Source organism: Arachis hypogaea, chromosome 10 (assembly GCF_003086295.3).
Source record: "Arachis hypogaea cultivar Tifrunner chromosome 10, arahy.Tifrunner.gnm2.J5K5, whole genome shotgun sequence".
In the NCBI taxonomy this organism is placed as follows: Eukaryota; Viridiplantae; Streptophyta; class Magnoliopsida; order Fabales; family Fabaceae; genus Arachis; species Arachis hypogaea.
In genome coordinates, this window is record NC_092045.1 from 6,999,950 (window position 1) to 7,133,620 (window position 133,671).

A 133,671-nucleotide genomic window follows, 5' to 3' on the forward strand; every position below is an offset into this window, starting at 1 on the left:
AAAATTATGAATCTTAAATGGAACATTTAAGAAAATAACTTGCTTTTGTTTGATAAGAAAATAAGTTGCCTTTTTCTGAATCCTACACTATTCATTATTGAATCTCATGCACCATATTTGAGATAATAAAAATTTTTTTTACATTTTGAATGTTGATAATATATATATCAACTTATTTTCTACTGCTCTTGTTTGAAATCTAGAGTCCATTTTATAACAGATATAAGTGAGTAGATTTAGTGTATAATAAAAAATGAATGCAAATAAGATTTTCTTTGAATAATTTGACAATCATTTCAAATAATAAATCAATACTTCAAATTTTGATTCTACAGTAATATTCTTAACTTTTTGAAAAAATTACTCCAATAAATCATTACAGACGTATAGACAGCATTTGTTTTGGGTATACATGTCCATCAAAATATAAACACAGGAGTACACGGGAGTACATATATAACATTTCTTTACTCAAACAAAAATGATGAAGGACCCATTCATTTTATGTATCTCTTTGTAGAAACTAGTTTTTTCGATATTAATTTTTTTTATAAAATATATTTATTCTTAGTTCTCTAATTAAGAATTACGTATTTTACAATAGTTTATATACATGAATACATAATTATATCAACAAGAGATACCTAAATAAAAAAATAATTTAAGGTTATATGTGTATGTTTAAAAAAACAATTTAACCATTCCTAAAAATCTTATACAGTGATTTTATCTAAAAAAATTTTCTCCAATAATTTTATTTTATTTATTAATTTTCATCCAAACATGTAACATGTTCTTAAGCCTGTGACATTGACTCCGAATAGATACCGATTGGTTTGTTATTTGAACTAAACTAAAATGTCAAAGAACAAGTAACACAAAAAATTTGACCTGTACATTATTGCAAAAATTTAACTTCTGATAAATTAACTAAACTAATTAACTAACCAAGCTGATAAAAATGTGACGGTAACACAAAAAACTGTAACAGTGAATCAAATCTTTTTATGCAATAACAGTTCAATACATCCACATAAATAGTTTTGTAGTAAATCACATATGCACAGCAACATATGGAAATTATATTACAGCGTTAAAAGTCACACATACCTGCATGTTAACATCAGCAACATTGCCTTCTTCCGTCAAAAAAACTTTTCTCGAACCACTCCATAACCATGCGTCCTGGACGACACTGCTGTTGGCTTCCATTTTTTCCAGCTACAACCGATCTGCCAATGAAGTTCACAACAAACAAAATTGAGAAAACAATAACTACACTGATGATTTTGAGGACTTCATCTTCTCATATAATGACACAGTGTGTTTCATCCCATTTCACAAATGGTCGCTGCTTAGGTATCATTACTAGACCCTTGCTTTTTTTGTAACAAGACCTTTCTTTTGACTTGGGCTAAGCCCAAAACCTTATCTAAACCCATAACTCAACCCATAACCCAACCCATCCAAACTCCAATCTGATCTTCTCTCCAAAAGCGTCGAATTCTACCACCAAGAGACAAGCTCCCATGGCCTACCTGACATGGACATGTTTAATTCCACTTTCCGGTTCATCCTCAACTTTGGAATCAAGGCGTGATCTGATTCATGAAATCTGCATAAGGTCTCTCTGTTAGCTTCAACTTGGCAAGAAGCTCCGCATCAGAGGTTAAGTTACCGCTTCACTCCACAGTTCTCCTCCCCGCCAAAGCTTGTTAATCTTTGCTCCCTTCGTTCTAGTATCCCGATTTTTGGTATTGATTGAAGCTCCGCCTACCCCGCTTTTTCTGCAGCTGCTGCGACCTTGTAATAATACCCTTCAATACATTGAAGGAACAAAGGCTTCTTCCTATCCCATGGGCTTTCACCAGCTAAGAAATCTACATGTCGTGTTTTAGCAAAAAAAAGAGTTGGGTTTGGGTAAAAGAAACATCAATAACAATCCAATGCCATTCAGCCCATTGGCTTAAAGCCGTTTATAGCCAAATACAACTATGCGTGTCGGCTTCCTTACTACCCTTTTTGTATTTTGCTTTCTTAGCTCAGGGATAAGTTTGGAACTACACTATATATAACACGACAAATAAATTACCTGCAACCGTTCTGTCCCTGGTATAGCTTTGTTCCACTATAATACATTAGAACATGTGAAAACCTTCCATAAAATTATAGATGTTATATATACATAAGATTATGAATGTTAAATTAAAAATATTTTCCAAATTCCATTATACAACATACTTTTATATATTGATTGTTATAAAGAAAAAAATAAAAAATAAAATATGAAAGAAAATAATAAAATGATTGATACTTCAAAGAGATTCTAAATAAAATAAACAATAAAAATATAAAATATAAAAATGTCAAACAATAATGGACACCATCTAACCAAAAACGACATTTTAAATTCAAATGCCGTAAAATATTGCTAATGAAATATAATTTTAAAATTGGAATTTTGGATGTTAGATTAGGAATTTTTTTAAAATAAACAAAATATTAAATGTATTGAAATACGTAATTTTAAGAATTTTTATTGTTTTTTATTTTTAACCTTATCTTGTTTATAGTGTAAACGAGATAAGACACACACACGTTTCCACGTATCATATTTATAAACGCGTTGTGACATGTGCCTTATTTTATTTACAGTTTAAATGAAATATGGTCATACTTATCTCGTTTACACTGTACACAAGATAAGGTTGAATGACGCCTTTAAAAGCAACTCATTGGCAGTGGCCTGGGACCACTCCTAACCCACATTTCTCTCCTTTCTCTACATCCTTAGGCTAGTTGTTAGATATTTCTGAGTTCCTGTAATGATATGACACGTAACCCTGACATAAATCGGCTAAACGCTGTGGAAGCCATCGACTTCAAGGTTGGTGCTATCTTTTGTGTCTCAAATTAATAATTGATTGTCTTTTAATTAGTGAATAGACGGGATAAATGGAATCATATTTGGGTAACACAAAGTATGTTAGTTGACAAATATGGATTAAAACATCTATAAGTAGTTAACTTAATTTATACTGAATTTGGGTTGTTGACAACTTAGTTAGCAGAAGTTAAGTTTAATCATATTTGCGAAGTATGTTAGTTGGCAAATAGGAATTATCAGTGCTATTTTTTCTAATGTTTATCTGGTGCTTATCTGAGTTGCATATGATATTTTTTAGAATAGATCTAAACATGCTAGAGAAGTTAGTTTGAATTCTCTCATTTGTAACTTTACCTTTAAACAGAGGCCTTATCTTTTATTGCCTAGGTGAGTTAGTCACACACTTGCACCCCCGGATGCCATTGTTCCTTACCTGAGGGAAGCCTGGTTCAGCGACATGGTGTAACTCAGGGACTTTGTCTTTGACAACTCCTTGATCACTGCATTTGTGGAACGGTGGCGTCCGGAGATCCACACTTTTTACCTGCCATGAGGTGAGTGCACCATCACCCTAAAAGATGTTGTGTACCACCTTGGGTTACGCACAGACGAAGAGCCAGTGGGTGGGTGCCTACGTGACTTCCAGACCTGGCACCAGCAGCCGACATGGGAGTACGTGGAGAAGCTCCTAGGAGCCTGACCGCCCTTTCCAGCGCAGCAGGCCTGCCACCGAGGAATGATTCGTTCAGCATCAAGATGACTTGGCTCAGGGACTGAGAATGGCAGATGCCAACCACCGACGATCTAGCCACCTTCCGACAGTACACCAGGTGCTATATCATGTTGCTGATCGATGGATACTTGATAACCGACAAGTCCAACAATCAGGTGCACATCAGGTGGTTGCCGTTGTTGGCGTACTTTGGGAGGTGTAGCAGTCTTTCGTTTCGTTGGGGATCCGCTGTGCTTACATGAACGTACCATTCCTTGTGCCATGCAGCAAGTCATAATACGACGGATATCGCCAGCTGCACATCGCTTCTCATGTCCTGGATATACCACAGGTTTCCACAGTGGTGTCCCGAGAATAGACAGATTCTGACATTTTAACAAGTCATTTTTAACCTTATTTTGTTTACTGTGTAAATGAGATAAGTATGGTCATATCTCGTTTATACTGTAAACGAGATAAAACACGTGTCACAATATATTTATAAATGTGATATGTGAAGACGTGTGTGTACCTTATCTTATTTATAGTATAAACGAGATAAAATTAAAAATAAAAATAATAAAAAAATTTAAATTATGTATTTCAGTAAATTTAATATTTATTTTATTTATTTAAAAAAATCCTTAGATTAGTTATTTTTAGATGTTATGGTTGTTGAATTTCACATACTAAGTTGCAACAATAACAACAATAATAATAAAGATTGTTGATTGATCAGTGATGACCAAAGAAAGGTAAAAAAAAAAATAGTTTGAGATTTTACAAAATAAACTGAATGCACGTAAAGTTGTATATTTAAAAATAAAAATAGTAAAAGAAATTGTGTAATAAATTAAAAGATATTGAATCATTTATAACTAATTACATTAAACAATTTTAATTAGCATTGATTGTATAACAGTAAGACTATAAATTATATTGAATCATTTATAACTAACATTGATGGGAGAATTGCATTTTTAGAATAAGCGTGTAGAAATTTATATTTACTGCTATAAATTATACTCGATTGAAGTTGTTTAATTCTCAATATCATTTATTCAAATTAATTAATAATGTAAGAAAAGGAAACCTTTGGTTTTTTTGGCTAAATTCCTTTGATTACTAAATATTTTCCTTTAGAATAATTTTTCATATGCAAGTGTTTTATCCATACAAGTCATAAGTCCATATATTTTATTTCACATCAGACACGCCTCTTCTAATACCTCGATTTTATACGCCTGCTAATTTAATAGATGTTTTAATCAACGTGTACACGTTCTTCTTCATGCACGTTTTTCTTTTTTTTCTTCTTCTTCTTTATTTTTTTCTTTAATTTTTTCGTTAGTAGTTTATGATTTTGTAGCTGAATAATGTTTTATCGCTGATGGTTTGAATTGAATGAAATGTAAAAAGTTCTGCATTGAAAAAATAGTTTTCTATATTTACATTAAATTTGGATGTAACACGAAGATATTTGGATGTATTCATCATCATCCACTGATAAATTCTGTATTTAAGAATTTTCGGTGTATGTGTGCTGATAAATTCTGCATAATTCAAACATCTTCTTCTCCCTCCTCCTCATCTTCTGCTGCATCATCATCATCATCATCATCATCATCTTCTTCTTCTTCTTCTTTTTCTTATTCATCTTTTTTTCTTGTTTTATCTTCTCAAATTTCTTCTTATTTTACTCTTTTAACAAGAATAAAAACAAAAAAATCAAACAAAGAAGAAGAAAAAACACATAATAGTACAAAATTATTTAGAAGAGGATGAACTTACATTCGTTCAACTAAAAGAAAGAAAGAAATAAGGAAAAAAGAAGAAGAAAAAATGCAGCATTAGAAGAAATATTTTTCTGTATTTGCAGCAAATTTGGGTGTAACACGAAGATATTTGGGTGTAACACAATGATATTTGGTTGTATTTTCTTTTTTTCATTATCATCACCATCTTCTTCTTCTTCTTTTTTATTCTTCTTTTCCTTTTTGTTTTACCTTCTCAAGTTTCTTCTTGTTTTACTCTCTCACCAACACTATCTCCTCCTCCTTCTCTTCTTTCTCCTTTTTTTTCATTGGAATTTCTTCTCCTCCTTCCTTTTTCTCCTTCTCCTCCATCATCAGCTATTTTGTTGTTGAAGATAATGAATAATTCAAGTTCAAATTGTCAGTTAAACTAGAATGAAATTGATTATTTTAAATCTAATGAAGTGGCTGAGGTGTGGTTCGATTCTAGTTAATGTTTTCGTTAGTAGTTTATGATTCTATAGGTGAATAATGTTATTTTTTTTGTGAAAATTGTTGTTCATTATTGTTGATGGTTTGAATTGAATGTAATGTAAAAATTCTGCATTAAAGAAAATATTTTTCTGTATTTGGGTGTAACACGAAGATATTTGGGTGTATTGTTTAAAAATTTTCGGTGTGTGTGTGCTAATAAGTTCTGTATAATTCAAAACTCTTCTTATCCCTCCTCATCATCTTGTGCTGCTTCTTCTTCTTCTTCTTCATCATCATCATCATCATTTTTTTTATTCATTTTTTTCTTATTTTATCTTCTCAAGTTTCTTCTTATTTTACTCTTTTAACAAGAATAAAAACAAAAAATCAAACAAAGAAGAAGAATAAACACATAATGGTACAAAATTACTTGGAAGATGATGAACTTACATTCGTTCAACTAAAAGAAAGAAAGAAATAAGGAAAAAGAAAAAAAATGCATCATTAGAGGAAATATTTTTCTGTATTTGTAACAAATTTGAGTGTAACACGAAGATATTTGGGTGTATTATTTAAGAATTTTCAGTGTATCTGTGCTGATAAGTTCTGCATAATTCAAAACTCTTCCTCTTCCTCCTTCTCATTTTCTGCTCCTTCTTGTTCTTCATCTTCTTATTTCATATTCTCATAATTCTTCTCGAGAGAAAAAAATCAAACAAAAAAGAAAAAATTACATAATGTTGCAAAATCAATAGAAAGAGAAGGAGGAAAAAATGCAGCAACAACAATGTTAATAAAAAACAACAATGAAGATGAAACACGTGAAGAAAAAGGAGGATAAATGCAAAGAAGAAGGAGAAGAAGAAGGAAGAGGAGGATGAACGCGAAGCGCGCTATAGAAACCGTTGAGTAGCGCGCGTGTTGACACGCTCATATGGGTGAGCGTCCTTTTTGTTGGGTTTAGCCCAACTTGTATGACTTGTAAACCAAAATAACTTGTATGTGTAGTACTTCTCTTTTCTTTAATATGATATTTGCGTTAATAAATTTTTTATATACATGCGTATTAATAACACATATATTGGTATCAACTTTTTATAACCAACTTTTTAATAGAATTTGGGTAAAGTTAATTTGTTCAGGAGGAATTCGATTTTTTTTGAGCAATTGGATTTTTATAGGCCGAGATCAAATTCTATTCCTTCGTGCTTTCTACATCTGTTAAATTTTTTTTTAAAATGGACATATAATGAGATGAGTTTTCTTAATTTAAGTTCAATTTTGAAGAATTGTGTCTGCCTTATATGCAATTTGAAAGATTGATATCATGTTTAAAATTCCTTCTTTTAAATATTTTAACAAGAGAATACATGGTCTAAATTTTTTAAAACTGATGACATTATTTTAGTTTGTTGTCGTTACGAAAATGACTCTAGTATATATATATATATATATATATATATATATATATATATATATATATATATATATATATATATATATATATATATATATGTCTAATGTTTAGATTTAAACAACTTAAATATTATTTAAATAGTTTAGTTCTAATATTTAGAATTTTGTTAGATTACTTTTAGAGAAATTTAAATGATCATCTCAGTTTATTTGTTATATCCATTAAATTTGAAAATATTATTTCTAAGTTTTTAATATAAAATTTTTGTTAGGTTTATAAATTTATTTTTATTGGACTCAATATAACTAAAAAATTCTAATAATTAAGTTAAAAAATACTGCTAATAATAAAAAAGTATATTTTTTAAATTATTAATACACAAAACTAAAACTTTTAAAATATTATTAGTTGTCCTAAAAAATTTTATTGACATTGTAATAAATATTTCTACAGAATAATTTAAGATATGATAATTATTTTAATCAATTAATTATGTGAAGTTGTCGTAAATAAATAATAAATAGTGACTTAATTTATGTATTCTTTTAAATTATCAATACGCAAACTCAATTTTAAAATATTAATAGTTACACTAAAAAATTTATTAACGTATAAGAAAATAATTATCGAGGCTAAAATTTAGTAATCCAAGAATATATTTATATATAAAAAGAAATAATCACTAGTATAATTAATTTAATATTTTTGCTAATGAATTACAGCTTAAATGGTATAGTCTTTTTATATTTATTTAAAAGATTGCGGGTTTGAGTTTTCGTATTTTTAATAAAAAAAATCAATGTTATCATTATTACTATTATGTCATTATTATTATTATATGAAATACACACAATTATAATTGATAATATTTTAGTAACGATAATATTCTACATAATTATTGGTATTCCTATTATACTACAATTTGTATAAATGCATTATTAATTAGAAAAAGCATATATTAATTAGATTATACACTAATTACGCATAATTAAACTTATTTGTTTAATTATACACTTTTAAAGTGTAATAGCCCAGACCACCCGCTACCGCTAGCACGATATTGTCCGCTTTGGCACACAAGACCTCACGGTTTTGTCTTTGACGATAAGGATGATAGCCGAAGCCCCTCACACTCACTCGTCAAAACGCGTTATGCTAGAGAGAGGTATACACACTCTTATAAGGCATGCTTCGTTCCCCTCCCCAACCGATGTGGGACCTTACAATCCACCCCCCTATGGGAGCCCAGCGCCTTCGCTGGCACATCGATTCGGGCTTCGACTCTAATACCATCTGTAACAGTCCAGACCACTCACTAGAACGATATTGTCCATTTTGGCACACAAGGCCTCACGGTTTTGCCTTTGACGATAGGGATGATAGCCGAAACCCCCCACACTCACTCGTCAAAACGCGTCATGTTAAGGAGAGGTATCCACACTCTTATAAGGCATGCTTCGTTCTCCTCCCTAACCGATATAGAACCTTACATAAAGCGATATTAATTAATCTTTTTTTTATTAGACAAAATCAATTAGCATATAAAACCATGTGTTTAATGATAATTTACAACTATCCCTGATTTAGTCATAACCTTTTGTGAAATATGTATTTTTTTAATATTAATAAAAAATAATGTATAATATATATATATATATATATATATATATATATATATATATATATATATATATATATATAAGGAAATAACCATCGTAGCTTAAATATAACCATAATTATTAAACTCGGATCGAATTGATCAGTTCAATCGAAAAATCGGTGAATCAGACTTTAAATCAATCTGAATTATTTTTTTAACCGTTTCTGTAATTAATTCACAAAAAATCAATTTGACTTATTTTAAACCGATCAACCAAGAGCAGAGTTAGATTAACTTTTAGGGAGGAGCTCAAAAAAACTTTATAATTAACAAAGAATAAAATAAAAATTTTAAGGAGGATAAACTAAAATTTATGTATAACTTATAAAAAAATTTGATAATTAGAAGAGGCTATTGCTCTCCTTGACTTGTACGTGCTCCACCTCTGCGGTCAACTCGATTTGAACCGGACGAGGTCAACTAAATTTAAACCGGATGGGTGAACGTTCTACGCACCTCTATGATGCACAATTGGTGTCATCACTTGAATTTGGGACCTTTGGAATAGTGTCAGTCTTCCACGCAGAAATGAGGCTTCGAATGTGATTAACGATTTTTATTAGGAGAGAGAGTGTGGAAAGAGAACCTGAAGGCGTTGGATCAAGTAAGAACGGCTAGGATCAGTAAATAAAATGAGGGTACCGATTTGGTGGGAGGTGAGCAGAGAGACAGGGTATAGCAACCGCAAGATGGATGATCTATGGCTGGGAAGCATGAATCAAATCGGTACTTCGATTTGATGCTGTGTCCACGTGGCTCGCATGCGTGTGTGTTAACTCTCTGCTCTCTATTTCGGTTCCTTCCATTTTAAGTGCCATTGTTTCCATATGAAGGTTGCATGTGAGGTGGAACTCCAGATTTATCTTTTTTAAGATGGGGGAAGAAAAAAAATCTCAATGGATAAACATATTGTGAAATATCTTGATCATCCATTATATGTAAGTACTTTTTTTTGTCTATAAAATTATTTATAATGTTAACATCAATTATAAACTGGTTAAATGAACTTAGCACTGTTATAAAGTTAACGTTAGTTATAATAATAGATTTGAGTATAATAAGTTAATGTGAACATAACAGTTAATCTAAATAAACCCATGAGTACTCTGGTTTTAAGAGTTTAGTGGCTTTTTTATTTTTTTAATTATTTTTATCGATATTGAGATAGTTATTATATGTTTACATGATAATATTTTTATATACTGATAGTGTTATTATGGAGTAAAAGTTTGTTAAAATAATAAATTTGAGTGTAATTTCTTAACATAAACATCATAGTTAATGCAAATAAATACGTGAATATCTTATTTTTAAGAGTTTAGTAGCTGTTTTATTTTTTTAATTATTATTATTATTATTATTATTATTATTATTATTATTATTATTATTATTATTATTATTATTGAATTAGTTATATGATTAGTGATAGTGTTATTATAGACTAAAAGTTAGTTATAATAATTGATTTGAGTATACAAAGTTAATATTAACATGGTTATTAGTCCAAATAAACATGTGAATACCCTATTTCTAAGAGTTTAGTGGCTATTTTATATTTTTAGTTATCAATTATTATTATTATTATTATTATTATTATTATTATTATTATTGATAATGTTATTATAGACCAAAAAATGAATTTAGTTATCATAATGGATTTGAGTGTGCAAATTTAATATGAACATGGTAGCTAGTCCAAATAAAGATGTGAGTATCTGTTTTTAAGAGTTTAGTGAATATTTTATCTTTTTAGTTATTATTATTATTATTATTATTATTATTATTATTATTATTATTATTATATGATTACTGATAATGTTATTATAGACTAAAAGTGAAGTTAGTTATCATAATTGAATTGAGTGTACAAAATTAATATGAACATGATAGTTAGTCCAAATAAACATGTGAGTACCCTGTTTTTAGTTTAGTGCCTAATTTATTTTTTAATTATTATTATTGTTATTATTACTATTGAGATAGTTACTCCGAATACCAGGGATAATAAACATCTCATGTCATCAAATCACTCATCCTAAAAACTTAAGTTAATTTTAGAGTTCACCAAGGATCGAATCCTTGACCTTTCGGATTTAGAACTCTAATACCATGTCATGAACCCACTCATCCCAAAAGCGTAACCTGACAGGATAATGTAACACTAATGATCATATCTCTAATACTTCCTAAACCTCCATTGTACACATTGTACGCTTAGACCATTGACTCCCTATACTTTTCCTATTAAGTTTTATTAGTTATTGTTATTACGGTTGTTATAAATCATTTTTAATAATTTCACTTCCAAGTGCATTTCCATACTAATTAACATTGATATTGTTTTTATTGTTATTATCATTATTATTTTAACAGTTATAATTATGTGTTGATTATTTATGTCAGGGTTCTAGAGTAATTGGACTGAGATATTTATATGCTCCAGAACCATATGATCGGAGAATAGAAACCTATCTAAGAGCCGCTGACTTTTACAATGTGTCTCAGATTCAAAAAATTTCCAGACAAACGGCCCTGATAAATGCCTTGGTAGAACGGTGGAATCTAGTGACTCATACGTTCCATCTCCCTATAGGTGAATGTACTATCACTTTAGAAGATGTAGCTTTGATACTTGGTGTTCAAGGAACTGGGCTACCAGTTACAGGGCCAACCAATAGTAATCACGGATCCATGGTGCAAGAATGTCTGATGAACTTTGGAGTTGCCCCAACAGCGATTGAATGCAGAGGTAGCTTTATCAAGCTAACATGGTTGCGTAATGTTAAGCATGGCATAATTTTAAATTCTCATGAGGCTATGGAGCGTTATTCCAGGTGCCACATTATGTCGCTGTTCGGTACCACGTTATTTGCTGACAAATCAGGTGCGGGGGTGTATTGGAAATTTCTATCCTTGCTCCGTGATATTCCTAGAATTAGGACATATAGCTGGGGATCAGCTTGTCTTGCCCACTGATGAGCGGATAATTTGTATGCTTTTTGGCATTGTTTTTAGTATGATCTAGTTAGTTTTTAGTATATTTTTATTAGTTTTTAGTTAAAATTCACTTTTCTGGACTTTACTATGAGTTTTTATGTTTTTCTGTGATTTCAGGTATTTTCTGGCTGAAATTGAGGGACCTGAGCAAAAATCTGATTCAGAGACTAAAAAGGACTGCAGATGCTGTTGGATTCTGACCTCCCTGCACTCGAAGTGGATTTTCTGGAGCTACAGAAGCCCAATTGGTGCGCTCTCAACGGCGTTGAAAAGTAGACATCCTGGGCTTTCCAGCAATATATGATAGTCCATACTTTGCCCAAGATTTGATGGCCCAAACCGGCGTTCAAAGTCACCCTCAGAAATCCCAGCGTTAAACGCCGGAACTGGCACCAAAATGGGAGTTAAACGCCCAAACTGGCACTAAAGCTGGCGTTTAACTCCAAGAAGAGTCTCTACACGAAAAAGCTTCATTGCTCAGCCCAAGCACACACCAAGTGGGCCCGGAAATGGATTTTTATGTCATTTACTCATCTCTGTACACCCTAGGCTACTAGTTTTCTATATATAGGACCTTTTACTATTGTATTAAAAATCTTTTGATCACTTTAGATCTCTAGATCATCTTTGGACGTCTAGTTCTTAGATCACTGGGAGGCTGGCCTCACGGCCATGCCTAGACCTTGTTCTTATGTATTTTCAACGGTGGAGCTTCTACACACCATAGATTAAGGTGTGGAGCTCTGCTGTACCTCGAGTATTAATGCAATTACTATTGTTCTTCCATTCAATTCCGCTTGTTCTTGTTCTAAGATATCACTTGTTCTTCAACTTGATGAATGTGATGATCCGTGACACTCATCATCATTCTCACCTATGAACGTGTGACTGACAACCACCTCCGTTCTACCTTCGATTGGGTGAATATCTCTTGGATTCCTGATTGCACGATGCATGGTTGATCGCCTGACAACCGAGTGCTCGTCTGACAAACGAGCCAACCATTCCGTGAGATCAGAGTCTTCGTGGTATAGGCTAGAACTGATGGCGGCGTTCAAGAGAATCCGGAAGGTCTAACCTTGTCTGTGGTATTCTGAGTAGGATTCAATGATTGAATGACTGTGACGTGCTTCAAACTCCTAGCAGGCGGGGCGTTAGTGACAGACGCAAAAGAATCGATGGATTCTATTCCGACCTGACCGAGAACTGACAACTGATTACCCCATGCTGTGACAGAGCATAGGCAAATGTTTTCACTGAGAGGATGGGAGGTAGCCATTGACAACGGTGAAACCCTACATAAGCTTGCCATGGAAAGGAGTAAGAAGGATTGGATGAAGACAGTAGGAAAGCAGAGAGACGGAAGGGAAGGCATCTTCATGCGCTTATCTGAAGTTCCTACCAATGAATTACATAAGTACCTCTATCTTTATTTTATTGTTTATTTTCGTTCATCATCATATCATTTGAGTTTGCTTGACTAAGATTTACAAGATGACCATAGCTTGCTTCATACTAACAATCTCCGTGGGATCGACCCTTACTCGCGTAAGGTTTATTACTTGGACGACCTAGTGCACTTGCTGGTTAGTTGTGCGAAATTGTGTAATGCCATGGTATTGAACACCAAGTTCTTGGGGTTCATGACCGGGGATTATGAGAGTTGTGAAAAGTATTGTTCACAATTTCGCGCACCAAGTTTTTGGCGCCGTTGCCGGGGATTGTTCAAGTTTTGAGCAAGCTTTTTGTCCGATAACATCAGTGCCAAGATCCGGCAACAGCACCAAGTTTTTGGCGCCGTTGCCGGGGATTGTTGAGTTTGGACAACTGACGGTTCATCTTGTTGCTTAGATTAGGTATTTTTTCTTCAGAGTTCTTAAGAATGAATTCTAGTGTTTCAAGGTGATGTTCTTATCATCACCAAAGCTGATTGATCTTCATCAATTTAGCTCTTGAATGCAATGTTCTGCTGAAGCTTGGCTGACCATGTCTAATTCCTTTAGACTGAAGTTTTAGACTAACATTGCATGATTCCTGGAATTCTCATTAAGAACTTTGATACCTTTTTCCACTTAATTTTCGAAAAACACAAAAAAAATCAAAAAAATCATAAAATCCAAAAATTTCTTGTTTGAGTCTAGTGTCTCATCTTAAGTTTGGTGTCAATTGCATGCATTCATTCATGTGTCTTAAGGATTTTCAAGTAGTTCTTGATGATTTCTTACTCTAATCTTTGAATTCTCTTGACTTGAGCATTTGTGTGTCTCATATGCATTCTCATTAGTGTCAGTAGTATACAAACTGCTAAGTTTGGTGTCTTGCATGCATTGTTATTTGATTCTTGTTGCATTTTGACTTTTCCTTATTATTAAAAATCCAAAAATATTTTAATTTGTGTCTTCTCAAGTCAATTATACAGAGAATTGAAGATTCAGAACATACAGCAGAGGAATTATACAGAAAAAGCTGGGCGTTCAAAACGCCCAGTGAAGAAGGACAGACTGGTGTTTAAACGCCAGCCAGGGTACCTGGTTGGGCGTTTAACACCCAAAAATGTATAGTTTTGGGCGTTAAACGCCAGAATGTGCACCATTCTGGGCGTTTAACGCCAGGATGGCACAAGGGGGAAGATTCTGTTTTTCAATGCAATTTTTTTTTCAGTTTTCAAAATTTTTCAAAATCAAATCTTTTCAATCAAATCTCTGTCAAATTTAATTTCTTTCTTTTTTCAAAGATACTTGCTACCAATTAATGATTTGATTCAACATTTCAAGTATGTTGCCTTTTCTGTTGAGAAAGGTTTAATGTTTGAATCATATCTTTTCTTGTTAGCCAAGTTTTTAATTTTCAAAATCAAATCTTTTTAAAATGTTTTTCAAATCATATCTTCTCAATCACATCTTTTTAAAACCAATCATATTTTCTTAACCACATCTTTTTCAAAATAATTTTCAATCAAATCTTTTTGATTTCTAATTTCAAAATCTTTTTCAAAAAAACACTTCACTTCTTTCCCACTTTCATTTTCGAAAATTAAGTAATGTTTTTCAAAAATGTTTTCAAAATTTTCACTTAATTTTCGAAAATCACTTCCCTTCTTCTCACATCCTTCTATTTATGGACTAACACTATTCCTTAATGCAAAATTCGAACTCCATCTCTTGTGATAAGTTCGAATTTTCTACTTCTGTCTTCTACTCTTTTTTTTTTCCTCTGACACTTCAAGGAATCTCTATACTGTGACATAGAGGATTCCACATTTTCTTGTTCTCTTCTCTTTCTTATGAGCAGGAGCAAAGACAAGGGCATTCTTGTTGAGGCTGATCCTGAACCTGAAAGGACCTTGAAGAGAAAGCTAAGAGAAGCCAAAGCACAACTCTCTTTAGAGTACCTGACCGAATTCTCCAAAGAAGAAGAACTCATGGCAGCCGAAAACAACAACAATGCCAACAATGCAAGGAAGGTGCTGGGTGACTTTATTGCACCTACTCCCGATTTCTATGGGAGAAGCATCTCTATCCCTGCCATTGGAGCAAACAACTTTGAGCTCAAGCCTCAATTAGTTTCTCTAATGCAACAGAATTGCAAGTTCCATGGACTTCCACTGGAAGATCCTCATCAGTTTTTAGCTGAGTTCTTGCAAATCTGTGACACTGTCAAGACTAATGGGATTGACCCTGAGGTCTACAGACTTATGCTATTCCCTTTTGCTGTAAGAGACAGAGCTAGGACATGGTTGGACTCCCAACCTAAAGAAAGCCTGGACTCTTGGGAAAAGCTAGTCAATGCCTTCTTGGCAAAGTTCTTTCCACCTCAAAAATTGAGTAAGCTTAGAGTGGAAGTCCAAACCTTCAGACAGAAGGAAGGAGAATCCCTCTATGAAGCTTGGGAAAGATACAAACAATTAATCAGAAAATGTCCCTCTGACATGCTTTCTGAATGGAGCATCATAGGAATTTTCTATGATGGTCTCTCTGAACTGTCCAAGATGTCCTTGGATAGCTCTGTTGGAGGCTCTCTTCATCTGAAGAAGACGCCTACTGAAGCTCAAGAGCTGATTGAAATGGTTGCAAATAACCAATTCATGTACACTTCTGAAAGAAATCCTGTGAACAATGGGACTAGTCAGAAGAAAGGGGTTCTTGAGATTGACACTCTGAATGCCATATTGGCTCAGAACAAAATATTGACTCAACAAGTCAATATGATTTCTCAAAGTCTGTCTGGAATGCAAAATGCACCAAGCAGTACTAAGGAGGCTTCATCTGAGGAAGAAGCTTATGATCCTGAGAACCCTTCAATAGAAGAGGTGAATTACATGGGAGAACCCTATGGAAACACCTACAATCCTTCATGGAGGAATCATCCAAATCTTTCATAGAAGGATCAACAGAGACCTCAACAAGGTTTCAATAACAATAATGGTGGAAGAAACAGGTTTAGCAATAGCAAACCTTTTCCATCATCTTTTCAGCAACAGACAGAGAGTTCTAAGCAGAATACCTCTGACTTAGCAACCATGGTCTCTGATCTGATCAAAACCACTCAAAGTTTCATGACTGAAACAAGGTCCTCCATTAGAAATTTGGAAGGACAAGTGGGTCAGCTGAGCAAGAAAATTACTGAGCTCCCTCCTAGTACTCTTTCAAGCAATACAGAAGAAAATCCAAAAGGAGAGTACAAGGTCATCAACATGGCCGAATTTTGGGAGGAAGAAGAGGCAGTGAACGCCACTGAGGAAGGCCTCACTGGGCGTCCACCGGCCTCCAATGAGTTCCCTAATGAGGAACCATGGGAATCTGAGGCTCAAACTGAGACCATAGAGATTCCATTGGACTTACTTCTGCCATTCATGAGCTCTGATGAGTATTCTTCCTCTGAAGAGGATGAGTATGTCACTGAAGAGCAAGTTGCTAAATACCTTGGAGCAATCATGAAGCTAAATGACAGGTTATTTGGAAATGAGACTTGGGAGGATGAACCCCCTTTGCTCACCAAAGAACTGGATGACTTGTCTAGGCAGAAACTGCCTCAAAAGAGACAGGATCTTGGAAAGTTTTCAATACCTTGTACCATAGGCACCATGACCTTCAAGAAGGCCTTGTGTGACTTAGGGTCAAGTGTAAACCTCATGCCTCTCTCTGTAATGGAGAAGTTAGGGATCTCTGAGGTACAAGCTGCAAGAATCTCACTAGAGATGGCAGACAACTCAAGAAAACAAGCCCATGGACTTGTAGAGGATGTGCTGGTTAAAGTTGAAGATCATTACATCCCTACTGATTTCATAGTCCTAGAGACTGGGAAGTGCATGGATGAATCCATCATCCTTGGCAGACCCTTCCTAGCCACTGCAAAGGCTGTGATTGATGTTGATAGAGGAGAGTTGATCATTCAAGTGAATGAAGAATCCCTTATGTTTAAGGCTCAAGGATATCCCTCTATCATCATGGAGAGGAAGCATGAAGAGCTTCTCTCAAATCAGAGACAAACAGAGCCCCCACAGTCAAACTCTAAGTTTGGTGTTGGGAGGCCACAACCAAACTCTAAGTTTGGTGTTGAACCCCCACATTCAAACTCTAAGTTTGGTGTTGGGAGGTTCCAACATGGCTCTGAATATCTGTGAGGCTCCATGAGAGTCCTCTGTCAAGCTACTGACATTAAAGAAGCGCTTGTTGGGAGGCAACCCAATGTTATATTTTATCTATTTTATTTTGTTATTTTCTCCTTTTTGTAGGTTGATGATCATGAGAAGTCACAAAATCAATGAAAAAAGCAAAAACAGAATGAAAAACAGGAAGAAAAACAGCACACCATGGAGGACGCACCTACTGGCGTTTAAACGCCAGTGAGGTTAGCTGTTGGGCGTTTAACGCCCAGTCTGGCACCATTCTGGGCGTTTAACGCCAGAAAGGGGCACCAGAGTGGCGTTAAACGCCAGAAAGGGGCAAGAAGCTGGCGTTAAACGCCAGAAATGGGCACCAGCCCGGCGTTTAACGCCAGAATTGGCACAAATCGAGATTTTGCTTGCCATTTGGTGCAGGGATGACTTTTCCTTGACACCTCAGGATCTGTGGACCCCACAGGACCCCCACCTACCCCACCACTCTCTCTCTTCTTCACCCATTCACCAATCACATCAACACCTCTTCCCCAAAAACCCTTCACCTATCAAATCCCATCTTTCTCTTCACCACTCACATCCATCCTTCATAAAACCCCACCTACCGCACCATTCAAATTCAAACCACTTTCCCACCCAAACCCACCCTCAAATGGCCGAACCCTCCCATCCCCCTCTCCTATATAAACCCTCCTTCACTCCTTCATTTTCACACACCTTAAACACCATTTCTCTCCCCTTTGGCCGAATACAAAGCCATTCCCTTTCTCCTCATTTCTTCTTCTTCTACTCTCTTCTTTCTTCTTTTGCTCGAGGACGAGCAAACATTTTAAGTTTGGTGTGGTAAAAGCATTGCTTTTTATTTTTCCATAACCATTTATGGCATCCAAGGCCGGAGAAACCTCTAGAAGGAGGAAAGGGAAGGCAAAAGCTTCCACCTCCGAGTCATGGGAGATGGAAAGATTCATCTCAAGGGTGCATCAAGACCACTTCTATGAAGTTGTGGCCTTGAAAAAGGTGATCTCCGAGGTCCCTTTCTCATTCAAAAAGGGTGAATATTCGGAGATCCGACATGAGATCCGAAGAAGAGGTTGGGAAGTTCTTACCAACCCCATTCAACAAGTCAGAATCTTGATGGTTCAAGAGTTCTATGCCAATGCATGGATCACCAAGAACCATGACCAAAGTGTGAACCCGAATCCAAAGAATTATCTTACTATGGTTCGGGGAAAATACTTGGATTTTAGTCCGGAAAGTGTAAGGTTGGCATTCAATTTGCCCATGATGCAAGGAGATGAATATCCTTACACTAGAAGGGTCAACTTTGATCAAAGGTTGGACCAAGTCCTCACAGTCATATGTGAAGAGGGCGCCCAATGGAAGAGAGATTCAAGAGGGAAGCCGGTTCAATTGAGAAGGCATGACCTCAAACCCGTGGCTAGAGGATGGTTGGAGTTTATCCAACGCTCAATCATTCCCACTAGCAACCGGTCTGAAGTTACCATAGACCGGGCTATCATGATCCATAGCATCATGATTGGAGAAGAAATAGAAGTTCATGAGGTTATAGCCCAAGAACTCTATAAGGTGGCGGACAAGTCCTCTTCCTTGGCAAGGTTAGCCTTTCCTCATCTCATTTGTCACCTCTGTTATTCAGTTGGGGTTGACATAGAGGGAGACATCCCTATTAATGAGGACAAGCCCATCACTAAGCAGAGGATGGAGCACACAAGAGACCCCACTCATCATGAGATCCCTGAGATGCCTCAAGGGATGCACTTTCCTCCACAAAATTATTGGGAGCAACTAAACACCTCCCTAGGAGAATTAAGTTCCAACATGGGATAACTAAGGGTGGAGTACCAAGAACACTCCATCATCCTCCATGAAATTAGAGAAGACCAAAGAATCATGAGGGAGGAGCAACAAAGACAAGGAAGAGACATTGAGGAGCTCAAGCACTCCATAGGATCTTCAAGAGGAAGGAAGAGCCGCCATCACTAAGGTGGACCCGTTCCTTGATTTCCTTGTTCTTTATTCTTCTGTTTTTCGAATTCTAGTGCTTATGTTTATCTATGTTTGTGTCTTGTGATCATTAGTGTCTTAGTGTCTATGCCTTAAAGTTATGAATGTCCTATAAATCCATCACCTTTCTTGAATAAAAACGTGCTTAATTTGAAAAGGAAAGAATTGCATGAATTTTGAATTTTATAACAGTTTAATTATTTTGATGTGGTGGCAATATTTTTGTTTTCTGAATGTATGCTTAAACAGTGCATATGTATCTTGAATTTGTGGTTCATGAATGTTGGCTCTTGAAAGAATGATGAAAAAGGAGACATGTTACTGAGGATCTGAAAAATCATTAAAATGATTCTTGAAGCAAGAAAAAGCAAAAAAAAAGAAGAAAACGAAAAAAAAAGAGAAAGAGAAAAGAAAGAAAAAGAAAGAAATAAAGTTGTGATCCAAGGCAATAAGAGTGTGCTTAAGAACCCTGGACACCTCTAGTTGGGGACTTTAGCAAAGCTGAGTCACAATCTGAAAAGGTTCACCCAATTATGTGTCTGTGGCATGTATGTATCCGGTGGTAATACTGGAAGACAGAGTGCTTTGGGCCACGGCCAAGACTCAAAAAGTAGCTATGTTCAAGAATCATCATACCTTACTAGGAGAATCATTAACACTATCTGGATTCTAAGTTCCTTAAGAAGCCAATCATTCTGAATTTCAAAGGATAGAGTGAGATGCCAAAACTGTTCAGAGGCAAAAAGCTAAAAGCCCCGCTCATCTAATTGATACTGATCTTCATAGATGTTTTTGGAATTCATTGTATATTCTCTTCTTTTTATCTTATTTGATTTTCAGTTGCTTGAGGACAAGCAACAATTTAAGTTTGGTGTTGTGATGAGCAGATAATTTGTATGCTTTTTGGCATTGTTTTTAGTATGTTTTTAGTATGATCTAGTTAGTTTTTAGTATATTTTTATTAGTTTTTAGTTAAAATTCACTTTTCTGGACTTTACTATGCGTTTGTGTGTTTTTCTGTGATTTCAGGTATTTTCTGGCTGAAATTGAGGGACCTGAGCAAAAATCTGATTCAGAGACTAAAAAGGACTGCAGATGCTGTTGGATTCTGACCTCCCTGCACTCGAAGTAGATTTTCTGGAGCTACAGAAGCCCAATTGGCGCGCTCTCAACGGCGTTGGAAAGTATACATCCTGGGCTTTCCAGCAATATATGATAGTCTATACTTTGCCCAAGATTTGATGGCCCAAACCGGCGTTCAAAGTCACCCTCAGAAATCCCAGCGTTAAACGCCGGAACTGGCACCAAAATGGGAGTTAAACGCCCAAACTGGCACTAAAGCTGGCGTTTAACTCCAAGAAGAGTCTCTACACGAAAAAGCTTCATTGCTCAGCCCAAGCACACACCAAGTGGGCCGGAAGTGGATTTTTATGTCATTTACTCATCTCTGTACACCCTAGGCTACTAGTTTTCTATATATAGGACCTTTTACTATTGTATTAAAAATCTTTTGATCACTTTAGATCTCTAGATCATCTTTGGACGTCTAGTTCTTAGATCACTGGGAGGCTGGCCTCACGGCCATGCCTAGACCTTGTTCTTATGTATTTTCAACGGTAGAGCTTCTACACACCATAGATTAAGGTGTGGAGCTCTGCTGTACCTCGAGTATTAATGCAATTACTATTGTTCTTCCATTCAATTCCGCTTGTTCTTGTTCTAAGATATCACTTGTTCTTCAACTTGATGAATGTGATGATCCGTGACACTCATCATCATTCTCACCTATGAACGTGTGACTGACAACCACCTCCGTTCTACCTTCGATTGGGTGAATATCTCTTGGATTCCTGATTGCACGATGCATGGTTGATCGCCTGACAACCGAGTGCTCGTCTGACAAACGAGCCAACCATTCCGTGAGATCAGAGTCTTCGTGGTATAGGCTAGAACTGATGGCGGCGTTCAAGAGAATCCGGAAGGTCTAACCTTGTCTGTGGTATTCTGAGTAAGATTCAATGATTGAATGACTGTGACGTGCTTCAAACTCCTAGCAGGCGGGGCGTTAGTGACAGACGCAAAAGAATCGATGGATTCTATTTCGGCCTGACCGAGAACCGACAGCTGATTACCCCATGCTGTGACAGAGCATAGGCAAACATTTTCACTGAGAGGATGGGAGGTAGCCATTGACAACGGTGAAACCCTACATAAGCTTGCCATGGAAAGGAGTAAGAAGGATTGGATGAAGACAGTAGGAAAGCAGAGAGACGGAAAGGAAGGCATCTTCATGCGCTTATCTGAAGTTCCTACCAATGAATTACATAAGTACCTCTATCTTTATTTTATTGTTTATTTTCGTTCATCATCATATCATTTGAGTTTGCTTGACTAAGATTTACAAGATGACCATAGCTTGCTTCATACTAACAATCTCCGTGGGATCAACCCTTACTCGCGTAAGGTTTATTACTTGGACGACCCAGTGCACTTGCTGGTTAGTTGTGCGAAGTTGTGTAATGCCATGGTATTGAACACCAAGTTCTTGGGGTTCATGACCGGGGATTATGAGAGTTGTGAAAAGTATTGTTCACAATTTCGCGCACCACCCACTTGTATAGGTCTTTGTGTAGGGCCACCCAATATGATTGCAAAGATTTAGATGGGCCTTTAGCATTGTTGCATGTGTGGGCTTGGGAACAGATGCCTTTCCTTGCACCAATTCGCCGTCCCCGACTTTCCCGTTAGCTTGTCGATATGACCTCTAAGGATATTTATATACTGATGTTTTATTAATTTACTACGTAAATGCATCATATTGATGTAACATTATTCAATGACAGGTGGAATGAGTGGGATGCCCCTTCAAGTGAGTTTACACGGTGGACACCTGCACATTTTAGGCAGATGCTTGATAACATTAAAAATGCTAATGTATGTCATTATTATTACTTATGTTTCATTCGTCCTCTAATTTTATACCATGCGTTATTTTCATTGTTAAGAGGTGTGCCTAATCTAGTGTTTTTATGTCGACACAGTTTTTGTGGGACCCATATAGTGCGCGACATCTTGGACCCGATTTCGTGCTGCATGACATGTATGAGGATGCACGCATGTGGCTTGCACCGTCTCCACTCATTTCCTTCGAGTGCATTGGAGTGGTGCCCAACCGATAGGATTAAGAGACAATTCGGGAGACGACAAGACCCACCGAAAACACCAAAGGTTCTTGGAGATGCACACAACATGTTGTTGACGGGTCCAAAAAATTATAATTGGGCCCAACAGTGGAGTGAATGGATTACTTTATGGCAAGACAGACAATGGGATGTGCTTGGTGCAGAGATAGTTGATAATTTTGACTCGTCAGATGTTTACACAGATTGGCACCATAGAGAATTTGCTGAATAGATACAGTTGTCCGCTCGTGTAGACCAACCACAGCCGCAGCCATCACCCCAGGCACGTCCACGGTCGCCATCGCCACAACGACAACCATGTCCACCACCGCCAACACACCCACCACAGACGCAGCCACTTTCGCATCCTAGTGAAGTTGGATGTATTCCAACCCATGATGAAATGGCTATACAAAACATGCCAATAGAACATCCCTATGTCCCATCATTTGATGCACCAAATACTCATCACAGCCCACAATTAACAGAGGCAATGGCAGAAACCACCTGGGATCAGATCATTGGGTTCATGCAAGATCCAAGTACGCCCCAAATGTCTAATGTGTTGGATCCGACACAACATCCTATATACCAGCAAAAGTTACATCCGGAAAAGATGCCACAGCCACCTTAGGTGGTGCCTGGTAGATTGTCATTCGATTCACGAGTACATCGACCTACCAATTCCTCTTATTCAGCCGCTAGAGTGTCACTAGATTCCAGCAGAAGCGATTGGGATCGAGGTATTGGTCACGAGTACAACTCTGGAACTAGTGCATATATTCCAAGAATTGATCTTAATCTCATTGATTCATCAATCCAGGAGACAAGTGAAGAAGACTAGTTTGCACACCGCAGATACGGTCCATACCGTGATAAGATGGACTCAAGTGACGAGGACAATGAGGAAGAAGATTCGGATGAAAGTGAGGATGATGATGACGACGAAGATAACAATGGGCAGCCTAGGCCGACCAGAGGTAATTCAGTTGTAATTATTATAGTGTGATGGTATTGTGGCATCTGTCTGTATTATTATCACTCTGAGATAAATGTGCTTTATGTTATAATTATTACGTACATGTAGATTGAGATATGTTGTTAATGTTGGCAGGTGTGACTGGAACAGCAGCAAAACAAGAATGGGATAAAGGCTACAATTTAAGGGTAGATCCATCCCGTCGCAGCCAAAAGAGATATACCCCATCAGCGATAAAGAAAGCAATGTCGAACAAGTACAAAAAAGTTGTCAACACAGTAAAGAAAAAAATTTACAAAGTATATGTAGCAAATTGGTTTGTCATTCCACGATGTATTTTGTGACTTCAAAATTCTAGTTTGATGTGCTAGTTGCCTTTATTTACGTACATGCTATGACAAACTACTAGATTCTACTTTGATCTGCTACTTAATGGCAAAGTCCGTGATGTTAATTTTATTTATGTACTACTAGAATCTATAACCATGCTATGAGAAACTACTATATTCACTAAAAATATCAATGCTTAACCTGGGAACATACTTTTTCTTCATTAATAATAGATTGTAATTAGCAATAATATACTCAACGTCGTTTTAATCTGTAATGTACACCCTTAGCATTTACTGTATTATACACTTACGGTGGGTCTGCCTCGCGTGCACTAGTTCCGGCACGCTGGGGGCACCTACTACGACTGTGTCCTTCTACACCGCATAGCCTACAACATCTCGGACCTCGCATTGATCGTGTGTCCATCTCATTCAAGAAGCGAGTTTGTTTGGTACGACCTTTGGTAACTCTCTTAAGTGAAGGATTAGGTATCATCCGTTGCCCTCCATACACCGGCCACGTTGTTGGGTTGCCCAATGGCCTAAATCTAGCTCTGTACACCTTTCGGATCTCATCCATTCGATACACCTCGTGAACGTAAACTTGCCAATCAAGACGTTGGTTTGCACAACATGCAAAAACGTGACGACATGAAAAGCGATCAACCTGAAAATAACCACAGTCACAGTGCCTACGTTGCAGGTCTACCGCATACTCAACACTGCTGGGCATCTCCCTCACCTCGAAAACTTCATTCTGCCGAGCGAAGCAACTAACCATGATGTTTCCAGCCGCAATCAAATTTTGCTGAATCTTTTCGGTCACTATTTCGGAGAATAGGTGTCCGGCTCGAAGACGAGTCTCAGCGCCATCCCTTTTCCTTGTGAACAACTCATTCAGTCTATAAGAAGTCGTCTTTACAAGTGCTGTGACAGGAAGATTGCGTGCACCCTTCAACACCCCATTGATGCATTCCACCAGATTTGTTGTCATATGACTCCATCGATGGCCACCATCATATGCCAAAGAGTGTTGCTCACGGGGAATCCGATCTAGCCAGCGATTGTATGCCTCACCCCGACTGCGCAACCTCTGGTAACGGATTTCGTATTCATCCACCATCTTAGAATAGCCTGGACAAAAAGATACAATGAAAACACACAACAATAACCACAATTGGAAACATAACCACAACATGCATAAAATATTATATAGAACACATTGTTAATTACCTATGTTCACCACAAGCTTTTGCATGAACGGTGCCTTGAACTTCCTCAAGAAGTTCGATGCTATGTGCCTAATGCAAAACATGTGTCTGGCCCTTGGCGGCTCCCATGCTCCATCACAACGAGAAACTGCTGACCTAATAGACTCGTGACGATCAGAGATAAGTCCCACCCCATCCTTCGTCACCACATGGGTTCGCAAATGACGAAGGAAAAAGAACCATGCATCTGATGTCTCCCCCTCTACAAGCGCAAATGCAATTGGCACAATATTGTTGTTACCATCTTGAGAAACTGCGACCAACAACGCTCCTTTATATTTTCCATACAAGTGTGTGCCATCTACCTGTACAACTGGCTTGCAGTGCCTAAATGCTCTTATACATGGGTAGAAACTCCAGAAAACTCGGTTTAGAACCCTGACATCCTGAGCCAATTCATCCCCGCGGTAGCAAGGTAACGTTTCATATTTGATGGCTGCTGATGGCTCTTTCTTCACCATTGCCTCAAACCATATGGGCAACGCTTCATAAGAGGCTTCCCACCCTCCAAAAATTTTTTCAACTGCCTTCTGCTTAGCCAACCATGCTTTGCGATAACTAATCGTGTAGTTCAACTTTGATTGGACATCTACAATTACTGATCGCACCTTTATGGATGGATCGGCCTCTATCAATGGCTTAATTGCATCTGCAATAGTGTCTAAGTCCAACTTCGAATGATCCTGAGAAATAGTGGCTCTAGTACAAGTATGACTGTCATTATATTGTCTAATCTCCCAACAATACTTTCTTCGCATTAAGCTAACTCTGATAAGCCAATCACAGCTTTGCCCATATTGCACACATTTCGCGTAAAATGTCGTCGGCTCAGACTCAAAAACCCAATAATCAACACCTCTGTGAATGGTATAATCTTTAACTGCCTTGATCACAGCCTCTCTAGAATTAAATTCCATCCATATGACAAATTCACCATCCTTGACCACAGGTGGATCTGCAATAACACCGCCAACCCATATTTACACGGTGCATAATATTAATACGCAAACATAATATTTAAAGTACTAATCCAAATACGGTGTGATGCAACGATAAACCTGCATTGGCATACTCCAGAAATTCTGGAGCATTCATGGCATCGAGATCCAAAGCGCGCATGAAAGACGGTTCTTCGAATGGATGCTCACTCGCTAGTGCATTTGCGACGTCTTCGACGTCCGACTCAATGGTGCAGTCCTCTTGTTCCTCATCTACATTCAGATCAACGAAATCGTAATTTTCTTCATATTCCTCTTTGCTGTCACCGTTATAACTTTCCCCATCGAAATCATGATCATCTTGTTCCACCGTATTCGGTAATTGGTCAAACTCCACGTACAGCTCAATAACAGATACTCGTGATTGGGCTTCATAGTAGATTGAGAACATCTCTTGCAGACTTGTGTCATCATTGATGCACATCGCATGAAATTGATCGAATCCACCGAATACTAATATAGGTCGTCTGTATAAAATATTTGTCACTCTCTTTGGCATGTGAGGATCTATATTCTGACAAATATAACTCTTAAATTCTTCGAACGACACCATAAAAGAAAGAACAGATATACAAGGATTATTACACATAAATATCACACCTTCAGCTGTTTCAGATAAAATTTGCCCATTATAATAAATTTTAAAACTAATATTATTATTTATTTTTATGATCACAAAAATTATATTTCTATTATAATTTTTAACACGAATTAACGAAATATCACAGTATCAAAATGAAATATTTATATAACTAAAATAAACAAAAAAAATTTACCCAATAACAAACAACAACAAAAATTGCTTGCACACAACAAAGAAGAAAAACAACAAAAAGAAGTAGAAGTAGAAGAAGAGCATTAGAAAGAAAAAAGAGTTCGAGAATTGCAAGACATTACATTCACGCACGTACTCTATATATAGAGAAGTTAATAAATAAATCATTACTCACGTTTACGAATTAAATAATTTTAAAATAAAAAAAATGAAATCGGCACTAACGATTTCAAGTTCCATAGGTTCAGAAATTATTTTTGTCCTACTTGAAATCGTAAGTCCCATTTTTTATCTTTTTTGTCTTATTCAGAAATTAGTAGTCTCATTTTCACAATTTTTTGTCCATTCTAAAATCGTTAATAACAATTTCTTGTTGTATTTATTCAACTCCCATATCAATGCATTACACTAAACTAACATAATATCTCCGTAATACACCTATGCTTTCATAATATCTAAAAAATTTAGCCTAACATGTTCTTAAACATTATTAGAGTATATAATTATATATATATTATAAAAGTAACGCAATGCACTTATTAAGTTATCATACTAAAGACTAATAATTATATATATTACACTAAAAGTAATTATATTTAAATTAAAGTAATACAATTTAAATAATATAAAATATTATTTTTTTCTTCCATAGTAATATTGTATTTATTTATTTTATAGTTTAATTTTAATATATTAATAATATAAAATATTTTACATATTTATCAATTATTTTTATTCTTTTATTATTCATGTAGTTAATATAAAAATTAATTATTTTTGCTGACATAGTATTAAATAACTAAATATAATGTAACAAAATTTTAATTTTATTATAACTATCTATATTTATTTAATTATTACCGGATCAAACAGTTTGATCAGTAATTCATCGGTTAAATTATTAATCCAGTAATCCAATAACTTAGCTAGATTGATTGTCAGTTCGATTTTAATAACTATGAATATAACCATATAATAATGTATATAAAAAAAATAAAAATATTCTAATATTTATAAAAATAATCACGACTTAAATATAATAATGCAAGAGTTACTATATTTAAGGAATAAAATAGAGTAATAGCGTCTATATTGATATTAATTTAATAGCTAATATATATATATATATATATATATATATATAAGAAAATAATTATCACGGCTATAACACTAAATATAATAATATATAAGGAAATAAAAATAGCTATTTAATTATAATAATGCAGAAATATACGTGAATTAAATATATTCTAACGTGTAACGAAATAATTATTGGAGTTGGAATGTAGTAACCCAATAACACACCATAAACAAGGTTGATGTTGTTGGATATTCTACCGTATGGCCCACAGATAAAAAGACAGTCCTAAATGCCTTGGCTAAATATAAAATGAAAAATTCTTCGCATACAAGCGATTAAGGCTTGTAAGCCTTACAAGTCCAATTAAAACTAACGCTCAAAACACGCTTCGAACCGTTCTTCTTCCTCTTCGTCTTCTTCTTCTTCTTCTTTTTCGTTTCTTGCCTTCTATTTCTCCTTCTTCTTCTTTTTCTTGCTGCACGTTCTTCTTCCTCTTCATCTTCTTCTTCTTCTTCTTCTTTTCTTTCGTTTCTTGCCTTCTCTTTCTCCTTCTTCTTCTTCTTGCTGCACATTTTTCTTCCTCGTCTTCCTCTTCTTCTTCTTCATTTACGTGCTTTTCTCTTTGTTTTTTTTTCTTCGTTATTCTCGATTTCCATTGTTTTTTGACATCAAGCTCTGAAATCGTTTTTGAAGAAGAAGAAGCAGCAGAAGATGAGGAGGAGAAAGAGAAAGAATTCTGAATTATGTATAGGTGTACTTCAACGAATTTTTGGTGTATTTTTTAAATTCTTTGGGTGTAGTTTTGTAATCCTTTGGGTGTATTTCTGTAATCTTTTAGGTGTATTTCTATAATCATTTGGGTGTATTTTTATAATCGTTTGGGTATATTTCTGAAACTCCATTATCTTCAAAACAATTTCAAAGTTTGATTTCAAAAACCATGAAAATTGAAAAAAAACGAAGAAGAAGAAGAAGAAGAGGAAGAGGAAGAGGAAGAGGAAGAGGAAGAGGAGTCGTTCATAATACATGGTGAGTGTAACGCTTTGAAAACAGGAAACGATTGAATAACGCATTAAAAGGCCCGTATGTGTAGCAACTTGTAAAACTTGTAAGTCAAAAAGACTTGTATGTGTAGCAGGTCTCAAATAAAATATATTAATTTAATAACTTCAATTAATTGCTATAATTAATATATATTAACTCATTATATTATTTTATAATAAGTAGCATTCTAATATTTAAAATGCTGATCCGTCACATTTTAGTGTTAATATGTATATCTCTATTTTTTTAAAATATTTTAAAAGAGTATATTTTTTGAAATTATATGAAAATTAATATTTGGAACATGAAATACAAACACTTTAATAAAAAAATCTATGAAGATGGTGGATACTATGATAAAGAGGAAGATTAACATCATGTATTTATAAAAAATAAAATGGGTCGGCGCAAAAGTTAGAGAATTGGATACCTCCTGATTTAAATTTTGGTATACAGAAAAAGTGAAAAATAGAAATTGGGTAGGTATTATTATGAATAAGTAGTGGAAAAAAGACGTAATAGATGTCAAGAGGATGGGTGATTTGATTATCGCTATCAAATTTGTGGTGGAAGGATGTACTTTTCATGTGATTAACGCCTATGCACCGCAAGTGGTCAATATCGAGGATGAAACTATTTTGAACGTTTCCTCAACTTTTGACTTTCTCATCGCAAATACATACTTTAAAAAGAGAGACGAACATCTTATACCTATAGGAGTGGCATGACAAGCTCTTAAATCGACTTCTTTTTGTTAAGGAGAGTTGACTGAAAATTTTTCATTAATTGTAAAATTATTTCAAGAGAGAGTTTAACAACACAACGTACGATGTTCGTCATGAATTTTTGCGTTAAACAAAAATTGAGAAAAAGACATCATACGAATAATTCAAGGATGAGGTGGTGGTAGATGAAAGGTGAGGAACAAATAAGCTTCCTAAGACGGGTACGAGAAGAGACAGAGTGGGAAGGGGATGGAAACGCGGAGGAGATGTGGAAGGAGATGGAGGAAGTTATTAGAAGAACAACAAAAGAAAGTTTTAAATAGATAAGGAGTCTTGGTGGTGGAATGTGAGTGTACAAGAAAAGATAAAAGGCAAAAAGAGAGTGCTTTAAAGAGTGGTCTTTATGCCGCAATGCAAAAAATTTGAAAAAATATAAGGCGGCTAAGAAAGAGACAAAAGTCATTATAAGTGAAGCAAAAACAAGAACATATGAGGGTTTTTACCAATTTTTAGGTATGAAAGAAGAAGAAGAAAAAATATATAATTGCAAAGTAACCAAGTAAGAATGAAAAAAAAGAAGAGAAATAAAAAGAAAAAAGCATAAACAACAAGGTGGAGAAAGGGCCTAGTGAAATGGAAATTGGGCTAGCTTTAAGTGGCCCATTTAACACTTTGCAACAGAAAAGGAATGGAGTAGAGCCCATACAAGGGATTCATAAGCAAAAGACTTCAATAATGCAGGAGGTGGATCACATGGATAGAAATGAACGAGTTGATGAGATCTCTCACAAGAACTGAGAAAGTACAGATGGGCCTGGGAGAAATGATGAAGCATTAGTATTCAAGAGGATTGATGTGCACCAAAATCCAGCCAAGAACAATTTTCAATTAGGTAATGAGAAAAGGGCAATCAGGAGAACAAAAAAGAGCGGGAAAGAGCAGGAATCGGATTTAGACAGAGGAGAAATTGGAGGCAATCAGGAAGGACACAAATATGACAACTTTGAGAAAATCCGGGCACTATGGAGCCAAGAAAAAATGCCAGAAAGAAATGAAAAGCAAATTCACACGATTGAAGATGGACGGAGTTACATTGTTGAACTTGCAGATGAAGAAAAGAAGGAAGAAAAGTACAGCAACCATGCAACGACAGTAACATATGAGTATGAGATTGATTTGGTTCAGAGGATTGTTCATAGCTTAAAACTTGAAGAGAAAAAGGGAGGAAGAGGCACATGTACAATTAGAGGACATTACTGAAGAAGCGAAATACTTGCCACAGTTTCGGGGAACAAGTAAGAAGAGCAAAATGGTCCAAATAATTTCATGGAAGGGGCAACGAATGCGAAAAGAGCATGGCAATGAAGAAGCAACAGAAGACACGAAGGCCAAGGAGGCGGGCCTAATCATGCCCCCAACTCACCATGAGCATCATAAGTTGGAACTGTCGCGGGTTAGCGGCTCCTGCGACAGTTTCGGAACTACATAGTCTATGTAAACAGATTAAGCCGACAATAATCTTTTTAATTGAAACAAGAGAAAAAGAGAAGACTGTAAGTAGAATTAAGAAGAGACTTCATTTTGAAAATGCCTTTTGTGTAGAACCCCGGGGTCTGTCCGGCAGTCTATGTTTGTTTTGGAATGCAATATATAAGGTAGATATTTATTTTTGGTGTGATAACTATATTAAAGCTCGAATTGTGGATAAAGAAGGAAATATGTGGTTATGCAATTTTGTATATGGTAATCCTAATTTTAAAAAAAGACAAGAGCAATGGAGGGAGATCACAGTCAGTTGCAGAAGTGAAGGTGAACCTCAGCTCTTCATAGGAGACTTTAATGATGTTTTGAGTCAAGAGGAGAAGGTGGGACTGCATCCGAAGCCGCAGAACTAGGTTAGAGACTTCAGAAATTTTGTAGATTCAAATGCTCTCATAGATTTGGAATTGAAAGGAGGAGGGTTCACATGGTTTAGCAATCCAAGAAATGGATTTGTGACAAGGGAAAGAATAGATAGGGCGTTGTGCAATTGGGAGTGGAGGATGATGTATCCACATGCCTGTCTTTCGTCAATGCCTGCTATTAGTTCGGATCATAGTCCTCTAATTTTAGATTTGAACCCTGTGCATAATGTTAGAAGGAGTTTTAAGTTCGAAGCTTTTTGGGCAGACCACGAAGATTGTGAGAATGTTGTGAGAAGGGGCTAGAGTAAACGAGAACCTAATGGCTACGAATGGGGGAGATTAACTAATAAAATCAAGAGTTGTAAGGATGAGTTAAGAAAATGGAGTAGAACTACGTTCAAACGGGCAGACAGAGAGATTCATTGTTTGAAGGAGGAACTTAAAAAATTACAAGCCTCTGATTTTTCAGAAGAAAAACAAGAGCAGATGCAGAATATAAAGGAGAAATTAGCTAATTTGTGGAGGCAAGAAGAGACGTATTGGGGACAGAGAGCAAGGGTTAAATGGCTGAGGCTAGGGGACAAAAACACCTCTTTCTTCCATGCAACCACCATTCAGAGAAGAGATAGAAATAGAATTCAAAAATTGAAGGATGCCTCAGGACAATGGTTGAATAGCAAAGAAGAAATAATGGAACACATTGTTAATCATTTCACGAATTTGTTCACTTCCACAAGAAGATAGAATTTTGATAGTACCATTAGAAAAATCCCTAAGAGGGTTACAGAGGAGATGAATAACGAGCTGCTGATGGAAGTTTCAGATGAAGAAGTTAAAAAGGCAGTATTCAGTATAGGAAGTCTCAAAGCACCTAGGCTTGATGGTTTAAATGGATTGTTTTATCATAAGTATTGGGAGGTCATTAGTAAGGAAGTGTGTGAAGCAGTGAGAAGTTTCTTCAAAAATGGATACATACCGGAGTGTATTGGGAAAATTACAATTGTATTAATACCCAAAACCAAGAACCCTAAAAGTCTTAACCAACTAAGACCCATTAGCTGTTGTAATTTTATTTACAAAATATTGGCAAGGGTCATAGTTTTAAGACTTAAGGGAATAATGAAAAAAATAATATCACTGATACAGAGTGCATTCGTGGGAGGGCGTCTCATTCAAGATAATTTAGTTATTGTGCAGGAAATATATCATAGCCTTAACAAAAAAGGTAGGAATGGATCTCATGATATGGTGGTTAAATTAGATATGAACAAAGCATATGATAGGATGGAGTGGGACTTCTTGGAACGGGTCATCACAGCTTTCGGGTTTCATGAACGGTGGGTAAGATTAGTGATGGAGTGTGTTAAAAGTGCCAATTACCAGTTCAAAATCAATGGGGACTTGTCAAGGAAAGTGAAACCACAAAGAGGATTACGACAGGGAGATCCGCTTTCGCTCTATCTTTTAATTCTTGCAACGGAAGTGTTTACTATATTAATGGAGGAAGTACAAAAAGAAGATAGAATTTCAGGCCTAAGAATTGCCCCAATAGTCCCAACAATTATGTATCTCTTATTTGCAGATGATTGCATTATTTTTTCTAAAGCAAAAGAAGAAGAGTCTTATCAGATAATAACAGTCCTTAATGAATATACAGAGGCCTCGGGGCAAAGAATAAATTTAGATAAATCTGGTATTACTTTTGGACATCAAGTCTCAATACAAACAAGAGTATGCATTGAAGAAATACTAAATATGTCATCGTGAGAATCCCCAGGAAAATATTTAGGACTACCTGCAATTTGGGAAAGATCTCAAAATCGGGCTTTGTCGTGGATAGAAGAAAGAATTTTAAACAATCTTGAAGGATGGAAAGAGAGGCTACTAAACCAAGCTGGCAAGTAAATTCTGATTAAAGCAGTTGTACAAGCCATACCAGCTTACGCTATGAATGTGATAAAATTTCCCAAGCAGTTTTGCAAGAGAATCAATTCAAGAGTAGCGCAATTTTGGTGGGCGACATCCGGAAAGGAGAGAGGTATTCATTGGAAGAATTGGAATATAATAACAAAGAGTAAGATCGAAGGGGAATTGGGCTTCAAGGACTTAGAAATGCAGAATATAGCGCATCTTGCAAAACAAGCATGGAGAGCTTTGAAGAATTCAGATGCAATTTGGGTAAAAATCCTACAAGCTTTTTATTACCCAAAGGGCAATTTTTGGGAGGCGCAGGTTGGGAAGAATTCTTCGTGGATATGGAAAATTATTCTGCATGGACGAGAATTGCTAAGGAGAAAAGAAAAGTGGAGTGTTGGAAATGGCTCAAAAATAAATATATGGAGGGATAATTGGATAGCTGAAGTAGGTAAGGTGCTGGAGAATGGTAGACAAGATGATCAGAAAGTTGAAGAGCTTATTGAAGTGAGAAGGTGTTGGAATGATAGCAAAATCAGAAGCATGTTTTCGCCAGAAATTTGTGATGCTATTATTAGAACCCCATTTAGTTTTGTGAATAAGGAGGATAATTTATACTGGCCTGCAAGAGAAGATGGTATATATACCATAAAGACATGTTATTTCACAGCAAAAAGAGAATTTCAATCTCGAGGTCATGGGAACCCATCCACAAGTGATGCTAGGAGGGAGTTGTGGAAAGAAATTTGGAAAATGGAAGTTCTCTCTAAAATCAAATCATTTTTGTGGAAGGTAGCCCATGATATCGTGCCGGTAAATTCAAATTTATACAAGAAGAAAATTGTTAGGAGTTCTATATGCCAAATTTGTACTAAAGAGGTGGAGACAATAGAGCATGCATTATTGCTATGTGAGTGGACAAGGGCTGCATGGTTCGGAGCTGATTGTCAGAGATAACAGAGGAAAGATTTTATTAGGTTTCACAGAATTAATTCAAGCAAACTCAGTCACAGTAGCAGAAGCTTTAGCAATCAGACAAGCTCTAATCATTGCAAATAATTTGCTCATGGAAAAAGTTCTCATTGAATCAGATAATTTAAAAATCATACAAGCAATTAAATCCAAGAGTCCAATTGGTGAAGCGTGGACAATTATTCAGGACATTCAATTGTTATTGGAACAATTACCTACTAGGGGGCATAACTTGAACTCCCAGAGAAAGAAATCTTCTTGCACATAAGGTGGCCAGAGAAGCAGAATTAGGGAACCTTCATTCAAATTGGAGCATGCAACCACCATTAGAAATCCTGCGTATTATGCACAATAAAAGCAAGCTATAGAGAAGTGAAGGCCCATTAATTGGATCACCAACCTGAGAAGCTCCAACCACCATATGAAAAGTTCCTTCTTCATTGACGAACTCACATACAGGGCGGCTGTACTGGCGGGGCAGCGACCGTGAAGTTTCGACCATTGCCTTTAGTCTTTCAAGCAGCGTTGCACAACAAGTTCCACATCTAGGAGAGTCTTCGTTCTCGATGAAGGAGAGATCCAGGGGGCGAATCTGCTCCGAAACCCAATGCCACAATGGCTCCAACAGGCGTCGAGACAACGAAACTGGAAACGACGGCGAGGCATGGAAGCGAAGCCACTATTTCACTAAAATCCAGATCCGAAGAACAACGATATTTGCAGTGTTGCATTGGAGGGGATGCATCTTCGACAGCCATGGGATAGTTTGAGTTAATTACATCTCTGTTAGGAACTTAGATTAGGAAACCGGGTTCTGGGTCAGGGTGGGTTGGGTGTTCGGGTTCGGGAAGGGGTCATGGACTAGCCCAAGACCTGTTGACCACGCGTATAACGCATGAACTATGTGTATAACGCATGATATTGGGCCATCTTTCAGAGTTTTGGATCATTCATTAGTCTTTTACTAATCTTTCAATTCTTCAAACACTTAATTGGATAACTCAAAACTTAACATAAGCCTATAAAATCAAGCATTAATTGTCAATTGTTGAGAAGATCATGAAAAACTTATTTTAAAGGAAAAATTTTATGAGAAGACTTAATTAATTAGATTAGATTTGATTTATTTTTTTTAAATTAGTTGAATTCTGAATTAGCTTCTAGGATTAGTATTTATAGGAAAAGAACACAAACGTGAGTCCTTCTTTTAGTTGTTTTCAATTCATTATTTTTTTTATTTTCAAATACACTATAAATCACTAATCTTTTCAGTTAACATTAGAAGCTCTGTTGATTCTAATAGATTAATATAATTTTTTTATTTTTGATTAATGCATTGACATTTTTATAAGAAAGATTTTTCATTCTTCGTCACAAGAATTTGAATATGTTAGAAAATAATTCTAATCTGACATGAATTCTTTTATCATCTTAAAAAAGTTGATTATTGGAATTAACTTTAAAAATTTCTTCTCATGGTTTTTTAAATGTTAAAATTGGAATTGATAAGTGACATCGAATCAATTAAATTTAATTCTTAAGAATCGTGTGGTTTTTAAATCAGTAAACATACCTCACCGCTTATTATAATCATTTAATCAAGGAGTTGACATTTTATTAAAAAAAGAGAAATTAAATTACCAAGAGATTGAGATTTGATTATTTATGATTTGCCATAAATGCATTTTGCATGATCAAAATAGAGAGTAAAAAGCATTATTCCTAAAATTTTAACATCTTTAAAACCTTAATTCTTTTAATCATATTAAGTTCTCAACCATTTATAACTTGTTTTTATTTGATTCACTATTTTTTATGCTATTTGTCTCTGAAACTTTAGTTTTTAATTATCTAACTAAAATAATCAATTTACTATTGCTTGCTTAATCCATTAATTCTCGTAGAAACGATAATTCACTTCTATAATATTATTTGATATGATTCGGTGTACTTACCGAATTATAATCTTGCCAAATTTCGCATCAATCCGGCCTGCTAAAGTAATGAGAACCATGATACATAGTTTTTGCGATGCCAATCACCCAAAAAAAAAAAAAAAATCCCAAAAATTATTTTGCGAAAATCAGATTATTACATAAATCCTTGAAGAAACAAGAAGAATATTTTTGAGAACGAAGCGTTGTCATTTACATATTTCATTTGTTTTTAGTTTATTCTCTCGTTATTTTTGTGTCTTACAACAAAATTTTGCTCATCAAACTAGACAACTCTTTAATTTACATTTTTAGACTAAATTATATTTTTGTAAGTTTGTGTCTAATTTTTAATTTTTGACGATTTATTTTTTTAAATATTAGATAAATTAATTTTTAATAAAATAAAAAAATTAAATTTGTTTATTTTTAGTTTAAATTTCATACCATTTATTTTTTTTATAAAAATAATTTTAAAAAAAATTATGACTAATTTTTTATATTAATTAAATATATATGTAATATATTGTTATTAAAAATTTAGAATTTTTTTAAAATTGATATTAATCAAATTGAAGGGTTTAATTTATTTGAAGAGTAAAAACAAATTATAAACCAAAGAGTATAATTCATTAATTTGTGTGTGGGTGTGTTTTTTTTAATTTTTGAAATAAAAATCAAAAGATTTAATTTTAATATAAAAGATTTTTTATTTTTAAAAAATACAAATTAAACGGTTCAATTTGTGATTTTTAAAAAAGAGTTAAACAATATAAACCAAACGGTGTAATTTATAAATACTATCGTACAAAAGAAAAAAAAATCAGTCCCTCCAATTTCTTTAGTTCCATATATAGCATTGCGAATCTCATCTTTTGTCTCATCCTTCTGTTATACACAATTACATGCAAATTACAAAAAATAATAAGTGGAAAATTATGTGATAATTGATCACTTTAAAGAAATTTTAAAAACTATATTATATTATTAGAAGACTTTAATTTTAATGCATGTGTAAAAGTATTTCTGAATCGGATCCGATCGACACATTTAATCGCATGGTAGATTTTATATATTTATTCGCATATATGCAAAAATAAATGAATAAATAAATAAATATTTTTTTATGTCTTATTTTAATTAATAATTATTATATATATTGTATTATTATATTTTTATTATTTAAAAAATATATTTAATATTATTTTAAGAGTAAATATGTTTAAAAAATAGAAAAAAATTTTGTTGATATTTTTAATAAAAATAAACATTTAAAAATATTTTTATATTTTGTGAATATATTTAATATTCGTTCCGTAAATGTATGTATCAGATTGAGATTTTGGTCATATTCGATTAGATTCGTATTCCCTCTTATATACCTATAAAATGTTTTACACAATTATTATGCAATTATATTTATTTTTTTATGATTATTCATAAAAAATAGTCATTTTTAACGTAGTTATCAGACCCGGCTCGATCCGGCCGGAAATCCAATCACCTGATCGGATCGAACCACTCGTTGAATCGGATGTGCATTGAATCCTGTCGATCCGGTTAAATCCGACTTGTTTTTATGGAACTCGGTGACCCGGTCGATTAATATAACCCGTTCCGGGTCAAGTTGATTATTTTTTCCTCCTTCAAACCTGAAATGGCGTCGTTTCAAAACCCTCATCTTCCTTTTTAATGAAACCCTAATGGCCAAAGCTGAGACTGAGTGGAACCCTCCAAACCCAGCCAACCTCGTCTCTGTGCTCTCTCCATGGTCAAACCGATTCAACCAGAAACCGACAATGCAATCGATCCGATCTTCTACCTATAACCGCTCGAGGAAAAACCGTTGAAAAATCATCGAACTGACTGAGAACCGGCCGGTTGCACCGGACCGGTAACCGGCCGGTTCGGATAAAACGAAGCCATTTTTTAATTTGTGAAAAAAAAGACATAAACGGATCCACTGGTGAACCAACCCCCCCCCCCCTCTTCCCGCAATCATTCGTTCATTTGTCACTACTCACTCCCTGTACTGGAGAACTCTGAAGCAAAGGAAAACCCTATCCCTTCATCGCCGCCGCCGTTCCCAGGTCCTCAGCGCCGCCGCTGCTTCCTCTTTCCCTTGTTGTTTTCATCTTCGCTGGCACGTCGTTTTCATCTTCCTCTTCCCCAGGTAGCTCGGCACGTCGTTTTCATCTTCGCTGGCTTCTCGGCACGGAACCCAGGTTAGTGGCCCTGCTTTCAATTCTTCGCCTCCGCTTCTTCCTTTTAATTTCTGAATGTTCGGTCTTCTTCGTTTGAAGTTCTGAAATTGTTGTTCAATTTTTGTTCCATTTTTCTTGTAATGTTTTGTAAATTGTAATTGTCTGCTGCTGATGGATCTGTCTTGTATTTACTGGTTGCTGATGGCTGTAATTTTTCTTTTCAAATTTACTGATGGCTCGATGGCTCTGTTAGTCTGTTGCTTTCAATTCTTTGCTCTGTTACTGATGGCTCGATGGTTCTGTTAGTTGCTGATGGCTCTTAATTTTTTGGTTCAATTTTAGTGATGGCTTTGTTTGTAGTTGCTGGTTTTTCTGGGTGAAGGTTTAGTGTTTTGGAATGTTTTATAATGTGCTAATGTTTGTAATTGCTGGCTGAAGGTTTAGTGTTTTGTGGTTATTGGTTAATGTTTTGGTTTAGTGTTCTCTCTTTTCCAGATTTCTCTTCTCCCTGTATTTCTGCATGTTGCTGAATTGGTAATCAATAAATTTGCCTTTTTGCTGTAAATCGGGACTTTACTAGGATTTGTTAAATTTGTTGCTGTAACATGAATTTGTTGCTTCCCAGTCACAGAATCAGAACAGAATGCTCAGTCAGTGCTTGATTGATTGGCTTTGCTCACTGATTGTATTTGATGATAAATTTTAAATTGATAACTTATAAATTTTAAATTTGCACTGCCCATGTTACTGATTCACTATTCTTTCAGTGCTTTTTGTTGTTGTTAATCATTGTGATGAGCTTTGTTAAAATTTGCACTGCCTATATTACTGAGTGTTCCTTCAGTGCTTTTTGTTGTTGTTAATCATTGTGGTGAACTTTATTAAAAATTTAAAATTTTCACTGCCTATGTTTAACATTTAAACTCTCAGCTTCTCAGCCCTGTTTGATTCTTCATCTCAGGCAATTGAATCGAATCAACCAGGTCTTCCTTTTCTTTTTCTTTTAGTTGATTCTTAATTTTTCTAATATATGTAGCTTTCTGAATCAAGTGGATCAGATTATGTAGTTTTCTTGATTTGGGATATTTTCGGAGACGCATTAGAAGAGCTATTTTATTATTATGTTTGCTATAATAATATTCACATGTTCTGTATGCTTGTGATTGTTTCGGTGTTTACATTTTCTTTCCAAGTCACTTGCTGTGGTTGTTCTTTGAGTTAAGGCTTTGTATGTGTGTGTGAGAATATGTGATAATGTTGAATGCTGTTGCATCTAATAGGAGTTCTTGGAGTACCTTCATCTTTGGTCCTTTATAATTTATTTATTATTTTATTCTAAAATGATTTTTTCGGTTGAACCACCGGTTGGACCAATAAACCAGTGAACCAGTGACTAAAACAGTTTGATGACCGGTCCGGTTTTCAGAACCTTGGCTCTCTCCCTCACTCACTGGCTCACAGCCTCACCCTCACACTCGTCACTCTCTTGTCTCTTCCCTCACCTCGACGGTTGTCACTCTCAGTCTCTCACAACCTCACTTCGTCGCTCTCTCAGTCTCTCACCTCGTCCCCTCACCTCGGTGGTCGTCGCGGTCCCGTGCCCCTGCATTCGGTTTGTCAGAGGCAGAAGCAGACGGAACCAGTCAAGCAGCAGCTGTTCCCTCGAGTGTTGGTCGTCGTCATCTTGTGTCGCGCCAGTCGCGATGTCAGAATCCGTCAATCAGGTGAGCTCCCTTCAAGTTCAAGTTTTTTGCTCCGTTCTTTCACTAGAATTGTTGTTGAATCTGGTAGTTGTTGCTGTTGTATTTGGATTTAGAGTTGTTGAACTAGAGAGAATTTGAGTTAGAAACTTAGAATTGTTATTGAGTCTGGTTAATGTTGCTGTTGTATTTTGGATTTAGAGTTGTTGAACTTGAGGAAATTTGAGTTTGAACTTGATAAAATTTGAGTTAGGATTTAGGAACTTAGAATTGTTATTGAATCTGGTTAATGTTGCTGTTGTATTTGGTTTTAGAGTTGTTGAACTTGAGAAAATTTGAGTTAGGAACTTATAAGTGTTATTGAATGTGGTTAATGTTGCTGTTGTATTTGGTTTTAGAGTTGTTGAACCGGAGAGAATTTGAGTTAGAAACTTAGAATTGTTATTGAGTCTAGTTAATGTTGCTGTTGTATTTTGGTTTTAGAGTTGTTGAACTTGAGGAAATTTGAGTTTGAACTTGAGAAAATTTGAGTTAGGATTTAGGAACATAGAATTGTTATTGAATCTGGTTAATGTTGCTGTTGTATTTGGTTTTAGAGTTGTTGAACTTGAGAAAATTTGAGTTAGGAACTTAGAAGTGTTATTGAATGTGGTTAATGTTGCTGTTGTATTTGGTTTTAGAGTTGATGAACTTGAGAAAATTTGAGTTAGAATTGTTATTGAATTTGGTTAATATTTAGAGTTTAGAGTTGTTGTTGAACCTGAGATAATCTTTTTGTTGCTGGATAAGTGGATAACAGAGTTGAATACTTTGCTGGATAACCTGAGATAATCTTTTTATTGCTGGATAAGTATAGTGTTGAATACTTTGCTGGATAACCTGAGAAAATTTTTTTGTTGCTGGATAATGTTTGAGACTTTGAGTTGAATACTTGCTGGATGATTTTTTTTGTTGCTGGATAATGTTTGAGTTGAATACTTGAATTTTGTTGCTGGATAACGTTTGAATTGAATACTTTGGTGGTTGTTGCTGGGTTGTTGAAAAACTCACTTAGGTAAATTTTTGGTTGCTGAAAATCTTGTATTTTTTTGCTAGAATTTTAAAAATATTTTCATCTGAAACACCATGAGAAACGCCACCATCATCAACTCCTGATCTTACCACTAAAAGAGTTTACAATAATAGAGGGAAGACTGATCTTGTTTGGGGTCACTCCTTGGACTTGATTTATCGATTGTGTACTAGAGACTATTTTATTATCTTTTTTTAGATCTTTAGTTATGTTTAAAAATTGATATTAGATTATTAACGTTTGCAAAGACTTGCATTTTAAGTTTTAATATATTATTTTAATTTTATTTATATAATTTTATATTTTTTAATTATGACCGGATTAACCGGGTGAATTAGTGACCCATCGGTTGAACCAATGACCCGCTGACCCAGTCATATGACTGGGTTGATCACCGGTTTGGTTCTGATAACTATGGTTTTTAATAAGGTGACATAATTAAATGCACGTGTAAAAGTAAGACAAAGATGAAGGACATATCTAAAAATTTTAATTTATCTAATCTTTCCTCCCCTCCTCCTCCCCTTGTTCCTGACCAGTCGCAATCTGCTCCCCCTCGACGGCAACGCTCTCTTCTCTCATTGTCCCTTGCTCGTCGCTAGCAGTCTTCTGCTCCGTCGCCTCTGTTCGCGTAGCTTCGTTGCTTCTGTTCGCGTCGCTTCGTTGCCCACTTTGTTGCATCTTCTTCCACCGCTGCTGCATACGTCTGCCGTTGCTGGTGTCAACTCTGCAGCTCTGCTTCACCGTCTCTCTGTCTTACTACTGGCCTCTGCTTCATCGCATCGTGCCTCTTGCTTAATTGCCTCTTCTCTGGTTCTTGCGTCTCCTCTGCTTCGCCTTCTCTCACTTCTATGTGCTTCACTGCTCCTATATCTCTGCTAAGCATTTAGGGTTTTTGCACATTTTAATTTGATTTTAATGCTATTCGTTTATTCGAAATTTATTATTTGTTATCCTGATTATTTGAATATGATAATTAGGGTCAAAAGGAATGTTGGCTGCGGGAGTGGAAGCTCAGATTGGGTGCGTGGTCCTAACATGATGCGAGGTATACGCCATTCAATCTCTTGTCTTATTCAATTTTCTAGCTTAACTTTCTTATTTGTTCTAGCTATGTTATTAGTTATTGATATTTGATTATTAGTCTCGTCTGTCGCTGCTACTTTCTTTCGGTGAGTTCAACTGTTCAAGAAATTTAATTTCCTGTTCATGTTGCTCATTTCTCATCTTCATGTCAAATTTATTGTGTTAGTTATTCTTGTTGCTGCTGTTAATTTTCTGCCTCCAGAGATCTTCTTCAGTGATTTTGTAGATGAATGAATGAGTAGAGGCAAGTGTGCGTATCCCCAAAGACATCATTCCTGTATATGTTTCTTGTTTTGACTGTCGGAGTAGTAATACTCTTGTGTGCTTCAATTTCATTTATGTCTCACTTGCCAATAAAAACATTATTGCTCATTTTATTTTAATCTATTTACCAATTTGAACAAAACAATCAACAATTACTAACATATATTCTGCATCATATCTGCATAGCGACATGGTAGAAATAATGAAAGTGTGAGGCACGCTGTCTAAGTCCTTTGGAAGTTCTTTTATTTTTTATCTTTTGGAAAAAATGAAAATGGATCTGTAATTTTACCTCATAGATTGTCACAAACTGAATTTATATATGTCTTTGTCTTTATTTATTTATTTATTTATGCATATAATTATAGGTGTTTTTTGTCTAAAACTGTATTGTTTATACTTGTGGTTTACAGGGTTAGCTTCACAGTTTGATTTTGTTTATGGAGATGAAGCAACATCTGTCAAATTCCAGGCTGCCACTGAGAATTCTGCATTGAGTGGTATATATGCTACCACCACTGCACTTAGCTCCACATCCTTCCTTATATAGTTAATTATATTTATTGATATCAACAACTCTGATTCTTAAGTGTAATGATTCTTAACATTTATATTTCTTTTATTGCTTGTCAATTTTTTTTTACTGTAAAAAATATTTAAACTTATAGTATTCAATTAAATAAAGCTAATTTTCTTATTATATTGAATAATACGGGCTCCCAACAACCTCTTCCCTAGGTGTGTTTATTTTTTACACCCTCTTGTTTCGTAGATTATATTTCTTATTTTTGTTTCTCCCTTAATGTGGTAAGATTGATTATAGTTTCTTTGTTGTATCTCTGTAGCCATTGCTGAATGGATGCACGAAAACTTCTATCCCTTTTGAAAGCCAGTGTGACTTCCAAGTCACTTAAGCAAGGGAAACTCATCCATCAGAAGGTTGTGACTTTGGGGTTGCAAAGTGATGTTTCCTTTTGCAGGAACCTGATTAGCCTGTATGTTTCTTGTCATTTATATGATTTTGCAAAGCATGCTTTTGATACCATTGAAAATCCAAGTGAGATTTCTTTGTGGAATGGCCTAATGGCTGGTTACTCTAAGAATTACATGTATGTGGAAGCTCTAGAGCTTTTTGAGAAGTTCTTGCATTACCCTTACCTTAAACCTGATAGTTATACTTACCCGAGTGTTCTCAAGGCTTGTGGCGGGTTGAGAAGAGTCATCTTAGGGAAAATGATTCATACCTGTTTGGTAAAAGCTGGTTTAATGACAGACATTGTAGTTGGAAGCTCTCTTGTAGGTATGTATGCTAAATGCAATGCACTTGAGTATGCTATAAAGATTTTTGAGGAAATGCCTGAAAAGGATGTGGCAAGCTGGAATACAGTGATTTCTTGTTATTACCAAAATGGAAAATTCGAAGTGGCCCTACGTTATTTTAGCATAATGAGAGGATCTGGTTTTGAGCCTGATTCAGTTACAATCACAACAGCTATTTCCTCATGTGCTAGACTTTTGGATTTGAAGAGGGGAAGGGAAATTCACAAGGAGTTAATTAATAGTGGATTTCAGCTAGATAGTTTCATTAGTTCTGCTCTTGTTGACATGTATGGAAAATGCGGTGACCTAGAAAATGCCATAGAGGTTTTTGAGCAAATGCCCAAAAGGACCGTGGTTGCTTGGAATTCCCTGATTGCAGGATATGGTTTGAAAGGTGACATCATTTCATGTATTCAACATTTTAGGAGGATGTACAATGAGGGAATCAAGCCAACTTTGACTACTTTAAGTAGCATAGTAATGGTTTGTTCACGATCAGCTCGATTACTAGAGGGGAAATTCGTGCATGGATATATAATACGAAACAACATACAACCTGATATTTTTATTAATACCTCCCTAATAGATTTATACTTCAAATGTGGAAAGGTTGGGTCAGCTGAAGCCATCTTTAAGTTAATACCGAAGACAAATGCCGTTTCTTGGAACGTCATGATTTCTGGATATATGACGGCAGGGAAATTTTTTGAAGCCTATGATGTGTTTAGTGACATGAGGCAAGCTCATGTAGAAGCAGATGCTATTACTTTTACTAGTGTTTTAGCTGCTTGTTCACAACTAGCAGCTCTAGAAAAGGGTAAAGAGGTTCACAAATTGATTATTGAGAGAAACTTAGAAGACAATGAAGTAGTTATGGGGGCTCTTCTTGATATGTATGCAAAGTGTGGTGCTGTTGATGAAGCATTTGGTATTTTTAGAATTTTACCGGAGAGAGATTTGGTGTCTTGGACTTCGATGATTACAGCTTATGGGTCCCATGGTCGGGCCCATGAAGCTTTAAAACTCTTTGCTGACATGCTTCAGTGGAATGTGAAACCTGACAGAGTTACTTTTCTTGCCATATTATCTGCTTGTAGCCATGCAGGGTTGGTGGATGAAGGATGCTATTATTTCAACGAAATGATCAATGTTTATGGCATTATGCCAAGAGTTGAGCATTATTCATGCTTAATTGATCTTCTTGGACGTGCTGGAAGATTAAATGAAGCCTATGAGATTCTGCAAAGAAATCCTTCAATCACGGATGATGTTGGGTTGTTAAGCACATTATTTTCTGCATGTCGTTTGCACAGAAATCTTGATTTGGGGGTTAAAATTGCAAGAATGCTAATTGACAAGAATCCTGATGATCCATCAACCTATATTATCCTGTCAAATATGTATGCATCTGTTCAAGAGTGGGATGAAATGCGGATGGTGAGATCAAAAATGAAAAAGCTTGGACTGAAGAAGAATCCAGGATGCAGTTGGACGGAGATTAACCAAAAGATTCAACCCTTCTTTTCGGAAGACAATTCCCAATGGCATTTGGAATCAATTAAAAAATGTCTTTTGTATCTTACTAGTCACATGGAAGACGAGTCTATATCATTTATCCATTTTGATACTGAAACTCCGATATATTACTAGCCTTCAAAGGAAAAGAGCGTAGGCTTAGCAGATAGACATCACAATGATCCTTAAACTTAGTTGCAAGTAAAATTTTTCTGTGAGCAAAATGTAAGGTAGCTTTTACTATGCTTGATTTTATTTTTAACGCAGGGCTGCCAAGTAGGAGATTCTTTATAGTCTTATTAGTAGTCTTCTCTCACTTGATATTGTTGTATCTTTTAATTATATATATATATATATATATATATATATATATATATATATATATATATATATATATATATATATATGGTGAATTCTATCAATTCCTTTGTAAAGTAATATGTAATTTATTTTGTTTGATGTGTTACTTTTTAATTGGTTATTAGGTTAATAATGTTTAGACTATTTTATAATTAAATTAGTTTTTAAAATGGTTAATTATGTAATTTTTTAAAATATTAAAATTTTTTTTTTCAAATCATTTTTAAAAGATGTATCCTAACCCTCTGTAATGGCTTTCGGCCTTTCGATCCCCCATTCTTTCATCTTCGTCGCGCCTCCTAAGCAGCACCGCCTCGTTGATTGTAATCAAATTATAAGCCAATTGAGTAACAAAAAAAAAACTTATAGGGAGTTTCAAGAATGCCTCGTTGATTGTAATCAAATTATAAGCCAATTGAGTAACAAAAAAAAAAAAACTTATAGGGAGTTTCAAGAATGTAGAGAAGAGAGAAAACTAACCTATCCAAGCAAGGCGAAGCAAATTTTGGCCAGGGGTGACAGCGCGGACGAGGACGCGATGACGAGAGACGCACCAGAGCAAAGAGACTCAACGACGCAGAGCAGGGGAGCCAACGAGGAAGAAAAATTTAGGATTAGGGTTACCATTAATATGATTTGAAAAATTAAAAAAATCAGTTTCTAATCTTTTAATAAATTATATATTTATTTTTTTAAATTTAATTACAATATAATCTAACTATGGTTAAGATAGTAACTCAAATTAAAAGCAAATATTCAATTAAGATGTAACACATTATAAAAAATAATTTACATATTATTTTAGAAAGTGTTAGGTAGAATTCACCTATATATATTTATTTTACTTTTATAAAGAACTCTTGTAAATAAAGTATATTAATATTGACATGACTGTATTTATGTATAGGTATTGTATGATTTATTTTTAATATGATTGTACATAATTTAATTTTAACCATATAATCATTTTTAAATGAGGAAAAGAAAAATTTATACCAACAGTAATATTATGATTTAAGCATAGTATTCTGTTTTTTTTTTTTTAAGTATTAAAACGAAATTAAGAGTCCTACCATAGTATTCGGTTATTAAGGGTGTTACATAGTATATTTGGTGCAGCTGACTAGGGCCCAAAGTTCATGTGCACGTGATTCAGTAAGTGAGAAAAATGAATTCACTACTTTATACGCTAGAAGTGGTGTGTATGTAGATATCGTGTGTATGCCTGAGTTGGTACTTGGTGCACATACGTGATAGGCGCGTATGAATGATGTTGTGTATATATACTTCTGCACTTCAGATCGGCTTTGAATTCCTTTGTATATTCTGCTCTACGGGTGTTTAAGATTCTGACTCAAAACTTAGTCTGAATTCGAGTCATATTTTCTCGAATTTGAATTTATCATTTTTACTTGATGTTATTTTTAGGTAAGATTCCGATCATGCTTTAGGTTACTTAACCCAGCTCGAAGCTGTATTCTATAATTAAAATATATCTTAAAGTATAATTTGTAAGGAATATTATACTTTTATATTTTAATTAAAATTTTTTATACTAAATAGTATTATTTTTATTTTAAGATAATTTATTTTATTATAAATATGATATAATATATGTTAAATTTAATTTTTAAAAGTAATTTTGTATTAATTTATTATATAAAATTTATAAATCTTTATATACTAATATTATATCAGGTCGACCTAGTTTAATCCTATTTATTTTAAGTCAAGTTAGCCAGTCAGAATTGGATCAAAATATACCGGTAAACTATTAGATTAGATTCAGATTTAATTATTAAATTTGGTCTGATTCGACTTATGTACGCTCTTATTCTCTTTTTTTTTTTTTTTTCTTTGTCCATGTCTTTTCCATTTCTTTAGGCCAATAATGCATATAACTTAACTCTAAAATACTCAAAGAAAATATATCACGACATCAAGTAGAATAAAAGATGAGATAAAGTTAGTGATTTATAATCCTAAAATTCTTAGTTTCAAACATCAAATTCAATTAAAAAAATACTCGCAAACACATGAAAATTAAACTAATTAAGATATATAGCAACAATTTTGTGTCAATACTCCGTCATAATTTTCATATATATTGTGAAACAGTAAAATTTAGTTGCAATAATTATAATTATCATTATAATATATAATAAAAATAAAAATATATATTTTTCACAAGAAAATAGACTAAGGTCCAGTTTGAGTAAACAGTTTAATTAAATTTTTTTTAAAAAAATAGCTTAAACAATAAATGATTATATTAAAAGTAACTTATAAATAAGTTATTTTGTATTTGAATTTTTAATTCTAAAAGTGTTTATTTTAAAAAAAATGTGATAAAAAGTTTTTTATTATGAGAGAAGTTTTTTTTTTAACTTCTCTATAAGCTTATAAATAACTTTTTAAAAAGCTACAATTTAATTTTAAAAATTACACCAGACATTAATACTACTATTTTTTATAAGTCAAAAATTTAAAAAAATTGCTTTTAAAACTTTTCAAATAGACCATAAATAAAGAATAGTGACATTAATATTTTGCTACTAAATGTTTGCGACTAAAACTAATTTTTTTGTACTATGCATAACGGTAGGTGTTGGAAGTGTAGCTCAGGAGTGGCAGCAACAGCAATAGCTCCTCTGGGTACTGTCGCACCATTCCTCTTCTTCTTTTCTTTATGTCTTTTTCTGATCTCCTTTTGCTTCTTCCCTTCTTTCTTCTTCTCCTACATAGGGTTTCACACGGATCGGAGTAGATCGGATATAGTCTAAAATTCTATTTAATTCGTACTGCACTCATCGAATCGGATACGATATCTATAATTTTTCAGACCAAATTCGATCCGATCTGATCCGCAACTATGCGGATCGGATTGGATCAGATATCGGGGATATCCGCATAATTCAAAAAAAATGTTTCAAATTTCATTTGGCTATTTTTACAAAAAAATTTATTTTCACCTGTTTAAGCATATTTAATTCTAAAATATTATCAATAAAAGTTTTTTTGAATAAAAAAAATAATAACACAAGATTTAAGTTTAATTATTCTAAGTCGAAGTAAAACATAAAAAATAAAAAATAAGATATCATAACTCACATTAGGATTTATTTTCTTAAACTATGCTATTTATATGTGATGTGCAGATATACGGATTTGCGGATCGAATCCGTAGATATCACTGCCAAATCCGCAATCCGATCCTACCATAATACGGATCGAATCGAATCCGATCCGATCCGATGACTCTGCGGATAGGATAATATCCGCAAAATATGGATCGGATACGGATAATTACCGCAAATATGCGAATATTATCCGATCCATGTGCAACCCTACTCCCACATATCTACCTGGAACCAACTCTTCTATGATCTCTCTTCTTTTTTTCCGTTTCTTGAACCTTAATGATCTCTATCTCTTTCTTTTCTTTGTTTTTTCATTCTTTAATTAGTGAAAGAGGCTAGGATAGGTATTTTGGAAATTGGTTTGTGTTTAATTTATATTTTCTCATCAACTAAATTCAAATAACAAATTAAAGATAATATTAGTTAAACTCAATTTGTAATAAATTGAACTTAAATTAATTTTCACTAACAAAAATGGAATATAATTATCCCTACCTACCTTAATAAAATAAATCCCAAATAAATTAAAAATAGGTTTATTAAAAGTTGAAATGCTATCGTTTGGGACTTGAGTTCTTTAATTTTGATTACCAGGAATTTCGTAAGATATGAGAAGAGCTAGAATCATTTAGAGGATGGAATGAAATTGCTTTTCGTCACTTAATATAAAAATTTGGTAACAGAAAAAAATTGGTGTTTAATAATATGGACTATGAAATACGGTCTTTCCTGTTACTTCAAAATGATGAAAAATTTAGTTTCAAAAGCAACAATATAAAAAACTGTGGTTTAAAAGTATTTTAGAAGATGATATTTGAAGCATTGCTATAGCCAATCAATAGTATCTCTGGATGACAAATGTGTCTATAAAAAAAATAATGTTCACAAAATAATAAAAAGTCGTTTAAATAATTAATCTAGTATTATCTTATTTGCATTTTTTATTATCACTTATTTTATTTTACATTCATTCATTATCGTTAAGTAAGTAATATTATATATACAACAACAACAACAAAGCCTTGTCCCACTAAATGAGGTCGGCTACATGAATTAAACGACGCCATTATACTCTGTCATGTATCATGTCTACAGAGAGACCGTTTACATGTAGATCTCGTTTGACCACCTCATGGATGGTCTTCTTAGGTCTTCCTCTATCTTTCGCCCTTTGTCCATCTTCTATCTCATCCACCCTACTGGATGTTTTATCGGTCTTCTTCTCACATGTCCAAACCACTTGAGACGCGATTCAACTATCTTTTCCACAATGGGGGCTACTCCAACTCTCTCCCTTATATCTTCATTCCTTATTTTATCCAATCGCGTATGACTACACATCCATCTCAATATCTTCATCTCTGCCACACTCAGCTTATGTTCGTGCTCCCTTTTAGTCGCCCAACACTCTGTACCATACAGCATAGCCGGTCTTATAGCGGTGCGATAGAATTTACCTTTAAGTTTTAAAGGCACTTTTTTGTCGCATATAAAACCAGATGCACTTCGCCATTTTGACCAACCTGCTTGGATCCTATGATTTACATCCTATTCAATCTCTCCATTATCATGTATGATACACCTAAGATACTTAAAACTTTTAATTTTTTCTAGGATGTTTTCTCCAATCTTCACCTTTGTATTGGGGTTTTTCCTTCTCAGACTGAACTTACATTCCATATATTCCGTCTTGCTACGGCTTATGCGCAGACCATTCACTTCTAAAGCTTCTCTCTATAACTCCAATTTCTTATTTAGGTCTTCTCTTGACTCTCCCATAAGGACGATATCATCGGCAAAAAGCATGCACTATGGCACAGGCTCTTGGATGTGCTCTGTGAGTACTTCCAAGACTAATGTGAAAAGGTATAGACTTAAGGATGATCCCTGGTGTAATCCTATACCAATAGAAAATTCCTCCGTCACACCACTATGAGTTTTCACACTAGTTGTGGCCCCATCATACATGTCTTTAATTGCCCGAATATATGCGATCCTTACTCTCCTCTTTTCTAAAACCTTCCATAAAACCTTCCATATATACGAAGTGTATAATTATAAATATAATTTAATTTTAATGCATGTCAGTGTAAAGTAGTTTTACACGTGCATTCAATTACATAACGCCACATCAATAAATATAACTACCTTTTACATTAACTACGTGAATGACTATCCGAAATAATGAATGTGATTGTACGATTGTGTAAATCAATGCATTAAAATTAAACTCTTACAAATATTAGGTACATAAATTTATAAATACTAAGTTAAATAAAATAATTCTAAGTTATTGTCTTGCTAGTATTACCAATTGATTTAAGTAATGTAACATGTAGTAATTCTATAGAGTCCAAATAAGGTCTTGAGATGACAAGCATCTAGTTATGGATGATGTATAAGTAGTAGAATGTTGGACCTATTTTTAGGTCTTGGAGACTTGTTGTTGCACGACTAAAATAGATGCACGGCTACCGAAATCTGGTGATGCAAGAAAATCACCGATGACACCTAACTCTAGAAATTCACTCCAACTTGTAAGTCCCTCTAATTGAGGCAACTCAAGCTCGTGTCTTCTACCAACTATGAACAAGTCATGCTCATTCACTATGTCACGCAAGAAACATGCTGTCTTGGATCCTTCCTCTACTGTAACATCCGTACAGCACACGTTTCCAATGGCATTGCACGTGACCATAAAATCTTCCAAGTCGTCGTTACAGTGCGGCGTATAGTGTTTGTGGACAAGTCTGTACACAACTAAGCGCACCCTCGGGTTCTTGATTGCTCGTCTTGCTATGCACAAGGCTTCTCCATCATCTGTTCCACCCAAATAAATAACCGCCAATCGAGTATGTGACTCTTTTATGGAGTGTTGACCTCTACTGACTAGGATTCCAACTGTGCATGGAGCAATGTCTAGGACCTTTTTATTTAAGGCCCTCATGTTCTTGTCATCGCATTCGATTGCGCCATCAATGGACCATCTTTGATGAAACGGAAGGATCACCATGGATGCCACTTTGTCCAATGCGAGGTTGCAAACGTCTTCATGCATGAGGGTTGGTAGGGATATTGAAGTATAAGTGTTGACTATGACGGCACCTGCATTGTCATGCTCGTAAACATCGAAAGCGATGATGACGTCATCTGAGTATGCCTTGTGGCTTGATTTAACCCTTTGGTGACGGTGGGAGACAAAGACGGGTAAGGAGCGACCAACGAGCTCTATTAGATGCAAGACATCAACCGTCATTGGGTTTTCCAGTGATGGAAAAAAGAGGTCAATGACGTTGGTTATGGGGACTATGTGGCTCTTTTTGTGAATGCAGGTGAGTACTCTCAATTCAGAATCGGGTTTCATGTCCATCAGGTTTCTTTTTTGGTAGCCAGCATATTTTCTTGAAGGATCATACAGAGACTTTACAGACCATTGAACAATGCTTGCTGTCACCATTATGCTTATCATCATTGTTCCATATGTGTGCCCACCAATCATCTGTGTGTATAAATATATATTTAAGAGAAAGTTTAAGAGGTATCACTTTTATTAAAATTTGACCAATCTTATACTATTAAAAACATTAATGATGGTTACAAATTACAAAATTTATTGGCCTCCTAGTATTTTTTAATAAATTAATAATAGTAAAAAGAGAAAGTACAGGGAACCAATGGAATATTTGTACAATGTGTACAATAAAGGTTTAAGGAATATTAAAAATATAACTATTATTGTTATCTTTTTCCATCAAGGTTAAGAGATAGATGCTTAGTAAATCCCAAAATCAGCTTAAGTTTTTAGGATGAGTGGTTTTATGACATGAAATATTTATTATTTTTAGTACCCAGATAGCTATTCCGGATATTATGGATGATATTCATTTTCTAACTCATATAGCCCATTGTACATATTATACAAATATTCCATTAGCTCCCTAACAGGATTCAAAGTAAAATATATTCATCAAGCTTTTTTCCACTTCACATTTTGCTTAGATTAATTAATTTGACATTTTTCTAAATTTCTATTAGTAATTAATATTGTTTGCCTAAAAAATAAATCGGTAAACTATTAGTAAACATTTTATGAAAGAAAAGTTTAATAAGGAAGAAGAAAAGATATGATTACCTTATTATCAAACTGGGAGCTGGACAATCCAACTTCCATTTCTCCTTTGCTATTCAAAATAAGGGCAAGAGACAAAGCATCGCTCACTGGAAGTTTGCACCACAAGGCAGGTAAAAAGATTGCGAGTGTTTTCACAACGTGGGTTAGTAGTGCCACAAGAGATGTAGCTATAACCACATTTGGTCGGTGATTAAATGAAAAATTAGCCTTCATAGTGCACGTGGCCACAAAGATTGGCAGAAAGAACCAGTTGCCAAAAAATCGAAGCTTCTTGACCAATGTTGATCCTAAAGGAGGCCCTTCGGGCACAGCTAAGCCTAATATGAAAGCTCCAAGTAGAAAATCTTGATTTATATTGATCGAAATCCATCCCAAACCAAACACCATTAAGATGATGAGGTAAACAACACCATTGCTCACTGGCCTTCCTTCTGGCGTGTTTTTTATGACCCAAAACATTATTGGTCGAAAAACCAACGGAATAAGGGTAACAAAGGCGATCAAATAGAACGAGTTTAACATTTTAGCCTTTGTCCCATTTGCCATTGCAGCCTTGATGACGCATGCCATCGTGGTGCTTAGTATGTCACTTGACAATGCTGTGGACAATGCCAATCTTCCGAGTTCCGAGTTTTGCATTTGGAGACCGTTGAGGGTTTTGTAAATGACTGCAAATGAAACCAGATTGTGCAATGCGGATGAAACCATGAGATCTGTTCTCATTGAATTAAGATCTGGTTTTTTAGTGAGGATGTATTGTAGAAGTGGGTAACCAATCATTGTTGGTAGTACTAATCCAATTGTGGCCAGTGTCCATGCCTTTTTCCCTGTCCTTGTTATCATGGAGAAATCCATTTCAACTCCGTTTATGAAGATGAAAAGAACAAAACCAATTGATGATATTGTAGAAATAACGTCGTGACTTCCAAATGGAAACAACTTCGCCATCAAATCACGTGTTGGCTCTTCTTGAATTGAAATTCCTATAATAATGCCAGCCTGCATATGGAATGTATATTATTATGTACATACATCAGACTTAACGAATAGTAACCATTATGACTTGTGTTTTACAATTTTAATGTATCAGATATGCATGGCTAAATCGCCAATTATGATTTATAATGAATTGTAGAAAATTGGGATACATTATATTTTTATAAGTACACAATAAAAATCAATCTAAACAATTTAAATTTATCTTATTTAACATTTATTATTAAAGAGTGTTAGTAGGTTTGTGATTTGTAATAATTAATTAGTTATTATTAGTGTTTTTAATGGTGTGAGATTACATCTAATGATGTTAGATTACTCATTTTTCTTTTGTTAGCTAAGTGCTAGTCAAATTTTAATAAAAGTGCTGGCCCCAAAACTTTCTCTTCATTATTTAGTTAAATAAAATAAATTTAAGCTGTTAGGGCTAATTTTTTATTGTCTCTCGAGTATTACTATTTTTATAATTTGATATCAACTATTCCAAGTGTACACTAAAATCAGTCACTAAAATTAATTAAAGTATAAAAATACATATTGAAAATTATCACTTAAATAAGGATCAAGTTACGTGTACGTTAAAATTAGCCACTAAAGTTAGCCACCAGTATAAAATATATGTTGAAATACAAATATACATTAAAATAAATTAAATTATACATATATTTATATATAAATACATTAGTGACTGATTTTGGTATATAAATAACATTTTTACTTAAATAATATATATATTTATATACAAATACATAATTGATGATTTTAGTAATTGATTTTGATATATAAATAATATTTTTAATTCGATGTTATGTTTCTTATATCAATACTCGTATTGGTTGAGGTATATAGATGCATGGAGCATGTGTTAGTTTGAGATAAATATATAGGTGAATTCTAATATGTGTATGGTAACTATAATGGTTAAAAAATATTGTTAAAATTAATGTTATATATTTTTTTAACTTTAAAAATAATTATTTTAAAGATTTCTTTAATTTTAACAATACTTTTTAAAAAATTATAGTCACTGTAACCATCAAAACATAGTCATATCAGAATAACCCAAATATATGTTAGCTAGCTAGATGTATATAGTCTCACTTTTTAAGCGCGTATAAAAATAAATAAATAAAAAAAAATGTAAGTTCAGTTGTTTATGCCGTAGATCGATGGAGGTACATACCATGATTTGGGAAACAAGAAAAGGGAGTCGCAATCGCTTGAAAAAAAAGTGGCAGATTTGTGTCACGACAAAAATTATAAGGACTTGCAACTCAAACAATGGCAGAAAGGATTTCATCGGTTTCCTGCCATTTTTTTGGCCACCCCAAATGCCATCTGAAACAATCCTGGGTGGAGCTTTGAAGCAAACTCGGTAGGTGTTATTATCCAGTTGCTTAACATTGTCGAACAAATTCTCCTTTGCAAACTCTGCCATTCTAAAATGCAATGCAAATTTAAATTCCCACGATAGATATTAATTGGAATACAATTTCCTACAGCGAAATAAACTTTTCTGCAAAGAAGACACTACACGTACTTGAACATTGTGTTTTCCCCCCCTTTTTTTAAGGATTGAATTTGTTTATCTTATCATGATTTGTTAATGGTTTGTCACATAATGCTTTGGTGGAATTCATAAGGAACTAAAACTAATAATGTACTAAATTTTACACATGCCAACTTTGGAAACAATCATGCACTAATTTAAAGAGGTTGTTACTAACAAAGTATGCTTAGATTTAAACAAATTATTAGCTATTTTATAGTTAAAATAAGTTATAACTAATAAGATTTAAACAAATTATTAGTTATTAACTTATTGTATACGTATTTAAACAAATATTATTGGGTGAAATAGAGTAGGTTAAATGGGTTTTTTTTTTAGAATGTTACATATCCGACTTTTGAATTTGACGACCCAGTCATAATCCAACAAGAAACCCCTAGCTTCATATTGGCCCAAGGCCCAAAAATTTCTGACAGCTCAATAATGAATTTTTGAATTTAGAATCACTGATGTTCTAACCACTTAAAAGATATAATAAGTCACCAACTTTATATAGTATAAGGAAGAATTTGAAGTATATCGAAAATACCGGTATTTCAATTGTATTAATTGTTAATTTTAATTAATATGCAACTTGAATGTTTTTTGTACACTTAAAATTTTTCTTATAGTATATAAAGAGGAACAATCTACTCCTCCAAATACACACAATACATTTTTTTACTAACTGACTTGGCTGTCAAAATGTCTTTGCATATCATCGCTCTATCAATCACACATTCTAGTCCGAAGATAGGAGGAATCCTGTATCACAAAAAAAAAAAAAAGGCTATCTTCAACATCTCAAGCAACTCACGAACAGGGTAACATAGATGGGGTAAGTGAAATGAATAATGTGCCATAAAAAATTACTAATATAATAAAATTTCGAGTCATATATCTATGTATGAAAAGCCAGACATGGGTGAAGTGAGGATACAAAGGAAAATGTTAGCGGTGTAATAAGGTTGCTTAAACAGAAAAATTTTAAATAAAATTTAATATCCTGATTTCATAAAAATTTACTTAATGAACAAGCTAAAATTAAAAATTAACATTACTTTATGATAAAATTAAAAGTCATTATGATATTTATAAGATCTGTTGTAAGAAATAATTATAAATTAGAACTTATATATTAAAAATTGAATTAAATTATTAAATAATTAAATAATTATCAATTAGTTTAATAAGTTCAGTTATTATTTAAATGTAATTTTATTTATTCATCTTCTAATTTTAAACATTATAATACTAAGATTCACTTTTATGTTATAATATGTGTTATTTTTATTTTGGATAATTATTTTTAAAAAATAATTAAATTATGGTATATTTTATGGTGATTACGGTGGCTACAAAAAAAACATATGTTCTCAAATAAAAAAAATAAAGTGTTGTCAAATAATAAAAAAGTGTGACCTTAATTTTAATTATATTGTTTTAGAATATTAGTATAATTACCATATTCATTATAAGTACCAAAACATTCACTTTTTATGTGTGTATTTTATTGGTCTTTTATTCAAAATTGCTTAAGCTTTTTATTACGTGTATTTTTTGTCTTGGAACTTGTAATGACCCAACTCCTAACACATCATGACTAATGCTAGTATCTAAGTACTATTATTCGGCTTACTTTAGAGACTCTTTAGACTAGATATATTAAGCATATAACATGTATTACTTATTGAGATCGTGTATTAACCAGATATAAGTTAGGCAATTAAAACATGTAACATATAAAATATACAAAAGTATAGTAACATTATGTACTTGCTCGTAGGCTTAGTTCAATACATCATAGAGTGCAACAATTGCTTATTTATATTACATACAAATATTTACAGACTCTATTACTTATATTAACAAGCTCTAGTTCTACAAGAGCCACCCTATTTTGGGATCCGTCTAACTTTATAAAAAGATGCTAGCTATCTAAAAAGTTTATACAAAGTGAGGACAAACTGGTCACAGATCACTGATAGCTAAAAGAACATGAAACGTTGTGCTGAAGTAGAATGAGTCACTTTTACACGCCAGTAATGTTGCTGCTTGCCTCCTCAACGACTTCTGCTTCTCCTGACTCGGATGAACTAGAGTATAGGTCTACCATCATTAGGTCGATCCACATCAGAGAGTCCTCCTTCGTCGAGGATGATGATGATCCAAAGCCTTCGAGAACTGCCAGTCCGTCGACCTCTCGTCAAAGGTTGTTGAATGGCTTGACTACAGGGGACGGTAGTGGTGTGACGGATATAGCTAGGTACATCTGGGATCACCAGCTCTGAAGCAGAATCTAACCATGATGGGTATTTTGGCTCATAGATCAGCTCATAGATCATTGGGGAATCTAGTATGGGCTCCACCATATTCATAGGATATGGAGGGGCGGGTGCTGGCCTCAATACAAGAAAAAAAGTCTATGGCCACACTTTTTTTGTCACGCTTTAAAAGCGTAGTAAAAAATGGTCAATGGCCATGCTTTTATAAGGGTGGCGATTGATTAGAGATTGGCCATGTTTTTTTTGCCATGCTTAAAAAGTATGGTAGGGGTCTATGGCCACGCTTTTATGAGGGTGGCAACTGATTCGAGATTTGGCCACACTTTTTTTGCCACGCGTAAAAAGTGTAGCCATAGAGAGAAACATGCACGCTTTTAAAGTGTAGCGACAGAGTTTTGTTATAGTGGCGTTTTAAAAGTGTGGTCGTTTCCTACAACTCTTTTGGCACGCTTTAAAAGTGTGCCATGTTTTCTAAAGTGATTTCTATTTATATTGAGTTAATGCGACTTTGTATTTTATTGGTTGTCACTTTTGATAGGCTGAGCTTCAAACCCGCATAGAGACAGGGAAAAATGATGATGATGATGCATTTGTAGGAGTACTAGAAAAGGACCAACCAGGTCGAGTTCGTTGTTATAGGGTTTTGATTACAAAAAGCTCTCTTAAAAAGGATGAAGAGATTCAACAAGTCAAAGTTGAATACAACGAGAAAGTTTCATAATTAGAGAAGAAGATGGGCGGTGTATGTGATTTATGAAAGGTATTGGTGCACTAAATCATCCCTGGAATGAGTGACGAAGAGGTAGCAGCCTTAGTGCAAGATGCCCAAATTTCTCATTTGAACGCCTCAAGTAGCAGACCAAGAAATACTCCTCGTTCCTCCAAATCAACTCACATTCCACCCAAAGATGATGTAAGTAACTATCGTTTCCATATTATTGTCATAAAGAGATACTGATAAAAAGGAAAAAAAAAAGAAGTGGTCATTGTCTTGTTGCTACTGTTGCTAGTTGAATATGCTAGTGTTGGTTGTTGAATTTTCAAGTTGTGTATTGTTGATTGTTCTTTGTTTTGGATATTTGATATATTAATTCAAATTTGTTGACTTATTGTTATTATTGTTGTTGATTTGAGATATTTGATAGTGAGATAAAAGATTATAGGTGGTGTTGATGGTGTTGAATTGGAGTAAAGTGGGAGTTCGGATTTAGGTGGGTGTTAAAACGGAATCTAAATTTATTAATTCAAAGTTGATTTAAGTTAAGGCAGAATAGAGTTTCTCACAATTACTCATAATAAAGTGAATAACTCCACAAAGAATGCTATTTATTATATTTTATAAACCAGGATTCTTTGAACTGTCTAAACTCTATCGGACAGCTACATTTGACATTATTTTAGGATGCGGTCTTTCTTTGTACTAATAATGGAAAAACATACAACTTAGATGTAAAAATTTATCATCCATTAAGCTTGTTCATTTGATTTATTCATCCAATCACTAGAATATGTACACACAATCTCATGTTATGTAAATATTTTAGTATATAGTAGAATTGTGTGTTTCTATAAGCTCTGCATATCCTTTATTATTGTGCTGTCTAGTTTGTTATATGCATTTTGCTTTTGCTGCCTTTGTTTTATGATGTTGGGACTTGGGATGGCGGTTTTGTCCTTTTGAGTTTGTGGATGAATGGATTGTTATATATCTTATTGTTTTGATTCATAAAACTTTGTGCTGCATGTGCCTACTATTGCACTTGGTGTCATAGCTACCAGCATTGCTAATATGTAATATATGCCTTCTCATTTTTTGGTTCGATATAAGATGCACTAACACAATAATATTTAAAATTATGCAGGGTAGTGGTGAAAATAATTTCGCTCACAATGGATGATTAGTAATCATGAAGTTTCATATTTTGTAATGAAGTGTAAAGGAAGTAGATAATGTAAACCCATGTTGGAATTTTAATTCATGTATTAATAATTCATGGATAGTTGTTATGACTTTTATTTTTGGTATTTTGTTAGACATGTCATGTGATCAAACACACTTTTTTTGGTGACAAGTTTATGAAGCAAGGTTTAATTGATTTAAAATTACTGGTCATTGTTTTTATTTTAAAATTATCTACGAATTTTGTAAGGTTTATTTATTAATAAAGAACAATAGGTTACTGAACTAACTTATAGCCACACTTTAAAAGAGTAGCCATATTTTACAGTAGTCATCAATAGCCACGCTTTAAAAGCGTAGCCGTATGTCTCGCTATTGGTAAGTTTTAAAAATGTAGCCGTATCTCCATCTATTGGCACGCTTTAAAAGAGTGGCCATAATGTACAATAGGCATCAACAGCCATGCTTTAAAAGCATAGCTGCATCTAACGATATTGGCACGCTTTAAAGCCGTAGCCGTATCTCTTGCTATTGGCACGCTTTAAAAGAGTGGCTATAATATATAGTAGGCATCAACGACCACGCTTTAAAAGCATAACTGCATCTCACAATATTGACACGTTTTAAAAGCTAGCCATATGTCTCGCTATTGGCACCTTTTAAAAGCGTGACGATCTTTAAAAGTGTGGCAATAGGTCACCAAACGTGTGGCGATAGAATAACTGACACCTTTGCAGATGTGACCCTTTTAAAAGCGTATCGATAGTTCAACAAGCGTGGCAAAAAGCTATCGCTACACTTTTTTTTTTACTTTTTGCCACGCTTTAAAAACGTAACAAAAAACTTGTTTTCTTGTAGTAGTGTCTCAATCAGGGTGGAGCTCAGATAGTAGCATGTCATACACTATGTCAAGGTTGAGCAAGGAATGAGAGAATGGGCGGTCTAGTAGGTAGTATGTACAAGTACATGGAGTGTCCTAAAACACCACGCCTCCCGTTGCAGGATCCACGTATCATCCAAACGCTAATAAATTCTCTTTTTAAGGTACTTCTCTTTTCTTAGTCTTTTAAATCTTATGCTCGGTCTATTTCTCTAAATCTCTTAAGTCTTTTGTCACAAAATTATCACTTTGTCCTTAACACTTTATAAATTTTTCATTTCGTCATTTTTACGCTAACTTTCTCTTTTGCTTTTCTCCTTAGGTTTTATGGTGACGTTTTTACCCCTACGGTTATTAATTTACTATTATACCCTCATTTTTTAAAAAGACATTTCTATCCTTTTGTAAGTTAATTAACCATTTTTAGGGCAAGTTACCAAAATAAATCATTTGTCGTTTAATTTTACTAGAATACAACATTTAAAGATTACATACGCAAATGCAACTTTTACATTATTATGAAAACCGCAGCAGGAAATCAACAGATTTGGTATACATGTAAACCGCTAGAGGGGTATAGTGGTTTACGTTCAAACACAATAAAGAAGAAACCGCAGCACCCCTCCAGCGATTTCTTCACGAATATAAAAAAGGTATAAACCGCTATAGGAGTGTAGTGGTTTATGCTTGAGTAGTTAAACGTTTGAGAGAGAGAGGAAATTATGGATTGAGAGGGAAAGTTTCTCAAGGCTTAGAAAGAATTTGGGCATTTAAAATTACTAAATGTGTGGTTAGATTTACGTTTGTCAAACTGGAGATTGAATGAATGTGATTTTGTAGAATTGATTTGGGTAAAATTGAGTCTATACCAACATAATTTATGTTTGGCAATTCTATACTGAAATTGATTTTGATAAAATAAATTATGTCTGGATAATATTAGTTAAAATTACTTTTAAATAGATAATTAGTTAATTACTAAAAATATAATATTAAATTATAATATTATTTTTTTAAGTATATTTAATCTTTTTTATACTTCTTTTAGTATATTTTTTAGATAGTATTTTTTATAGTACTCTATTTTAGTATGTTATAATTTTTACTATTATAATAAAAATGAATATTTATTTATTAAATTAAAAATAACATATAAAAATTAACAATTTTGAAAAAATACTCTTTTTATAATAAAATTAATATTTATTTATTAAATTAAAAATAATATATAAAATGATATATTTTAATAATTTTTTAAGTATTTTCAATAATGTTATTTTTATTATTATTTTAGGTTCTAATTTTTTACAATGTCAAACAAAAAACATTTTATAATTGTTTTAGTACTCTCAGTATTCTTTTATTTAGTATTATTTTAGAAGGTAACATTTTATTACTTATCACTTTATTGTTATGTATGATCAATTTTTTATTAACTTTGTCCTTTTAAACAAGATTAATAATTCATATTATAAAAAAATTATAATAAATATTTAATAAAAAATAAAAAATTAAAATACGAAAGAAAATACTAAAACTAATAAAAAATTAAAATATTTGAAATAACTTGAAACAAATCTGAAATTCTTATGAAAAAAACTACTAAAACCAATAAGGACCAACAACAACAAACGTAAATCACGTTAAGTGAATGCAGAAGCTATAATTTCTTGGTTCAAGTGAACGCGCTTTTAGGAACAAAATCACATATGCGTTTAGAGGAAAAAAATTATCAAACGTTAAAAAACATCGCTCAAAGAACATAAACGCACTTTTATCCTCTTCAACGTGTTTGTCAAATACACCCTAAGGATTTGGGTGCAGCGTATTTATACTCAAGCATAAACTGCTACACCGCTGTCGCATTATAATTGCCTAACATTGAAGAAATCGCTGGAGGGGTGTAGCGGTTTTCTCATTAACATATTTGTAGCTGTGCATGCCTAATCTGCGAGACCTCATTAAGGCTGAAAATAATACATCTCAGAAGGATATAGCCAAAGCCATAATTTTCCTTCATCGTCATCTTGACATATGATTAAAATATGAATATCCCATATTAAAAGATCCTGCAGATCTGTGGAAAGACCTTAAAAAAGGTATAATCATGAAAAGACGGTGATACTTCCTCAAGCCCAATATGTTAGAGAAAATTTTCTCAACCTTCCATGCCTCGAATGTGCTCCTGCAGCAGTAGTTTCAAGAAAAAGAATTTAAAAATATTCTGAGTTAATTTCTTGCCTTTTTGTTACTGAACGCAACAATGAGTTACTTTTGAAAAATCCTGAAGCGCGCCCAACTGGCGCCGCCCCATTTTCTAAAGCGAATGCGGCAAATTATAACCTCAGAAGAGGTAAATGGCAAGATTTTGATAACAAGAAAAATTATGGAAGGAAAAGAAATTATGTTCACAAGAAAAGATCTTATCAGAAGTGGGATAAAGAAAGAAACAATGGGCAAAGTAAATCAATTGAGGATAAATGCTTCCGTTGTGGTGGAAATGGCCATTGGTCATGTACCTGTCGTACCCCAAGGCACCTAGTTGATCTTTATCAAGCATCCTTGAAAAGGGATGACAAAGGAAAAGAAATAAATTTTGTTTCAAATAATGAAAATTCTACCACTCATTATGATGTATTTAATTTCTTTAAGGATTCTGAAAGAAATATTGGCTATTTGATCAATGATGGAATAGTTTGATATATGTATGTGTTTGTTAAGTATTCATGTGAATAATTTTACTGTGCATGTACTTCTACTCATTTTATTATTATTATCATTTGTCTTTGAAGAAAAATGACAAGGACATATTCTGAAGATATTTGCCTTGCGGATAGTGCAAGTTCGCACACTATTCTTAAAAGTGATATATATTTTACCCATCTTGTGCCAAAAGAAGAATATGTTAATACTATTATTAGCTCGGGTAATGTGATAGAAGGCTCCGGAAGAGCTATAATTTTGTTTCTTGGAGGAACAAAATTCATAATAAATAATGCACTATTGTCTACCAAGTCTCGAAGAAACTTATTGAGCTTTAAAGATATTCGCCGAAATGGATATCATATTGAGACTATGAATGAGAAAAATCATGAGTACTTATGTATCACAACTCATGATTCAAATAAGAAAGTTATATTATAAAATTTGTCCTCACTTTCATCTGGGTTATATTATACCAAGATTAGTGCAATTGAATCACATGCCATTGTAAACCAGAAGTTTACTAGCCCAAATGAATTCATAACTTGGAACGACCGATTGGGTCATCCGGGAATAACCATGATGAAGAGAATTATTGAAAACTCTCATGGGCATTCACTAAAGAACCAGAAGATTTTTAAATCTAGTGAATTTTGTTGTGCTGCATGTTCTCAAGGGAAGTTAATTTTAAGGCCATCACCAGTAAAGATTAGATTTGAGTCCCCTGAATTCCTAGAAAGGATTCAAGGTGATATATGTGGACCTATTCATCCACCATGTGGATCTTTTAGATATTTTATGGTCCTAATAGACGCATCTTTGAGATGGTCACATGTGTGCTTATTATCTTCTCGCAACCTGGCGTTGCGAGATTACTGGCTCAAATTATTTGATTAAAAGCACAATTTCCAGAAAATCCAATCAAAGCAATTCATCTTGATAATGCTGGTGAATTTACTTTCCAAGCTTTTGATGCTTATTGTATGGCTAATAGAATAAGTGTTGAACATCCAGTAGTTTATGTTCACACACAAAATGGGTTAGCAGAATCACTTATTAAACGCCTCCAATTGATTGCTAGACCTTACTTATGAGAACAAATCTCCCAACCTCGGTTTGGGGGCATGCTATTTTACATGCCACAGCACTTATTCGTTTGAGGTCAACGAGTTACCATAAGTTCTCTCTTATGTAATTAGCTTTTGGCCAGCAGCCAAATGTTTTCCATTTATGAATATTTGGGTGTGCGATATATGTTCCCATTGCACCACATAATCGCACCAAAATGGGACCCCAAAGAAAATTGGGGATATATGTTGGATATGATTCTCCCTCTATAGTAAGGTATCTTGAGATACAAACAGGAGATGTATTTAAAGCCCGGTTTGCGGATTGTCATTTTGATGAATCAAAATTTCCAACATTAGGGGGAGAGAATAAGCTTCATGAAAAGGAACTTAATTGGAATGCATCATCGTTGATGCATTTAGATCCTCGATCAGGGCAATGTGAACTAGAAGTTCAAAAGATTATACATTTGCAAAGAATAGCAAATGAATTGCCTGATGCATTTTCCGATACAAAGAGGATAACCAAATCTTATATACCAGCGGAAAATGCCCCAATTTGAATTGATATCCTAGTAGGACAAGTAGCCACTGAAGCAAATTCACGCTAGAAGCGTGGCAGGGCAGAAAATGCCCCAATTCAAATTGATGTCTCAGTAGGACAAATAGCCACTGAAGCAAATTCACGCTAGAAGCGTGGCAGGCCTGTCAGTTCCAAAGACAAAAATCCTCGAAAAAGAAAAGAGGTAAATACAATTCCTGTTGAAAAAGACATAGTAAAGACACCTGCAGTTATCCAAAATTCTGATATAATTTTAATGCCAGAAGACGTTCAGGTACCTGAAAATTGTGAAAATGACGAGATATCGATAAATTATGTCTTTACAGGAGAAAAATGGGACCGAAATAAGACAATTGTCAATGAAATATTTGCATATAACGTGGCATTAAATATCATGCATGAAAGTAAGGATCTTGAGCCAAGATCAGTTGAAGAATGTCGACAAAGAAATGATTGGCCAAAATGGGAAGAAGCCATGAAGGCTAAATTAGACTAACTTGCAAAACGTGAAGTCTTTGGACCTGTAGTCCATACACCTGCAGATGTAAAACCTGTTGGATACCGATGGGTATTTGTGAGAAAACGAAATGAAAAAATTGAAGTTGTGCGCTACAAAGCCCGACTTGTGGCACAAGGTTTTTCACAAAGGCCCGGTATAGATTATGAAGAAACGTATTCTCCTGTAGTGGATGCAATGCGTTATTTGGTCAGTTTATCTGTATATCATAAATTGCATATGCATTTAATGGATGTGGTAACAGCCTACTTATACGGCTCATTAGATCGTGATATCTATATGAAAGTCCCTGAAGGATTAAAGATATTTAAACCATCCAATGAATTTTCACAGGGATTATACTCAGTCAAATTGCAAAGATCTTTATATGGTCTAAAGCAATCTGGACGAATATGGTATAATCATCTTACTGAGTATCTGGCCAAAAACGGATTTAAGAATGATGATATCTGCCCATGTGTTTTCATAAAGAAATCTGCATCTGGATTCATTATAATTGCTATGTACGTTGATGATTTAAATATCATTGGGACTCCTGAAGAGATTCCAACAATTATAAAAACTCTAAAAGAAGAGTTTGAGATGAAAGATCTTGGAAGAACTAAATTTTGTCTCGGCCTGCAGATCGAGCATATAAAAAATGGGATCTTTATTCATCAAACAACATACACAAAAAAGATATTGAAAAGATTTTATATGGATAAGTCACATCCATTAAGTACCCCAATGATCGTAAGATCTTTGGATGTGAAAAATGATCAATTCTGTCCTAAAGAAGAAAATGAAGATATCATTGGTCCAGAAGTACCATATCTTAGTGCCATTGGAGCGCTAATGTATCTTGCTAATAATACACGATTCGATATATCATTTGCTGTGAACCTACTAGCAAGATATAGTTCCTCTCCAACCATAAGACATTTGAGTGGAATCAAACAAATATTTCGATATTTTCATGGAACGGTTGATATGGAATTGTTTTATCCCTATGGATCCAAGTCACAATTAGTTGGCTATGCAGATAATGGATACTTGTCTGATCCACATAAAGGGAGATCTCAAACAGGATACCTATTCACATATGGTGGTACAGCTATATTATGGAGGTCCACGAAACAGACAATTGCAGCAACATCTTCTAATCATGCTGAAATACTAGCAATACATGAAGCTAGTCGCGAGTGTTTTTGGCTCAGTAAGATAGCTCCAACTGTCTTGTTTGAAGATAATACAGCATGCATTGCTCAACTTAAAGGTGGATACATCAAAGGTGATAGAACAAAGCATATTTCTCCCAAATTCTTCTTCACTCATGATCTTCAAAATCAGGGGACAATTGATGTCCAACAGATCCGCTCAAGTGACAATCTAACAGATTTATTCACAAAGTCACTCCCAAAATTCTCCTTTGAAAGATTGGTACATGAGATCGGGATACGCTGATTTCGAGACATTAAATGATGTCGACAAGAGAGGGAGACTGTACTCTTTTTTCCTTGGTCAGGTTTTTTTCCTATTGGGTTTTTCTTGACAAGGTTTTTAATGAGGCAGTCCCCATCACAAATGATATTATACTCTTTTTCCTTCACTGAAGTTTTTGCCTATTGGGTTTTTCTTTAGTAAGGTTTTAATGAGACAATAATCCTAAATGGTCATCTAAGGGAGAGCGTTGTGATAAGCATGGGTGGATTCCCATTTAATGCATTGTGACTTTCTTCACAATGTTAGGCGCTGTAATATTAACTATGAACAGTGCTTTGTTTTCCTAGGATTGCCTCTATATTAATGTAATTTCAAAAAGAAAATCTTGGGCAATTATAAATAGAGCAAGTATTTGAGATAATAGATACACACACAATTACAGCAATAAAATAATCTTCGTTCTCTCTCTTATACTCTCTCTCTTTTACGTTGCAATACTTCTTTCTCTCTTTTTATATTTCTTAATTTTTGTTACCTCTTATTTATTTATTTATTTAGTTATTTTATAACACTAAGCGTTTTAAGTAAATACTTATTAGTCTTATTTAGTGCCAAAATTACCCAATTGACCTTATGATTCTACTTTTACCAATTTATCCCTAACACTTTTAATTAATATCAATTTTACCCTTAACGACACAAAAGATCCACTTCACCTTTAGATTACTTTTCTTACTTATTTAATTACCACACTTTCACTTTTAACGCTAACTCTTGCTAAAACTTTTATTTCGGCCCGTAATTTTTATTTTATTTATAATTTTGATCCAACTCTTTTATATAATTATAATACCCATAAGACTACTAAGATAAAAATTTTGCGTCTAAATTATTTTAATTATATTTTTAACCCGCTATTACTCTTTAATGGTCGAATTATCACTTGTGTTGTATCATACTAATTAATTTCGTAGGACTAAACTTAATTTCTAGTCAACCTTTTTATTCGACGCTTTTTAGACAAATTCATGGATGAATTTTCAGGGACATATATTTTCATGTTTTTCTCTATTTTTTAGTGACTTTTAATGCTTGAAATTTAAACTCTAAATGTTGTAATTTTTTGGCCCTTTAATACAAAAACATAGACATCAAATATTTATATTTCACATATATCAAGCCAAAAATAGCTGCGCATCATACAATTTTTAAAATAATTTTTTTATGCACAAAATCATCATAAAATGACTCAGATAAATACCAAATCAAACATAAAGATATTCTAACTAACATAACCCTTATCTCTTGTGCAAATCAGTCTTTAAACACCTTAAACACCAAGAATCACCTAAACAAAAGTAAGAGGACAATTAATATTGGATTTTAAGTCTTCTTGGCCAAATTGGGTGTCAGAAAAATGATAAATTTTCATCCACTTTGAGCTTAAACTTTGAGTGCTTTAGACATGTCTCCTTAAGACTTTATAAGAGTGATTTTTTAAATATGGAAGAGAGCAACATACCTTCTTAGTTTCAGGTTCAAAATCGAAAAAAAAGGGTGAAGAATAATGGTTATCTTTGTTGGACTTTGTATAGAAAAACAAGAGAAATCAAGAAAGAATAAGAAAATAGACTTGAAAGACTTGAATCCTTGAAGAATCCACCAAGAACTATGAAAGAACAATGAATAATTATTAAAAAATATATGAATATGACTAAAAGGCTCTCTTTTTCTCTCTCTAAAATTCGACTCTTTCTCTCTCAATTCTCGTTAAACTTGTCAAATTTTTACTGTGAGCTTACTTAAATAAAAGGCTAAAATAAACATGCAATTATGGTGATAAAAGATATTGAAAATTTCGTTGTCAAGGTTGAAGAATCAAGGGTGGAATGACGTGAAACCAAAGAGCCAAGTCATGGCTCATTATGTGATATTTTTTTGCAATTAACCACATTTAATTATTTGGAGTTAAAAATATAACGAGTAGGATAAAAAGAGAGAAAAAATTCGGTCACTTTAGAATTAATCAAGGTGTTTGTAAAATATTCTGTTGAGGTTCATCTCGAATTAAATTTTATCGTGTAGTAAAATAATGAACGACTGAGATTTATTTTTAAAAGAATAAATCAAGAATGAGTGGCTGAAACATTTATTATTACTGATTCTACAGTCTTTAAGATGCTGATTTTTTGTGTGCGCACAAAATTATCACTAAAAAGCAAATTTTGGCTCAAAAAGTCTCTAATAAAAAAAAAAAATATACTGAAAATAAGTGTGAACATGCATGTCTCTACTAATTAGTCAAATTTGACTAGAAAATTTTATTATCCTCGTAAAATCAAATTTGACTCATTTATTACCCTTTTTACTATTTATTTTCGTTTTTTCATCTAGACTCACCTCACTAAATCATGATGAGTCGTGGTTCTGAATTTTGTAGAATAATTTTTAAAATATGCAAAAAATTCAGTTTATTGAAAATTGAATCCTTACCGATCAGAACTAGTATTTTAAAATAACAGAAAAATTAAATTATATAATACGTTTCCCTATTTATCCATTTTTATCTTTGTTAAGTGGATTATTAATAAATTTAAATGCCAAAATAACTTTGATGATTGTAAATAATCCAATGGTTCAAAATTTAATATTTAGAAGCAAAATTTACTTCTCTTTAAGATACCAATTTTATGTGCATCAAAATTATTACGTTGTGAATGATAAAAAAAAAAAAAAGAAAAATCTTTTGCAAGAAATGAGATAAAATGAATATCTTTACTTGAAAAAGGTAAATTTAACATAAAGAATACTTCACAGAATTTTAAAATATTACAAAAGTTAAAATAAAGAATCTTTACGGAAATTCGAAAGTATCAAAGATAAAAATAAAGAATTTAAAGTCAAGAAAAACGAAATCAGCTTTGCAAAGAAACTAAATTACATGAACGTGAATACAGAATTGGTAAAGTTGAAGGAAATGGAAGAAATCCTACCAAAATTAACTCAAAACAAATGTCTAAAAAAATTATTGAGATGTAAGAGTTTGTGAGAGTATACTTCTGGATAGAATTTCCAACCTTGATTCCTTTATATATAGTCCGTCAATTTATAGACTATTCAGCTCAATCACTCCATGACACGTCATTTACTCACCAAATTTTGCTAAAAAACTATTTGCACCCAACTTCTTGAATTCAAAATTCTTCTTCGACTTCTCCTTGGACAGTCTCATTCTCGATACCTTTCAATTTGTGATCGATTTGGTACATCAACCACAAAAACTATATCAATCGAGCAATAACTAAAAAGTTGTTGATATATTTAATCTATCGAAAAAGAAAAGAGTATATATTAGACTGTAATTTGAATTAAAAGAAAAAGGCAAAATCATGAGAGCTCTTATCTTATTAAAGATGGGAGCTTCAAACTTCTACCATTAGGGTAGCTGGTATTTGAAAAGGATGCTTGTATATATTAGCGTTTAAGGTTTTAGGTTATTAGTATGAATTTGTTATATTGTTGTATTGATTAATATATTGTCTCATTGAGTCATTGTATAACTCCTGATTAATTGTTAGGAGAAGAAAGACAATGTGTGTTTGTTGGGCGTAGATTCGGTGTACATACAACTTCTATTGTGGGTTTGAGGTTTCGATACTTCCCAAAACTGCTTTAGGGCATCGATGCCCACAATCCATCTAAACCATACGATTTTCAACAAGTTTCAAATCTAAATCCACGGTTTTCTCTAGGTTTATACTTCCATGCATCAGCTTCATTATAAGGTGTTTTAAAATTCTTTTTTGGTGTTTTATAAAAAAAATATATTTATCGTGTTTTAAAGAGTAATTAACATCACTATAGTCATTAACGACTGCTGCACCTTTGCTAGTTAAATAAAGCTAAATTTTTCAATAGTTATTTTTTTATCAATGATAAATACTCATTAAAGTAAATAAAAATTATAATTAGTTTGATGATAAATATTTTGTATTCATTATAAATTTTTTTTATAAATGAATAAAATAATATATAGTAAAATTTAGAGCACGTTATGCGAGAATTCAATTATTTATAAATTTTATTATCGAAAGTATTTTTTTAATATTTAATAATGATACCTCATTTCAAATAATTTGGTGTAAAATTTAATTTTAGTATATTAAATAGATAGGTGGATAGATTTAATAAAATCATACTTATTAGCATAAATATGAATTTATACTAAAATACAAATCAGAAATCATGGGCTTAGTTTTTAACTTTAAGGTTTTGCAAAAGATAACTTTTATTTTAAAACAGTTTCTTAATTATAAAATAAAAAATTATGGAATTAAATGAATGAGATTATTTATTGTTATTAACAACCTAAAAAATTTTTCCAGCAAAAAATGCAAATTTTGATACGTAACAAATATTGTAAAAGGAAACTATAAATTAAGAGAGTTAAAAATGTCTTAATTTCTGTAATGCTATATTTAGGGATGGTAAGCGGAAAAGTTTATCCCGTCCTACCTAATGAGGTGGTCCTAAAATTCCACTCCATCCTGCTTAAGTGTGGATTGGCGGACTAAACCCGCCAAAGTTTCTTTTTTTTTTTTTACTATTAACTACTACAAAATATATATAATTTCACAACCATATTAAAAAATTTATAATTTTTAAAGACATAAAAAAATTATATTTTTTATATTCACAAACATTAAAGTCTTTGTAATTATAAATATCTAATAAACATAAGTATAAACCAAGTTTTCATCCAAAACATAATTATAAATATTGTCTCTAAAGCAACATAAACATAATCCAAAACACTCAATTTTCATCTTCATATTCTTGTAAGTTGGATTGGGGGAAGTTAGGTTTGGCCAAAAAATTACAAAAAATACCTTCTTGACAAAAAAACACTAAGCCCTGCGGAAAAGCTCGTCCCGCCCCGTCAAAACTCGCGGTTTAAGCAGTGCAGGTTAGGAAGACTTTTGCTCTTTGGCGGCCTCAATTTTCTAGCCCGACTCGTCTTTTTTGGCGGGTTATACAGACCGGTCCGTGCGGATTTAGGCCCATTTGTCACCCCTAACAATATTCACCAAGTACCTGTACAAAACATAGTTCTTCCTCAACTTGAACCCAAAAATAAAATATCGAGCTTCAAACACAATGAAAAAGAGAGAGATCAACGAGTATCCAGACCACACTTGCCTTAATACAACATCATTACGTCATCTTAGTGGCTTAACATGATGAATGAACTCGGAAAGTTTCTCATCTTAAATTGGTTGTTCCAATAGGACTTGTGTGATAGTCACAATATTATGACTTGTTTAAAAGAATCCTAGGAAATAAATCTTCTCCATTTTTTTTAACAATTGAGAGAATAAAATATGATATCTCACCTTTAATTCTATAAGTGGGACCAAAAGTAAATAGGAGAGAGAGAGTAATGAAAGGTGAGAATAAACACTAGACATCATCCAGTTTTTTTTTTTCATTGGAGAGGATCCACTCCCAAAATCCTAGGTCGGATCTACCTTACTTTGGAAAGTATTTTTCTCTGTGACACTTGTTGATAGATTTAAGTCAACGAAGCCACCAAAGTGTATATGTTGAGAATTTGCCAACTCGTGGTGTTAACGTTTTTGGTATAGACGTTTGTCCCGAGCTATTCCAACCTTATTAGGTGATGGAGCTAGCCTTTTCGTCTGGTGGACACCACTTTTAAGACATACTTATCTCGCATATATTCCAAAGAAATTTAATGGTTTTTCCATTTGTCATCTGAAATCTTCTTCTAATAGGCCAGCAATGAGACATAAACACACGACCTCAAAAGTGTCTATGTGTTCTTAAGGATTCGACTTTCCCTCACACTTCAAATCTGTCGATTTATCAAAGTGCTTTGGTAAACAAATTTAAAAGACATGTGGAGTAAATAGAGTTTGTCCTATGATGATATGTTTTTGAATATTCCTATGCCTTTTAGGACTTGGGTCCTTTGTAGAGTCTGCCTCTTTTTAGACTAGGCTAAATGGGAGTCAATTATTGCCTTCTTTTTCGGATCACAATGTTCATCTTCACGTCGAAGAGACTCTCTCCAATTCCTTTGAGGTGAAGGAGTACGATGACGATCATCATCCTGATATTATTTATGACCCTGCTCTGGAGTCTTCCTGTCACGGGTATCACGTCAATCCTTTGTTGTTCGACTTTAGGATTAAGATTGTCGTGACATTGACTGTTCTACCAACAATTGTTCCAATTCTTATGCTTGATAACGCATTTCTTGCATCGCATGGATGATGAGCGGATAATTTGTATGCTTTTTGGCATTGTTTTTAGTATGTTTTTGGTATGATATAGTTAGTTTTTAGTATATTTTTATTAGTTTTTAGTTAAAATTCACTTTTCTGGACTTTACTATGAGTTTGTGTGTTTTTCTGTGATTTCAGGTATTTTCTGGCTGAAATTGAGGGACCTGAGCAAAAAGCTGATTCAGAGACTAAAAAGGACTGCAGATGCTGTTGGATTCTGACCTCCCTGCACTCAAAGTGGATTTTCTGGAGCTACAGAAGCCCAATTGGCGCGCTCTCAACGGCGTTGGAAAGTAGACATCCTGGGCTTTCCAGCAATATATGATAGTCCATACTTTGTCCAAGATTTGATGGCCCAAACCGGCGTTCAAAGTCACCCTCAGGAATTCCAGCGTTAAACGCCGGAACTGGCACCAAAATGGGAGTTAAACGCCCAAACTGGCATAAAAGCTGGCGTTTAACTCCAAGGAGAGTCTCTACACGAAAATGCATCAATGCTCAGCCCAAGCACACACCAAGTGGGCCCGGAAGTGGATTTTTATGTCATTTACTCATCTCTGTAAACCCTAGGCTACTAGTTCTCTATATATATAGGACCTTTTACTATTGTATTTTCATCTTGGTTCTTCTGGTTCCCTCTCTGGGGCCGAAACCAATGATCACTCTTGTTCTTATGTATTTTCAACGGTGGAGTTTCTACACACCATAGATTAAGGTGTGGAGCTCTGCTGTACCTCGAGTATTAATGCAATTACTATTGTTCTTCCATTCAATTCCGCTTGTTCTTGTTCTAAGATATCACTTGTTCTTCAACTTGATGAATGTGATGATCCGTGACACTCATCATCATTCTCACCTATGAACATGTGACTGACAACCACCTCTGTTCTACCTTCGATTGGGTGAATATCTCTTGGATTCTTTAATCGGAATCTTCGTGGTATAGGCTGGAACTGATGGCGGCATTCAAGAGAATCCGGAAGGTCTAACCTTGTCTGTGGTATTCTGAGTATGATTCAATGACTGAATGACTGTGACGTACTTCAAACTCCTAGCAGGCGGGGCGTTAGTGACAGACGCAAAAGAATCGATGGATTCTATTCCGGCCTGACCGAGAACCGACAGCTGAATTCCGCGTGCTGTGACAGAGCATATGCAATCGTTTTCACTGAGAGGATGGGAGGTAGCCATTGACAACGGTGAAACCCTACACAAGCTTGCCATGGAAAGGAGTAAGAAGGATTGGATGAAGACTGTAGGAAAGCAGAGAGACGGAAGGGAAGGCATCTTCATGCGCTTATCTGAAGTTCCTACCAATGAATTACATAAGTACCTCTATCTTTATCTTTATGTTATTTTCGTTCATCACCATATCATTTGAGTTTGCCTGACTAAGATTTACAAGATGACCATAGCTTGCTTCATACTAACAATCTCCGTGGGATCGACCCTTACTCGCGTAAGGTTTATTACTTGGACGACCCAGTGCACTTGCTGGTTAGTTGTGCGAAGTTGTGTAATGCCATGGTATTGAACACCAAGTTTTTGGGGTTCATGACCGGGGATTATGAGAGTTGTGAAAAGTATTGTTCACAATTTTGCGCACCAAGTTTTTGGCGCCGTTGCCGGGGATTGTTCAGTTTGGACAACTGACGGTTCATCTTGTTGGTTAGATTAGGTATTTTTTTTCTTCAGAGTTCTTAAGAATGAATTCTAGTGTTTCAAGGTGATGTTCTTATCATCACCAAAGCTGATTGATCTTCATCAATTTAGCTCTTGAATGCAATGTTCTGCTGAAGCTTGGCTGACCATGTCTAATTCCTTTAGACTGAAGTTTTAGACTAACATTGCATGATTCCTGGAATTCTCATTAAGAACTTTGATACCCTTTTCCACTTAATTTTCGAAAAACACAAAAAAAAATAAAAAAATCATAAAATCCAAAAATTTCTTGTTTGAGTCTAGTGTCTCATCTTAAGTTTGGTGTCAATTGCATGCATTCATTCATGTGTCTTAAGGATTTTCAAGTAGTTCTTGATGATTTCTTACTCTAATCTTTGAATTCTCTTGACTTGAGTATTTGTGTGTCTCATATGCATCCTCATTAGTGTCAGTAGTATACAAACTGCTAAGTTTGGTGTCTTGCATGCATTGTTATTTGATTCTTGTTGCATTTTGACTTTTCCTTATTATTAAAAATCCAAAAATATTTTAATTTGTGTCTTCTCAAGTCAATTATACAGAGAATTGAAGATTCAGAACATACAGCAGAGGAATTGCACAGAAAAAGCTGGGCATTCAAAACGCCCAGTGAAGAAGGACAGACTGGCGTTTAAACGCCAGCCAGGGTACCTGGTTGGGCGTTTAACGCCCAAAAAGGTATAGTTTTGGGCGTTAAACGCCAGAATGTGCACCATTCTGGGCGTTTAACGCCAGGATGGCACAAGGGGGAAGATTCTGTTTTTCAATGCAATTTTTTTTCAGTTTTCAAAGTTTTTCAAAATCAAATCTTTTTCAAATCATATCTTTTCAATCAAATCTCTTTCAAATTTAATTTCTTTCTTTTTTCAAAGATACTTGCTACCAATTAATGATTTGATTCAACATTTCAAGTATGTTGCCTTTTCTGTTGAGAAAGGTTTAATGTTTGAATCATATCTTTTCTTGTTAGCCAAGTTTTTAATTTTCAAAATCAAATCTTTTAAAAATGTTTTTCAAATCATATCTTCTCAATCACATCTTTTTAAAACCAATCATATTTTCCTAACCATATCTTTTTCAAAATAATTTTCAATCAATTCTTTTTGATGTCTAATTTCAAAATCTTTTTCAAATATCACTTCACTTCTTTCCCACTTTCATTTTCGAAAATTAAGTAATGTTTTTCAAAAATGTTTTCAAAATTTTTACTTAATTTTCGAAAATCATTTCCCTTCTTCTCACATCCTTCTATTTATGGACTAACACTATTCCTTAATGCAAAATTCGAACTCCATCTCCTTTGATAAGTTCGAATTTTCTACTTCTGTCTTCTACTTTTCTTTTCCTCTGACACTTCAAGGAATCTCTATACTGTGACATAGAGGATTCCACATTTTCTTGTTCTCTTCTCTTTCTTATGAGCAGGAGCAAAGACAAAGGCATTCTTGTTGAGGCTGATCCTGAACCTGAAAGGACTTTGAAGAGAAAGCTCAGAGAAGCCAAAGCACAACTCTCTTTAGAGAACCTGACCGAATTCTTCAAAGGAGAAGAACACATGGCAGCCGAAAACAACAATGCCAACAATGCAAGGAAGGTGCTGGGTGACTTTACTGCACCTACTCCCGATTTCTATGGGAGAAGCATCTCTATCCCTGCCATTGGAGCAAACAACTTTGAGCTCAAGCCTCAATTAGTTTCTCTAATGCAACAGAATTGCAAGTTCCATGGACTTCCACTGGAAGATCCTCATCAGTTTTTAGCTGAGTTCTTGCAAATCTGTGAGACTGTCAAGACTAATGGGGTTGACCCTGAGGTCTACAGACTTATGCTATTCCCTTTTGCTGTAAGAGACAGAGCTAGAACATGGTTGGATTCTCAACCTAAAGAAAGCCTGGACTCTTGGGAAAAGCTAGTCAATGCCTTCTTGGCAAAGTTCTTTCCACCTCAAAAATTGAGTAAGCTTAGAGTGGAAGTCCAAACCTTCAGACAGAAGGAAGGAGAATCCCTCTATGAAGCTTGGGAAAGATACAAATAATTAATCAAAAAGTGTCCTTCTGATATGCTTTCTAAATGGAGCATCATAGGTATTTTCTATGATGGTCTCTCTGAACTATCCAAGATGTCTTTGGATAGCTCTGCAGGAGGATCTCTTCATCTGAAGAAGATGCCTACTGAAGCTCAAGAACTGATTGAAATGGTTGCAAATAACCAATTCATGTACACTTCTGAAAGAAATCCTGTGAACAATGGGACTAGTCAGAAGAAAGGGGTTCTTGAGATTGACACTCTGAATGCCATATTGGCTCAGAATAAAATATTAACTCAACAAGTCAATATGATTTCTCAAAGTCTGTCTGGAATGCAAAATGCACCAAGCAGTACTAAGGAGGCTTCATCTGAGGAAGAAGCTTATGATCCTGAGAACCCTTCAATAGAAGAGGTGAATTACATGGGAGAACCCTATGGAAACACCTACAATCCTTCATGGAGGAATCATCCAAATCTTTTATGGAAGGATCAACAGAGACCTCAACAAGGTTTCAATAACAATAATGGTGGAAGAAACAGGTTTAGCAATAGCAAGCCTTTTCCATCATCTTCTCAGCAACAGACAGAGAGTTCTAAGCAGAATACCTCTGACTTAGCAACCATGGTCTCTAATCTAATCAAAACCACTCAAAGTTTCATGACTGAAACAAGGTCCTCCATTAGAAATTTGGAGGGACAAGTGGGTCAGCTGAGCAAGAAAATTACTGAACTCCCTCCCAGTACTCTTCCAAGCAATACAGAAGAAAATCCAAAAGGAGAGTGCAAGGTCATCAACATGGCCGAATTTTGGGAGGAAGAAGAGGCAGTGAACGCCACTGAGGAAGGCCTCACTGGGCGTCCACTGGCCTCCAATGAGTTCCCTAATGAGGAACCATGGGAATCTGAGGCTCAACTTGAGACCATAGAGATTCCATTGGACGTACCTCTGCCATTCATGAGCTCTGATGAGTATTCTTCCTCTGAAGAGGATGAGTATGTCACTGAGGAGCAAGTTGCCAAATACCTTGGAGCAATCATGAAGCTAAATGACAAGTTATTTGAAAATGAGACTTGGGAGGATGAACCCCCTTTGCTCACCAAAGAACTGGATGACTTGTCTAGGCAGAAACTACCTCAAAAGAGACAGGATCCTGGGAAGTTTTCAATACCTTGTACCATAGGCACCATGACCTTCAAGAAGGCCTTGTGTGACTTAGGGTCAAGTGTAAACCTCATGCCTCTCTCTGTAATGGAGAAGTTAGGGATCTCTGAGGTGCAAGCTGCAAAAATCTCACTAGAGATGGCAGACAATTCAAGAAAACAAGCCCATGGACTTGTAGAGGATGTTCTGGTTAAGGTTGAAGACCATTACATCCCTACTGATTTCATAGTCCTAAAGACTGGGAAGTGCATGGATGAATCCATCATCCTTGGCAGACCCTTCCTAGCCACAGCAAAGGCTGTGATTGATGTTGATAGAGGAGAGTTGATCATTCAAGTGAATGAAGAATCCCTTATGTTTAAGGCTCAAGGATATCCCTCTATCATCATGGAGAGGAAGCATGAAGAGATTCTCTCAAAACAGAGCCAAATAGAGCCCCCACAGTCAAACTCTAAGTTTGGTGTTGGGAGGCCACAACCAAACTCTAAGTTTGGTGTTGAACCCCCACATTCAAACTCTAAGTTTGGTGTTGGGAGGTCCCAACATGGCTCTAAGTATCTGTGAGGCTCCATGAGAGTCCTCTGTCAAGCTAATGACATTAAAGAAGCGCTTGTTGGGAGGCAACCCAATGTTTTATAATTAACTATTTTCTTTTGTTATTTTATGTCTTTTGTAGGTTGATGATCATAAGAAGTCACAAAATTAATGAAAAAAGCAAAAACAGAATGAAAAACAGGAAGAAAAATAGCACACCCTGGAGGACGCACCTACTGGCGTTTAAACGCCAGTGAGGTTAGCTGTTGGGCGTTTAACGCCCAGTCTGGCACCATTCTGGGCGTTTAACGCCCGAAAGGGGCACCAGACTGGCGTTAAACGCCAGAAAGGGGCAAGAAGCTGGCGTTAAACGCCAGAAATGGGCACCAGCCCGGCGTTTAACGCCAGAATTGGCTCAAAACGTGTTTTTGAATGCCATTTGGTGCAGGGATGACTTTTCCTTGACACCTAAGGATCTGTGGACCCCACAGGATCCCCACCAACCCCACCACCCTCTCTCTTCTTCACCCATTCACCAATCACCTCAACACCTCTCTCCCAAAAACCCCCCCACCTATCAAATCCCACTATCATCTTCACTCCTTCATTTTCACACACCCTAAACACTACTTTTTCCCCTTTTGGCCGAACCACAAAGCCATCTCCCTCTCCTCCATTTCTTCTTCTTCTACTCTCTTCTTTCTTCTTTTGCTCGAGGACGAGCAAACCTTTTAAGTTTGGTGTGGTAAAAGCGTTGCTTTTCGTTTTTCCATAACCATTTATGGCATCCAAGGCCGGAGAAACCTCTAGAAAGAGGAAAGGGAAGACAAAAGCTTTCACCTCCGAGTCATGGGAGATGGAAAGATTCATCTCAAGGGTGCATCAAGACCACTTCTATGAAGTTGTGGCCTTGAAGAAGGGTCAACTTTGATCAAAGGTTGGACCAAGTCCTCATAGACATTTGTGAAGAGGGCGTTCAATAAAAGAGAGATTCAAGAGGGAAGCCGGTTCAACTGAGAAGGCATGACCTCAAGCCCATCACTAAGAAAAGGATGAGACCCCACTCATCATGAAATCCCTGAGATGCCTCAAGGGATGCACTTTCCTCCACAAAACTATTGGGAGCAAATCAACACCTCCCTAGGAGAATTGAGTTCCAACATGGGACAACTAAGGGTGGAGCACCAAGAACATTCCATCCTCCTCCATGAAATTAGAGAAGATCAAAGAATCATGAGAGAGGAGCAACAAAGACAAGGAAGAGACATTGAGGAGCTCAAGCACTCCATAGGATCTTCAAGAGGAAGAACAAGCCGCCATCACTAAGGTGGACCCGTTCTTTAATCTCCTTGTTCTTTATTTTCTTGTTTTTCGAAATTTTCATGCTTATGTTTGTCCATGTTTGTGTCTTGTGATCATTAGTGTCTTAGTGTCTATGCCTTAAAGTTATGAATGTCCTATGAATCCATCACCTTTCTTAAATGAAAACTGTTTTTATCACAAAAGAACAAGAAGTACAGGATTTCAAATTCATCTTTAAAACTAGCTTAATTAGTTTGATGTGGTGACAATACTTTTTGTTTTCTGAATGTATGCTTGAACAGTGCATATGTCTTTTGAATTTGTTGTTCATGAATGTTAAAATTGTTGGCTCTTGAAAGAATGAGGAAAAAGGAGACATGTTACTGAGGATCTGAAAAATCATAAAAATGATTCTTGAAGCAAAAAAAAAATAGGGAAAGAAAAAGAAAGAAATAAGAGTTGTGATCCAAGGCAAAAAGAGTGTGCTTAAGAACCCTGGACACCTCTAATTGGGGACTTTAGCAAAGCTGAGTCGCAATCTGAAAAGGTTCACCCAATTATGTGTCTGTGGCATGTATGTATCCAGTGGTAATACTGGAAGACAGAGTGCTTTGGGCCACAGCCAAGACTCAATAAGTAGCTATGTTCAAGAATCATCACACTTAACTAGGAGAATCAATGACACTATCTAGATTCTGAGTTCCTAAAGAAGCCAATCATTCTGAATTTCAAAGGATAAAGTGAGATGCCAAAACTGTTCGGAGGTAAAAAGCTAGTAGTCCCGCTCATCTAATTTGGAGCTAGGTTTCATTGATAATTTGGAGTCTATAGTATATTCTCTTTCTTTTATCTTGTTTGATTTTCAGTTGCTTGGGGACAAGCAACAATTTAAGTTTGGTGTTGTGATGAGCGGATAATTTGTATGCTTTTTGGCATTATTTTTAGTATGTTTTTGGTATGATATAGTTAGTTTTTAGTATATTTTTATTAGTTTTTAGTTAAAATTCACTTTTCTGGACTTTACTATGAGTTTGTGTGTTTTTCTGTGATTTCAGGTATTTTCTGGCTGAAATTGAGGGACCTGAGCAAAAAGCTGATTCAGAGACTAAAAAGGACTGCAGATGCTGTTGGATTCTGACCTCCCTGCACTCGAAGTGAATTTTCTGGAGCTACAGAAGCCCAATTGGCGCGCTCTCAACGGCGTTGGAAAGTAGACATCCTGGGCTTTCCAACAATATATGATAGTCCATACTTTGCCCAAGATTTGATGGCCCAAACCGGCGTTCAAAGTCACCCTCAGGAATTCCAGCGTTAAACGCCGGAACTGGCACCAAAATGGGAGTTAAACGCCCAAACTGGCATAAAAGCTGGCGTTTAACTCCAAGGAGAGTCTCTACACGAAAATGCATCAATGCTCAGCCCAAGCACACACCAAGTGGGTCCGGAAGTAGATTTTTATGTCATTTACTCATCTCTGTAAACCCTAGGCTACTAGTTCTCTATATATATAGGACCTTTTACTATTGTATTTTCATCTTGGTTCTTCTGGTTCCCTCTCTGGGGCCGAAACCAATGATCACTCTTGTTCTTATGTATTTTCAACGGTGGAGTTTCTACACACCATAGATTAAGGTGTGGAGCTCTGCTGTACCTCGAGTATTAATGCAATTACTATTGTTCTTCCATTCAATTCCGCTTGTTCTTGTTCTAAGATATCACTTGTTCTTCAACTTGATGAATGTGATGATCCGTGACACTCATCATCATTCTCACCTATGAACATGTGACTGACAACCACCTCTGTTCTACCTTCGATTGGGTGAATATCTCTTGGATTCTTTAATCAGAATCTTCGTGGTATAGGCTGGAACTGATGGCGGCATTCAAGAGAATCCGGAAGGTCTAACCTTGTCTGTGGTATTCTGAGTAGGATTCAATGACTGAATGACTGTGACGTACTTCAAACTCCTAGCAGGCGGGGCGTTAGTGACAGACGCAAAAGAATCGATGGATTTTATTCCGGCCTGACCGAGAACCGACAGCTGAATTCCGCGTGCTGTGACAGAGCATATGCAATCGTTTTCACTGAGAGGATGGGAGGTAGCCATTGACAACGGTGAAACCCTACACAAGCTTGCCATGGAAAGGAGTAAGAAGGATTGGATGAAGACTGTAGAAAAGCAGAGAGACGGAAGGGAAGGCATCTTCATGCGCTTATCTGAAGTTCCTACCAATGAATTACATAAGTACCTCTATCTTTATCTTTATGTTATTTTCGTTCATCACCATATCATTTGAGTTTGCCTGACTAAGATTTACAAGATGACCATAGCTTGCTTCATACTAACAATCTCCGTGGGATCGACCCTTACTCGCGTAAGGTTTATTACTTGGACGACCCAGTGCACTTGCTGGTTAGTTGTGCGAAGTTGTGTAATGCCATGGTATTGAACACCAAGTTTTTGGGGTTCATGACCGGGGATTATGAGAGTTGTGAAAAGTATTGTTCACAATTTCGCGCACCAATGGACATAATCCTCTCCCAAGTAAACGAAATGTCGAGCACCAGTATTTTGAACCTCTCGACGTTCGAAACCTGGAGGGCTTTGTTGATGTTCTCCCTCATTGGGATTGGGGGTGGTCTTAGTCTCATGTCCTTGATCCTTATTTCACAATTCTTTAAAAAGAGTATTTGGAATTATTTGGTGAATAGTAGAGTTTACTTCTTGATTAACTATGGTATCAATTTAGTAGGATTCTCATAGATGCCGCCAAATATTCGTTTCTGTTGTAGAGGTTATGAGCTAAGGAGTTTTAGAAATTTTAGTTTGAATCGTGTTGGAACCAGATCAAGAGAGTAACCTATAAAGACAATCCGATACTTATTAAGTCATTAGTGTTTTTAGATAAAAGTAAGAAATGTATAGCCTGCTAAGTTTTTTTTTTTTAATTATATCTTCTTGATGTAACTGTTTATAGGTATTTACTATCTTTAATATACTGCCTTAATGCCATGATTTGATAACGTTATGAGTTAGTGATTTAGTGATATATCCATTAAATTTTACTGAGCTAATAACATAATAAATTCGTTTCGTCGATATAATGGAACAATTGTTCTTGTCCAGAATAGGCAAGTTTCTTCTCGAATCAATTTGTGAGATTGAAAAATTAATTCGAGGGCAAATGGCAAAGAAGAGTTTTTGATGTCTTATTTTACAATATTTTAGTCAAGCTCAATAAAAAACAATTTATGGAAACAAGTAAATATATTGGGTCATACTAATGAGTTATAGTTTAAATAACGTAATTTTTTTATACTTACTTAGAGGTTATAGGTTCAAGTCTCATTCCCATCTTTAGTAAAACAAAAAAAAATTGTGTCATGACTAATAGGCTTTATTATAAATAATATAATTCTACTAATTTTTATTTTAGATAGTAGAATAAAAAATAAAATAAAAAATGTTATTTTAGTATTAATTATAATTATAATTTAAAAATATTTTTATAACTTTAAGAGTATGATTATTTTAAGATAAAGATAATATATGGAATAAATTACATATAAATTTAATAGTCCAATTAAATAATTTTTAGACTTTTTTATTTAAATAAATTATTTGGCTTTCTATATTACGTGATTCCCTTAAGTGGTTTTCGTGAATGTGAATCTCCTAAACCATATAATATATAAATCGTTCTAGGCTCGTGTGTTTTAATCAATATATAAATCATTGTACCCTGAAATGATTTATGCATGAATTGCATAGCTGAAGAAGGAATAAATCATCCTAGCCCCCTGTGTGTTAGAAGAAACAAGTAAATCGTCCTAGGCTAAGATGGTTAATGCCTTTTAACCTAAAACCCTCTACCCTGGCACGATTTACATGCTGCTTCCTAACCCTCTACCCCTAGCACGATTTACATGCCAATCCAATCCTCACAATACCCTAGCATGATTTACGTGCAACTTTTTATCCCTCAATATCCTAGGACACGAGTCATGTGTTTCTAAGATAAGGTACGTTAGTCTGAAACGATTTACGTGCATAAATACAATACCCGATACCATGAAAAGATTTATGTGCTGGAAGAGCCTATAAATACAGGAAGACGATCTGTGTCGAGCCATATTTCAGATGAGGGTTGCGGGAAGATGGCTAAGAGTGTGTTTTTGTTAGTTCATCATCGGAGAAAGATCGACGAAAACACAAGTGAGGGTATAACGTTCAGTAGCAAAAAATAGGTTGAAGTGTTCATAAATTCATCAACGAGTTTAGATGATTTACGAAATAGCATATTACAGAAGTTAGGTAAGCGCGGTCACAGCGATATGACCCCGAACTGGAGCATCTGCAGGAATCCCAGCCTGGCGAGGGTCAACTAAATCCCGATCATGCGACAGAAATCTATGAGCTACCATGTACCACCAATCAAGATACTCAATAGAGGGTCGTGGATCTGGTACCAGCTGAAACGTAAGCACGCTTTGATGCCTTTGATCCCAATACTCATGCCATGTGGCAAAGACCTCAGGAACCAGTGGGTAGGTCCTCGACCATCCTTTAATAACAGAAAATCAATGTTGATGACTGGTTCAGGTACGTGTTGAACTCCTCCAAGCTGGGATAGGACTCGGTTAACCTGGTGCCACTTGATGGAGGAAAAGTAAATCAGCGCAGTTGTCGACTTCCATAAATGCGTGTGCTCAGGTCTGAGGATATTAGGATAGATAACTTGAATAACCTCTAGTGTCGAGTATGGCATCCAAATAAACTGCAACATGTAGGATCGGTATGTCAAAAGTTCGTATGTGATGAATACACCTAAACAAGGAAAACGTGAAATATGAACAAAAATCATGGGAGGTTATACTTACATCATCTACTCTCAACTTGTCCAATCTGTGTCGGGTAGCAATGACCCGAGGACCTTTCTCATCTGATGATGGCATGTATCTACCCCACCTTCAAGATTCATCGTTGGAGCCATTATACATATGGTAAAAGTGATTCAAGCATTAATAGTAAACATTATGTTTGCAGTTAAAGTATATCAAGCTAAATAATAAGCATTATACTCATCTCGATGCAAGCAGCCAGAGAATGACATCAAATCCTCTCGGCCTGAATGTGGGGAACCTCTAAAATATCCAGGACTGCAGCAATGCTAGAGGCTCAGCTAAGTTCTTTACATTCCGATTGGCAACTCTGCAGAGACACCTATATAACCAAGACAACGTGGCCAAACCCCAGCTATACTTACCGAGTCCGTCGAGATCCGCAACATACGGGAGCCAGCGTAAGTGAACTCTGGCACCAGACTTGTCGCCAAAAAGTATTGTGGACAACAACATCATGATGTAACCACGCGCATAGACCTGTACCATTGGCTTTGTAGCATCAGTCGGCATGACTCTGAACCTATTTTGAAACCAGACATACGACATGGTGAACTCATCGATACAATTCTCAGAAGGAAGTTCACCAAACAACTCTTCAAACCACTGCCACGCAGGCCTTCCACCCTCCATCAACTGCTCAAAGTCACTGAGACAACCACTAACTGGAAATCCATCAACAGGGAGGTCGAACTGATATGCCACATCCTGTAAAGTAACGGTGTACTCCCCAAATGGCATGTGGAAAGTGTTAGTCTCTGGACGCCATCGCTCAACAAAGGCACTAATCAGTGGCTCATCTAGCTTAAACCAATAATCATTCAGCCTAGCAACATGCAGCAATCCGGCGCTATCTAGGTAAGGCATAATATGGTCATGCAATATCATCTTTTGTTGCCTACGGATGCTCTATACACACCAGGTTGGCTAATAACAGAATAACAAGCACAATCACAACTCAACATCGCATAACAGCCAAAAATATGTATCAGAAATCAATCTCACCCCTAAACCAAACAAGAACCATACCAATCCTAAGCATGTTAAGCTTAAGGTTTTACAAATTTTTAACACAACAAGCTTTTTTTCCACAAAAATCAAATTATTATAACTAAACACATCAACGTCATTGACTATATCAGTTGTAAATCAAATTAACCACTAACCTCTTCGTCGATAAAACCTGCCACGTGCGCAATGCTGTTCAATCGGTACATGTCACATTTGTTCCTCGCCATCTTGCACCGTCCCCCAACGCCACCAAACCAACCTTCAACTGCCGCCAACCCAACCTTCCATCGCCGCCCTTATCACCTCAATCCTCCGCTGTGGGCCACCGTCAACGCCGTGCACCGGAGGCCACCACTTCCGCCGCCTAACCAACCCTCCACCGCCGCCGACTTTCCTCCACTACACCCTTCCTTCACTTTTTGGCCGTGGCTCTCCTCCACTCAAGTAAGCTCCTAGCCGCTAATAGGGTCTCACGAATGAGACATTACTTGTGGAAAGGTCACTAGGGTTGGGAGTAATCCATGATTCGTCCTAGACTATTGAGGGGTGTATATTTGCACGTTAATCGTGCTGAGTTGGTGGGGATTAGGGTTGAACGTAAATCGTGTTAGGGTATTGTGGGGATTGTATTTGCACGTAAATCGTGCTAAGAGATAGAGGGTTAGAAAGCAGCACGTAAATCATGCCAGGGTAGAGGGTTTTAGGTTAAAAGGCATTGACCATCTTAGCCTAGAACAATTTACTTGTTTCTTCTAACACACAGGGAGTTAGGACGATTTATGCCTTTTTCAACTATGCAATTCATGCATAAATCGTCTGAGGGTACAATGATTTATATATTGATTAAAATACACGAACCTAGGACGATTTATATATTATATAATTTAGGAGATTCACGTTCACGAAAACCATTTAAAGGAATCACGTAATATAAAAAGCTAAATAATTTATTTAAATAAAAAAACCTAATTTTTATTAGTTAATAGAATTTACTATAAATAAGAAAAGTGTTAATATAATCAATCATATAAAAAATTATTTATTGGCATAATTATGTATATGAAATTATTTGTTTTATTTCTCTTTAATTTAACTGATATTTTCCAGATTTTTTCCGATTCGATTTGGGTCTTCCGTATTTTATATTTTACCCCTTACACATTACATGACTAGGTGACACTCACCAATATATTATACAAGTTTAATCACCCGTGCCATGCACGTGATAAGATTGAAATTATAATTTTAAGTTGTTATGTTAAATTTTATTTTAATTACAATAATTTAATTAATAAAAAAATAACTTGTAAACCTTGAAAGAGGACTTCCCTATTTAATGCTACACAAAGAATCCTTATTTATGGCCAAAAAAATTTTAAACCTTGAAAGTGCAGTTCTTCCATTAGGCAACAAAAGTACAACAATCCCACAAGAAGCAACATTTAAAATTATACCTCCTTTAGACCTAATTGACCATGATATAGTTGACCATAAGAATGTTTTTCCACAACCACCTTGACCGTATAAGAAGAAAAGTCCACCCATATTACCGCTAACAACACCAATTATTTGATCGTATGCAAATTTCTGCTCATTAGTTAGCCTTTCTTAATACCCACTTAGTTCATTCGCAAGAGCATTAACGTCAAAATAATTAAAACAATTGACTATTACGACTTATATATATATATATATATATATATATTACAAACGATATGAATTTTTAATGAAAATACTTGATACTAATTAGAAAAAAATTATATAAATAGAAATTATTTAATTTTAATTTCAATTTCATATAATAAAACAGTAGTTTTCAAAAATTATGGAATCTTTTTTTAACATATGTATTATGCCATACGTATAAATTATACGGGTTATTATATAAATTCATATATATGCATAACAAAACAGTTTAATATTATATATTTTTTACATTAATTATATGGCAATATTTTAAAAAAAGAGATAAAAGAAGAGATATATAAATATGTATAATATTATTGTTATATATAAAGCAGTTTTATATTGCTTTAATTATAGAGACTTACTATTATTATATAAAATTTAATTTGAGAAAATAATTTTCTTTGCCATAAATAATATACTAAAACTGTTAGTATATTATTTTCTTTATGGTTAATTGAATTTATCAATGATTTTCCCGTGTAAATCGTTATTACCCAGTTTTTAATAACTACTTAATATACAAAATTTGAAATTGAAAATTGTTATTACTAATTTAATTAACTGGTTAATTGAGTAATAATTGTCAAATTATTAAGGTGCAAAATCATTGACTTACTCAATAGATTTCCATATATTATTTATATTTCAAGTAATAATTTGAAATTATATTATTTACCCAGTTAATAATACTATTATTAATAATTATTTTTTGCATTGATTTTTAAATCAATTATTAAATAATTATTTTTGTTAAGATAATTGTTTATAAATTATTTCAAATTATATTTTGTTAAGATATAATTATTTAGATTATTACTCGTGGCACGGGTATAATTTCATTTTATACCAATTAATCAATTATAATTATATGACACATGTGTAACTTTAATTTTATTCACCGATTATTGGCAAATAAGTTTTATTCCAATTATAAATAAAATCTATTTTTATTGGCAAATAAATTGTCTTTAGGTCAATGATTTAATATATGTGTAGGTTTATTTTTTGTCAAATATAATGAAAATACAAATAAAGAAATAAAGGATAAAAATAAACTTAATAATATCTGACACTACTTTATTTTATTAAATTATTTAAAAATAGCACATCCACAAAAAATAATCGTAATATATAAATTGAGGCAATAATTTAAAATTCTATAATTATAATTTAATCAAATACTAATAGTAAAACCAAATTACCTAAACAATATTGAACCTATTTTAGTCCTTAGTCACGTATAGTATAGAATCATTCTTGTAACGACAACCAACTGAAATAACATTGTAAGTTTCAATATTTAGAATTCGTGCAAAATCAGACCATCCTCTTGTTAGATAAGCTTCATCATTCGCTATCCATGCAATGCGGCAAGGTATAGAATTGTCACACCGAGAAACCAAACTAACTCTTATTTTCCTCAATGGCATTGCATGCATGCAAAAGAAAGCTGGTAATTTCTGAAAAAAAAAATCAAAATATGTTAAAAAATTATTTTAATAACGAACAACTTAAACTAAGAAAATTTAAATATAATACCAATCGTTGAAATTGCATATCTGAATTTGTCATGAATTTAGCAAAACTGAACGCTTACAACCATGTAGTTGGAACCCGAATCAGTGAAGACAACTCGATGAAGTATTTTATGGATGTGATGCATTGTAAATGATTGTGGCAAAAGACAATCGAACTGGAACATTAGATGATAAGAATAACTTAGAGTAACAACAAATAAAAAATTATCAAAAGAATAATATAATAGAATGAATATATAAAAAAATATTATAAAAAATTATAAATTGTACCTTAAAAGGATCAACGTCAATAAAAAAAATGAAGAATACGTTCTTATTCTATGAAGTAGTAAAAAAAACACTAAATATAAAATTATGAATTGACTCTCAAATTTAGATTCATGTACCACAGAAAAATACTATATATAGACTTTAATAAAATAAAAATAAATATGTAAATTACCTATTATTAAGGTAATTTTTTAATAATGCATTAAATTTTGATTTGATACAATTATAATGAAGATATGTTTCTAAATTAGTATAATTATATATTATTCGTTAAATATTAATTACAATATAATTATATTAAAGATATTTTTTATAAAATAATTTAGAAAAATTATTTGATATACGTGAATCGGATAACAAAGATTTATTATTATTATTATTATTATTATTATTATTATTATTATTATTACTATTATTGATATTATTATTATCATTAAAATTATTAAAAGTATTTTTAATTGATAATTGATAAGTAGTTTAATAGTGCATTAAATATTGATTCAATATTATAATGAAGATATATTGCTAAATTAGTATAATTATATATTATTCATTTAGTATTAATTATAATATAATTACAATAAAATAATTTAGAATAAAAAAAAATTTATTCGTTTTGGAGGGAAAACGGAGGCATGAGAGATCGACACGTCATTTTTAGTAGCCGGAGAAAAACCCAGTTTTAGTATATTAAGTAGATATCCATATATTCAAAATGAATCCATAAGAATATCACAACTTTTTCATGTGCACTTTCATAATGCTTATAAATTAAGACCATAATATGATCTAAATGTTGATTGTTATTTTCACTGTCAAATTAATATTATGTTTTAATAATTAATTAATTTTTTTATTTTTTATAATTATTTTTGTTATGGCATAAATCTTTTTAATAGAAGTTTTTTATTTTGTTTATGTCCAAATACTCTCTTACAATCTTACATATCTTTTTGCGTTGCCAAGTCCCTCCTTTCCAATCCCATCTGAACATTTGAGTTTTGACAAAATCAAACCACCCTCCCCACCTTCCCTCACCAAATTATTTCTCCACTTCCTTTTCCTCTTCCTCTTCCTTCCTACACACTAATTAACCTCTTTCCTTCTTTCTTTCACACAAAAACGCCTTTACCACTTTGCTCCCACTCTACATTATTCACATCTTAATACATATGTAACCTTGAGAGGGAGAAAGAGGAATATCTTTTTATATATAAAAAAATAACAAAATTAAATCTAGAAAGGATGAGAAATAACAGGAATTCTCTACCAGAGAGAAGGTGGTTCCTAGGCCTGGCCATAGTGGGCCTGGTCGGAGCTGCAGTCTTCATAGTCGTAATGATCCTAACCTCCGACTCCTCCTTAATATGCCCGACGGAACCAATCTACGGTGAAATGCCCAAAGCCCAGGCCCGAGTCCAGGAAGACTACAACCCAACGACGATCCAGCTGAAGGCCATACTCCACTACGCCACGTCACGCATTGTCCCGCAACAATCTCTTGCAGAGATCAAGATCAGCTTCGACGTCCTCAAATCAATGGGCCGGCCATGCAACTTCCTGGTCTTCGGTCTGGGTCACGACTCCCTCATGTGGGCCTCCCTGAACCCGGGCGGAACAACTCTCTTCCTGGAAGAGGATCCTAAATGGGTTCAAACCGTACTCAAGGATGCCCCGTCCCTGCGGGCCCACACTGTCCGGTATCGCACGCGCCTAAGGGACGCGGACCAACTGCTCTTGTCTTACCGCTCCGAGCCCGCCTGCGGCCCGGAGGGGGCCCACTTACGTGACAACGTTGAGTGCGAGCTGGCTCTTCACAACCTCCCCGATCAGGTGTATGAGACAGAGTGGGATCTGGTGATGATCGACGCGCCTCGCGGATACTTCCCGGACGCGCCGGGGAGGATGGCGGCGGTGTACTCTGTGGCGGTCATGGCGAGAGGGAGAAAAGGATCCGGTGTGACGCACGTGTTCCTTCACGATGTTGATCGGAGGGTGGAGAAGGTTTATGCTGAGGAGTTTCTTTGTAGGAAGTATTTGGTGAGAGGTGTTGGCAGGCTTTGGCATTTTCAGATACCGCCTTCAAATGACTCTCATACTTCTCAAAGTTTCTGTTAAAAAGTAAGATTAAATTTGTAATTTTTTTTATTATAATTTCTTTCAATGTTTGCTTCAGAAACTACACAGCAACAGTTTAATTGGATAGATACAATGTAAAAGATTCATGGATTTTCACCCATTTGTTACTGTTTGAATTAGTGGAAAAGTGAGTGGAAAGAAAAGAAAAAGTGTGTGTATAATGCAAAATTAGATAACATGGACAATAATGATAGGAACTGATTTCACTGGGTGTTCTTATGCTACACTTCCCAAATAAGATGGAACTAAAAGAGTGGATTTCACAGTGTGTTCCTATACTACTCTTCCCAGATAAGATGGAATTAAAAGAGTCTAATCATTAGATGAGCTTTAATTTAATTTAGTTTTAAAATTTTTAAATTGGAAATCACAAAAATTTAAGATAAAAGCAGTTTCACTATTCATCATTTCATTCTAGTAAACATTTAACCTTCAAAAGAAAAGAAAAAAGAAATTGAAGAATGGGTTCATCACTTTTTTATTTATCTACTTATGGGTGTTATGGACTTATGGTGCTTCATGCATGGGGGCCATCTGTTAAAAACAAATCTATCAGGGGCATTTTGTGAAACAAATCCTCTGAAAACTTTTTTGTCAAAACTAAATCTGCAGGGGACAAATAAAATACTTAATTTGTTCAAACTATGAATTCATCCCTTGGTAGTGGTGTTAAAAAAAAAAAGATAAAAAATAGGATTCGCTCCAAAATTTTAACTTTCGAAAATAATAAAGTATAATTCATCCTACTAAATTCATTTTTTTAAATTTAAAAATAAAATTGAATTCGTATGTAGAGATCTTTGCTTGCCTGCAAATTACCATATTACCCATTTTGCTATACAAATCTTTAGAGGTGTGTTGGTTGGAGAAATTATAAATAATTTTTAGAAATTTTAAAATAAAAATATCATATTTCTATGTTTGATTTAAAGTTTGAAAAATTATTCCTCAACAAATTTAATTCTAAAGAATTAAAATATTATTATTTTAATTTTCACTTTTTTTTTAGGTATCTTTGATTTCTATAAAAATAAAATTTTTATAATAAAATAATACTTAAATCATACCCATTCTTAGTTTTTATTAGATTACCGTTTTCATTCTTACTTGAACAATTACAGCCAATTATTTGAGGTATTTGCTCACATACAGAGTAAAAATATATAGAGTTACGGAAAGAAAAAAAAAAAAATACACGTGAGTCTTTTTTTTATATATTAATTTCACTACATTACTAACAGTATTTTTATTAATTTTTGCCAACTTTTATTTATAACTGTATTTAATAAAAATATTTTTAAAAATGTGTCTAACAAAAATATTTTTTTTATAACTATATTTAATAAAAATATTTTTATAAATATATTTTTTAAATGTGTCTTTTTATATATATATATTTAAAATATAATAATTAATTACTATTAACAATAAATTAACGAATAATATATTAATATCTTATATTTTTCTTTTTTATATAGTTATTATATATGTACGCGAGGCCCCTCCATTGTTTGATGACCTAGTGGAGGGGCGTATATAGGCTTTCTCTCCCTTCTTCCAATTTTACATATATGATATTTTATCTTAAGATATATATAATATTAAAAAATTTCTAAAAATTCATATTTAATTTATTGATCTACAAGTTAAAAACGAAAGTTAAAATGTAATCTAAAAAGCATTTTTCATATATTAGTTGCACATATCCACGTAAATATATGGTCAGTATTAATTTATGTTGCCCTTGATTTTTTTATATTATTGCATATTTTAATATTATATAATTATAAAATTGTATTAAAATTAACATTTATTTTATATTATATATATTTATTTATAGTACCTGCTCTTTTTTAACTTTTTTACATGGGTCCTGATTACAGCGTAGGAGGTGTAAATAGAAAAACTCATTGTAATTACATAGGATTGTGTTGAACTGAATTAGTTAAATTCATCAGTATAATAAAATGATGATATTTATGCTAAAGATATTTTTGTTGGTTTGGTTTTGGTAAAGTGGGGACAGAAGGAATCACCAGATTATGGGATGCCAACTGAATCTGTTACCCACCCTTTTAGAGGAGTGCAAATAATATCTATTTGTTCTTTTCTTTTGAGTGAGTAACATGTTTGTCTGTTTTAGCTGGCTAGCGTTCGCACTTGTTCTTCGTCTTCATCTTCATCATTCAATATTCATTACCCATGTGCTCTTAGTGGGTGTGGGGCAGCGGGGCAGGGATAGAATCGTAATTATAGTTATTTGCTAAATATTTTAATTTCTCTCTTGTCCTCCCATTAAAAAAGTTATGAATGATAGTAGTAGGTAATAAGGACGGAAATGTTAAGTTTTCCTGAAAGAGCATGCATACCTGACCCTAAGCCTCTTTTTGATTCTGAGAACCTATTAATACAAAATATTAAAAATAAAATATAAGAGATAGAAATATAAAAGTTAATATTTTTATATTTTATTTAATAATAAATTAAAATAAATTATAAAAGTTTAATTTATTTTTTTAACAAAAAAATTGATAAAAAAATATAATTACAAAAAATTAATTAGAATAATAATAAAAAATATGCTATTTCTTTTGTTAGTATTTTTGTTTTTTGTTAAAAAGGATACAAAATATATTAATTCAATATTTTTAAATATGATATTTTTGTTTTGTCTTATATGTAAAATATAATTTTGTGTCTTTATATCTCTATTTCAGTATCTCATGCTTATAAATAAATACAACATAAAAAAAACAACGCAACAAAAATATGTGAACGTTCCCAAAAAAAAACTAACCCGTTTTAATTTAATTAATGTATGACTATTTTTGTTTTTGGTTATTAGGGTTGACAGTGGACGGGTAGGCGTGAGATTTTACCCTATTTGATCGTGTCTCGCCTTCCTTTCACTTCTCTATCACCTGTGGGTACTCGTCTCGCTCCTATTCGTCTCTATCCATCCCTATAAAAATTAAATAACACTTTAATTTTTATATATTCATATATAGATTAAGATAAAAACTTGAAATTTATACATAAATTAAAATACAAATATAAAATTCATACAATATCAAATAACTTGAAATTCAAATAAAAACTAACACCTGATCACTACAAATTTAACACCATAATCAAGAAATTGCAACATTAAATATAAATGAGTCTTCAATCCTTATTCTTTATCACTTTTCAACTCTTCATCATCGTTCAATATTTAAATCTGAAAATCAAAAGGTATAGCAATTTAATTAGTATTAACATGCCAACATCATAAAAGAAAACCAAAGTCGATAACAATTTAAAATGAAAAAAAAAACTACAATGAAACATATATAAACTATAATAACAAAATCTCTAATTCTCAATCAACAAAGTCTGATTCTCAATCAACATAACAACATACCAACATCATAAAAAAAATGAAACCATTGCCGACAACAATTTAAAATAAAATAAAAAATTGCAATCAAAATATATAAACTGCAATCACAAAGTCTCTAATTCTCAATAACAAAGTCCTGATTCTCAATCAACATAACAACATGCCAACATCATGAAAAAATGAAACCAAACCCGACAACAATTTAAAATGAAAAATAAAAATTGCAATCAAACATATATAAACTGCAATCACAAAGTCTCTGATTCTCAATCAACAAAATTCTGATTCTCAATCAACATAGCAAGATGCCAACATCATAAAAAAAACAACCAAAGCCAATAATGATTTAAAATAAAAAAAACTACAATTAGACCTATATAAATTGCAATCACAAAGTCTCTGATTCTTAATCAACAAAACCCTGATTCTCAATCAACATAGCAACATGCCAACATTATGCAAAAAATAAACAAAACTGATAATGATTTAAAACGAAAAACAAAAAACTGCAATCAGACATATGTAAACTATAATCACAAAGTTTTTTATTCTTAATCAACATATATAAATTGCAATCAGACCCACTATAGGGCACATATATAAAGAAAATTGTAGCACAAATTCACAACAATCATGAAGTGCAGATTTAGTCATTCATAATGTGAGAGAGAGAGAAGGAGGGAGAGGGAATTTATCAGTGGTCAGAGAGAGAGAGAGAGAGAGAGAGAGAGAGAGAGAGAGAGAGAGAGAGAGAGAGAGAGAGAGAGAGAGAGAGAGAGAGAGAGAGAGAGAGAGAGAGAGAGAGAGAGGAGGAAGTCAGACACGATCAGAGGAAAAGGGCTACAGTGATGGTCTCACAGGAAGCTGCAACGAAAATGCTCAAGCTCACAGCAATGACGACCAAGTGCAAATCTGTGGAAGAAGAAGAGAAGAACTTAAAACGATGAAGTGCAGATTCACAACGACGCAGTTAGAGGACGGATGGCGATGTGGTGATGGATGAAGTAGTCACTATAAGAAAGTCGTTGGATACCGTCGGATTTAGCGGCGGAATAAATTCGATGGTATAAACCTCGTCGGTAACTGTTTATTGGCGAATTGTTTCGTTCGCCACTAATTACCGACGAATTTAGCAGCGAATATAAACTTTTAATTGTGAAATTCTGGAGCTTGTTACTATCAGTAATTACTGGAAATCAAGTGGATGAGTTGCAACTTGAATTAAAGGATCGCAAAACACTATAGAAACTATGAAATACGTCATTTTTACCTACAAGAGAGTGCACAAACAGAACCATAACTTAACCAGACACTGTAAACACCGGCAACAACCATAATAGTTAATAAACTACATTAATGATATGAAAATCGTGCATTTCAACTAACAAGAAACACAAGCTACTTATGAAATGGCAAACACCCTCTTTTCCCCAATGATATGAGCTACTCTTTTTCATCAACAACATAACTTACTAAGAGAGAAGATTCTCAGCTACTAACAAATCTTACTCCATTTTATCTTCAACTCAAATGACTATCTCATCCAAAACATATATAAAGAAAGAAAACAAAATAAGAAAAGAGAAATCAAACCTCGAATCACTCTGTAAGCCTGCCTCTTGAAGAGAAAAACGGCAGTGAAGAAAGACGTTGTGGCACTAATTGCTTGGTTAAACGACACAGGAAGGTACCTCAACGACACATTCCTAAACACAATGGAGACACAGAAAATAAGTCTCAAAGCAGAGATCTTGAAGAACTGAACAATTATTAGCAAAAATTTAACAAATCAACAAGAACAATGACAGCAACAATAACAATCACTAACAAATCAACAAGAACCACAACAACAATAACTACGAGAAAAATTTAAGTAATCAAGAACAATAATAGCAAATAAATTCAATAACTACAAGAACTAAACATCTTTGCAACAACAACATAACAATTAACAAGAAGAATCAGCAACAAGAAGAACAACTAACAGAGGCTGAAAAAGAACAATCAGCGACGAGATGCTGTTTGGAAAAACGGGGGGTTAGGGAAAAAAAAAGGTTAGGGTTTTTTATTAAAAAAATGAAAACATTATAGAATAGGGAGAGGGATGGGAGCAACCTACCTGACGACGGAGGAGAGACACAGCTTTGACAACAGAGGGAGCAGCAGCAGTAGCTCTTCCAATGGCGGCGGAGACAGATGGAGCAACTCTGTTTGAGGCAATGAAACACAATCCAGATAACTTGATGTAGACTTTGGAAGAGAATGGAGGTCGGCAGCGCTAGCGGAGGGTGGTTGCAGGTGCTGCCGGAGGATGTTGCAGGGGAGAGAGAAAAGAGATGAGAATGGGGGCAAAGAGAAGGGTGTTATCGAAAGTGAGGGGAGAGGCCTGCACATTTTGAATTTAGATCAGGTTTACCGTCGGTAATGCATTGCGTATGACCAAAATACAGCGTTCTATTATTTGAGATTTACCGGTGGATAAATCCGACGGTAAATCCGACGGTAAACTTGATGCCAATTTTTCATGTTTTTCCTCCAATTATTACCGAAGAATTTACCGTTGGAATATCAAATCTGATGGTAACCTTTTTATCCGATGAATTTATTGCCATATCTGCCGGTAAATCTGCCATAAACCTGCCGCTAACGTTCAACGGCATTCAGTATTTTTCTTGTAGTAAGTGAAGAAAAAGAAGACTCTGGGTCTGAGGGTGAATGTCTCTGGCTCGGGCTCAGTAGTAACAGACGGCGATGCAGTGATAGTTGAAGTAGTGGAGATTGGTGACGGTGAGGGTAAGGGTGAGGGTGTGAGGGTGAAGGTCTGAGGAATGAGGCAGTGATCACTAAAGGAGAGGCTGTGCAATACAAACCCTAATCCTAAATATAGTTTATAGATTTTTTAAATTTTAAATTTATATATATATATATATATATATATATATATATATATATATATATATATATATATATATATATTCCGGGGCGGGTAGGGGTGGGTACACCTAAAACTCGACCCTGCCCCTGCCCCGCTCAACTACCCATCCCACCCCTAGGGTCGGGTTATTACTCGCGGGTTTGGTTACTCCTGCCAACCCTATTGGTTATGATCCGGTAGTCATAAATCGGCCCATTTATGCTTATCAATCAGAATTCAAATACAATAATAAACATGATTTATCTTCCGCTAGAGAGAATCTCGTCCTTAACAACCCACTCAAAAACAAACTAAGGTTGGTTACCGAAAGACCAGAAAAGATCTCAACCATTCTGAAGAGTAACACTTTATAAATATAAAAATCTAACTATTTAAAAGGTATGCTATTCACTCTAAATTACATTATACTCATTTTTTACTCTTACTAACTTGAGTGTCGGAGTGCCTTTGCAAGTGTCCGCCACTCCCGTTCCTCTTGAAGTCGACGTATACCTCATCTGTCTCAGGTGAAGGCAAGCCCAACCTTGGACAGAACGAGCTATATACCATTCGAGGACTACCATGCCAGAACATTTGGCACCCACCATGGGACTGAGTTTACTTAACTCCACTATCATTTTTTTGATCCCATTATTTATCCTTTTTTGCAGGTTATAATCAATGGCAAAAAAGCAAAGCAATTCACCTTCTCCTCCTCCCACTACAGCCGAACTATTAGTTATCAATGAATTGTTGAAAGCAAAATTTAGAAGATAACTGAACTTTTGAACCAAAACGGACAAGATGATTAGCAGGGCCAGAAGAGTCCTGGTCATAATTATCAGAACCAAACCAACAATCGACCCGGCCAAATTACTAGATCATTGAGTCACTGGTTTAACCGGGGGGTCATAAGTTAAATCGGTTGACCCGGTCATAATTAAATAAATGTATAAATTTTAATTTTCTATATTAAATTAACTTTTTTTTAATTCATTAATTAATTAGTATCTATTAAATTATTCAAATATATGTTAAAAAATATTAATATTAATAGATGTCATATAATTATCAATAAAAAAAATATGTTATGATTAATAAAAAGTTTTGCTTATCTTTTTTAATTTATAGATATTTAATAAAGTTTAATGTTTATTTTAATAATGATATATAATTAAAAAATAATTAATTTAAGAAAGAATAAATATAAAATATAAAATAAATTAAATTAATATGAACATTATTTATTAAAATAAAGAGATAAAAAATATCTTAAATTTGCATGACCAAAAGAGTTAATACATAAAGTTATTAATTAGGATATATCTAATAGTTAGTAATATATTTATAAAATGACAATATATTACAAAGAACAAACTTGGTCTAGTGGTTGCAGGTCTTTTATAACTTTAAGGACTCAAGTTTGAACCCAGCACTTAGCATATCCTCCAATTTTTTGAAATTTGAGTGATACGTGTGCTAACGTTAGCGGGCCTTCCGGTCTTTGATCCTGGGTTTAGGTCGGATTTGACTGGATTTTTCGAGTTTGACTGGTTCATTTGCTTGCCCGATTAAAATGTCAATCCAGACCTGTTTAAGATCCAGTTTACCGATTTTTTGATCGAACTGGTTGGTCCGGTTAGATTCAATAACTATGGTCCTTGTAATGGTACAGTGATGACGATCACACCTCGAAAATAATGACCGCGGTAGTAGTCACTCCAAAGTTATCAACAAAGAGAACAAGTCCTTCCAAATTCTCTGGTAACATCATCTAATGGTATACAATTTTAGTTGCATTTAATGCATACTAGACTTCCATGTTTTCATTAGAAATTCTAAATAAGCACAATTATACAAGCGTTTGATGTAACACTCCGATTTTCCACAAAGTTATTCTCAGAAATTATGTGATGAGAAATTTGATAAATATCTGAGAATCATCTCATCATAAAATAATAAGGCAGATTTAGACTTGATAAGTGAAAATAAAAGATATAGCGTGAGAGATAAAAGCGTGTCCTAAGCCAAAAACCGTATCGATAACAATGAATTTGACCGTCGAGTTAAATTCATCTATGGAATCTTTTCTACTAGCTTATCTTGAATGAATTAACTTAGTAGAATATTCTAAATTTTATTCAAAATTAAGATACTCTCTGCTGTTGATTTCTCAGTTGCCGGTTGTTTAAACCAATATAGTTTGAAAATGGTAATCTTACAGTTTAATTATTGAACCGTTTTCTTTTCTCTCTTTGGCAATTTGGCCAAACCTTCAAGGAAGATATCTTCAATCTAAATTCATGAAGCCACTAGAAAGATTATATAGAAGAAAAATAAAGAACCAAAATACCTAGCTTAATTAAAATCTAATCGAACTTAAACCGAACCGATTTTTTTCAACCAAATCACTCTCTCTAGATTAGCCACTTAACCACAATTAACCACTCTCTCTTCTCTTCTTGCTGGCTGAACCTCCCCCACATATTATCCAAGAATGATGACTCATTAGAAAGCAATTAATGAAGGAACACATGCAATTAGACAAGTGTGCCTTCCCTTGATTATTGTCACCGAACCACACCTCTTTTTGACCATCCAACCCTTTATCATTAGATCATTCTTTATATAAGCCATGCTAGTATTAAGTGTGAACAAAAAAAAAGAAGAAATGAGAAGGGAGTTAGAGAAAGAGAGGAGTCTGAGAGTTAGAGTGAACCGAAGAAAAGAAGGGAGTTCTTCCAATCTTTACCACCACTTCCACATGATTCCTCAAGCCTCTAGCTACACACCTTCATGGAGATGATCATGCTAAGAAAGGAAAGCAAGGGAAAGTGAAGAAAGGGCTGGCCAAAGTTTAAAGTAAAATTGACCGAAGGAGGAAGAGAAAGCTAGAACCGATTCCGTGAGAAAGGGTGAACTCCATCGAGGTAGGGGTTAGGCTAGTGTAATTGTATGTTGGTGTTTATGTGAATGATGTTTGTTGATGATGTAATGAGTAATTGCTTCTAGCTATGATGTTGGATTATGTATGATATTGATGAAGATGATTGATGTGCTAGCATGCAAAATTTTATGATAATGGTGTGCTCTTGAATGAACATATAATGTATGAATGAATAAATTGACAAGAGCTGAGCTCTTGCGGCTTTAAGACTAAGTTGAGTAAGTCTAAACAAGTGAAATAAAGATATATTATGATTAAGAGATGATGAGAAGCTTAGGAAATTAAAATGGTTAGTTAGAACCTAAGCCAAATTCTGCCGATATAGTTACTGAAATTAGGCAGCGACTTGCATGAATTTTTGGGCAAAATCTAGCCATTCAAAAATCTTGTAATAATTCCCTGGTAATCTTTGATGAGGGTAGATAATCCTTTCAAAATTTTAGAATATTCTGATGAATAGGTTGAAAGATAAAAATGTTTGAAAGTAAATAGTTTATGTTGGAAGATTTGCTTTTGTGTAGGTTGGAAGTTTCTACTGGATTAATTCAAAAGCAAATCTTTCAACAGAAACTATTTACTTTCAAACATTTTTATCTTCCAACCTATTCATCAGAATATTCTGAGATTTTGAGAAGATTATCTACCCTCATCAAGGATTACCAGGGAATTATTACAAGATTTTTGAATGGCTAGATTTTGCCCAAATATTCGTGCAAGTCACTGCCTAATTTCAGTAACTATATCGGCAGAATTTGGCTTAGATTCTAACGAACCATTTCGATTTCCTAAGACTCTCATCATCTCTTAATCATAATCTATCTTTATTTCACTTGTCTAGACTTAATCAACTTAGTCTTAAAGCCCTAAGAGCTGAGCTCTTGTCAATTTAATCATTCATACATTATATGTTCATTCAAGAGCACACCATTATCATAAAATTCTGCATGCTAGCACATTAATCATCTTCATTATTATCATACATAATCCAACGTCGTAAGTAGCAGCAATTACTCATTACATCATCAGCAAACATTATTCATATAAACACAAACATACAATTACACTAGCCTAACCCCTACCTCGATGGAGTTCACCCTTTCTCACGGAATCGATTCTGGCTTTCTCTTCCTCCTTCGGTCAACTTTACTTCAAAATTTGGCCAGCCCTTTCTTCACTTTCTCTTGCTCTCCTTAATTATCTTGATCATCTCCATGAAGGTGTGTAGCTAGAGGCTTGAGGAATCATGTGGAAGTGGTGGTGAAGATTGGAAGAACTCCCTTCTCTTCCTCGGTTCACTCTAACTCTCAGACTCCTCTCTTTCTCTAACTCTCTTCTCATTTCTTCTTCTTTTTTTGTTCACACTTAATACTAGCATGGCTTATATGAAGAATGATCTTATGATAAAGGGTTGGGTGGTCAAAAAGAGGTGTGGTTCAGTGACAATAATCAAGGGAAGACACACTTGTCTAATTACATGTGTTCCTTCATTAATTGCTTTCTAATGATTCATCATTCTTGGCTAATATATGGAGGAGGTTCAGCCAGCAAGAAGAGAAAAGAGAGAGTGGTTAATTGTGGTTAAGTAGCTAATCTAGAAAGAGTGTTTGGTTAAAGAAAAATCGGTTCAGTTTTAGTTTGGTTAGATTTTAATTAAGCTAGGTATTTTGGTTCTTTATTTTTCTTCTAGATAATCTTTCTAGTGGCTTCATGAATTTAGATTGAAGATAGCTTCCTTGAAAGTTTGGCCAAATTGCCAAAGAGAAAAAAGAAAACTGTTTAATAATTAAACCATAAGATTACCATTTTTAAACCGCCGTATCGGTTTAAACAACCCAAGTTTTGGGGTAATCCCATTTTTATAGAATTAAATACACAATTTACAAAATGGAAGGTTCAATATTTTAATGACATGCAATTCTGAAACTTGTTTAAGTTACTGGTATTGATCTTAAACTTCAAATTGAGTGCAACCAGTTTCGATAGAACCCTTATGATGTATAGTTTATTCACTCAAAAGTTTAGGATTTTAGAAGTTATGAATTAAAAGTCTTTAACAGTTTACTGCTCACTAATGGCTAAACGGGATTTACAAACTTAGAGCAGTGACTTCCGTGTTGAATATCTCCTAATGCAGAAAAGCTTTTGTGATGAAACCAAAACCAAATGAAATCCTATGGTATCTACTTCATTCAGTTTAAGTTTAAGAGCCATGGCTATTCTAGAAAATTAGTTATGCACTTTGGAAGTTAACCAGTTCATCGATTAACCTAATAGAAACCTCTCAAAACAGAATATGCATAAATTTTATTTTGGAAATAAGACTGCTCTGAAACTTGAACCAAATGAAACTTAAGTTAGATACAAATGCGTGGACATCAAGTTTGCATAAATCTGAGTCCGTTTGTTATATCAATTATTAAATAGAAGACTGGTTGCCAAGAAGGTAATAGGCTAGACAAGTCAGAAAAATGAGTAAGAATGTAATTTGTCCCTAGAAAGGTTTAAAGTTAAAAGGTGATGCGGATGTATGTTTAGTAATATAGTAATGTGGAGGTATGCTTAGTTATGTGGTGATGCGGAGGTATGTGTATTTATAAGGTGATGCAGAGGCATGATGAAAGAGAGAAAATAAGAAACCATGAATGAATGAGATAATTGTAAACGGATAATTATTTATGAGAATTAATTGTTTGACTGGGCCTGTGTGCCAAATCGCTAATGAGAAAGTGCCCGTCTGACTGATAGCCTAAGGTTGCTAATGCGGGAATGTCCACCTAACTGATGGCCTGAATGAAAAAGATAATTGAGAATTGTTTGTTTGACTGGGCCTTTGCGCAAACCTCAAATGCCGAAGTGCCTGCCTGACTGATAGCCTAAGGTTGCTAATGCGGGAATGTTCGCCTAATTGATAACCTGTTTCTCATTGTGATGCACAGAGAAATGTGAGCAACGGATTTGGCCTAACTGACATGGGTAACCGTAATGCTAAGGTATCTTAACTGACATGGGTTCGCCCATGATGATACCAATGTGCCTGACTGACACAGTAAAGAAACCATATTCAGACAACCGATGCATGAGCTCATGGCCTGCACTAGGAATAGGCATGCATCATAAATTATTTGCGCATTTGATTGTGATTGTTTACTGTTCATTATTTCTGTTATATGCTATCTACTTCTTGTTAATTTTCTATTTTCTGATTCTTGTCTGTATTTTTAAAATTATATGATTTAAAATTTCTCCAAAGCTTAGAATAAGATAGTAAAACTAGGAATAACAGTCATAGAGAATAGCATAAAGAGTGGCATTAACCCCAAAGGAAGATGCCAAGAAAGAGTTATGTCAGAGCCCGCAATACGGAAGTAGCCGAGAGACTTAGCAAGCGAGTTGTTACGATAGATCCAGAACTCTAGGTTTCACAAGAGAAATGCGTTTTCATGATGTCACCTTATTGGGAACCATATAGGTTCTCACTCCTTCCTTTTCTCTTTTACCCACAAATGGAGGATTTCGACTTGACTGTCGTCACTGGAGTTCTATTCAGAGAGGTACCAGAGGAGCATGTATTTTCAGACTCTACAAGAGATGCTCAAGACTAGTCTTGAGACGATGTTTGCTGACTTGTGCCCCGAAGGTGGAAAGAATGTAGGATAGATGGTCTTTGTTCCTTAGATGTTGCTTTCCCTCACCTTTGTAGCATCTTTTAGGGATAGGACTTAATATTTTCTTTTCTTTTGTTAATTCGGGTACCAGTTTAGGAGTTTTCTATATGAACTAGGTATTTAGGAAGTTGTCAATTGTATATACGTGTATATATATATATATATATATATATATATATATATAAGTATGTCAAGTTTGTGTGAACTAACTTGAGATGTATATATGCATGAGAGTTTTCTGTAATCTTGTTGCCAATTTAATTTTGTTGTTAGTTTGGTATTTATTTTATATTGTATATCTCTGATGATGTTTTTGGTTGCTGCTAACGGGTTTATTGAGAAAAGCATATGATAAAAATAAGCTAACATACGCAATTCCGTTAGTACGAAAGGCTCATATGTAGTAAATATTATCGAGTCTAGAGTTTTATAGAATTATTGAAAAGTGACACCTAATGACTGACAGTGATCCGGACCTGTCAGAAATTGGGTCATTACATTTGATCAAATAACGAAGTTGATTTTATTATTTTTGATATATAATCAAGAATAAAATTACATATGATCCAAACAATTTAAGTCAAGTTACAATGAATTTCTCTCGTTATTTATGTTGTTATTGCTACTAATTACTATTTTGTTCTTCAACTACATTTTGATTCCTCAATGCTAGTTCACGCTATTCTATTTGTATTTTTTTTATTCTCTCTTGGAATAAGAGGGTTTAGCTTTCGGTTTAACAAACAAATTCAAAATCCGTATTTACAATATTCAATACAAAGAGGAAAAATTTAAATTAACTTGGAAGAAAAATAAAAGAAAAATAACCTCAACATATTACATTAATAACTCATTTTTATCACGATAAAACAATATGTACGCGTAATCTAGCTTACTCATGTCAATCTTTTATTTCAAATTTCAATATAACATATCTTCTAATAAGGTAGACCTTCTTTAAATGCATCTAGTGTACTATTTCTACTATACATTTCTGTATCAAGTCTTCTATATAAGATAACACAGTTATAACAGTACATGCCGACTAGAGGGAAGCTAGGCAGTGCTATAGCATACACTTTACAACAAACCCACCAAAGCAACCTCAGCAACAGTATCGCCATGTAGACTATAACTCAAAAAGTTTCAACCTCCTAACAGAACTCAACTCCAAATAAGATATATAAGACTAACCTATACAGAGGATGAAATAAGTTCAAGGACATACGAGATACATCACACGGGCTAAGAAAATAGCTATAGCACGGAACTACAACACAACATTCAAAGCTCATCAGACAAAATGCATACATTTTGCGATAGTACCCTAATGAGTACAGGGAATATCTTTTCTTTAAAGATGTATCATAGCTAAGTTCATAAGTTGAAACATGGTGATATGCTCTTTTTCATTAATGAAATATCTTTACTCTTTTACTTTCAGTTTTTTCTATTACTCTTATTTATCACTATCTCCAATTGATTTATAAATCATCCAATACACAATCAATCAAAATTAATCATTCTGTCCACAAATATTCAAGAACCACATACATATAATTCAATCCACCATACCCTTTCTTGAGATATACTTCCTTATAAAATGCTCATGTTGCTGAGTTATCCGTAATCGATTTTTTCTATACCAAAATAAACTTACAATTCGAATGGTCAAATCCCAAAAAATGAATAATCCATCAATCGATTTTAAGCCAACTGCTCAAGCTTACCCAAGGGATATCCTAATCCATAATTCAAACTCAGTGTTCTTCACCGAATTGTAATTCAATTCTCAAGCAAACCGCAACTTTTACTAAACTAGTTCTTCTTTATTATTTGATTGGCAATTTTAGATACTATCCACAAACAAATATTCTCCACAATCTAAATAAATATCTAAAGACATCTACTAGTCCAGTGATCGATTAGTAACAATATTCAAACCACAACAAATGACTTAATTAACTAATCAAAACTGATTTATATTCCAGTTTTCAAACATTTAAAAGGCCAAGCTATCTATCACCTTCTATTATCTCTAATAACCGACCATTAAAATCGGTTACTCAAACCCAAATACAACTAATGCAAGTGATACTTCGCTACAATTATTCAAATTCAAAATCACTAACCGATGTATAAAACGGTTATTATGCAAATCACAAATAGCACAAATTATGCTATCTCTGTTCATCAATCCTAACGTCACTTAAGACATAGCTCTTGGTCCCATCAAAACAATCCTCAATTCACAAATTACAATCCAGCAATATTTACTCAATTATCCATTTCACAATGTTCAATCATCATCCCTAATCAATCCTACCATGATCACATAAACATACACATATCAAAGCAACATAAAAGCACAATATATAAGTTAAACAAGTTCATTCTTTAAAGTTGGGTAGTCAGTTCATCATCAGCAAAACATGACCATACCATATTGTTCAAACAAAATATATAATTCTTAAAACAAATAAACTATTATAGAGTAGCCATATCCTCATCTCCACCCTCCTATTCTATATCATCATCTACAAGTCCTCCGTTAAGAAGAATTCTGCACGGGTCCATAATGACAAAATCAACAACAGGAGCAATAAACTTAGCTTGCTCCGCAGCCCTATCCAATCCAGCCAAGAACATTTCCAACCATAGTTCACCTTGCTATCATGAGTTAGAGAAAATCTTGCCCTTAACAACCCACTCAGAAACAGACTAAGGTTGGTTATCGAAAGATCAGGAAAAGATCTCAACCAATATGAAGAGTAACATTCTATAAATACAAAGTCTTAACTACGTAAAAGGTACGCTATTCACTCTAAATTATATTATACTCATTTTCTACTCTTGCTAACTTGAGTATCGGAGTACCTTTGCAGGTGCCCACCGCCACCATTCCTCTTAAAGTCGACGCATACCTCATCCATATCAAGCGAAGGCAAGCCCAACCTTGGACAGGATGAGTTTATACACCATCTGAGGCCTACCATGCAGGAACATGTTACATCATACATTTTCGAGCTCGAGACTTCTTATGGAGTAATGAGTATTGTCTAAAATAATTGAAAGTTGGCAAATGACCATCATGATTAATCTTAAATTCACTTCAATTCGCATATGTTTAATTCTTAGTTCAGGAAACTTCAAAACCATGATATGAATAATATTCATACATACACAACGTATTGGAGGGGAATTTAGAGACGGAAAAAAAATCCGCACCTGCAAATATCCGCCGGGATTATCTGCAATGAAAAGGCTAACAAGGACCCACAAAATCTCCACGGGACGAAGACCTGCCCCTCGAATAAATGGGGACGGAGGCATACTTGAAATAGATTGTGAGTGGATTGGGCTTGGAAAAGAAGTAGGAGATTGGGCAAAGTAGCTAGAATATGGCTTCGTGTGAACTTTGAATGATGGTGGGAGATATCTATAAAGGACTATGATGCTTAAGTTAGCAAGAATTATAGGCAGACTTAAATGAATTAGGATTAAGAAATAGTTTGAGTTTGATGGGATATTCATATAGGGAGGTCATGATTTGGCCACCATTCTTATGTTTCTCTACTTATAGTATTGGACAAAATTTTTCCTAATTTTCAGAGAGTTCCCCCACGTTATAGTTGTGGATGAGCTGTGGGTTTATATATGAAATAGTGTCTGATAAGGTCTTACTTGTTATGCAAGTCGGGTCGGACACGGATCATAGAACCCGTGTCCTAAATATCTCGGATAAATCCATGCTCCTATCATAACTCACATGGTTGGGCCTCTTTGATTCTAAAGAGATTGGGTTAATAATTTTAGACCATGTATCGTATTGGACCATGGCTTAAATTGTATCTTTATACATACATCTATAGAAGTGTTTTTTGCTGAATTGATAGAATTGTTCTACTTATTATGTTAAAAAAATTATTATTATTATAAGTTGATAAAAATAATTGAAAAAAAATCACTTGATAATTCTCAGTGAGATACGTTTCTAGACATAATAATAATAATAATAATAATAATAATAATAATAATAATAATAATAATAATAATAATAATGATGAGAAAAATACTTATTGTTGTTTGATTGTTGCTTTTATATATTTTTTTTTGATATTTTTATTCATATTTTTTTTTGTTTTTTATATTATATTTGTTCAAGTGAATTAATGAACTAGTTATTAGACCATTTCATGTAGGTATTTTATTTGGATTATAATTATAAATGTGAATCAAGTTTGGTTATATTATTTATAAAATTTGATTATAAATTAATTGTTGAGAATATGAATCCATTACCATGTTCTTAGGGCTAGAAGTGAGTCGAGCTGAGTTAAGTTAGACCAAGTTCAAGCTCGACTCAATAAAATTGAGCTTGGCTCATGATTTGACTTATTAACAATCGAGCATATTTTTTAAACTCAAGCTCAACTCGCCGAAAGCTCACGAGCTGACTCAAGCTTACGAGCTGCCTCAAATAATAGGAACATAATCTATAATTCTATATTAATAAATTATATTTTTTATTTATGTCCTACATCAAAATTATATATAAAAAATAAATATAAAATTTTAAATAATTAAGATCAATAATATATATAATTATATATTACTATTTCATATGCATATATATTATATTAAAAGTATATATATATAAAATCGAGTCAGCTTACGAGCTAATGAACTAAACTTATCTATACTCAAGTTCGACTCATTTAATTTATGAGCTCAATTCTAAGTTCAAACTTGACTCACCAGCTCACGAATTCAGTTTATCGAACTATTAACAAATCAAGTTTAAGTTAGCCTATGAACTGACTTGACTTGCTTCAAACCCTACATGTTCTTATACCATAAATGATTGATAACTGATTTCTAATATTTATATACCATTACTATTTACAAGTTATAATTTGAAAAAGCGAAAACTAATAATATGATACAAAGGTAATTAAATAAAATAAAAATCTTAAATGTTTAACCCTTAAATATCTATAAATTTTGGACACTTGTAAAATTTGCTTATGTTAGTTTAATAATAAAAAAAAAAATACTGACAAATGCCTTAAGAATGCATGCTAAAATTATTTTAGAAACTTCCAAAATTTTTTCTTCATTAAATATACAATGAATACATTAAAATCTCCAAATATTTAAATTTCCAATACAAACTTTATTTAAAAAAAGAAAACTCTAAACAACACACTTATTAGCAAATTCCTACATCTATTTAAGCCAAATAAAAGTAAATTTTACAAATGTTAAATAGTTTTCAATTTACACTAACGTTTCTACTAGTAGTAGCCACTGGTCACAGTAAAGATAGTAAGAACAATGCCGTCGGCGGCTCACACTACTAAAAGTAGACACTGACACCTCATTGAGTCTGAATTTTTTCATATATCACTGACACTACTAATAGTTTTCATATTATGAGGTAAACAATTCATTAATAAAAAAACCCAACTAGTTTGCAAAGAAGCAGCAATCAAGACTAGAAAATGAAACAAATGTCTCATAATATTTTTTATCTTATGACTAATGGTTAACAAATCATCATATACTAAGTTACAGATCCAGAAAAATGCACAAGAGATCCAATTTTCATCATGATTTACATCTGATTACAATGATACCATGGATCTACTAACAAAATCAGCCATGTGGTAGGAAGCAGGCCAGGCGCCATACATCCCTTGAAAACATTGCATTATATACAGAATATGACAGCTTATAAAAAATATTTCATTCTGTCATCTCTCCTCATGGCATTATATACAGCTTGGACCTGAAAATGCAACAAACAGATCAAGGTTTTTCCCTCTCTTTTTTCATTTTTTAAAGGGATAGGGATTTGTTGGGCATTGTGCTGGGTATGTCTGCGAGTCAGGATCTTCGAGAGAAGGGAATGACTTGAAGAGTAAAATGGATTTCACTTGTCAATTCATTTTCTTCCATCCCTTTATTTCGAAGATCCCAACTCGCAACTGCAAACTCGGACATCTGTGATAACGGGAATCGGAAACTGGGTACTGGGATTGGGGTAGGTGGAAATCCAATTGCGGCTTGAGTTTGATACCACTGGCTAAAGCCTCAGTGGCAATCAAAGATTTACTTGATTGTTAGTATGGAGAAACAATTAAGAAGGAATCCCCGAGTTAAAATAATTTAGAAAGTTTAATTCAAAAAGACTTACGTATAAAGGGGATATACCTGTTCACTAGAAACAACTTGGATAGGCCCAATATTTACGGATACATATTTGCCCCTAGCAGATAACTTCTGCTTCACTCGTCCCTGTCACAAATATGTTGAAATTCTTGAGGTGAGCCTCAACCACAAGTGAAATCGTGCATGTAATGCATTGATGACATTTCACAGTTAAATCATGAAATCTTCTAGACTACTGATGTAGTGAAAGCCTTGAAGTAAATCATATGCAAATGCTTAAGGTACAATACGCTACACATTTATGCTGTAAACACCTCAAGAGTCAGTCCATTTTGCAGGGACTTATGTTTATATAAAAAGCAAGCAAATTCATCGCAAGCACACCACAAACCAGTGACACAATATCACATTATCAACTTTATTTTTTCAAAGATCTAATTCTCAGAATATTACTGTATTACGTATTTTAAACATAGCAGGTCACAAATAATCATCCATCGGTAATCTAGTCCCAGTTAATTTGAAATACAAGTAAGCTGTAAAAGAATTCAAGGCTAGCTTATAAATTTGCTTATCTTGAGACAGCAGAACCTCAGACATTAATTTGGAAGATGGAAAATTAGAGAGTCAAAAAATGTGTGGATTATTATTAGGGTTGCTATGCCAATGTGTTTGATAAACCAGACAGAATACAATCCACAATGCAACCCAGGGGAATATTCAAAAGATCCTCCAAGTTTTCTGCAATTCTGAGGTACAACCAAATGACACATTCAACATTTTTTCTCTTGCTATCTATAGAACTCCTACACAACGAACTAACTTTCTCAACCTCAACTCAAGTAACAAACAGCTACATGTCTAACGTGGGCCAAAGCTATTCATCCAGCTATTCCTATTGATGCCTTTCCTTACAGAGACATGAAAAAATATACCCCTCTACCATTACTCCCTCCCACTCCCACAGCTTTCACCTTCTGCTCAAGGTGACAGTCTGGGAAATGTTGCAGCAGCTTCTCCGAAATTTCCCAAAAATCATCACAACAGAAGGAAACCTTCCATTGCACCAACAATTCAGCAAGACCCTCCTTATCTATCTGGGAAGGATCTACAGAATTATGAACAACCATATATATAGATAATGGGCAATCTTGCTTAACAAAAACCGAGGTAGCCTAGTGGTTGAGGCTTCAATCCCATAGAAAGAGCACTACAGCACTATTGTTTGAATCCTTCTCTTCCCAAACTTTAAGTATTTTCACAGATGTCCCCATAAAGATGTTGAGCTCTGACCAAGGTATTCTGGTTTGTGGCACTAAACACTTACGTATTCTTTGTTTAGTTTTGTTTATACTTCTCCATATGTCATTTACTTTTAAAACAATAAGAATCAATATACTTGATGATAATTCAGAAATAAAGAAGAGATAAAAAGTCAAGTAAACTTTTTGGGGTTTAACAAAAATAAAACTTAATATATTTATTCTTAAAAATGCATATTAGTTAATTATTAGATTAGTTGTTATTTGCTTTTATAATACTTTCCTAATAACAAAGAAAAAGGATTAAAAAAAGCATTGCTCTTTTCACTATAAGAGAACAATGAAGGCATTCTCAAATTTTACTTAGAAAATGATATATCTTTGATGATACAATTCAATAACTTCTGCTGCATCCCACAACTTTGTGTGACTTCTGGATCTGTTCCGCTGCTGCTCCTTATTATACATTTATAATTCAAAGCCAACAAGTCAACAAGAACGGAAGTGTGGTGGGATGCCAGGATTACGGGAATCTAGTGGAGCTCTGCAACGAATATCTAACTCTTACAGTGTGGTTCTTATAAATTGGTATCAAAGCCTCCTAATGTGTTCTCCCAATAACTGGCTTTCACATTTTATGGTTGGGGCCTTTTTTCCCCCTTGGTTGAGGCCTTGGTTCTTTATTCATGATAGCTAGTTTATATGGTAATGTTCTCCCATAGTTCTTCAAGTGACAAGTATGGAGACAAAGATAAAATAAAATTGTCTTATCTTGTTTGGTAAGTATAAATACAACGAGAGAAAAAAAATTATATAGGGTTAGAACAACCACTATCAAAACTATGCAAATCAAACATCATTCACTGGACTTCTAAATTTACTAGTAAACATGTTGATTATCTACTAAGAAAGCGAAGGAGTGTATTATATAGCATTAATACAGCGCTAGCTAGCAAAATCTCACAGCACTGAACACAAGTAGGACTGACAATTTACTGCATTGTGGGCATTGTGATTTTTTTTTTCAATTTTTTTTTTCTTTTCGGGGAATTTATTTCTTTCAGCTGATGATCTAACAGAAGGTATCATTCACCTTGTAATGACAATTTATAAGAACGAAAATAAAACTATGTTCTCCACCAATAATACACAGTTCAAGAATACATCAAGTTACACAAGTAAATTGAAGCAAAAGGTTTAAAAAATTGAAGATAAATTGATGAATAAAACTTCATAAATTAGTGCATCAATCAGAATTTTTTTTTAACCTCCAAATTTTGAGAAATACAGTGCTGCTTACCTCAGGAATGGGCTGTTGGATTACAGATTCCACGGCAACAACCATTGATTGCACGAAGTCCTCCCCTCCGGTTCCTATTGCAGTAAATCCTCGAACAGTTGGGTACGAGTTCACCTGCGCCGCAGCACATCATCACCCACAACACAAACATTCTGAAACTCTAACAAGTTTAATCACGTTGAGTTACATAATTATTCAGTCTCAAACCATTAGTTATGGTACTGGAACAAAAAAAAAAATATCTCTTTTCGCTACTGCATCATACCACAATTTGCAAACTACAAACCCAACTGACACACGGTTTTTGCATGATGATGAACACAACAAGCTATGAAATACACAAAAAAAAAAATCCATTTTTTGTACCTTCTGGTCCAAAGTGAGCCACTCATTCGTAGAATCATCAGTCACAGTGCCTCCAATAACCATGTTCGTAGTTTGACCAACCCTCCCTTCTGTCTTCGACACCTCTACAACCAAAACCAAACACAAAAGTTTAATTTCAACTTTTATTTTAAAACAATAAATTAAAATTTTAGAGAAAAAGAAAATTAAAAGGAAAGAAAAAAGAAATAGAGAGATTACCTGAAATGGCTTTTAGAACAGCTTCTTGAGGCGGACCCTGATCGTCCTGAGACGAAGACGACGACGTTTCGTTGTGAGAGCAACAAAGAGTTCTTCCTCTGTGAAACCGTTGAGCCCTAACGGTTCTGAATCGCAAAGTTCCTCTGTTCTTGGAATTGAAACCACGAAGATGTTCCAATTGGTAAGGTTCCACAAGTAAAGCTGAACGAAGCATAAACCTGCACGCCATTTTCTCTTTCTGTTATTATATCTGTTCCTTTGTTTCTTCCTTCAGTTCCAATTTATACTTGCCTATCTTCCCGTTTGCCTTGGGAAAAAAAAAAGGAGACCAGGATTTTTGTGATAAATGATAAGAACCAAAATGTATGGTCGAGAATGCCCTTGTCAAGTTCACCGGCACTATGGAATAATGGAAAATTTCAAGGGTATTATTGGCTTTTCACATCTAGTTAAATAACAGTGATTACCTTACTTTTTGTCTTTTTAATTTTTCTGTAAATTTCGCTTTACGTTCAGAACCCTAACACTAACAATTTCTCGCAATTAGGATCCTTTTTTTTTTCCGCCGATGTATGGATCCGAGAGTAACAGGGAAGATTCGGAGCGAACCGCTTTCAGAAGAGCGGAGAAGAATTACAAGCTCTACTACGATACCAATGCTTCCAAGAACAAAAAGTAACTTAATTATCTTATTTTATTTTATTTTTCTTTTGTGTGTTTGTTGAACGCAATTAGTTAGTTGCAGTGTTGGTTACACTGTTGTGTTGATCACTGGAACGTTTTCCTCTCTTGGCGCAGGAAGAAAAAACCCAAACCGGTGGACTTGACGGAAGTTCTTGACTTCCGTTCAATTTTAGAATGCCACGATCGAAACGGCGAGCTTCCTCCGTTTGTTAACGTCATTCACGACAAGTTCAGCTCCCCTGTGTTCTCCTTGCAAAATCGCCCAGGTATTCATTCATCAATTTTTTTTTTTTTTTTTGGGTTGGTTGTGCGTAACTAACTTGAAAACTTCTTGCATCAGAATTTGTTACTAACTTGGTGACTCAAATAACTAACTAACTAACCATCCAACAAACCAATCATCTTAGCATAATGTGTGTTCAATTGGAAAATTATAAATGCCGTAGTCCAAGTAAACTACTCCTTCCGTATACATTAAAGAAAATCAATGTATAGATTCAACTTGCATCTAAAGTTCTGAATACATTGATTATGGACGTATCAATCTGTGCAAAGTTATATGTATTTTGAAATGTAGGGAATAATCGTGTGTGCATTTGTAACTAACTCGATGACTTGTGTAAGTAAGAACTAAGCAATGAGCTAAACAGAATGCGGTAGTGATTGTTGTGTTTTGTAGGTTTTTATTTTATTCCTGGGGCGTTGAGCATAGAGAAACAATGCAGTTTGATAAGGGAGAGTTTGATTGATTTCCCACAGCCACCTAATAGAACGAATCACAATGCGATCTATGGTCCTATACACAATCTATTTGATGAAGCAAAAGAAGGGAAGGTTCTGGTAGAAGAGTACTCTCCCGTTGGTTCACCTGAGCTAGGTCCTGATTGCGGTTTTCAAGATGGTAAGAGGTGGAAGTTCGTAACAGAAAAGGAAGAGCTCATAAGGAAGGGAAAATCTGTTTCTGCTTCTGCTTTGCTGCGGAAGCTGAGATGGAGCACCCTTGGCCTACAATTCAATTGGTCCAGGGTACGTTTTGTTTCACAAATTACCAATAAAACGTATACGAGTATGTAAGTGTTTCACAGCTGCATGTCTCTCCAGAACAGCTATATTCTTAGTTATGGGAATTGATGTGCTAACTTATTTTGGGCTTGGAATACTATATATTCATACCTAGTAAGTGTAATGTAATATTTTGATTTTGATTTTGAGAAATAGTTATATGATAAATGGCCATGGTTGATCTGCTTCTTAGCTTACATAGGTTTTTAACTACCAAGGAATTGATTTTCTGGTTGTGAATGAGAAAAGATAATTGGTTGTGAAGACTAGCTTGCGAGTTACTGACAGTGCCTCAATTCTTTTTTGGTGTAAGTTTGCTTAAAATAATATTATATTTGAGTTGCCAGTAGAAGCTGTTCTAACGAGTTACTTAGTTGTCAAACTATGTAGGCTATGTTTCTTATGGCTGCATCACCTGAATTTGTAATGAGTCTTTTTTGGGAGTTATAATTTCAACTTGTGCACATCACATCTTATGTCCAGGAAAATCATCCAGTGGTTATTTTGTGTGCAGCGGAACTATGATGTATCTCTCCCACATAACAAAATCCCTGAAGCTCTGTGTGATCTGGCCAAAGAATTGGCTAAACCTGCAATGCCTGCTGGTGTTGAATTCCAGCCTGAAGGTGCAATAGTGAATTACTTTGGTTTAGGTATGCTTATAGCAAAACTTAATTTATATTAGATCTCAATGTATGATAACTCCTCGGGCTGCGGGTAGTAAAGCTTTATAATAGATTTTAAAATAGTTGATACCATATTTACTTCAGGTGACACACTGGGTGGCCACCTTGATGACATGGAAGCAGACTGGAGCAAGCCTATAGTTAGCTTAAGGTATTATATACCTGCTTCTTTTTCGAATTTTAGCTTTAGAAAACCCAACAGAAGGATCGAACTTGTTCTTGGATCATAATTAGTTTATTATCTTGTTGCCATAGTTTGGGCTGCAAAGCTATATTTCTTTTGGGTGGAAAAACTAGAGAGGATCCTCCCTTGGCAATGTTTCTTAGAAGTGGTGATGTTGTACTCATGGCCGGAGAAGCAAGGGAATGCTTTCATGGTAAGTTTTATTGCAAAAACATACTTAAGAGTGTGTTTGCTTTGTGTAAAAATGTGGTGAAAATATTCTCGAGTAGAATTATACGGAAAGCGTATCCATGAGAATTTCCACTTATTTTCACTTTCAAACCAAACATACCCTTAGAAAAAATAACATGAAAGATGAATTCCTATGATCATTTGAAGTTCTGGACTCAAAGAAGTTGGAAATCAGTTTGATTTTGATGTGTTGCAGGTGTTCCACGGATATTCACAGATGAAAAAAATGCTGAAATAGACCATCTTCAGGCACAACTTTCACATGAAGATGATCTTTGTTTCTTAAAATACATTCAAACTTCAAGGATCAATATCAACATCAGACAAGTTTTTTGAGTAGTGTGTTTCTTTTCTTCCAAAGTGAAATTTTGGTTGATTAGCTGATGAAAAATGAAATGATGTATCATTGTATAATTTAATTTGACTATGGCTTAATTTTCATCTTTATTCTGACAATTAAGTCTTGTCCAGAAAACCACCCAGTCTCTGGAATTCTTTGTCCTCACCAGTTTCCTTAGACGAAGAAAATTAGACCAGGTTAGCGGGTCCAACAAAAAAAAACTAGTCAGTGAAAATAAGTTATTCTTTTTCTTATGCTTTAACACTATAATCTTTCAAAAACGTAGTATTAATTTGACAAATAATAACAAAAAGAACATTTTCTTTATACATAACAGACGCTCTTGTGCATTTTGCGAATGAATTAATAATTGGATCCAATCTTTTTGGAAACATGTAAATAATTATTTAGATAATTGTTCTCACCAATTCTTCTCATGGGAAATTCTTTTCCGTCTAGCTTGTTAATGATTATGGAGAATCTTTCAAACATATCATATGTTTTCTTCTTCTTTTATGAAGAATAGCTCGTATTCTCCCATAAACATGTTAGGTCTAGTTTATCGGATTTGTTTGTTACTTTATGTATGGGTTGAAGCTTGTCCCACATTTTTCTGGCAGTTTTGCATCTCGAGACCTGGACCTTTTCAAAGTTTTTGGTGCAATGCATCATGTTGATTATTTTGGCATTTATCTTGATATTCTTTTCTTCAATTATCTTCTGAATCGTCCTCTGAAACTATTAGTATATTGAACAAATAACCTTATTATCTCCTCTTAATATAAGTAGTTATTTCCATTGGACTATATTTGGGTTAGTGTATAGGAGACTATGTTGGCTATAGATTTTTACAACATGTTAAGCTTGATTCCTTGAACGTGAGTTCTTGATATCAGTCAGTTAAACCATGAGAAGAGGGGTTGAATTAAAGTAGCTTTAAGACTTTTTCCCCTTTTAACCTTTAAAATATAATTATGCAGGAGATTTTTCTGTTTCCTCGCATAATGTGCATAAGGCTAACAAAATAGAGGAAACATAAAGAAGATTACACAATCATATATCTTGGTTTAACGTCGAAAGATAATAAGGTCTGCATCCAGTCTTTACTAAAAAATTATAAATTATGGTAGAATTTTTTATTAAATCAAAACTGATTATATACACCAATTTCAATGAAATTATACCCAAATTCACCAGTAGAAAACTACCAAGACTCTATTCCCTAGTTCCTTTCTCCAAAACTATTTTAATCTTACTCCTTAGTTTCTAATGAATGCAAAATCCAAGAAAGTTATACCTAATTGACCGACAAAGCTGCCATTACTCTCTGTCCTAGTTCATTTACCCTAAACTATAAGAATCTTCCTTCTGAGTTTGAGTTGAAAAAACAAGTGTAAGCTTCTACTCGAGCCTAGACCTATTCGAAAGTATAAAGCCTTTCTCTAAGCTTGAACCCCCTAAATAAATTTGATTGTATGAGCTCAATTTCTATGCTCAAACTACCAAACAAATTACAAAGAAACATAAATTTATTATGGCCTTTTCAAATATATCTCTCTTGCCTTTATCCTTCCATGGCTTTTATTGGTTCCTCACTTGATATCAATATTTTCTCTTTTCTATTATAGAAAGAGATAGACAACAATAAAGTAAAAGCACTCTACAACTAGCTAAGAATATTAAGACTATCCTCCTCATCAAAGGAACATAATGAAAATTCTATGTAATCATGATATGAGAAAAAGAGGATGCTCCACTGATGGAAGAATGATGCTAAAAACCTCTCCTTTTTAAATTTGAATTCTAAATTTTGTATTATTTGATAAAGTGTCATTGCTTGAATTCAAACTATACTGCTTATTGTGTAAGGTACTGGTTACTCCAAAAAAATATGGAGGTTTGGGGATTAGAGATCCTTATTGTGTAAATATTGCTCTTCTTGGGAAGCTAGTTTGGACTTTTTTCCAGCAGCCAAACAAGCTATGGGTCCAATTATTGGATGCCAAATACCGATCATCTCTATATGACTGTTTTAGTTATCCTAAGAACAAGGACTCTCCCATTTGGAGGTGTCTTTGCAAGGCTTGGAAAGTGTTGAAGGATGGGTTTGCTTGGTGTATTGGAGATTTGAACCAGAATTTTTGGTTTTCTAGCTGGAGGAGAAAAGGACGGTTATCTAATGAGATGGATTATGTCCACATTTCTGATTCGAATCTCCGGATACAGGATATTTGGTCGGTTGGTAGGTGGCATTTGGATACTCTTTATTCTCCTTTATCTCAAAATCTGAAAGATAATATTCTCTCTTACAATCCAGATGAACAAGCAGGTCCGGAAGTGGGTTGGTATTGGAGTGGGTCTGCTGCCAAAGTCTATGACTCACGCAATGGTTACTTGTGGTTGTGTAAGCAGCTGTTTGGTTGGGAGGAGAGGGAGAATTGGCTTTGGCTTTGGCGTCAGCTTGTTCCGGAAAAGCATAAATTTTTGGCTTGGTTGTGTCTTAAGGAGGCTCTTCCTACTGCAAGTTTTCGCTTTAGAAGAGGGATGTCGTCATCGGATATGTGTCCAAGATGTCTTTCTAGCCAGGAATCGGTTATACATTGTATTCGGGATTGTCCAAAAGCTCAGCTTGTCTGGCAAAGGTTGGATATTCCTTGTCATCCTTTGGATTTGAAGAACTGGTTCTTGTATCATAGCAGAGAGCACCCGTTCAAGTTCTTTTCGGGACTTTGGTGGATATGGCGAGCAAGGAATAACGACATCTTTAATCCCCATGAAACTTGGCCTCCGGAAAAAGTCATTTGTCTGGCATTAACTTCAGAAAAGGAGCTTAGAAATATTTTTGAATTACAACGTATGTCCCTTCCCTCTACTCTAAATGGTTTTTGGAATCCCCCATCCATTGGTACTTTTAAGATTAATTGTGATGCTAGTTATTTTGGTTCGGGTGATAGTGTTGGTTTTGCTTGTGTTATTAGAGATTGTAATGGGAGCTGGCAAAGGGGGTGTTTGGGAATGATTGAGAGTAATAGTATTCTTCAAGGAGAATTGTTTGCTATTTGGAGAGGATATCTCTTAGCTTGGGATGTGGGTCAACGAGATGTTATTTGTGAGACAGATTGTGTGGAAGCATTTAATCTTGTTACTCAAGATGGTTTTGGGTTTATTGATCCACTGGTGCTCAAAATAAGAGATATCATGCATTGGAATTGGCGTGTTGACTTTCGTTTGATTATGAGAGATGCAAACACGGTGGCAGATACTATGGCAAAGATGGCGATGAAGTTACAACTTTCGCATGTGGAGCTTCTTTCACCTTGGGAGGAGTTTAAGAGTAGTCTTAAACGGGACTGTCCCTCTATTTAAGCAGTTCCTTGTTTTATTTTTTTTGTTTTTCTTTGTTTAATTTATTTCAGTCACCAAAAAAAAAACTATACTGCTTATTTGGTTTGGGTTGCTATTGAAGCAAAATATTTGTGTGGTTAACATGTTTGGGTTCTCAGGTTTATATTACCATTTTGATAAATGAACAAATCAATGTCAATGTGTTTTTAAGGTTTGCGTTGAAGTAAATATAGCTTCTTTTAACATCACAAATTATAGGTCAAATAGGTCCCCTAAAATATTATTATAAGGCAAATAGGTTCTCATCATGAAAACGGCGCTGTTTGCATTCTCTGTCTAAGTAGGGACGAATTTGTCCTCCCCGAAATGATGTCGTTTTGTCCCTGGTTCCAATACGACGTTGTTTTGTCCAGCGTGAATGGGGACCAAAATGTCCTAAAAATGACATGTCACAGTTAACCTGACACGTCACCACTTTAACTGGATCAAACGATTTTGGGATGTATCTGGGGGATATTTAAGAACCTCAGGGTCGAAATCTTAGTTAAATTTTGTGGAGGACAAAACTGTCGGATAGTAAATTTCTTGGGGACCTATTTGAGGTATTATTCTTTAATAATCTATAAATAAAATGCTGAAGTTTGGCTTAATTTAATGTGGTAAAAGGCTGGAAAATCAGAAGAAAACAGAGAACTTTCCGGTAAGTTTGAAGAAAACGTTGTCGTTTTGGGCAAATTTGGCTTACCGCGCCTAATGTCTCTCACTCTCACTCTCACTCTCACTCTCATTCCTCTCAGCTTCCACCAGAAGTGCAGGACTCTAAATCCCCCTTCTCCAACCCTAGCCTCTCTTCGAGCCACTGCCGCCGCCTGTCCATCGAGCGACTGCCACCGTCCGTCTGTGTAACCACTGCTCTCTCAAGCTGCAGAACTTTGAACCATATCATTCCCCCTTCTCTAACCGTAGCTGCTGCCACCACCGGTCCGTCGATCCACTGTCACCATCCATCCGTCGAGCTCGGTCACCGTTTGTCCATGTAGCCACTGCCCTTAAGCCTCCAACCCCTGCTCCCTTCTTCCGTGAGCTCTCGGTGCATCCCCTGCTCTCTTCATCTTCTCGCCGTCATCTTCATCTTCTCGCTATCGTCAGGTCGGCATCTTCCGTCAATCAAGGGTCTGTCGGCGTCATCTTCGAAGGTCAGTGAATGTCTTGATCACTTGTTCTTCACTTGTTCGGTTCTTCATTTTTTTTTACCTTTTTGTGCTCTGTTTCTGTGATTAGTTATGGTTTTGTGTGTTGTGATTTTATTGATTAATGAATGTCTTGTGATTAACTCTACTTCTTTACTGATTAGTGATTAGCTCTGGTTCTTTACTGATTTTGTGTGTTATGTTTTCCTGTTTTGTTTTGTAATTTAATTGTACCTAGATTGTAACTATGTTGATTATTGTGACTATGTTCTTTCCAAGTCACAGGTTGCCAAATTGAAAAAGAAGAAAAGAAAACAATGAAGATTTCTGATACATTCTGCAACAAACTGACAAAATACAAGACCAATCTCAGTCATCTACAATCAAACAGCACCCAGTTGTTCTTATATTCTTGACATCATAGTTTTAGTAGTTCAAATGGACAGTGATCCTTAGCAATGTCTCTGCTCCATCAGTGGAAACCTGTCCTGGGGGGATAAGAGCTCTGAGCTCTGCAAAACCGCTTGCGTTCTTGAACTTCCTTGTGCCCCCGATCACTGATAACTGCGACATGGCGCTCCCTATCTTGTACAGGCCATAGAAGTTAAGGCTGTCTCCATACTCCCCTCCTTCGAACAAGGCGGTAAATGTCATCATCTGTCTACTCCCATCTGCCGAACTCGCCACGTACACTCCTTGAGCTTTCCCAACTATTTGTGACCCCAGCTCTGGTTGAGCCGTTAAAACATCATCAATTACAGTGATTGTGCCGAAACCAAGTCCCAAACCATCAGGTCCTAACTGCAACTGGGCATTATTCTGGTTGTTATTGTTGCCTGAGTCTCCTGCAAAGCTCGTACCAGCCAAGCCGGTTCCAAGTGGGATCCCGAATACTCCGTTGACAGTTGGAAGAGCACCATTGGCATTAGGGACAGCAGTCTGACCTTGCGGGATGTTGAATCCTATTGGCATCGCAAAAGGCACTTGCCCGCTGTAAATGTTGCCCAGCAAGCCGGTAACCGGCCTAGCTGTTAGGCTGCTTCCTCCTTGAATGTCATGCATGTACAACTCAATCATTGCTTCTTTTCCTGTGGCTGCAATCGGGTCAATTGCGGATACATCAATCACTTCCCATTGAGCAATGGTAATTAACATTGCCATTGAAGCTGTAAATAATGATCTTATCAACATCTTGTTTCCAAGTATTTCAGATGTAGATTTTGCTACTTCTTCTATTTAGTAAAGAGTCCTTTTTTGTTAAGTGCAATTGAATACAAAACCTTGGTATTATATAGTAGAGAATGCATGGGTGAGTTTTGGAGTGGTTGTGAGAAAGGAGATTTCATGAAGTGGTTGAATTTAGTAAGAACGTTGATTAGTTGAAATGAGCCACATCCTTATCTAGTGGCATTTTTGAGGTGTTTGTGAAGGAGAATATTTGTGATGAAATGAAATCAGGTTCTTCGTGAAAATGCATAGCGAAAAAAAGTAATTTGATTTAAACCACTCAATCCCTTAATGTTTTTCTATCGCTAGATGTTCTACGATTCAGAAAATGGATCTAGATGGTGAGGTACAACTAAACCAAAGTCTAGTGACACTATTATCGTTGAAAATCTAAAGAGAAAAGTACGATAATGGTATTTTCAATTAAGAGCAATATCACATTATTAATAAAATCTATTATTTTTTTTAATACTTGATCAATAACCAAGAGCTATTTTTGTACTAATTCAAAATTTTAAATCTTAAAGCATAAATTTTAATAATATAAAAATAAAATATCTAAAATATTAACTAATATTAATAAAAAGTATTTACTTTCTGACATCTCTTTCAATTATTGTAATTACAATATTAGTATAGTATTTTCATGTGAACGGTTAATGTTCCAAATTTTATTAAATTTTATTTTATTTAAATTTTCTTTGAATTACTCAAAACTTGATGTTGTTTTGAAATAATCCTATTTACTAAGGATATACTTAAAAATAATGTAATTATGTTTTTGTAATAAAAATTTAATTTGGCCTCTCAAATTCCATATTTATCTCAATTAAAATCTTCAAATTTTAATGATTTAAAATGGTACTTAGAACTTAACTCTATAATAATTTATTTTAGTCATTTAATTTGGAGTGAACACCCAATTCGGTCCTTATCCTTTTTTTTATGGATATTGTGACTTTTGTCCAAAAAAAAAAGGACAAATCGGTCTCTGTCCTATACTTTCATGAGACGTCGCGGTTCTTCCGTCATCAGTCCTTATCAAAATAGACAAAAATTTTACGTGTCAGTTAACATTGTTGATGTGGAGGTTAACACTTTGTTAAGTTTACGTTGGCCATTAGAAAATGGACAGGGATCGATCTATCCCACTTTAGAAACCTAAAACTATGTCTTTTTTTGGTTTCACTCCATGTTCCATTAGGGAATGGACAGGGGTCGATCTGTCCCGCTTTAGAAACCAAAAACTACATCGTTTTTGGTCTTCACTGAAATAGAATGGTTTGAAAGTGATTCCATGCAGCTAATCTCTCACTCTTCTCCCAACCCAAATACAAACCCTAGGAGACCATGATTGGTAGTGGAGAGCGTTGTTCATCATCAAATCGACGAAGTGGAGACGATTCAGGCTGGAGCTTGAATTCTAGTGGGAGTGTTGGAGCTCCGAAGAAGAAGAAATAGGTTGCCCCCAATTTGTTATTGTGGTTCTCATGCAATTTTGTTCATGTCAGGGACGGTGAATAATCCAGACAAATTATTCTTTCGCTGCCCATACTTCAAGGTAGTTGTTTAGGGTTTAGCTAATTTTTTGTTTTCAATTTCTATTCCATAGATGCTAACAAATGTTAAACATTTTTGTAGACTGAAAAATGGTATTGCAACTTCTTTGCATGGTTAGATGATTATGTTTCTTTATGTGGTGAGGATGCTAACAAGGCAGTCTCAGTTGGGGCATCAAAGCAGAAGCATAATCGATTGGAAGGCCATGGTTATGTGGTGGATAACAAAGTTAATGAGTTGAAGGAAAGATTTATTGGCTTGAAAGATCAGTTAGATAAGTGTAGATTGAAAATGGGTGAAAGTAGATGTATTAGGTATGGGTTTAATTTGTTAGCATTTTTTGGTGGGGTTGTAATTGCAAGCTTGTTCAGAGCAAGTGTGTAGGATTTTGATAGCTGAATTTTGTTATTTTCTAGAGTTGAATTTTGAACAACACTTTTGATGATGAATGAAATAAGAAATATCGTGGTGAATTTGTAAAATTTGAACTATGACAATGAATATGTTAAATTTCATCCTTTTATTGATAAATAATAGCATATATGTCATGAAATAAACTTAACAAATATGCATGCTAGCTAAGCAATAGATGTGTAGCAGTAAGTATCTAAACTCAAAGAAAGATGCATGTTCATATATTGATAATAAAGGAGCAATTCAGTTGTTGAAATAACTTAACACATAATATGTCCATTCAAAATATGGGCAGCAACATGGCCTTGAGTCAGATAACCAAAATATAGGGATCTCAACCAAAAGCTCTAAACCTAAAATCAGTAGTATTAAGTAGCAAAATATAGTAGTTTTTGAACCAAAACATCTGTCCTAAAGGTTTGTAGCCAAGATACAAATTAGCAACGAAAGATGGTCTAATTTCATGTCTTCTTAGGTGGCCTAAGTCCTGGGCGCCTGAAGCCGGAAGTGGGCACAAATTTGAAATGCCTTGAAGCAGTTTTCGAGCTTGCAGCAACTGTTGTTTCTGCTGATATTGCACCATCTCCACTTGTTGGATTTGTTGGAGGAGATATTGGGCCATAAGTAGGATTTGCCGAAGTATGGGACCTCAGAGCTGGACCTTGTCCTGGTTGAGATTTGAACCATAGTGTTAGCCTTGGTGTTGGTGGGGGTGTGGGCATGAAACTTGGCATATTAGCAGTTGGGTTAGATTGATCTGTTGTAGGTACTTGATTGAAGTGCACATACTGGATTGTTGGAGGTGGGGGCTGACAATAGGGTTCTTTAACCTTCAGGTTGGATTGGATTGAGTTGTGAAGGCTACATCATATGGACCTTCTTGAATGTTGCTGGAATTTGTAGCATGCTGGACCTACAAAGAATTTTTTATGATGTCTTAGAAAATTTATGAAGTTAAAGTAACTAGCTTTAAAGTTATATAGGATAACTTTACCTCTTCTGATTGTGGGGAATTCTGTGACAAAGAAATCTCTTGTGGTTGACCTTCTAGACCTACACCAAAAACCAAAATAATGCTTAGATTTTTAGAAAATTATTATCCCACAGTCACACTGTTTATTATTTCTCTTCTTCTTGGACCACACACACAATGTACATGCCAAAGCATATAAGAATTATTGAAAATGACAACACACATTTAAAAAGGTAAGGGAAGGATCACACTAACCTGGCACGTCGCAAACTCTGTGCAATCTCCGTCCAAGCTTCAACCAAGCTCCGTCAACCATACTATCAACCACCGTCAACAACAATATGTGGAGGTCAATCAGCAACCTTGTCAGCAATACTGTCAACACGTTGCTCTAACTTCGAGAGGTCAACGATCACTTCAAGGGGAGGACTCTTGCTCTAATAGAGTTTTCTAGTAATTACCGGAGCAACACTGGAGGCTTATATGGAAACCCCAATCGAAACGCATCTCAGACCCAAAAAATGACGTAGTTTTAGGTTTCTAAAGTGGGACAGATTGACCCCTATCCATTTTCTAATGGCCAACGTGGAACTTAACAGAGTGTTAACCTCCACATCAGCAACGTTAACTGACACGTAAGCTATTTTTGTCTGTTTTGGTCAGGAGAGATGATGGAAGGACGCGATGTCTCACGAAAGTATGGGACAGGGACCGATTTGTCCCTTTTTTTTTTGGATAAGGGTCGCGATGTCCATCAAAAAAAAGGACAAGGATCGGTCCCTGTCCTCTAACTAATGCATTATTTGGATTTAAATGATTCGAAATGGCATAACTTAGATTTTGGAAGGATTAAGTGAGTCAAACAGAGGCCAATCCTAGGTTTAAATAATATCACATTAGTGTTGATATTAACGATGCTATATATTTGTAGAACTTTTTAGAATTTTCATGATCTATTTCTATAAAAATAAATATCTAGATATTATGATGGAGAAGTTTAGAAGTTAACTAAATAAATTAAATACTAGAAATATCTAAAATTTGGAATTATCTAGAATCAACTTATAGAGCCTGTAAATAGGCCATCATAGAGTTCATTGTAACTAACTAATAAACATATCAAATTCCACTAGCATTTGTACTCTCTCCTTAACTCAATAAAAAATATAACTATCAAATTTCTCAAACCATTTATTTAAATTACTTATTCATCAAAACTATCCTTGCTACAATATTCAAGTCCATAATACACTAAACTAATATCAAACTATTTCATAAAACTAACAGTAGCATCAGAGCTACATTCGATCATCTATTGGGCGTAAAATCTTTCCTTCTAACTTATCAACTATACATATCTACCACATTATAACCCACTCAAAAAATAAATTTTTTTCCATAACATGGCTATCTCAACCATCAATATCCCCATGTCCATATTGTCAAAAGATAATTATGAAGATTGGCATTCTCAAATAAAAATCTTTCTACAATTACAAGACTTGTGGAATATTGTTCACGAAGAGTTTATCATGCCAGAAAATCAAGCAACATTTTCCGCTGTAGAAAAGAAAAAATTTAAAGAAGAGCAACAAAAAAATTATATTGTTCTATGTTTCCTCTAACAAGCTGTAACATTAAGGATGATTTTGTTTAAGGGATAATTTTAAAAATAATTTTAATATTAAGGACGGTTTTGAAAAAAAAAATTGGAAATAATTTTGATTTTCACACTAAACTATATGAATCAAAACAGTACTTATTTCAAACAAATCCACAATGAACAGAAAAGATGCATCTACTTATATATCTTTTCATCGGTCTCTTTATCGCATAAGTCTATACTTATAGTTTTTTATCTATAGTTTAGATTGCATTCTTGTAAATTTGAGGATAATATATGTTGAATTGATAACATCTTTTGAAATAACTCAAAACCAAGATAGCATTTTGAGTTAAGTTATTAAGTTTATAGACTTCTCAACATTATTACTGTGTAAACATTATGGGTCTTTGTATTTTACAAAATATTTTCTGTAACTTAATCCTATAATGATATTTATTCTTAAGAAGACTTAAGAAAAAAATTTCTAAGATTTTTAGATGTTGAAACTAAAGCAAGTGCCAACTTCTCCAGTTTTAGATATCGAAGCTCGACATGCTAAAGAAATATACTGGTGTTGAATGCGATTTACCTCTCTAATTAAAATGAAACTAGCAACATAATTACTGACAGATAAATATAGATATAGAAGCCTCCCAACCACTAGACGATGCAGGAGGATATATAGTAGGTGTAGATAATATGTCTATTAACTCGCCAAAAGCATGCTTGCAATCCGGATTCCAACAGAATTCTTTTTGCTTATTTGAAGTCTAGAAAACTTATCTAGGCAATGCGTGAGCCGATGTAAAAGTGGGACAAAGATGCTAGTCGTCCAGTTAACTATTGTCAGACATCCTTCAAGGACAGAGGACTTTTTATGTTTAGCATATATAGCATGCCACATGTTAGGATTTGCTTTAATGCCTTGGTTGGTCAACATAAAACTTAGGAACTTTCCTCCCTGGTCCCTTATGCATACTTCTTTGTCGCATATGATACTCTCTTAACTGTGCAAATATTTCTAATTAAAAGGTCAATAACATGACTACTCCCCCATCATTGTTTTGGTGACTATGTCCTCAACATAGACCTCAATGTTGCGGCCGATTTGATTAGCAAAGACTTAGCTTTATGAGACGTTGATAAGTTATTAATTGCATTTTTAAGAATAGATGGCATAATTTTATAACAAAAATTATTGTGTTTAGTAATAAATCTAAATTAATCTTAGTCATCATGGTGCATTAAAATTTGATTATATCCGTTTTCTCAATTTTTAGCAAATCGATAGTGGTTCGATTCTAATGGTCTAGGAGCGAAACTTACTCCTTTTTTGCAGGTACCAGTTCTATAAGTGCATCAAAGGTTCTCGAATTAGACGAGTATTAAAATAGGAAATAAGTTCGAAAAAATGCCAAAAAGGATAAAAGAAGCGTAAAAGAAAAGATTCGAAAAGTAAATTGACTGAAATCAAAATAGTTTGCATTGAATTTAAACAAAGCAGTAAGATGTCTTCGACTGAATCAAAGGACTTTTGACATAGAAATTAAAGACGCTAAAATGTAAATTGGACAAAGAAATTAAACATTGCTTGAAAGATAAATTGGACAGGAAAAATAAAGTTTTACAAAAAGTGTAAATGGAAATTTAAAGACAATGGAAGGAACCCTACAGAAATCGAACTCGAATGCAAACTCAGAAATTCGCTGGGGATGTGAGTGTGCTTGAGTGTATTTCTGAAAAAAAGTTCCAACCCCTATTTCCTAGAACTTGCTAGTATTTATAATCTACTTTCTATAACCGACCATTAATTGCATGGTGCTGCCTTGTATGTGCATTCCTTTATAATCGTTCCTTCTCTTTTACTAATGAACGTTACCGATAAATTTCCAACTCAGAGAAAAGCCTTTAACTTCCTTCTTTGTATAACCGCTCGATTCCCCATTTCGAAAGTGCCATTCGATCCTCTATTCAAATTATCTTCCCGATTCACCAAGGTATCAAAATCAAGTACACGTCAGACAACTTCTATTTAACACTGGTACATGTGTCTTTGATTTCTGCTCCCCTCTTAACATCTCTCCAACATTTTGAGTTAGCTTATTCTTTTGAAAGTATATCTTGACCAACAAATTTCCCCCTAGGATTAAAGAAAAGCAAGATCGGGCAATTTCATCTCTAATTGAAGCGATCTCTTCAGATTAACTTGAAAATCTAGACTTTATCTTTAGTAATGATAGGGTTTGATAGTTTTCTAATTAATTTGGGATGTTCATCAATATGACATGTCCTTAATAGAACCGATCTTCTTCTCGGTTCTTAACAACCTAGTCCCTCCTGAAATAAGACAGTAGTGGTTTTAGCTTGTAGTTCTCGTGATGACATGCCATTATGTTATGTAGGTTTTATCTATTTGATAGGACTAATAAGAAATTTTACACTAAGCCATATCTATGGGTCAATGTATGTGAGAGATTAACGTTAAGTGAATACATTGGTTTCTTTCTTGTAAGGAGGTAGGAAAGGATCCAGAGTTGCCTAAGGCTTTGAGAGCCAGGATGCTTGCTTTTGAAGATGAAGTAAACATGGTCATGGACCAATATCTCGGTGCTGTTGAAAATATGGATGAACACAAAACCCTAGTTGGTCGTCTTGACTAAACTTTCTTATACCCCTTAAGTAAGAGGAGGAATAGGAATAGACATTCTCTGAATAGTAACACGATAAGGCCAAAGATCTACCCAAAGTGGGAAATTAACAATTTGATTCTTATAAGGGCTGCAATCTTCAGCCCACCTCTTGACATGGAGGAAATAATTTTTGAACAACCATGACGATCTACATTCAATCCTTATGACATCTAGCTCTTTAGAGAAAAGGAACTGGAATCTATTGCTACCCTTATCACTCACATGAAATGTAACACCCTACCACACAAAACTTTACGCTTAAGTCGTAAAACAGAGGTGGTGTGGTATTACGACCTCTAAAATAAAATGTATACATGTAATAGCAGAAATATTGTAATATGCTAGGAGCCTTAAAGAATAGGAGAAATAAAAATCGCGAAATAAAAGCGCAACACTCAAGAAACGAGTTAACTTGCGTGCTAAGAAAGACTATAGCTGTTAAGTGTAAAGTAATCCAAAACAAGAACAGAGAGTCAAAGGTACAAAGTAACGAGCTCCTGACTCAGTCTGCGAAGTCAAGACTGGCCGGAGAATATTTACACATATATATACATATCCAAAACCCAAATGTACATAAACACAATCCTGCCTCTCCATAAACCTCTAAGAGGATAAAAAAGAAATATAAGGTCCTGTTAATGCCAGAGGCAATCCTAGAACGCTGACACTCAGATTACAAAGCTTAAAGTATTAAACAGAAGCCATAAAAGGTGGTTTTCTAAGAATATTTAAAGCTAACTTAACTTAACCTTAAATCTAAGTCCCATACTGCCATTCCTCCATACCTCCAACTCCATCATGCATTTACACAGACAAATAGACAAATAAAGACAAACACAAGAAGGTTACAATTACTGCAGGTAATAAGTACACATTTAGTATGGCAAGTACATATAGGCACACCCAATTAATGTACAAGCAAGTAATTCAAGTAATATGCAGATGATGCATGCCTGTCCTGTGGCTGATGAGGCTCATCTGTCGGTTATTCAGCCAACCCGACAAGTCTGAATTGTACTTAGACTGTCCCCCGACGTGCATCCCCAAGAGTCTATGCATACCTTTATCTCAAATAATCAATATTGCTCAATGGGGGTAATATTCCCGAGAATTTATATAGTGTCCGGTCACACTTACGTCGTATGGTCAATAGAGTATCGAGTTTCCAACCTGGTACATGTGGTGGAAAGCCACGACACTTTATCTAGGGAATCTCATATCTCAGATCACTCAAATTCATAAGCCATATGAATAATTCTATTATAATTCATCAAAATCCACATCATTCTCAATCGCATCTCATTCATCATCATGTATCAATCATACTCAATCATTATCCTTTATTATCACGCCTCTCATTCCGTTCATCAATAGTTCCAATTCAAAACATAATTCATTCTTTTCTAAATGAATCAAACTTAAAACATACTCATTTTCTTAATAACTCAAAATCAAACCATATAACCTTTGAATCTAAATCTTTCTCAATAATCATCTAAACAAAATCTCTAATTTTTATAAAATTTCGACAGCATCTCCTCTAAAACTCGGATTTTGCTACCCTTTTCGGGTCCAAACCTGCATTCTTTCCAATTCAACACACCCCTCCTCATCATCATAACAATCACCACAATAAATTTACCTCAGATCAACAATTATACTCATATAATATTCAAATCCAACAACTAAAATTCAACTAAAAATCATAGTTCACCAATCTTAGGCTTTTAACACAAAAAAACTCTTTTTCATTCAAAATTTCCATTCCAATTATTTTCAAACCTATTACCACCAATCCAAATTACCAACAATAATTCTCAACAAGCTCCATATCTTTTCATCAATCATCATTCAACCAAACCAAAATATAGGCATATAATCAACAATTCAATCACATATCCTTTCAAAGATCCAACTAGCAACCAATATCATCTTACAAATAAATCACCAAACCAAACCAAGCATATTCATCAATCCATTACTAAACATTAAATATACACCTGCATTCCAACTTATCCTATGGTCATCTAGTCTAAGTTTTCACAGAACATTATATATTAAACGCAAGAAACCTAAACCATACCTTGGCCGATTTCTACGTAATGACCAAAGCTATTTATTCAAAACCAAGGCAGCCCCTTAAAACTCAACTAATCAGCTTCCTCCAAGTTCCAGTATTCACAATTTTCAAGCTCCAATTATTTATTCACAACCTAATATACATTTATAACACATATATATCCAATTTAATACTCAAAGCTCAAATTCAATGAAATTAAAATAAAATGATCGTATCCTCACCTTACCCAAGCTTCACATAAGCAAGAGTGAACGTTTTCCTCAAGCTAATTGGATCCTAAAACATCAGAAATCAAAGAAATTCAACCTTCCTATTAAAAATTCGAAAATTGGGGGAAAAGAGGGCTGGGAGTGATTAAACAAGTTACCAATAAAATTGTTCCGGTAGAAACATAGAGTTTGACGCGATGAACGCGTGACCGCAAACGGTGCGGCGATTGGAGCTCAGACGGAGAAGTTACGGCATACGGAAGTTAACGTGAGGGTTTCGGGAGCTTTCTCTCTTCCCTGGAAGCATTTCACGCTACTGCAGTGAAATGAAGAAGAAAGGGGCTTTCGGCTCATTTAATGTGTTGGTCCGGTTCGGGTCCGGTTCAACCAGTTTAGCCTGTTCGGTCTAATTTTGGACCGATTTCTTCGAAATTGGTGTCAAAATTCTCGTTTCGATGAGTTCTATCCTAATTTGATATAATATTCACATTTCTAATCCTCCTTATTAAAAATTAATTTATTGACTAATTATCTACTAATTTAACCGGAGTTTACATGAAAAGCTTCAAGTGTACTCTATATGGCCCGTAGAGCATTCTCCATAGTTCCTAGGGGTGTAATTGGCTCGGTTCGGTTCGATTTTGGACCGAAAACCAACTGAACTGACCTGATCAGTTCTTCAAAGAGGACAACCGTTCGGTTGGCTGGTGCTTGAGCAACCAAACCGAACCGAACCAAACGAACAACGGTTTGGTTCGGTCGGTTTTTTCGGTTTTTTTACACCTGCTTATCTGAATTTCAAATGCCATAAAATGAAATTTAAAACCTTCAATAAACTAGAATAACAAGAGTTTATCACATCCAAATCCAATACAAATTCAGCTTAATTAAACATAAAACAAAGACAATTAAAAATGTCTAGCAAAACAACAACAATAAACACGGTTTAAACCGAAACATTCACTTTAAAACAAATAAAAGCCAAACAGCATCCATGTTTAATCAGAATCCACAGCAGACTCATCCTCATCTTCTCCGGTTGGTG

General features: G+C 34.4%; 9 protein-coding genes, 1 long non-coding RNA gene and 2 other non-coding genes across 23 annotated transcripts; 4 read left to right on the plus strand and 8 right to left on the minus strand.

Moving 5' to 3' along the window:
- Positions 1–10,587: 10,587 nt before the first annotated feature.
- Positions 10,588–11,880, plus strand: LOC112717247 (protein MAIN-LIKE 2-like). The gene is made up of 2 exons (XM_025769335.1): positions 10,588–10,611; positions 11,308–11,880. Exons 1-2 carry the CDS (start codon positions 10,588–10,590, stop codon positions 11,878–11,880), a joined length of 597 nt encoding a protein of 198 aa, XP_025625120.1.
- A 3,847-nt stretch (positions 11,881–15,727) lies between these two features.
- Positions 15,728–15,835, minus strand: LOC112718853 (small nucleolar RNA R71). Its single transcript, XR_003161180.1, has one exon. It is a non-coding gene; the product is annotated as a small nucleolar RNA R71 (small nucleolar RNA).
- An 8,511-nt stretch (positions 15,836–24,346) lies between these two features.
- LOC112717249 (uncharacterized) lies at positions 24,347–26,732 on the minus strand. The gene is made up of 3 exons (XM_025769336.1): positions 26,369–26,732; positions 25,273–26,265; positions 24,347–25,173 (listed from the first exon to the last, which is right to left on the minus strand). Exons 1-3 carry the CDS (start codon positions 26,730–26,732, stop codon positions 24,347–24,349), a joined length of 2,184 nt encoding a protein of 727 aa, XP_025625121.1.
- An 8,042-nt stretch (positions 26,733–34,774) lies between these two features.
- Positions 34,775–35,496, minus strand: LOC140175455 (uncharacterized). The gene is made up of 2 exons (XR_011866261.1): positions 35,124–35,496; positions 34,775–35,019 (listed from the first exon to the last, which is right to left on the minus strand). It is a non-coding gene; the product is annotated as an uncharacterized lncRNA (long non-coding RNA).
- Positions 35,497–38,641: 3,145 nt separating this feature from the next.
- Positions 38,642–46,134, plus strand: LOC112714992 (pentatricopeptide repeat-containing protein At5g27110). Of its 12 annotated transcripts, none has more exons than XM_072204530.1 (6): positions 38,662–38,882; positions 40,244–40,585; positions 42,614–42,681; positions 42,922–42,969; positions 43,397–43,483; positions 43,829–46,134. In XM_072204530.1, exon 6 carries the CDS (start codon positions 43,839–43,841, stop codon positions 45,951–45,953), a length of 2,115 nt encoding a protein of 704 aa, XP_072060631.1. In that variant the 5' UTR covers positions 38,662–38,882; positions 40,244–40,585; positions 42,614–42,681; positions 42,922–42,969; positions 43,397–43,483; positions 43,829–43,838; the 3' UTR covers positions 45,954–46,134. The 12 variants fall into 12 exon arrangements, with proteins under 12 accessions (XP_072060630.1, XP_072060632.1, XP_025622503.1 ...); XM_072204532.1 differs by having other exon boundaries at positions 38,677–38,882; positions 40,288–40,585; XM_072204529.1 differs by lacking the exon at positions 42,922–42,969 and having other exon boundaries at positions 38,642–38,882.
- Positions 46,135–51,743: 5,609 nt separating this feature from the next.
- Positions 51,744–55,884, minus strand: LOC112717250 (cation/H(+) antiporter 4-like). Its single transcript, XM_072204067.1, has 3 exons — positions 55,714–55,884; positions 53,451–54,449; positions 51,744–52,817 (listed from the first exon to the last, which is right to left on the minus strand). The coding sequence occupies exons 1-3, from the start codon at positions 55,882–55,884 to the stop codon at positions 51,744–51,746; spliced, it is 2,244 nt and encodes a 747-aa protein (XP_072060168.1).
- A 21,413-nt stretch (positions 55,885–77,297) lies between these two features.
- Positions 77,298–77,405, minus strand: LOC112718771 (small nucleolar RNA R71). Its single transcript, XR_003161097.1, has one exon. It is a non-coding gene; the product is annotated as a small nucleolar RNA R71 (small nucleolar RNA).
- Positions 77,406–84,785: 7,380 nt separating this feature from the next.
- Positions 84,786–86,507, minus strand: LOC140175560 (serine/threonine-protein phosphatase 7 long form homolog). The gene is made up of 4 exons (XM_072204068.1): positions 86,436–86,507; positions 85,601–86,178; positions 85,249–85,336; positions 84,786–85,145 (listed from the first exon to the last, which is right to left on the minus strand). The coding sequence occupies exons 1-4, from the start codon at positions 86,505–86,507 to the stop codon at positions 84,786–84,788; spliced, it is 1,098 nt and encodes a 365-aa protein (XP_072060169.1).
- A 4,144-nt stretch (positions 86,508–90,651) lies between these two features.
- On the plus strand, positions 90,652–92,179 carry LOC112714994 (arabinogalactan O-methyltransferase 1). Its single transcript, XM_025766720.3, has one exon. It carries the CDS (start codon positions 91,023–91,025, stop codon positions 91,893–91,895), a length of 873 nt encoding a protein of 290 aa, XP_025622505.1. The 5' UTR covers positions 90,652–91,022; the 3' UTR covers positions 91,896–92,179.
- Positions 92,180–110,329: 18,150 nt separating this feature from the next.
- Positions 110,330–114,711, minus strand: LOC112714996 (uncharacterized). Its single transcript, XM_025766721.2, has 5 exons — positions 114,146–114,711; positions 113,927–114,030; positions 113,561–113,674; positions 111,041–111,124; positions 110,330–110,615 (listed from the first exon to the last, which is right to left on the minus strand). Exons 1-5 carry the CDS (start codon positions 114,372–114,374, stop codon positions 110,559–110,561), a joined length of 588 nt encoding a protein of 195 aa, XP_025622506.1. The 5' UTR covers positions 114,375–114,711; the 3' UTR covers positions 110,330–110,558.
- LOC112714997 (DNA N(6)-methyladenine demethylase ALKBH1A) lies at positions 114,674–117,448 on the plus strand. The gene is made up of 7 exons (XM_025766722.3): positions 114,674–114,820; positions 114,944–115,095; positions 115,509–115,855; positions 116,406–116,544; positions 116,662–116,728; positions 116,833–116,954; positions 117,189–117,448. Exons 1-7 carry the CDS (start codon positions 114,714–114,716, stop codon positions 117,326–117,328), a joined length of 1,074 nt encoding a protein of 357 aa, XP_025622507.1. The 5' UTR covers positions 114,674–114,713; the 3' UTR covers positions 117,329–117,448.
- A 4,729-nt stretch (positions 117,449–122,177) lies between these two features.
- LOC112714998 (dirigent protein 16-like) lies at positions 122,178–123,333 on the minus strand. The gene has a single exon (XM_025766723.3). The coding sequence runs from the start codon at positions 123,056–123,058 to the stop codon at positions 122,294–122,296; it is 765 nt and encodes a 254-aa protein (XP_025622508.1). The 5' UTR covers positions 123,059–123,333; the 3' UTR covers positions 122,178–122,293.
- Positions 123,334–133,671: the final 10,338 nt, after the last annotated feature.

Excerpts from the sequence above, each read along its gene's own strand:
- LOC112717247 (XM_025769335.1), top strand. The coding sequence starts at position 10,588 with ATGGTAGCTAGTCCAAATAAAGAT. Across the intron at positions 10,612-11,307 it reads TAGCTAGTCCAAATAAAGAT|GGTTCTAGAGTAATTGGACT; the intron begins GTGAGTATCTGT and ends TATTTATGTCAG.
- LOC112717249 (XM_025769336.1), bottom strand. The coding sequence starts at position 26,732 with ATGTGCATCAATGATGACACAAGTCTGCAAGAGATGTTCTCAATCTAC. Across the intron at positions 26,266-26,368 it reads TCTGGAGTATGCCAATGCAG|ATCCACCTGTGGTCAAGGAT; the intron begins GTTTATCGTTGC and ends GTGTTATTGCAG. Across the intron at positions 25,174-25,272 it reads AAAGCTTGTGGTGAACATAG|GCTATTCTAAGATGGTGGAT; the intron begins GTAATTAACAAT and ends CTTTTTGTCCAG.
- LOC112714992 (XM_072204529.1), top strand. The coding sequence starts at position 43,839 with ATGGATGCACGAAAACTTCTATCCCTTTTGAAAGCCAGTGTGACTTCC.
- LOC112717250 (XM_072204067.1), bottom strand. The coding sequence starts at position 55,884 with ATGGCAGAGTTTGCAAAGGAGAATTTGTTCGACAATGTTAAGCAACTG. Across the intron at positions 54,450-55,713 it reads TGCCATTGTTTGAGTTGCAA|GCTGGCATTATTATAGGAAT; the intron begins GTCCTTATAATT and ends TTCCATATGCAG. Across the intron at positions 52,818-53,450 it reads GCTCCCAGTTTGATAATAAG|ATGATTGGTGGGCACACATA; the intron begins GTAATCATATCT and ends TTATACACACAG.
- LOC140175560 (XM_072204068.1), bottom strand. The coding sequence starts at position 86,507 with ATGGCGAGGAACAAATGTGACATGTACCGATTGAACAGCATTGCGCAC. Across the intron at positions 85,337-85,600 it reads GGTTTGGCCACGTTGTCTTG|GTGGGGTAGATACATGCCAT; the intron begins GTTATATAGGTG and ends TGAATCTTGAAG. Across the intron at positions 85,146-85,248 it reads ACAAGTTGAGAGTAGATGAT|TTTATTTGGATGCCATACTC; the intron begins GTAAGTATAACC and ends TACATGTTGCAG.
- LOC112714994 (XM_025766720.3), top strand. The coding sequence starts at position 91,023 with ATGAGAAATAACAGGAATTCTCTACCAGAGAGAAGGTGGTTCCTAGGC.
- LOC112714996 (XM_025766721.2), bottom strand. The coding sequence starts at position 114,374 with ATGGCGTGCAGGTTTATGCTTCGTTCAGCTTTACTTGTGGAACCTTAC. Across the intron at positions 114,031-114,145 it reads TGTTCTAAAAGCCATTTCAG|AGGTGTCGAAGACAGAAGGG; the intron begins GTAATCTCTCTA and ends TTTTGGTTGTAG. Across the intron at positions 111,125-113,560 it reads TCCAACAGCCCATTCCTGAG|GGACGAGTGAAGCAGAAGTT; the intron begins GTAAGCAGCACT and ends TATTTGTGACAG.
- LOC112714997 (XM_025766722.3), top strand. The coding sequence starts at position 114,714 with ATGTATGGATCCGAGAGTAACAGGGAAGATTCGGAGCGAACCGCTTTC. Across the intron at positions 115,096-115,508 it reads CTCCTTGCAAAATCGCCCAG|GTTTTTATTTTATTCCTGGG; the intron begins GTATTCATTCAT and ends TGTGTTTTGTAG. Across the intron at positions 116,729-116,832 it reads AAGCCTATAGTTAGCTTAAG|TTTGGGCTGCAAAGCTATAT; the intron begins GTATTATATACC and ends TTGTTGCCATAG.
- LOC112714998 (XM_025766723.3), bottom strand. The coding sequence starts at position 123,058 with ATGTTGATAAGATCATTATTTACAGCTTCAATGGCAATGTTAATTACC.